Genomic DNA, 144,179 nt, shown 5'->3' with positions numbered 1-144,179 from the left:
CTTTATGCAACATGGTGCTTTTCTACTGAAAAGAAGAAGGGGAGATATGGCAAGTAGGATGCGAATATGGTGGCAGATAGTAGGTGATGTCAATGTCGTGGGTGAACATGGCAGGACATATGAGTAGGTGTGCCACAGGGCCACTGATATGATCACATCTTCATGGAGGAGAGTAGCTGCAGTGGGCAATGACCAGATGGTACCAGGAGACGTCCTGCTAGGGAACCACTACTAACCTCCAGTGAAGAATTCCTGACCAATATCAGAGATTCAGACAGGTCCCAGGATAGTGCAGCACAGCATGTCCTGGATGTCAGAGCAACAGTTTCCTAGAAGCAAGCAGATCCCAGGAGCAGCTTCAAGGTAGGCTGTGCTATCTGGACAGTTGAATAGTGTTGTATAGTAAAACAATTAAAATCAATAAGTTAATTCTGTGTCACATCTTTTTTGATGGGGGATTGAAGACTGCTACAGTTATAAGCTTGGGTTACAGATGTCAGCCACATTCTTGTTGAAATTACAGTTAATGGACATATAAAGGGATAATTGTATTACCCCCCCCCCCAGTGTTACTGTTAAATGTGATGATGTTGCCTTTACCTTTTGCTTAACTTCTTCCAGGACTGTCTGGACTACAGAGGAGCATCTCGTGAAGATGGTAAAGCAAGCATTTTTATGTCACTACTGCTGAGCAATTTAAAGAAATATTGTAGTGTGTGATGTTAACCTCAGGCCTGTTGTGTGTATTGCTGTACTGTCTGTAATACTGGCAGCATGTTTAGTTTGTTAGTATATATTGCACTATAGTAGTGCAGGTATTAATTTATTCCAGTGTTTCTTGCTTTTTATCACAGGTGATCATGAGAGTGGAAGTGTGGACCCTGTGCCACCTGCTGTCAGTGTATCAGCAGACTCTGATGATGATGGTGGCCAAACTGAATCTGACACTGAGGTTGACATACAGCCATTCCCTGCATTTCCACTGGACACAGCCAGTAGACCTATGCCTACCCAGTTCAGTGAACCCACAGATATTGGACAGGTGGAAGGCGAGGACATTGATCAGGTAAGTGTGGTTATTGTGGCTTCAGAGCCTGTGGAGTCTGGCCATAGCCAAAGTGTGGGCATGGTGTCACTCAGGAGGATTGATAGAGGTGCTTGGAGGGGACATGCTGTTCTTCCCCCACCTGTTACAGGTATCTCATCCCGTACCACTCAGCATAGGTTTAATGCCATCATGGAGGCAGAGGCATATTCCCATAGGTGATCTAGACAAATGTTAAGGGTTGTGGATGTGGCACAGTCTGACATGTGTGACTGCCTCCACCATGTTTGCGATTCACTCAGTCAGATGAATGACACATTGAAATGAGTGGTGTCTTTGATGGACCAAGGGCTGTCTGTCAAGGAGCAAACAGTGCCTGTGATAGAATGTTGGCTGGGAGGGCATCGATGTCCTTGTGGGTGTAGGTCAACCACATCATCTGCTGTCAGCCAATGTGGCCATGCCCCATCATGCTCCCATAATGCCAGTACTTCCACTGCTCTGTCAGTGAGTGTGTTGTTTACATGCAGATGTGGCAGGTCATGGGGTTGGTGAAGGGATCTCATCCAGCAGACATCAGTCTTGTTCAGGTAGCAGCACTGCATCTGACCTTGGGTATGGACATGCCAGTGGTTGGGGATGACAATAATGAACTGTCACCTCTACCATGCATCGCTTACACCTGTCTGACATACCAAGAGATAGAGCTAGGACAGATCATGGCTGTGTTCATGCAGCCACTCACACACCAATTTCAACTGAAGGACCCCTACAGACACACAATAGTTACTCATTTTGTCTCACTGGCCATTTTTTGGTTTATCCACATCTGCCTTCTTCTCTTTCTTACTCACACACAATCATAACCTTTTGTGTTAGCCTAGGCTTCCTGCCCCACACACACAGCACACTATACAAATGATAACTGTCATATACCTGTTTTCTATCTTTTGGATTCAAGGATACAAAAGCTTTGTATCTGATGCTCAGGGTGTATAGCTACCTTAGTGCTTACTATATATATATATATATATATATATATATATATATATATATATATATATATATTTGTAGTATTGAACTGGTAATTATATCTTTGACTTGCATTGTCCTTGGAAAGTTAGGCAGTTGATAGCATCAAAATTTCCCAACTTTATAGTGAAGCATCTTGTGAGGGTTGTGACGTCAGAAACTGCAATGTGTATCATTAATTTTTAACTTCTCTCTTAAATAATTTTCCAGTACAAACATATGGTGCTAAACTGAGGGCACGTAGTGATCATCAGTACTTTTGAGAAGTATGACTGTGTGAATCTTTGATGCTTGAGGCCTACTACTTAGTAATGGACACATAAGTCAAATAAGTCTCTGCTGTCACATGTTAAAGTAAGTTCTGAACAGATGTCTCACCTTTTACGAGCTTACCGGATAAAGTAATGAAATACAAGTATATGCCACACAGTCATATTAGTAAACAATACACTCCAGGTTCAGGACTTACCTCGTAAATGTAGCAGAGCAGTTGACACAGTTTTAGTTCAGGGATGACTCTGTCAATTGCAAGCAGTGCACAGCCAATACATGGGAAGGTAAAGGTTGTGTGACTTGCCTGGCATCAATGTTACTATATGTATTTGAGTAGGAGGAAGGTTTTAGGTCCCTAGGCAGTGACTGAGTGTGCTATGTATTGTGTCTTAGCCAATGTAAGGGCATACTGAGCACACCTATGTCTGCCTACATCCACAGAAGTTGGTGATTCCCCCAGGGACTCCTCATCTGCATGTGGCAGTGGTGACCTTGACATTGGTGGTGAGATGTGTGCCCCTTCTCCTTGCTGATTCTGCTTAAGCTGCTTTCTAAGGGTTATGTGGTGCAGCATGACACAAACTGTGAATATTTCTGTACATGTCCATGGATTGTACTGCAGGGTTCTCCTGGATGTATCAAGGCACTGCAACTGTGACTTCAGCAGTCCAAAACATGCTCTATGATATTTCTTGTTTGAGTGTTTGCCTCATTTTGGTGTTCTTCCATGGGTGTGTGTGCATTTCTGATGGGTGTTATCAGTTACTGTTCCAGTGCATAGCCTGCATCCCGCAGTAAATGGCACTGTGGGATATCCCCCCTAGCAAACATCTGGTACAATTGAAAGGTGTGCCAGATATGTGAGTCATGGCAACTGCCAGGGTTGTCAGCAGACGTGTTCAAGATTATTTCCTTGGCATTACACATCACTTGGCAGTTGATAGAGTGGTAGCCCATTCTGTTAATGCATAGCCTACCCAATTCCCTAGGTGGTGCCTTAAATTCTACATGTGTGCAATGTATGGCACACAGTACTTCAGGGTCAGAACTATGGGAAAAATATATGTGGTCACTGACATGTTGGAGCATAACATTCAAGAACTGGTGGAGGATCCTGGATGCTGATGCCACGTGACACCCCTAGCACATCCCCTGTTGTCTTTGAAAGGTACCAGTCGCTAAGATTGTAAGGGCTACACATATTTTTGTCTGCACTGGGGTGGGTTCTTCTTGGTTGGCTCTGGCTCTGAGATGAGGATGGCAGATGACAAAGCATTCCTGTAGTCTGTCCCTGTCCATCCTGTAGCGCTCCACAATTTCCACATCATGTAGGTTGTGAAAAGTTAAAAGGGGCCTGAAAACTCTTCTCCTTCTCAGCCTAGCCCTAGCAATGGCTTCAGCCTATGGCACATACAAATTAATTAAAGCAGCAGCCCCTAACATTCTGTCCATGTAGATTCCTTTCTGTGTCTGTAGTTTTGGAATCTGCAGAAAAAACAGCACTGTATCTACAAGGATGCTTTATAGCTTGTTAATTAGCTAAACCATGGTGTAGTTGTTAATTAGCATGCAATTCAGCTGCTTATGCTGTAATTAATATGCCACAGTGTTTACCTTGTTCGTGAGGTGGTACGCGCCACTAAACAGTGCTTACTGAATCTAAAGTTTTCTGTGGTCATGTGCACGTCACGCCGCAATGTGCACATGGTGAAAAATTACCGTTTGGGCTTTATTGAATCCACCTGTTAATCTAATTTGATTCCAATATCTGAGGTTACCTGGGTGTCACTAGGACAACGTATCACCCCCTCTGCAGGGACAAACTGTTTTGCATAAGATTTTGTAAATATATCTCTAATCTGTTGTGTCTGAGAATAAATTTTAGAATCTGCACAAAGTTCATCAATTTGTATGTCTTTACTCCTTTCACATCTTATGAAAAGGTTTCCTATTATGCTCAATATCTTTATATAAATTTTCTTCAAAATTTTCTTGATCTAGTTTCACACTATGCTTAATGTGTTTGTCCAGCTTGTTTATTTCAGTTTTCAAAGTTGTAGTTTGACCTCTCTTCCATTTCCTATATTTTTGTCTCTCACCTTAATCAGGTATCTTGTTCTAATGGAAATATATCCCCCTGGTGTTGTATGCCTATATCGTGATGTTACACAATTTTTTTTTTTTGCACTCTTAACAATTTCTGTTTCAAAATGTTCCACATTCCATCTGCAGTTTTTTCCACTGAACACATCACTCCAGCTAGTTTTACATAGTGACTGTTTTGTTTCCATATAATCTGTAATGAATCTTCTGTGCATTGGTTTAGCTTTTAGCTTTCAGTTTGACAGAATTATCTAGCAACAAATTAACCTTTATAACACCATGATCACTTCACAAACAGTGACAACATCAATCCTGTGGGAATGTAGAAAATTAAAAAAAAAAAACTTTATTATTAAGTTCACTTTGACTGAATTGACTTTAGCAACTTGGTGGATAACCAATTAAACATACCTTTTACAACAACCATCAGAGATGCATCAGATGTTGCTATCTGTGAACTGTTAAATTTTCGACCTGGCAAAAATCCAGTTTAGTGTTTGCAAAATATTGCAAAATATCAGCTGCAGAAATTCTCTTCCCTGATCTTGATGGGTCTATATTACCTTGTCGTATGATGAAAAGAGCGAATGTGCTTTCATCGAACTGACAAGGTCAAAACCACTAAACAGTGAAGTCACGGACCATCGATTTTTTTTCCCAGGGAAACAAAATCGATAGGCCATCTTCAGGACTTTGCCATTTCCTCCACTATGGTGCAGTCTTGGAGTTGGTATATTTAAGTAGAGGGGTGTGGGTGGCATAGCCCCCCACTTCATTTTGTTTAAACATTTTTTTTTTGGTGGAACAGCAATTTTTTTCCCTGGGAAAAATCTCTGTTCTGTGTCTTCGCTTTTAAGTGGTTTCAACCTTATCAAATCGATGAAAGAGCATTCGCTCATTTCACCGTTCGATAAGGTAATATATACCCGATCTTGACAAATGCATGCCATCCTGTCTGAACACATGTGTGCCCACAACTAAGCTTGGTTGCTCTACACATTTCCACTTTTTAAAACAGGACATTTTTTCCATGTACCTATTTACCCAAAAAATCTTTTCATTCATTCATGGTGACCTGACTATCCTTTCTATATTTGATTTGTGAAAAATATGTGCTAACACCAGTACAAGCTTTATTATGTAAGAGGGATGTAAGTTCCCTATTAACAGTCAGAGAGTCCTTGTGGATGAGATCATGAATAAAAGCAGATCCTAAAAGCAGATCCTTACTTCCTTGCATTAAAGCGTTCCAAGGCTTGTCTCAAATCTTCTATTTTTGCTCCAGGAAGCACAGCACTATTTGATGTTCATTATCTTCTGTACAAATGTAAGTATCAGTTCTTCTAATAATCGAACCTCCAATCACAAGAATATATTTTCTGACCAGATATGAAGAGTTTTTAACTTCTAATACAATAATATCTGCTCTATCAGTTGTTACAAAGGAATGATCTTCATAACCATTGGTCTTATTAACCCCACTGTTTTCATTGTGTATTAAATTTGCCAGCACACAGTTCTCATACAGATGACTTTGTACATCCACAGCTTGAGCCATTTAATCCTCTCCTTGCTGATTCTGCTTAAGCTGCTTTCTAAGGGTTATGTGGTGCAGCATGACACAAACTGTGAATATTTCTGTACATGTCCATGGATTGTACTGCAGGGTTCTCCTGGATGTATCAAGGCACTGCAACTGTGACTTCAGCAGTCCAAAACATGCTCTATGATAGTTCTTGTTTGAGTGTTTGCCTCATTTTGGTGTTCTTCCATGGGTGTGTGTGCATTTCTGATGGGTGTTATCAGTTACGGTTCCAGTGCATAGCCTGCATCCCACAGTAAATGGCACTGTGGGATATCCCCCCTAGCAAACATCTGGTACAATTGAAAGGTGTGCCAGATATGTGAGTCATGGCAACTGCCAGGATTGCAAGCAGACGTGTTCAAGATTATTTCCTTGGCATTAGAGTGGTAGCCCATTCTGTTAATGCATAGCCTACCCAATTCCCTGGGTGGTGCCTTAAATTCTACATGTGTTCAATGTATGGCACACAGTACTTAAGGGTAGTGTGCTGCACTGTAGAGCTCCTGCATACTTCTAGCCCTCTCCTCAGAATTATGGGTAAAATATATGTGGTCACTGCCATGTTGGAGCATAACATTCAGGAACTGGTGGAGGATCTTGGATGCTGATGCCATGTGACACCCCTAGCACATCCCCTGTTGTCTTTGAAAGGTACCAGTCGCTAAGATTGTAAGGGCTACACATATTTTTGTCTGCACTGGGGTGGGTTCTTCTTGGTTGGCTCTGGCTCTGAGATGAGGATGGCAGATGACAAAGCATTCCTGTAGTCTGTCCCTGTCCATCCTGTAGCGCTCCACAATTTCCACATCATGTAGGTTGTGAAAAGTTAAAAGGGGCCTGAAAACTCTTCTCCTTCTCAGCCTAGCCCTAGCATTGGCTTCAGCCTATGGCACATACGAATTAATTAAAGCAGCAGCCCCTAACATTCTGTCCATGTAGATTCCTTTCTGTGTCTGTAGTTTTGGAATCCGCAGAAAAACCAGCACTGTATCTACAAGGATGCTTTATAGCTTGTTAATTAGCTAAACCATGGTGTAGTTGTTAATTAGCATGCAATTCAGCTGCTTATGCTGTAATTAATATGCCATAGTGTTTACCTTGTTTGTGAGGTGGTACACGCCACTACACAGTGCTTACTGAATCTAAAGTTTTCTGTGATCATGTGCACGTCACGCCGCAATGTGCACATGGTGAAAAATTACCGTTTGGGCTTTATTGAATCCACCTGTTAATCTAATTTGATTCCAATATCTGAGGTTACCTGGGTGTCACTAGGACAACGTATCACCCCCTCTGCAGGGGCAAACTGTTTTGCATAAGATTTTGTAAATATATCTCTAATCTGTTGTGTCTGAGAATAAATTTTAGAATCTGCACAAAATTCATCAATTTGTATGTCTTTACTCCTTTCACATCTTATGAAAAGGTTTCCTATTATGCTCAATATCTTTATATAAATTTTCTTCAAAATTTTCTTGATCTTGTTTCACACTATGCTTAATGTGTTTGTCCAGCTTGTTTATTTCAGTTTTCAAAGTTGTAGTTTGACCTCTCTTCCATTTCCTATATTTTTGTCTCTTACCTTAATCAGGTATCTTGTTCTAATGGAAATATATCCACCTGGTGTTGTATGCCTATATCCTGATGTTACACAATTTTTTTTTTTGCACTCTTAACAATTTCTGCTTCAAAACGTTCCACATTACATTTGCAGTTTTTCCACTGGACACATCACTCCAGTTAGTTTTACATAGTGACTGTTTTGCTTCCATATAATCTGTAATTAATCATCTGTGCATTGGTTTAGCTTTTAGCTTTCAGTTTGACAGAATTATCCAGAAACAAATTAACCTTTATAACCCCATGATCACTTCACAAACAGTGACATCAATCCTGTGCAAGGGCGCGCAGAGGTGCACTTGCACCCCCTGAATGCTGAGTTAATCTTTTGATTTAAAAAAACAAAGTTTTTTTTTTTTTTTTTTAAGGCATTCTTCTTTAAGAAGCCCAGTCGCAGGTGTGCTGACATCATCGCGCAAGTTTATGAAAGGGAACTAAAATGAACAGTTGTGACATCATCGCTGGGAGCTGAAACGGACAGTTTTGGACCTTACTGAAGATGGGATGGGACTCTTGCAAGCGAAATGAACGAAAAGATGGGACGCTTTAGTGGAGCTGAAACAGGCAGCTTTAGTAAGGTAGGTGTGTGTGTACAGAAGATGGACGCTTTAGTGGAGCTGAAACAGGCAGCTTTAGTAAGGTGTGTGTGTGTGTGTGTGTGTGTGTGTGTGTGTGTGTGTGTGTGTGTGTGTGTGTGTGTGTGTGTGTGTGTGTGTGTGTGTGTAAAATGCCCTAGGAGTTACATGGTGGTGGAACACAAGTGTTCATGATAGTTCACAGCCCATTTCACAATTTGTACACAAGTGTTCAGGATAGTGCATAGCCCATTTCACAATTTTTACACAAGTGTTCAGGACAGTAGTTGTAGTTGTAGGACAATGCTTAGCCCATTCCATAATTTACTCCACAAGTGTTCAGGATTATTAATGGCCTGAAACCATTTGGTTCAGCAGATGTTACTTCTTTGTGCAGTGCTGTAAGGTCTGCTTCCTTCGTATGTGCTGAAATGCAGCTTTCCTTATACTATTTTATTAGCAGTTTAAGGGGAATAGCCAATAAGAAAGAAGCAAATGAAATGAAATTAGACAGTATAGAATCAGCATCAGGTGATCTGGCATTTTTAGTTTGAAATAAATTTCTGATGCAGCTAAAAGATATCTCAGAAACTTGAAATTATGATAGTTCATTTAGGTTGTATGGTAGCGGCAGCTATGGTGGGAGAGTTAAAATTTGGTACAGATTTTTTAAACTAGCTTAGTTGGTTTAGTCATTATATTGTTTTTGACACAGACAAGGTACCATTTAGGCATATTTTCATAAAACTAGAGACACTTTCAGCCCTTTTGTGCAATATGTCTTGTTTAGGCATTATGTTTCTTGGGTCTCTAAAGAAGTGCAGTGTGGATCTTCAAATGTATGGTTGTGATGTCTGATAAGTGTTGACACCCATGCAAGACCTTGTGAGGCTGACATCTGTGCAACTCACTGTGGGCTGTAGAACAGTGGCTGCTGTTTTTACCATTGCTACATTTATCTGCAAAAGCTCATTGACAGCTTTTGGTAGAACATTGTACTCATCGACATAAACATGATATAGTGATGTTGTGTCTATAGAACTGCTACACTGAGACAGACTCATGTTGTGCCATATAGATTTCTTGCTTTAATGACCATTCATAAATCTTATGGAGAAAGTTCACTCTGCTGTCAACTGCCTGTGGTACCATTCCTATCCATGCCTTAGTCAACACACTCCCTCAGAATCGGTGCCTGCTGTGTTACTCCATCAGCAGTAGTAATGTCTACTCACACAGCAGCTACAGCTCCATATGTTGGGCATACAATGGGGATACTACAAGCTATCTAGCAGTGGGTACCAAAGCTGCAAAAGGCAAATCCCCACACACATAGGCATATTCTGTAGATGTGTCTAAAGGAGTAAAATTTGGACTCGGCTCATATGTTTCAAACCCGACTTCTCCTATATGGTCATTTACTCCAGTCACACCTATAACTTCTGCTGAGGGGACAATGTCCACATGGTGTGCTGTGTGTTGGCCCAATTGTGACAATGTTCTAATTTCACTAGGCACCTGCATCTGACCACCAACATCATCTTATGTTTTCACTGCTAACCAAAGTCTTGTGCTGGAGCAGGGTGCAAATCTACAGATGTAGCCACAGACTCAGTGATTAAAGCAGCAGCAGTGAGAGAATAAGGCTTGAACCCTGTACCTTGGGCCCAAGTGGCAAGAGCCTGAATTCCCTACCCACCACCATTTGTAAAAATGTTGCAGGCTTTTCCCTCATACTTTTCTGTTCCTCATAAAATCTGTGGTTTCTGTATTTGTGTCCTTGTTGCCTGACAGCTACACGTTCTCTCGTTTGATTCTTGGCTGTCTGGAGTGTTTCTCCCTGGGCCTCTGCTAAAAATTAACTTATTTTCCAAGTCAGACTTTCCTGGTTAACAAATGTTAAAAAATGGGCACTCATTTCAATATCAGACTTCATATTCTTCAGAAAGTGCATGGTAACAAAAGCTTTTATTCTAGCAATTTTTTAAGTGTACAAGATGGATATTTGAAATGTATCCCTGTCTTTGGGGACTATACCCCCCATTATTGGCTTCATCCAGGTTTTGTGCTAAGGTTGAGAGCTATGGCAAGAACTGAATTCACTGAATATGTTTGGGGGCTGTATTCACCCAGTATTGGCTTTGTTCAGGTATTTATTGGCTTCATCCAAATTTTGTGCTAAGGTTGAGAGCTACGGTAAGAACTGAAGTCACTGAATATGTTTGGGGGCTATATTCCCCCATTACTGGCTTTGTCCGGGTGTTCTTTGCTAAGAGGTTGAGAGCTATGGTGAGAACTGAATTCACTGAATGTTTGGGCTGTATTCACCCATTATTGGCTTTGTTCAGGTATTTTGTGCTAAGAGGTTGACAGCTGTGCTATGGTGAGAACTGAATTCACTAAATGGTAGCCATTTAAGTTTCAGTCTTCCTCTTTCACAAAACAGCTGAGTTGGTGTAGTGGTATGTTGCTCTGACTGTTTTGCACAGGGTCCCCTGGGTTCAAGACGTGGCAGTGAAATGTATGGTGGTAACGCAGCATTTTATTCTAGCAACTTTCCAACATTATACAAGCAATGTTTAAAATGTGTCCCTGGTTTTTGGCCTTTTCTCCCCCCCACCCCCAATAAATTTTGGCTTTTTCCAGATTTCTTGTGCTGCAAAGTTCAGAGATACAGCTGAGTGTTGAGTAGATTTTACGAGCTGAGAGCTGCAGGGAAGCAAATGTTTAGTGCTGCTTATGTTTAGTCTGCTTGCATTGTTAATAGCACAACAGATAGTATCCTTGCTTTTGATGCTGAAGGCTGTGGGTTCTACTCCCACAGTAGGTAGATGCATTGCTGATACTGTACTGTGTTGTAAAGGGGGTGGATGCTGCAGTCCTTTTGGTAAAGATACCTAGTAACTATGAACCTGTTATCAGTTTGCTATCCATTCCCTATTGCGGTATTACTAGCTTATCATTTTTTTTTATTGCATGCAACAAAGGCAATTTATTCTTCAAGGGTAACAGGCACTTTATTTGTAGATTAAATAATGACATATAAAGCAGCAACCTCTTTATTAGTTACAAATTTCTTTAATGTGGATTTTACTACTTCAGAGATTGTGCATATTTTTTACTGATACTGGTGGACTATAGAAGGTTAAGTAGACTTTTTATGATGGAAATGTTCTGAATTGGGCAGTTTTGTCAGTAGTGTATGCCTTTTGTTTCATTGTTTACTGGAAAAATGTTCAAAACAATAATTTTAAAATGCCCTCTAACAACTGTACTGTATTGTACAAGGAATATAATGTAATACAGTCAGGAAGGTGTATCAAAGAGCATGTGTATGTTATGTTCGAGGGGCCTATGATTTTGAAGACAGCCCAGAGTTAATATTTATCTGCCACTGGCAAAATGCATTTTCTTTGAATGTGGGTTTCAATGCGTGTGAGTTTCAAGGGCAGAGAAGTTTTAATGTTAGTCTATTTTCATTGTAAGACTGCATTGCTTTGTTTAACAGATATGTATTAGGGTTTGTGCTGTAAAATGCAAAATAAAACTTTCAAATGAAATCCTAAATCATCGCAGAAGTAAAGCAGTATGCACATTACAGTGTTTATGGTAAATAGGGCAAAATAACCAAGGAATGGGACATTGGAATGGCTGCAGGGGGAGGCTCCATTCGACCATGATTTTGTGAGAGGGGGGGTAGCGAACTCAGGCAGCCCCGATTGAACTATACCTCTCAGTTGTCCATATCTTTGCAGAATGAATAGATATTTGCTTCTTATTTTTGGTTTGTTTCTCATAAAATTTGTGGTTTTCTAGCAAATCATTTAGGAATGAAGTCACTAAATGACACATAGTTTCAGACGTCATAACCTTCAGAAAAATGCATGCTAATGCAAGACTGTCTTAAGTTTATACAAGAGCAATTTTTAGTAGTGTTTGTATGTTCCCCCAATATATTTGGCCTTGTCCAGATTTCCTGCATTAAGAGGTTGAGAGGTACGTGCAAATCACTGTAGATTAGGAATATCCAAACCTCTCAATTGTCCCCAATTTTGGCTCAAAATGTTGCTCTCCCTAATAATCCCTCCTCAAAACTGGCAATTTTGGAAGAAAATGTGGAGGGTTTATAATTGTATATAACTAATGATCAGAGTTATAGATTACTTTACTTTTATTTCAGAAATGCATGTAGATGCTCTTATTTTGTTAGCTGCTCAAGTTAACAATGTTACTACTAAAAAGGTGTCCCTTTTTGATAGGTATTTTTGCATCACATTTTGGTCCGTTTTTCATAAACTTGTGGTTTTCTGGCAAATTAGTGGCAAGTCATTAAAGCTTGAAGTTAGAAAATAATGGCAGACATTTACATTTGAGTTTCAGATTTTATACCCTTCAGAAAATTCGTACTAATGCAAGATCTACTACTGTTCTATTTAAGTTAATAAGAGCAATATTTAAAAATTGGCCTTATTTTTCAGCCTGTGTCCCACTTCTAGTTCTATGTATGGCTTTGTCCAGATTTCTTGCTCTGAAGTTGAGAGGTATGAGTGTTAGAGCCATCACTGTCAGCCAGAGACATTTCAAATTATGACATATTTATTGCACCCCACCCTCCGCATTGTAGTGGCTCTGGATGTGTCCAAGGAAGGCAAGGAGCAGTTATGCAGTGCAAGTGTGCAGAGCATTCCCCCATCCAAGGTACATCACAAATACGACCGTGGCTTTTTATCTGTCCTTGATTTTGCAGAATGTTCTGGTTTTCTATCAGATTTTTATACTGTTGATTTATGCTTCTTATTATTGAGGAACTGCATGCTGTCCCAGTGCCCTGTTGCTCTGTTTAAGTAGCCATGGTTTAATGAACATCAGGTAAGCTTGTCGGAGATTGTAAGATGCAAGTAAGCTTTAGTAAGCATATTGTTAAAGAATTACCAGCATTGAAAGTCTTTTCGTTGTTGCCATGCAGAGAATATTTACATAACTAGATAATGTATAAGCCTTGGGTATTGAAATGCATATGACAATATTTGTAATAAAAGGACAGGATTACAGTATTTTCAGAAGCTCATTGCATTTTATTGGAGACCAGTGTCTTACAGCAGTGTCTGTGTGTTAGTACACTTAGTTGGGAGGCTTTAATGGTATATGGTAAATAAGCATTGCTACCTTACTTAAAAGCCAAGCCCTGCAACAACTAGGTAAGCTCCACACTGAAGTCAAAACACAATAGCTCTGGTGGGTAAATGTACTCTGTAGTAATCAAAAAAGGCAAATGTTTGAAATAACTACAGCTTATGTGCAAACACAATAGGTAGTGATGAAACAATGCTCTGCTAAAAATGCTTTAATGCTCCACATTGCTGAGCTGCAGTTCAGTTATTATCACTGGCTACCAGGATTTCACCCACTTCAGATCAAGCACGGTGCCGTTCAGTGCAACCTTTCCAGAACTAATTCAAGTCTGACCAGAATTATTTTGTGTGTGTGTGTGTGTGTGTATGAGGGAGGTAGCATACCCCTCAGCTGTCCAGGTTTTTGCAGAATGTCCAGATTTTTGCCCCATATTCCTCCTAAAAAGGATTGAAGTTGCTAAATAATGAGACATTTCAGTTTTAGATGTCATATTATTTAGAAAAATGCATACTAACACAAATCCTGTTACTCTTGCAATTTTCTAAGTTTATGAGAGCCATATTTATAATCTGTCCCTATTTATTTTAGGCTTTGCCCAGATTTCTTGCACTAAGGTTGAGGCCTTGGGGGTATGATATGTTTGTGAGGGATAGAGAAAGTGAAATGCCCAAGTTAGAGTTTGCAGGTGGAATTTATTTTCAAGTGCATTTTTAAGGAACTGGGAGTTTTAAGGGAAGCTAAGTTCACTGCTGCTCATGCCAAGTCTATTTACAATGTGCAACTGTTTTGTTTAGCAAATAGTATCTCTATTGTGGTATAAAGTTTTAAAGCTATGTTAGTAGCACCACAAGTAGAATACTTGCATCTTAATGGAGAGGCTTGAGGTTCTATTCCTACAGCATGTACATCTGTATGCTGCAGTCCTGAGGATGTCCTCCTTTGGATGAGATGCCTAATAACTATGAACCTGTTTTTCAGCTTGTCATCCATTTTCTATTGTAATATACCAGCTTACCATTTTTTTAATTTAACATAGGCAATTTTATTCTTTGATGGCAGCAGGCACTGAATTTGTAGATGAAACACTGAAATATACAGTTGTTTTCTAGCAACAACATCTTCATTAGTTTCATACATCTTTAATGTGGAATTATTCAGATTACTTTTACTTAAGGGATATAATTTAATTATATATTATAATTAATACAATCAGGTAAATCAAAACTTTTGCATGGCCCTAACAGTGTGCAAGGAGCCTATTGCTTGAAAACAGTTCAAAGTTAAATAACCTGCCCTGGCCAGATGCATTTTCTTTGAATGTGGGTTTCAATGCTGTTTCATTGAATGTGAGTTTCAAAAGTAGAGAACCTTTAATGCCAAGTCTGTTTTCATTGTAAGACTATTGCTTTGTTTAGGTTTAGTAAATGTCTCAGTGTTTGGGCTATAATGTTTGAAATAAAAGTTGTAAATTAAATCCAACTGCCTATAATCATTGTAGAACTAAAGCATAAAACAGTATGCACACAGATTTGAACAGTGTCTATGGCAAATGGGAAGAAATAGCCAAGTAATGGGACACTGGAATGGCTATGTGGGTGGGGCTTGGGGTGGGTGGACTTGGGCGGGGCTGTGTTGGCAGGGGGCGGGGAGAGCTATGTGGGTGGGGCTCTGGGTTTGCACCCCCCTGCAAAAAATCCTGCGGGCTCCCTTGATCCTGTGGGAATGTAGAAAATTAAAAAAAAAAAAAACTTTATTATTAAGTTCACTTTGACTGAATTGACTTTAGCAACTTGGTGGATAACCAATTAAACATACCTTTTACAACAACCATCAGAGATGCATCAGATGTTGCCATCTGTGAACTGTTAAATTTTCGACCTGGCAAAAATCCAGTTTAGTGTTTGCAAAATATATATCAGCTGCAGAAATTATCTTCCCTGATCTTGACGGGTCTATATTACCTTGTCGTATGATGAAAAGAGCGAATGTGCTTTCATCTAACTGACAAGGTCAAAACCACTAAACAGTGAAGTCACGGACCATCGATTTTTTTCCCAGGGAAACAAAATCGATAGGCCATCTTCAGGACTTTGCCATTTCCTCCACTATGGTGCAGTCTTGGAGTTGGTATATTTAAGTAGAGGGGTGTGGGTGGCATAGCCCCCCACTTCATTTTGTTTAAACATTTTTTTTTGGTGGAACAGCAATTTTTTTCCCTGGGAAAAATCTCTGTTCTATGTCTTCGCTTTTTAGTGGTTTTGACCTTATCAAATCGATGAAAGAGCATTCACTCATTTCATCGTTCGATAAGGTAATATATACCCGATCTTGACAAATGCATGCCATTCTGTCTGAACACATGTGTGCCCACAACTAAGCTTGATTGCTCTACACATTTCCACTTTTTAAAACAGGACATTTTTTCCATGTACCTATTTACCCAAAAAATCTTTTCATTCATTCATGGTGACCTGACTATCCTTTCTATATGTGATTTGTGAAAAATATGTGCTAACACCAGTACAAGCTTTATTATGTAAGAGGGCTGTAAGTTTCCTACTAACAGTCAGATAGTCCTTGTGGATGAGATCATGAATAAAAGCAGATCCTTACTTCCTTGCATTAAAGCGTTCCAAGGCTGGTCTCAAATCTTCTATTTTTGCTCCAGGAAGCATAGCACTAATTGATGTTCATTATCTTCTGTACAAATGTAAGAATCAGTTATTCTAATAATCGAACCTCCAATCACAAGAATATATTTTCTGACCAGATATGAAGAATTTTTAACTTCTAATACAATAATATCTGCTCTATCAGTTGTTACAAAGGAATGATCTTCATAACCAATGGTCTTATTAACCCCACTGTTTTCATTGTGTATTAAATTTGCCAGCACACAGTTCTCATACAGATGACTTTGTACATCCACAGCTTGAGCCATTTAATCAACATCTGTCTTTTTTCTCTTTTTTCTTACAGTAATGTTCTTCTGTCTTTTCACATTTATTAATTGTCGATTTCTTCCTTTTCACCTGCCCTTGCGTCTTTTTTCCTACCTTCTCTTTTGGAAACGTGATGCCTTTTTCTGTAGCCTGAACATTTTTTTGATAGTGTGTTACATAACAAAGCAGTGTCCTTTTTAGTACATATTCTGTTTACTTTACAGACATTTATAACTTTCTTTTTCTTCATTGTTATTTGTTGTGAAATTCTCTCTTTTTTTTTGTTTCCTTCTAAACACTCTGAATCCTCAGATTGCTTGAAGACTTGCATCAGAATTCCAGAGTTGTCAGAAGCATCATCTTGTTTCATAGGGGTTGAATGATGTTTACAGACAATAGACACATCACTTCCTAAATGTCTTCTATTTGCTCTTTGCCTAACATGATTAATCTCACCAGTCCAGTCATTAATATATGTAACAACAGCTCTCCAAGCCATGCTGATTGCACAAGTGCCATAATCACCAGTAATTCTGGATTTACTTCTAATAACGGTAATCAAATCATCCAACGTTTGGCATCAGGAACACAGATCACCAGTGTCATCAGGTGTTACTTTTAAATATGTATAGCATTTATTACACTGTTCACAATATTTGTGCCTTAGCAAATCATTAATTTCATACTTATTTAAGGAATCCATATTCAGCTTCAGAGGAATAAAATGTTATAAAAGAAAAGACTAATCAAAATCAGTAACCACAGAATTCAAAGAGAACTTAAATCAACTTCTATGAGAAAAATCATAAAAGCAATATACAAATAAAAAGTCAGTACTTTAAAGTTGTTCTGACATACAAGTTCTGAAAGTCAGGCAAAAGCTGTAATTCTTTTATGTCATACATCAATGTGCGCAGTAGCTTCTGCTCACTAACACTTGCAGTCGCACTTGTATTTAAGACTTTGTGCTGGATGACTGGAGGATAGCATCAGTCATCTCCTGCATAAAGGTGAAGCTTCAGTGGGCCGGGGTGATTAAAAATCCATACATCTGACCAGCCTCATCTGTAAAGTTATGTAGAGAATCATTATGTAAATAATAAATGTGGACATAGGTAATAATAGCCTCCTTTGGCAAGCATGATGTCCCTGTAACTATCCCATAAACAACACACAGAAAATCAATCTGTTAGTTAGGGACCTATGTAGACAACAAACATTTTTAGGGACCTGGGACCTAAGTGGACAACAAAAGTTTTTTGATCACCATTTATCCACTATTGCAAGGAAGTCATTTTTCATTACCTAGCTTATTAGTAAGGATCTGGAATCTAGGTCCAAGGATATAACAATTCCACTTTATTCAATACTTATTAGGCCAATCATTAAGGACAATGCTACATTCAGTTTGCATTTGTCAAAACACTTAACACAACTTGGACCACAGCACTTTCTCAGCATGAAAATCAAGGCCCTAAATCATAAAAAAAATCTTGTCTTTTCTTGGTATCATACAGATTGCTGAGGGGCAACCTCTGCCTTGCACACAGAACCTCAACAGACCCTATCAGATTTATTGCACATCCCCAACTCCAGTTGTGGCATAAACACCGACTCAGGAGATGCTATTCTCGTCTGCAACATAAACCGAACATGTTTCAGGGATAGATATGCATCAAAGAAAATATTGCTTCTTTGTATCATCTTCTTATCCACATAAAGAAAAGACCTTCCCTTACTCTATTCAAAACTGATCTGGATTACCTGATGGAATACTGCAAACACACTGCTGGTATAGCATGCTTGTCTCTTATGGATAGGGGTAACATGTAAATGTCTTGCTTGGCTCTGGGTTATTTTTACTTAAATTACAAAGGCTAAAAAGTTCATGGAAAGGCACGACTGGGCCTCTAAAGATTGACAACGATTGGTTGCAAAGTAAATATCTATGAATCTATGAGAGAGAAAAAATATTGAAGGGAAAAATAATCAAAGCAATGAAGAATGAATATATACCAATTAGGACAATATCCACCAATGCCACATAATCTTTGCATTTGTCAGGAAATCAGAGTGAATAACACAGATGGCAAACTTGCATTGTATAGTTGCTTGACATATGGCAGAGGTGATCAGCATTTTACCACCTCTCTGTAAACATCCAAAGAATGTTCGGGCTGACTTAGTGATTTTTGGCTGGAAGTACAAGAAAAATCATAGAAGCATGCTAGCACCACATATAAGAGGGGCTGTAAATGGTTTTCCAGTACCTTAAGCACTGTATTCCTTTGTACACACTTGAACATCCTTCCATCAGATTTACTGTACCCCCAGCCATACATTAAGCACTGTATTCCCTTGTACACATTTGAACATCTATCTGTGAGATTTCCTATACCCCACTCATACCTTTAGCACTGTATTTCCTTGTACACACTTGAATATCCTTCCATAAGATTTACTGTACCCCATCCGTACCTTAAGCATTATATTCCCTTGTACACATATAAACATCCTTCCATCAGAATTACTCTATCCTCACGCATACCTTAAGTACTGTATTCCCTTGTACACACTGGGACATTCTTCCATGTGATTTTCTGTACCCCCACCAGTACATTAAGCACTGTATTCCCTTGTACACACTGGAACATCCTTCCATGAGATTTCCTGTAGCCCCAACCATACCTTAAGCACTTCCATGAGATTCTCTGCAGCCCCACCAGTGCACTGCATCTGTTCATCAGCTCATGCAGTCTATACATGTTCAAATACCATCTGTAATCTTTAAGATATATCATCATAATGGAAACTATGTGACAAAGCAGTGGGAACAGCTGTGTAAAACATCAAAATGTGATTATTCATTTAAGACCATACTTTGTATTATTTACATCTTAACTGAGGTGACTCTGTTTATGAATATCTCTAATGTTATGTGCTAGATACATATAAATACAAAGTGAACTTGGATGACGAGTCTGAAGAACTGAGTTAATGTCATTGAGCTGCCATTTTAAAAGCACAAATATAATTTTTTTCAGTGTGGCATTCGACAGCTTAGCTGCCACCAACAGTAATGCAAAAGAACCCAGCAGAATTTGTTAGATTCTGTAAAGGCCATGTGCATGCTTTCCAATGTTGACTGAAAGAGGCTGAAAAGTTCTTGTGCAGTGCATCTTGCCCACAATGCAGTATTATGTGCATGGCCGGCCTTAGGCATAGGCCAACTAGGCGGCTGCCTAGGGCGCTGCTCTATTAGGGGTGCTTTTCCAGTATTTATTTGGTATAGGTAGACCAGGATGGGGGCACCAGGTGGTGTGGTGGGGGGGCGCCGTGGAGCCCTTTTGCTTAGGGCACCAGTTGACCTAAGGCCGCTCCTGATTATGTGGTAAGACAGCATTTAAAGTATAACACTCCTGATGAGACTATGGAAAATCAGAAGAGTTCCATTCTGCATTTTCAGTGCCTGAATAGTTGAACAAATATACTGAAATAAAATGAATAAGTGCTTACTCATCAAATTATTTTTAGTGATTTAAAGAAACACAGGTACATGATTAATCAAACATTTTGTGTATTTCATAAGTAAGCATCTATTCTAATTCAAGGTTTTATATTAGCATTAACACAAGAAGCTTCAGTTACAAATGTGCAGAATCAGGAGAATTCCAGATTCCATTCCTCATTTTGCAGTGTAAGTGAAAGATTGCTAAAGCAGTTAACCTACATAAATGTGTGTTGATGTTTAGCTTAAGAACAGGAAATACATAATTTAAAACTTTTTCTAAAAATAGCTTCATAATTTAATGAGCAATTCTAACTGCAGTACAGACCAGTATACCACTTTTACAAGGCTTCATACACTGTGCTACATATGAAAGAGAAATATTTTGTAAATAATAGTCAACAGAAACCTGCTACATTATAGGGAATGGTTATACTAAAGTCAATATTTTTACTGAGATGTTTGACCTAATATACTATGGACTAAAGATTTGTTCTATTTATGATATGTCATAAAGTGATTATACCTCTCAACCTGCAAACATTAAGTACAAAGGCCCTTGAAGAGTAAATACATCTAATAAAAAATCTGAGCATCTAATTAGCATAAAATGTAAATGGTAAATATCACCTAATTCTTCTGACTTAGAGAAGGAATATGGGATACTACTACGAAACACATTTTAAAAACAGAGTGACAAAATGATGGAAAAATATAAGCACATTATCAAAGAGATGGTGCAAAATGTGTAGACTTTATTAAACTGCACTGTTAAGTAAAACTCCACTGCCAATCATGAGCAGACAGGTGATCTGCCGTGGCGACCCCTAACTGGGAAAAGCCGAGAGAAGAAGAAAGAATTAAACTGCATTGTTAAATTGTACCACATAAGGCCATTAAATTTTGTTTATGAAAAAGGGAGCTGCAAGATATGTGTCCTTGTTCTTTAAAGTATTGGTGGCTGCATGTTAGTCATTTAGCATGGTTTTCTGTATACTAAAAAACTTCAAAAATCACAGGTGATGAGAGTGCATTCAGAAAACTGTGTGAAAGAGTAAATAAAGCCTACAAATAGGGAGATACCTCAAAGAAAATGTACATTAGATGCAGGGGTGAAAACAGACCTGAAATAAGAATGGTCCTCCAAAACAGGGGCAGTTGAAAGGTCTGTGATATCTAATAATGGACTTCTTCTTCTTCTTCCTCTTTTGGCTTTTCCTGGTTAGGGGTCACCACAGTGGATTACCTGTCCACTCATGATTGGCAGTAGAGTTTTACAGTGTGGAGTTGCCAACCTGACGCCCAACCATCCACGGAAAGCACACACATGTACGTACTCACGCCTAGGGCCAATTTAGAGTGTCCAATCCACCTACAGCATGTCATTGGGATGTGGGAGGAAACTGGATAATGGACTGCAAAGTAAAAAAAAAATATTAAACAAGATGATGATCCTCTCAAAGAAAAAGAAAATTACAGTTACTTTTGTAGGGTTCTTTCACCTCTAGCTTAGGCCTTCATACCCTCTCCCCTTAAAACTAAATATACTAACTGCTGTCTGTAAGGCTGACATTACCTTGCTCTTAACTGATGACTGAGTTGCTGTTACATTCCTGTCTTGATGAATTGCTGACTATACTTCACATAAGTCACTGAATCTCATTCTATTATTGTTTAGTTATATACTGACGTGCAGGCTGTTGCATTGTATTGCTGAAAATTGCTTATTTCATGAACTGATACACTTTATGCCTTTTCATTATATACTATTTATTAGTGATGCACTGCTTTGTTATGCATTATATGCAGCCTAATACTGATCTGCATTGCAGATCTTTAACCCCTGAATGGTTATTTGTTGACTTTTGTACGTTGTATAGATTTGCTGATTGCTGGCTTGTTTACTACATTGCTGCATTTATTGCAGTTGTTACTGCATATTACCCCACCAAACTGCCACTTCATCTAGTGGGTGTTAAATTCAAGGATGGAGTCAATATATATTTCATTGCTTTATGAACAATTTTCTAACTTCTACATTCTGGTAATGAATTTCTATTTGACACTGCTGCTGTTATTGATCATTTCTAGACCTTATCTGCTAGCAAGTCATTTGTGTGTGTGTTACTGCAGTAAGTGTTGTTTTCATACCTCTTAGCCCAAGAAATCTGGTCAAAGCTTTACATAATGGGTGGGGGGGGGGGCAAAGGCTCAAAAAGAGGGACACATTTTAAATATTGCTATTATAAACTTAGAAAGTAGCTAGAATAACATGGTTTGCATTAAAATGCATTTTCTACAACATATGAAGTCCGAAACTAAAATGTGTGTTATATTTAATGATTTCATTCCTCAGATCATCCCAGTGATTTGCAGGAAAACCACAAATTTTATAAGGAACAGACCGAAATTCTGAAGCAAAAATCTGGACACTCAGTGAAAACCCGTATAGTTGAGACATATGGTTTTATGTATGTGTGCATGTATTTATTTATTTACATTTGTTAACTGGGTATTTTCCGACTGCGCCAGCAGCCCATTTTTAGCGGAGACCCGGGAAGAGAAGCTCCAGACAAATCAACAAACTTTAAACAAGATTATAAGCAGCAACAATTACTAAGAACATAGTAGTTAATATAGCCAAATAAAACAGTGCATCACTTAAATATAACATTACATTAATACAATATTCATAAAACAAATAGTTTGTTACATATTATAGCAACTTACAGCAGTATACATGAGTTTATGAGAACTCCACTAGCAAACAGCTGTAGTTGTTTGAGGTGAATGATAGTACAGAGTTGAGATTATCCAGGTGAAGTACAGGGGCAGAGCCATCTGCTGGTGAGAAATTATTTTAGGCTTTTTTTGAAACAGGAGGTGTTTGTATTCTTTTGGATGTCCTGAGGTAGAGTGTTTCAGACTTTAGCTATGATTTTACTATGATTGTTTTTCTTTGGTTATAATGTTAACCAGCATTAATGCTACATTACATGCTGGTTGTCATTGGTTACAGTTTTATCCTGCACTATTACAAATCTCATTCTAATCAACATAACACAAGATATCTTGTCTTTGTACTTATTTGTGTCAAAGATGCTATCTCAGTTTGCACTATCCCCTTCTGTGGCGTGATTAATAGCCTTTAATTCACTGAAACAATGTAGACATTTTTTCATGCTTATTGAAAATACATTGAAACAATGCAGTAAGTGTTTTGTGCTTATTAAAACTGATCAAGTTGGGTTATATTTTGAAACTGAACACAAGAACATCTCATTTCAAGAGTCGATATTGAGATCTTGTACAGATGTTGCTAAAATTGTTGGACTTGAATGACATTGTATATATAAAAAAGAGAGAAATTTCACACAAAGATTAAGTTACAATGATTTTATTATATTTTTAATCATCCTAAAGTAACAGACAATGGATATGGTACTAAACCATGCCATAATTGTCAATGTTGTGACTTTATAAATATAGGCAATACATTTATACATTCTGTCACTAATAAATAGCTCATTTTTAAGCTTCGGCAACATGCTATACTGAAAATGTTATTTATCTTTCCAATTTTGTGAAATGCATTACTTTTTATATAGGTAAAACTAACTGCAAGCTAAAAGAAAGAATATGTTCACATTTGCCAGAAATAAGTAGATGTATTAACATGAATGCTTCATATAAACATATTGAATTAATAGAAAAGAACATGTTTAACTTTAGGGTTATTCAGAATACATATAGAAGTAAACCTGGAAGTGATTTGACACTGTTAACTGAAGTAGTAGAGTGCAAATGGATTATTTTTAGGGCTAATTGTACACCAGGCTTGAATGTGATGAATAGTGTTAAACCAGTACTGAAACTCAAACAATATATGTTTTAAGTTCTCAGGCTTTTGTAATATTAATGTGTGTGTCATATAACTTGTTTAATGAACTTTTATTGGCTTTTATTCTTACTTTAAATGTTTATTAAATTTGCATGATGTATCATATTGAGAAAGAAAATATGCATGTTATCTGACAGTCGGAATTCACTGTTTTATTGCAACATGTTTAAAAAACAGAGAGTGACAGAAATGATGGAAAAATATAAGCAAATCATCAGAGACCGTGCAAAATTTACAGACTTTAATGAATTGCATTGCAAATCTCTACCACATAAGGTCATTTAGTTTTTCTTTAGAAGAAGGGAGTTGTAAGATGTATGTCTAAACTATTGCTGCCATGTAGTGTGGTTTTCTGTACATCAAACAGCTTAAAAATCACGTGATGAGGGGGATTTGGAAAATAAGTAGGGACAACTCTGCAAAAATAGTACATGATGTGCAGGGGTAAACTGTGTCTCAAAATAGAAACATTCATCCAAAATAGAGACAGTTGAAAGGTATGATTTATAAGACTCAGCAAGGTGCCAAACCTAACCATATAAAGTCTACAGGGTCCACAGCACACCAGGGTAATGTATTAATTATTGACAGCTCCATAGTAAAACACATTAGCTCCACCCACACTTACCTGGAAAAGAATGGGGTGGCTGCATGCTGTATCTCAGGAGCCAGGTTTCATGATGTAGCAAGATCCCTTATATCTGCCGTACTGGTTAATACAAGTGTGACCTGATGGTTGTACATGTGGATGTGAACAATCTTAGATGTTTTATCCTTAGAATGATGCACATAAATATAATGGAGTGCTTTGTTTGTGCTCAAGGCAGAAAATATACTAGTTTTGAGTGGCATTTTACTATCACCAAGAATAAAGTCCAAGTTTAGAGATAAGATAATTGGGTTTAATAGCTGGTGACATTCTAAGGATCCAATAGGTGACAGCATGAGGTCAGATGGCTGAGACGATTTCCTGATTTGCCATGGATAGCCTGCAAATTTCACACCAAGGCTTTTACATATAGGCCAGATCATTAATGGCCTTACTATTTCCTCTTTTGGGCAGAGTACACCTCAAGGACACTCCTGTATAGTAAATCCAACTCTGAACCATATGTAGGTGACTATACTCAAGCGAAGTGTCTATCCAAAAGGATATCAGAATTTGAGGTACTTCTGCATATTGACAACATAATCCAAGAGATTGCATAATGATGAATAACAGCTTGGGTTAGCATTGGATAACGTAGGGAAGGATTTTTCAAAGAGAGGGTATCCTAAGAATATGTTTGACAAATATGTATTAGAGCTGAGTAAGGAAAAAAACTGTAGAGGTAGAGCTTATTTCTATGAGAAAACAAATGATAGGTTGCATGTGAGTAATAGGGGTAATAGTTTCCCCTTGCATATAGTAGTGGCATCAGTGTTTTTTGTGATATCTTTAAATGAAATTGGAACATCTTGAAAACTATAGGAGACTTGGATTGCCTCCTGGACGGCACACCTAAATTTGTCTTTAATTACAAGAAGTCCCTAAAACGCCAATTATGCTATGGGACAAGGAATGGTGGATTGAATAGTATCTCACAGAGGAAGGGTACTTATGCTTGCAGGAACTGTTCAGCCTGCAGGCATGTACATTCCTGTATGACCTATATCTATCCAGATTTACATTTTGAATTACAGGCCAAACACTATGCTGACTGTAGAACTAAAAACATAGTGTGTTTTGCTTTTTGCACATTATGGAATGCCTACTATGTAGGAAAAACAAATTGTATGCTCAAAGAACACATACAGGAGCACTACAGGGACAGCTCTAATAGGAAGGAGACAAGTGCTTTATTTAAGCATATAGAGGGTAAAGGTGACTCACATTCTTTTAAGTTTTTAGTATTAGAGACATTGTAGCAAGGAGTGAGGGGTGGTGACATTAAAAATTGCACGGAGGTTGCAGAGCAGAAGTGGATACTTAGATTAAATGCACATATATTACCTGGCATTAATGAAGCGGTTTCCTTGAAACCCTTTCTTAAAGCCAGTACTTTGAGACATTAGCATAGTTTTCTATGTACTTTATCATGTATTTCATAGTGTATGAGTCTATTTTTACACTCTTTTAGTTTTCGGTAGATAAGATATTTAATTAGATATTTAATTGTATACGTGATTAATTGGTGATTTATTGAAGCATGTGCTTAAAAGCAAGCACACTTTTGAATGTTTAGTCTGATGAAGCGGTCAGTGTGATTGTGAAATCAAAGTGTTATGTTAAAGCACATTGGTTTATAAAGGAGGTGTGTGTATGATGTAAACATATAAAGTCTGTGTAAATGTTAGGCCAATTTACTCTGATGAAGCCTTATTACGAATAATGGTGAAAGCGCCAAGTCAAATTTTCGGCTCGTATCTTGTATTTTTTGAAAGTTGACTTTTGTTGCAATTGAGCTTCCCTTGGGTTGTTCGTTTTAGTCACGTTCAAGTCGAGGGATAACAGCCTGATTTTGTTTACAAGTTTTGGTTTTGGATGATTTTTAGGTTTATTGACACTTTTGAATGTGTTTAGTCTGATGAAGCAGTCAGTGTGATTGTGAAAGCGCTAACTTCTTTGGAGTTTTTTTATTATTAAAGTGGATTTTATCCAGCCTTGGTGATTTGGCTCAGCTTTTTTCCTCTCATATTGACAACATACCTATATATGCAATTACAAAAACTTGATTTTAATGTAGTGGTAGCTCTTCCCTTATACCAGAATTTAGCTCTTATGATATATTCTACCTGCTAACAACGGTGAGTGACGGTGTGTTTGTATTTATTAGAGATTCCATTATTTCAAGTCACAGTCCCATAATTATAACATGATGTAATGGTAGAAATCTCCTATTAATCAATTATATAACAAAAAGAGTAAAATGAGACATGTATTCAGTAAACTACCATTCTCCCTCTTCAAAGCAGCTCTAAAGTAGATTAGCAACAATCTGAATTCTACCATAGAAAACACAATAGGAAGTATGATGTCATAGTAGCTGCTTCAACAATGTATATGCATAAGCCCTTCTTCAACTATATCAGGACACTAAGAAGTACTATATAGCAATGCTCTGAGCTTGTCTACCACAATACTATCCATTCAGACACTAATGAAACAGCATCTATATTAACTGATAACTTTAGTGCCAACTTTGTTCCACCCACCCCCTTAGATGTATTCCCACCCCCTGTTTTTGTTCACTTTCCCATTCTCTCATCCAAGGCTAAAAAACATCACATCCTTGGGCTCAAACAAGGTACTCGGGTGCCTGTTTAATAAGTGGCAGTTACCGCCTGTCTGAGACTCTTCTTAACCATTTTAGCCACATTCTATTTACTGTCTATGTACCTGGTGTTTGGAGATCAACCACTGAGATTCCAGTAAATAAAGGCTCCCCTACCACTGACTCAGGCATTAATAGCTCCATTAGCTTCACCAGTCTACCATGCTAGTCTATGGAATGCATCAGTTGTGTGCTTTAACTTCTAAATATAAGAATTCTCTTAGATCTGAACCAAAACCAACTTGACTTAAATGAAGATCTTGTCTCCCTAAACTTGTAAACTGCGTTAGAAACGTCCCAGAAGCTGTAGATAAAGGCAATTCTGTCAATACTGCCAATTATGACTTGGATAAGCACATATATGCATTTCTCCACATAGGTATTATTACCTAAGTAGTGTGGATAGTTGTAGCATTGTCCATATTCAGGCTTGTGTTTTGGGCCTAGTTGTTTGTTTGTAGAGGGTGTGTGTCTGAGCACATGTTCCAGATCATCTTAGTTTAGCCAAAGCCATTCTTGCATTTCAGTGAGAGGGGAGTGTTTATGGTCATTGGCTGATTGGGGTTACCTGGACTACTGCTTGGAGTAAGCACCTCATTGGTTCTTTCAAGCTTTTCTTAAAGTTGTTTCAGGTTTCAACTTTCTGTTACTTAAGAAGTTAATGTAGGAGTTTTTCTGCCATTTCACACTGAGCTAATCGGAGGTAGGGCACTGAGCAAACCCTGATCTGCGATATATAACATTAAGTATCCTGTTTTTTGCTTATTTTTATGAGTTATTTATTGCACTTTTATTGTCTGCTGCATACGTTTCTAGCTAGTTTCACTGTGTGTGAGGTATTAACTGGAAATTTTCTACATTTGTTAAGCACGTTTGGGTTTGTTCTGATTTTTCTCCCCAAACTTCCTCCCTATTGGTATCCTGTTGTTATACTTGGTGACTTTGCAGTTGCCCTCCCTACTGTAAATTTGATCTGAGACACTCCTCCCAGTTTAGTATCATTACCTCATTCTACCTAATACAGGAAGAACATTTGAGAAGGCCAACCCACTTAGTTCTTAACCTTGAGTTATCTTCTGCTCCTCCTTACTCCCTTTCCACTTTACAAAAAAAAAGAACAATTTCTAAGCTTGTTTTCTGCCTTTCCTGTAAGTGTCTAGTCCAGATACAGATTTGCTGTATCCAGGACTGTTTGTACATTTCTGAGCCCCCACTGCTTAAGTAGGGTTAAACTATTCCCGGCGCCATAAAGTCTGCTCTTAAAATTTTCCCTTAGAACTAGCCAGTTTTTTAGTTTTAGCACTCAAATCTGTTTCTTTGAGATCAGCACTTGTTCAGAACATGTTGTAAGCACTAAATGCGCTACAAATTACTACAGCACTCAACTTTCCTCAGTTGTCTAGAGGAAAACAGGTTTTAGTACTTAATAAATAAGCACCTATCCAAGCATGTCTAAGGGTCAGCTCCCGGTGTTTTCTCCAGTCTACCTGATGAATCTGGGCATCGTGGGGCAATGCAGCAATTTCCTCATGTACACAGACAACCGTCTCCTCCTACCACCCAACACTACAACCTCTGAGGGATGCACTTATATAGCCAAACTGGAAGCAAAGCTCTCTTCACCCAAGACTGGGCTAGACAGTCAAGAGGAGAGGGTAAACACTTGCATCACACCACACTCATCACATAGTCCCCCAAAACCTACACCACCAAAACACACACATAGAAACACAAAACACACACCTACATTCATGGAGGCTCTCAATAAAAATTTGCCCAAGCAACAGGGACCTCCAAATCAGAAACGTAAGCAACCTCCACCCCACAAAACAACCCAAATGACACATAGCCCACAAACTCCGTGTGCCACTCAACCACAGCCCATAAGGCTTAACAACATACCCAATACTCTAGTCATAGGGGACTCTATAGTCAGGCACACGGATGTTCCACTCACCAGGCTAAACCAGGCTAAACAAGGAGAAAGTTACTGTCAACTACCTGTGGGGTGCCAGGATCTGCCACATAATGCACACACTCAGGTCACTCCACAAGTACAAATATGACTCTGTCATTGTCCATGTTGGTGTGAATGACCTGAGACATACCTCCCTGGACTACATGAAAAGAGACATGAAGGAGCTGTCTGATCTTGTAGCCCATTCAGGCATGACTCTAGCCTTGAGTAGCATCCTGCCATCACCCAGAATGATACCACAGTACAAGGACAAAATAACTGATTCCAACAACTAAGCTAAGCTACTGGTGTCATTCTAAAGGGATCCAGTATCTGTCTGCCTCGGATGACATGATTGACAGGCCACGATGCTTTGCCAGAAATGGCCTGCACCTGTCGCCCTTGAAATTCCGGTTACTGGCTAAGGCTCTTGCCACCCCTATAGTGCCTTTTTTACGCAAGGTTCAAATGACAAACTCACCACTGTAACAGGTACAAGCAAGCAAAATCTGAGGGTAATGCTACTCAATGCTATAAGACTAAACCTCAAAATGCACTCACTCGAGGCGCTCCTTAAAATGGAGAACATCGACATCTATGCAGTGACAGAGACCTGGTTCAAGGCTCCAGAGAGCACCCCTGCATTACCAGGCTATAATTCATACCACACCTTTTGGCCACTTAACCTGGACTGAAACATTAAAGGCAGAGCCGTGCCCATAGTCATTAAGGATATCACACCTCCAGGCTAGTTGCTCAGCATAATGCATCCGAGATTATCCAAGTGCAACTAACTCTGGACAAGACTGCAATCCAAATTGTAACTTGCTACATATCCCCTACCATTCCCCAGTATTTTCACTACTTATTTCTGTATACACTGGAAAATATTAGGGTACAACCTAACACCCTAATAATGGGTGATTTTAACTACCCCACTATTAACTGGCAAAACTACTCATGTACTAACTCTTTTTCTCAATGTTTTCTGGAATTCATAAATTCCAACACCTTGGATCAACTTATCCACACCCCCACCAGGGGCAGCAATATCCTAGACCTGGTCATTACCAACATGGGCAACCGGTGTTCCACACCAGAGGTCAATTCCTCGTTAGTCAGATCAGACCACAAGCTAATCACCCTAGACATCGACATCCTGCCCCCATCCCCCCACCTCCATTAGGGAAACCACTGTAAAAATGTATCCAAAGCCAACTTCACGCTTCTTTGACAGAAGTGTTAAACTTCACAACACTGCATGGATTATGCAATCCCTAACAGAAGCAAGATGCTATCCTCCAAAAAAAAAAGGAAGCCAATCTGCTGGTTGCCTGCCATAAACAAACTCTACAAAATGAAGGAAGAAACTGTTGCAAAAAAGGGCAAAATCCCCATGATTGGAGGAACTCCCTGGCCTGCATCAGTAAAAAGCTGAGATCCCTCATAAAATCTTCCAAAGCTAGTTATGAAAACAAAATCACCACTGATTCTAAAGACAACCACAAAGCATTTTATTGCTATGTCAAGAATCTCAATGGCAACACTCAGATCTGCTCTGAGTTACAGTACAATGGCATTAAATATACAGAACCAACTAATATTGCCAACATCCTGACAGATAGCTTCAGTGCTAACTTTACCCCCCTCTCCACCCCTAAAGGGCCCATCTCTATACTGGAAAAATGCAAAGTTCCTGTAATCACGGCTGCACAGGTAAAAACCACACTCTCCAAAGCCAGGAACACAGCATCCATGGGACCTGACAACATCCCAGGCTGCGTTCTACATGAACTACAGAATGAACTGACACCCCACCTGAGTACCATGTTCAATCATAGCCTCACCTCAGGCTTTGTGACCACTGAATGGTGCTCAGTGACAGTTATCCCACTCCACAAAGGGGGAGCCACCACAGACCCTGGGAACTACCACCCCATTAACCTGATGAGCTTGGTCTGCAAAGCTATGGAATGTATCATGGAACTTATAAACAATGACATTGGTAATCTCCAAACTCTGGACCACACCCAGCTAGGGTTTGTAAAAGGCAGATCATGTCTTTTTAAACCTGACAAGCATCTTTGAAGTGGTCACCAATGCCATAGATGAGGGCAAGGAGGTTCACACAGCCTATCTAGATCTTGCCAAGGCTTTCAGCACCATCCCCACTCTGGAATTATAGATAAACTCACTAAACTAGGTATAAATCCCTATGTCACAAGATGGGTTGCCAACTGGCTCACTGACAGAACCCACACTGTGAAAGTAGCAGATTCCAAATCGAACTTCAGACCAGTGACAAGTGGAGTACCACAGGGTTCAGTCCTGGATCCTCTCCTATTTGGTATCTACTTCTCAGAAGTACAGGCTAACACATAAGGTCTTTGGCTAATGAGGTTCGCAGATGACTGCAAACTAGGAGCCATAATCGAAACTAATAAAAATGTGGACATCCTACAAAAGGGCCTCACTGAGACAGATGCCTGGTGTCAAAGCCATGGCCTCAAGCTCAATGCCAAAAAGTGCATTGTCAGCCCTTTTGGTAAAAACTCTGTACCCATGAACTACCACATAGGCGGTACTCTACTTAACATCCAAAGTATGATAAGAGACCTTGGGACACAGGTGGACAGTAGTCTCTCCTTTGATAATCACATTGCCACATTAGTCAGGAAATCCTTCTACATGGCACACCTCATCACAAAAGGTTTCTCATCCAGGAAAAAAAAAAAAGAGATCATTGTTCCCCTCTACTCGTCACTCATTAGACCCACTATGGAGTCAATGCCCATTTTGGTATGTACCTCACAAGACATCTACAACAACTAGAAAGGCAACAGAAATACCTCACAAAGAGGATTACCAGCCTAAAACAGATGCCTTACACAGACTGCCTCAAAAAACTTCAGCTTTACTCTGTCGCATATCGCCTACTCAGAGGCGATCTCTGCCTAACATACAAAGCAATGTCAAACTCAGAGCTGTTGGACATGCTCCATTTAAAGAAATCCCAAACCCTCCAAGCTACACGCTCTAGGGACCTAAACCTTGTCACCACAATAAACAGAACATGCTGGAGGGATATATTCCTGTCCCAGAGATTTCTCATACTCTGGAACAAACTATCTATCTATATCAAACAAAGCTCCTCATTATCAAGAAAAATCTTGATGATTGAATGGGAGATAGGAAATTCACAACAGGGATCACTTCTGTGGCTCTGCTCAACAGGGACACAGGAAAATAATTTTCTTGAGTGGTGAAAGCCAGGGTGCCTTTTTGGCAAGGCTTATATAGGCCCTAGGGCCAATAGCCTAGTACCTACCTATGAATCTATGAAGTTTTAAACCTTAATGTAAATCATTATGCTGCTTGTTGGATAATTACTTGGCTAACCGATAAAACCCATGTAGCAAACATTCATTGAGCTACATCTGAATGCAAAATGTAGCTAGTGAAGTACTTTAGGGATTTTGATTAGCACCATTCCTCATCTAGATTTATTTCAATGATATCCAATCTGATGATTCCCAGTCTTGTAACTATCTAAACTTGCTTGCAAATGAGTGTCATTACTCACTCACTTACTGGCATTCAGGAACTCCAACAAGAGTGAGACCATGTCAACTCTTGGTGTAAAGACAATGATTTAAAAATAAATGCTGAGGATGCAGCATACATCTTTTTGAGAAACAAAGCTTCTCCATTACCTATGGGTGGCACAGTGGTGCATCAGTTGGCATTGTTGCCTTACAGCAAGAGGTACTCCAGTTTGATTCCTGGCTGGGGTAACCTCTGTGCAGAGTCTGCATGTCCTCCTTGTGTTTGTGTGGGTTTCCTCAGGGTGCTCTGCTTTCCTTTCACATTCCAAAGACATGCGTCTGGATGTTTTTCCCTGGGCCTCTGCTGAAAATGGACTCTATCCCAGTCGTACATTCAGGTAAACAAATGTTAAATAAATATAAACAATACAACCCTCCAGAATAATAAGGTAATCGGGGACCTGACCACCCATGCCAACAACTGACTGTCATTTTGAAAACGAATCTGTCTTGCCTAACTAATCTTCAAAAGCTTTCTTCTAAATATAAAATGGTTCTACTCATCTGACATTCATCTCTTCATAGGTCAGTCATCAAACATAATTGTACACTTTTGCATACATGTCTCTAAATGTATTAGCAAGTTTGAGAAACCATAGAGATTTCCAAGTAAAAGGATCATAGACCTCAAATCATTCACTTGCAACCCCATTTTGTTCCTGCTGACTCCTTTATGGTGATCTATGCCTTGCCTTTTTGTCCTATGAAAGATGCATTTTAGATGACCTGTACATCCACAGAACAAATTTCTCATTGAAAGCTCACACTAATGACCTAAACATACACCAGCAAATAAAAAAGACACACACCTAACTCCATGGCACAGAAGGATTAAGCTCTGACTGCATCCCAGGTAACCCAAGTTCAGTTAGTGTCTTAGGCACTGAAAGAACCAGGTGTGGGATGAGCTGGAGCTGTTTATGTCAGCTTGCTGATACTGGAGGAAGGAAGAAGAGAGGAGTACACACTCAGGCAGACTGCAGTGGTTGACCCCTGGTGTAGACTGTGGATGGCTGGGAGGGTTTTACTTGCAAGAAGGGCAAGGCATTTGTTGAATCACATGTGGAAGCATTGATACTTACACTGCAAGTGCCCATTGCATGCCATCCTCATGGACAATATGTGCACATGTACATGGAGGCATTAGATCATAAGGGAAAACATTCTCTTGTAAGCAGTATGATGCTGTCCCAGCATGCCTTTAATCTCTTCCCTGGCCCTGAAAGTGGTTGCAAGAAGTCAGAGGGAAGACACATGGGTTCAATAAACCCAACATATATAAGAATGTACTGAGAGTAGCTAATGATCAGCTTTGGGGGAACCCAAAGTAGACAAAAAATAAATAAGAACAATTAATGGGATAAACTCCTGACTCACTACATTCCCTACTTTTTAAATAAGCTTCCCTAACATATGAAACAACATTGTATCCAAGCTATATTTAAACTGAACCTCAATAACTGGATATGTAGCAATAAAATCTCCCTAGAGTTATCCTGCCTGGGCCTCATGGATAAAACAGAAGGGCACTGTTAAATTCATTTAGCCATAGGGCTCATTTTTAACTTTTAACAGTCTTAAGGACTGGATGCCTATTATGCATCTATGAAGTCATGAACCTATAAGCTATGAGGTCACTCTTTCTCTCTGAGTAGGGAGAATGCTTTATATTGATTCATGCACAAATATTTTCCACTACCTCCAAGACTGTGTGAACTTGAAATAAGTATATTTAGACTGGTGAGAGTGCTGAGGCTATGATCTGCATTGCTACATTATACATTTTTACATATCTGACCTGTAATTAATTGTACATTGCTACTATTTGTTATTTTAAGTTGCATTTGTGTTAAGTGACAAATAAAATGTGTAAAACTCAATCATTAAATGCATACCCATCAGTCACGTATCACGTACATAATACAGCTGATTTCATGACATTTGAACAACACGTTTAAAGCCTGATAAATGGATTTCAAATAAATTAGAAAAAACAAACAAACTAGAATAATAGAAACATAAAAGCTCAAAACATACAAGCTTGAAATTGGAATTATAAATAATTAGATCATTAAATGGTCCGTGCAAAAGGAAAGCTCCATTTTAAGGAAAAGACACTTATTTTAGGGCTTTGGGTGTGAATACTGTAGAACATAATGCTGAAGTACAAATATAAGCTCTTCAGGAGGAAACAACCTACCACAGTTCAATGCCTAAAGTTCTACACAATGTGAGGCTGCCAGCCCAGCTATCTGGAATTTTGTAAATAATCATATGTTATTTGTGAATATTAATATGATCCATAGGCTTGTTTGGTTAGGCTTATATAGGCCTGAGGGTCAATAGCCTAGTACCTACCTGTGAACCTATAAATTTAAGAGAACTATGTTATGTGTATATTAAACTACTGGTGCAGAAGTGTGTGTTGAAGTGTATGGTCTGTACTGAGCTTCAAGAATGTAACCACAGTTAACCCTACTGGAAAGGAACAGAGTTAACTTGCAAATTCTAAGAAAATAAGTGAATTGTTTTACAACTGTGTTTATCCCTCAGTTTCACTGAAGGAAGACAGGATGTCTACAGCTAGATGGTTCTTTCTGTTGTCTTGAAACAGAAGTAACTACTAGGTTTCAAATGTAAAAGTGTTCAACTGTTTTTATGAGTTCCCGTTCTAGGAAAACTTCTGAGAGATACGTACCTCTGACACAGAAGTGCTAAATTCTAAGTTTCTCTTAGCTTGGGAACTGAAGGTAGGTGACAAAGAGTGATGTCATCCCAGCTAACCCAGCAGTAATGTGTATTATTAATTTAAGAACTATCTCAGAGAGTGAAGAAAAATGTCCAGCAGCTACCGACACAGACAAATGTTTAATATAAATCTCAGCGCTTCGGTAAAAACCTTCAAAGAGAACAAAAAATTCAGTCCCTCACATCCAATATAAATATACACCCTAATAAAACAATGAATCAATTAAAGCAAAAATACAAAGAAAAATACAAATATAAAAACAAACAGCCTCTAGTTGCATTCAATGTTAAGATCCTGAAGGTGCAAAGTGCCATATTTAAGTATAAAAATACTCTCTTTATGCAGCAATTTCTTAATAAACACTCTATTTGAACAAAAATCAACATGAACTTTCTCCAGAATAGTGGCTTTTAAACCAGATGGATCAGAATTATGAGCCTCCATAAAATGTTTTATGTTCCTAATGTGTTCCTGAACCCTTAATTTAAACTTACACTTACTTTCACCTATATACACCAAACTACAGGGACACTGAAGGGCATAAATAATGCTTTCCATATTACAACTAAATTTATCACAGGGAGAAAAAATTGACAATTAATTACTGGAAAGGTTCTGGTAACATGACTACAAATATTACATTTCATACAAGGAAAAGTGCCCAGTGGATGTATAGAAATACCATTAATAATATTAGAATTCGGCCACTGAAAGTGACTATGCACAATAATATCACTTAATTTCCTGCCCCGTCAGTAAGAAATATGTACATGAGGCAGAATGACATTAATTAAATATTTAAATTTGAACAAAAAATTCCAATAATATTTAACCAAATCAGTCACTATAGCACTAAAAACACTAAATGTAGTTACAAAATATATTTGACGCAGATCTCTATCGTAATGGGAATTATAATCCATTCTATCTAAATAATGGGTATAATTAAATGTGCCACTATCAAAACAAACAATAACCTTATCTACAGCTCCCCTAACCAAATCTTCACTTTAGCCCTTGGAAATAAACATATGACACATTTTCTGAACCTCATTATAAAACACATTATCATTATTACATAACCTTCTCAATCTTAAACATTCACCATATGGGAGAGAAGCAATAGTGTGAGGTGGATGGCAGCTACTGCCAACCAAAAATGTATTACTCTCATCACCAAATTTTCTATGAATGGAAGTTAATAGCACATTTGCTTCACTAAATTCCAAATTGATATCCAAAAATGAGATCTGTCTACCCACTTGTAGGTCATCAAATGTCAGTCCGAATCTGTTATGTTGAATATCATCAAAAAATGAATGCACCACAGTATAACCACCTTTACATACAAAAATAAGATCATCAATAAATCTATAATATCGAATAGCATACTTCCTATAAAAAAAATGATTTTTATACAAGTATTCCAACTCATATAAATCCATCATACAATTTGCATACATCGGGGCAAAATATGCCCCCATAGCTGTATCATTTGTTTATTAAAAACAAAAAAAATTATTAACCAAACAAAAATTCAATAATTCAACAACATAACTAGACCCAGGACTGTTGCCCATGAAATATTGAACTGCCTCCAGCCCAAATTTATGTTGAATATTAGTATAGAAACTGACCGCATCTATACTAATAAAGAACATATCATCAGTAATTCCAAAATCAGATAATTTAGCTAATAAAATCAACACTATCCCTGATGTATAAAGGAAGTTTCAAAACAAAGGGAAACAAGATTTCATATGTTCATAGGTAGGTACTAGTCTATTGGCCCTAGGGCCTATATAAGCCTAGCCAAATGGTACCCTGGCTATTGCCACCCAAGAAAATTTTCCTGTGCCCCTGTCAAGCAGAGCCACAGAAGTGATCCCCAGGGTGAATTTCCTATCTCCCATCCAGTCATCAAGATTTTTCTTGAAGAGTGCTAATGAGGAGCTTTGTTTGATATAGATAGGTAGTTTGTTCCAGAGTATGGGAAGTCTCTGAGACAGGAATCTAGCCCTCCAGCATTTTCTGTTTATTGTTGTGACAAGGTTTAGGTCCCTAGAGCACGTAGCTTGGAGGGATTGGGATTTCATTGCGTGGAGCATGTCCAACAGCTCTGGGTTTGACATAGCTTTGTATGTTAAACAGAGATCGCCTCCGAGTAGGTGATATGTGACAGAGTAAAGCTGGAGTTTTTTTAGACGGTCTGTGTAGGGCATCTGTTTGAGGCTGGTAATCCTCTTTGTGAGGCATTTCTGTGGCCTTTCCAGTTGTTGTAGATGTCTTGTGAGGTACATACCAAAAGGGGCGTTGTACTCTATAATGGGTCTAATGAGTGATAGAGGGGGAACAATGACCTCTTTTTTCCTGGATGAGAAACCTTTTGTGATGAGGTGTGCCATGTAGAAGGATTTCCTGACTACTGTGGCGATGTGATTACCAAAGGAGAGACTACTATCCACCTGTGTCCAAAGGTCTCTTATAACACTTTTGGTGTTAAGTAGACTACCGCCAATGTGGTAGTTCATGGGTACAGAGATTTTACCAAAAGGGATGAGAATGCACTTTTTGGCATTGAGCTTGAGGCCATGGCTTTGACACCAGGCATCTGTCTCAGTGAGGCCCTTTTGTAGGATGTCCACATCATTAGGAGATTTGATTATGGCTCCTAGTTTGCAGTAGTGTAGTAGCAGACCTATGTTAGATAAAAAAATACTTCTTTGCCAAAACTATAGGTCTGCCTGGAGGATTAAATTTGTACTTTATGTATTTTAGGAAGACAAAAAATATAGCTAATTCTCCATCACATGAGTTAAACTTCTTATCTATATCAGAACGTGAAAAGTAACCTAATCTCAAACCCTTTTGTAATAAAGTTTCAAATTCTAAAACAGCATTTTTATAATCTTCAATACTGCTTTCCTTGTATGTCTTTAAATCCTGCAAATGTAGCATGCACATACAAAACTACTGGTCAATCCATAATAACTATCTTACCACCTTTATCAGATGGTTTGATTACAATATTTTCATTTTTAGCTTACAAATGTAGCTCCTTCCACTCCTGAATGGTTAAATTATATTTAATTTCATACTTGTTGCCCATAAACTTATTCTATACTTGCTCTATTGCAAAATTAAGAACATCAGCAAATTGTTTAATCCCTTTGTGTTCACAAGGAGGCATACAATTACTTTTACACATAATCTTGCTAGTGTCAAATAAACTAAGCCCAAACCTCAGGAAACACATCAGAAACATCTTCAACATCAGAGAAACAAAAATGAAAACTGTCCTAGAAATCATCACTGACATCACTGCTTCTTCTTCTTTCAGCTTTTCCCAGTTAGGGTCGCCACAGCAGATCATCTGTCCGCTCATGACTGGCAGTGGAGTTTTACGGTGTCGAGTTGCCAGACCGGCGCCCAACCTTCCACAGAAGGCACGCACACACGCACACTCACACCTAGGGCCAATTTAGAGTGTCCAATCCACCTACTGCATGTCTTTGGGATGTGGGAGGAAACCGGAGCACCCGGAGGAAACCCACATGACCACAGGGAGGACATACAGACTCCGCACAGAAGGCGCCCCAGCCGAGAATCAAACCGGAGAGCCTCTTGCTGTGAGGTGGCAATGCTAACCTAAAATGCTGGCTCAGAAAATTACTCATAGAATGTTTAATCTGCTTATCAGAAAAATAAAATTTTAAATGCAATTTTCGACATAGTCTAAAAACATTAAATTTCAGTTCATGTAATCGGGGTTTAACAGTTGGAATATATTTTAACCCATAATTAAGCAGCTTGGATTGCAAGACTGTTAAATTCCCCTTAGAAATGTTATGTACAAGTTCATTGTCCTGTAAATCAATACCATCGACTCTTTTGTACTGTCGCATGCCATCCCTCATTGTGTTTTCCTCTGGCTGAAAGTAATTCCTTTTCCTCCCTGTATGTTGCTCAGATGGCCTTGCTTGGTTGTTCCAAAATTCATTATTAAATCTCGACGCATTCTGGGGAGTCATCTTTTTTTTTTTCTGTTGTTATTATCTCAGAGAGTGAGTCTGTGCATTTTGTATTTGTCTCTTGATCTGACAATATCCTCTCAGCAGCACTTGTTTTGCTGACAGTAAGTAACTAGGGAAAAGTGATTTTTCTTAGATATAGATAGGAATATAGTAAATATTAGTTTAGATGTTTGCTGTACTTATTTAAGACTGTCCTGCAATGTTGTTTTAAAATATTTCCTGTGTTTCTGAACTCTGTAGTCACCTGTGTTGGGTTGTTGGAGTACTGTCTTGTTCCTTTAGTATTTATTATTAAATATATTTAAACTTTTTAAATGTGGCTGCTTTGTTTAGAGATATTTAAGCTCTTAGCGTACTTGCATATGTATTTGGTGACACTGTATGGGCCACTCCAATAGCCTCGGCCTTGGTCACACTTACCATTTGAATAATAGTAACATTACACAAGAAGATTGGGCACCCTTTGGGAAGGACCTTAAAGTAGCTGAAAAGGGGTTCTGCTGGCAGTGCTAACTACTTTATGGTCTGGGCAGAAGGGGGCATAGCTAGTAAACCTGTGCCATCCTTTCCCAGCTGTGTGTTTGTGTATAAATCAAATGTCAAAGTGTGTGTGTGTGTGCCATCCTTTCCCAGCTGTGTGTTTGTGTATAAATCAAATGTCAAAGTGTGTGTGTGTGTGTGTGTGTGTGTGTGTGTGTGTGTGTGTGTGTGTGTGTGTGTGTGTGTGTGTGTGCCATCCTTTCCCAGCTATGTGTTTGTGTATAAATCAAATGTCAAAGTGTGTGTGTGTGTGTGTGTGTGTGTGTGTGTGTGTGTGTGTGCCATCCTTTCCCAGCTGTGTGTTTGTGTATAAATCAAATGTCAAAGTGTGTGTGTGTGTGTGTGTGTGTGTGTGTGTGTGTGTGTGTGTGTGTGTGTGTGTCAGCTACTTGGGCAAGGACACAAAGCACTGGTTGGACATAGAGAATGTTGGCAAGACTTGGCTTGGAATCCTGGCTAAGGACTCAACTCTATAGCTGTGCCAGTGGAGAGTCTTATTGTGGATCTGGAAAATGAGGGAGAAACCAGCCCAGATGGACTGTGATCTCTGTGTGCTCTTAAGGGAAGTTGTACTTTACTGTGTGTGTTATTGTCATCCTCCCAATGTGTACGTCCCTCACAGGTGCTAGTGGTGAGGACTGAGGTCTTTTAATTACTGGGCCAGTGCAGGAGTGTCACATCCAACACCAATGAACTGAATAAAATTGGTACATACACGTATTCAAGAAAGGCCCCACTAGATAGATCAGTGGGCTTAGTGAAGTATTCTTGTTTTTAATTTTTGTTTTCCTGTTTTTTTTTTTTTCTGTATCCCCATCAAAACAGTATTTACCTCTTGAGCTGCAAAAATGTTAATGCTGAACTCAAGGAGTAATGCATTTAATGGGGAACAGTGTCAAATGCTTTAACATAAGTATGTAAAGTCAGTACTTTGCCTACCTTCAGTTATTTCTTTAAAAGTGGTATGAGATTATGTAATAGCTATCTTACCTTAATATAACCAGATAGTTCTGTGTCTATTGATATAAAGACACCTGTAACTTTTAGGATAAATCAAATAATTATGTGCCTTTTTAAGTTTGTGGAGAATGTAAGCTGTGTGTTATCATTCTGTAACTGTTTGTATGTGATATAAGAGTTTTCTTATGTAATCAGAAGCACTACAGGTTTATGACATGCATTTCAACAAAACAATCTCAGTGTGTGCAGATTTGTGACAAAATTCTATATGTAATACAACTGAAATGTTTTTTGGTATATAAATGTGGCGAATTGCTGTTTTGTACACGATGCAGCCAAATTTCTAAAGTTTTGCTGTAGTGGAGAGGAGGGCCTTTGCCATACTGGCTTCAATACACCAACATAACTTCCCCCACCCCACTCCACCCCACTCCATCACCCTGTAGGATGGCAGTGTTACACAGGTGATGGTATTCACCTTATTCAGTATGCCACAACGCCAAGTTACTGATTAGCTTAGAGTTCCAGTGATGCCAGAAATGACTGCTGTAAAATGAAATTCTCAGAGCACTTGTTGGTCCCATCAAGTCTAGCTAAAGTCATCTGGATGTAGATTTGTCATATAGGTAGAGCTGCATAAGCATGTGAAGATACATTGCAGGAGCTCTACCTGTAGGCGAAAATGGTTGTGCAGGTATGATGGTTAACATGGCCACCATGCCAGTATTCTCTGTCCATCCATGAGAAAGGAGAGGCATGCAGGAGCACTGGCCCACATGTGAATTACAGCTATTTTTAATACAGTGGATGCTGTATTCTTACTCCACAAAAGTTTGAGGATGGCTCACTGTACACTCAGCTACATATGTGCATAGTCCCATGTTTCTACAATAATGCCTGGCACTTGCAGTACAGCCCCAGCTGTATGTATCACTTGGTACTGCATGCATTTTGACTCTTCTAAATATACTGCCTGCCTTGTGTCACATAGAGGTGCTGTTACTCTTAGAATCATAGATTTTTACAAGGTAAGTGGGCCACTAAACCATTTGCATCTTGCCAGTACCATAGGTTCATATATACATAGAATGATAAAAGGCTATTGTCCCGGAAACCCTTAAAAGTCTAGCCAAGAATTTCACCCATGTTCCCACAAAGTCAGCATCTATTTTCCCTGTTCAGCAGGGACACAGGTGGGATCGCAGGGGTATATTTTCTGTTTCCTATCCAGTTGTTCAGGTACCTCTTAAAAGGGATAGGGAGGTACTCTGCTTGACACGGAGAGAAAGTCTATTCCACAGATGGGGGAGTCACTGGGACACAAATCTATCCCGCCAACAAGTCCCATTATGTCACAGACCAGGTTGAGATCTTGTGTGCGGGTTTCATGAGTGGAGTTTGACTTATGGATATGCAACAACTCCTATAAGGCTGCGTCTGAGATGGCCTTATATGCCAGACAAAGGTCACCTCTGAGAAGTCTGTATGAGCCTGAGTAGAGGGACAGGGCTTTTCACCTGTCTGTATAGGGTAGATGTTTGAGACCCCAGATTTTCCTGGTCAGGAACCTCTGTGGTCTCTCCAACTGCTGCATGTGCTTGGCAAGGTAGATGCTGAAGGGGGTATTGTACTCGATAATGGGTCTGATAAGGGAGGAGTACATGGATGATATGACCTTCTTGTTCCTGGATGAAATAACCTTACTTATGTAGAAAGTCTTCTGTGCCACAAAGGCAACATGGTGGTCAAAAGTCAGGTTGCTATCAACCTGGGTGCCCAAGTCCCTCACGAATGATTGCATGCTTAGTACATAGTTATTAATGTGATAATTAGTGGGGACACCATTTTCCCCAAAGGGGATAATGATGCATTTCTTGGCATTCAGTTTGAGGCCATGCTTCTGGTACCAGTCATTAGTTTGGTTAAGACCCTCTTGGAGGATGTTCACATCACTAGGGGAATTTATGACACTGCTCAGCTTGCAGTCATCTGCAAACGTGGTCAGCCACATTTTGGCTTGCACCTCAGAAAAGTATATCCCAAACAGTAGAGGCTCCAAGACCAAAGCTTGGAGTACAGTGCTTGTTACCAGTGTACTACTAGAGGTGGCTTCCCCTATTTTGACTGAGTGGGTTCTATCAGGGAAGCAGTTAGTTACCCATCTGGTAACTTATGGGTTGATACCTACCTGGGAGAGTTTATCTATAATGCCTGAGTGGGGAATAGTGTTGAAAGCTTTAGCAAGGTCAAGGTAGGTGGTGTGCACTGTCTTGCCCTCATCCATGGCTTTGGTGACTGTTTCAAAGAAGGTGACCCCAAGTTTAGCAGGCATTATCTCCATTTGACAAAACCAAACTGTGCGGTATCAAGTGTTTGGAGGTTGCCAATGTCCTTGATTATAAGATCCATGATAATGCATTCCATGGCTTTGCAGATCAGGCTAGTTAGGCTGATGGGCCTATAATTGCCTGGGTCGGTGGATGCTCCACCTTTTTCCAGATGGATGACAGTGACTGTCCTCCATTCTGCTGGGACAAAGCCAGTGCACAGGCTTTGGTTGAATAGGGTGCCTAGTGGTGCTGAGAGCTCTTACCTGAGTTCATGTAGGACACAGCCAGGGATGTTGGTGAGTCCCATGGAGGCTGTATTTTTTGCCTTTGAGAGGGCATTAATAACCTGCTCCCTGAAGGTGAGGGGAGGAGCGCAGGTGCTGTGGATGTCCTGGTTTACTGATGGGGGGGGGGTGAAGTTTTCACTGAATTTGTCTGCCAGCAGGTTGGCTATATCTACTGCGTTGTGTATATGGTATTCTTTACCACCAATTCAGAGCAGATTTGGAAATTACCTTTGAGATTGTGGACATATGTGAAGAAGGTCTTGTGATTCTCCTTAGTGGATGTGGCCAATTTGGACTCAAAGCTATCCTTAGAGGTTTTCACCAGTGACTTATTTGCTTGTTTAGACAAAGGATAGATTGCTTCCAACTTGGCACCTGCTCCTTCTTGGTCCTGGGAAGCAATTTTTTTTCCTTTTATTACAGAGTCTGTTTATTGCTGCTGTCCATGAGATGGTTTACTTCTCCTTGAGGAAGATGATTTGGTGATTTGGTCCTGTCAGGTATTGCTGAGTCCATGCAGCTATATAGGTGCTTATATAGTTTTTTGGTGCAGGCTTGGACATTAGTGCTTGATTCAACTGAAGGGATGGTGGCTTTAAAGCTGCTTGTACCTGCTCTCAGTAGGTTGTAGTCAGCTTTGGAAAAGTTTTTTTTTCAACGCTGGCAATGAGGGGGTCAGGGGAGATGGTGACTTCGATATTGATTGCTTTATGGTCGGATCTTACCAAGGAGTATGGCACTGTAGGGGTTCTACAATGGCTATTCATGTTGATTAGTACCAGGTCCAGGATATTTTCACCTCTTGTGGGGGTGTCACCCAGCTGATCAATGCATTGCCATTGACAAAGTTGAGGAATCTCTGGGCATTCATGTTTGAGCTAGAATAGGTCTTCCACTCTATGGTTGAGTAGTTAAAGTCACCCAGGATCAGGGCAGAGGGTTGAATCTGATGGATTCAAGTATGTCCAGATAGGAGGAGTGGGCCTCCTCAGTCATGGCTGGGGTCTGTAGCTAGCTATTATTTGAACAGGTGTTTTTTCAGTAGTTAACTGCACCTGGAGTGTCTCCTTTGCGTCATACTGTTTGACCAGCCTGGAGGTGTGTACGTCTTTGATAAATATTGAAACTCCACCTTCTTTGGCTTTGTAGCCCTCTGTTTGGGGTCTGAACGTATGGTAGGACAAGAAAAGGGCTGGGGTGCTCTCCACAGCTTTGAACAAGGTTTCAGTGACTGCACAAATGTCAGCATCTTCCAGGGTGAGGAATGCTTGCAATGAGTGCAGTTTCATGTTTCCTAATGTTTAGCAGCATGACCTTTAAATTTTGTTTAGAAGAATGTTTCATGTTGGTAATTTTGTCCTCGTGACTTTGCCTAAAGAAGGCACTATGGGGGAGGCAAGAGCCTTTGCCAGAAGCTTGAAGCTCAGGAGAGACAGATGTCGCCCATCTCAGACAAAGCATCGTGGTTTGTCAATCATGTCATCCCAGGCTGTCAGGTACTGAATCCCCTTGGAATGACACCAGAAACTAAGCCAATTGTTAAAGTCAATCATTTTCTGTTTGTACTGAGGCATCATTCTGGGTGATGGTAGGATGCTGTTTAAGGCTAGGGACATACCTGCCTGGGACAGATATTCAGCAAGCTCAATTATGTCTCTCTTCATATAGTCCAGGGAGGTACATCTCAAGTCATTCACACAAACATGGACTATGACAGAGTTATAACAGTACCTGTTGTTGAGAGACTTGAGTGAGTGAGTGATATGGTGGATTCTAACACCTGACAAGCAACTTACCGTGACTTTCCCCTTGTCTAGCCTGGTGAGGGGCACATCCGTATGTCTCATGATAGAGTCTCCTATGACTAGTATGTTGGGTTTATGGCTCGGCCTTAGATGCTGTGAGACACAGACATGTGTACTATGTGTGGTGCGTAGTGCAGTGGGTTGTGATGTGCATGTGTGCTTTTGTCGTGGAGGTCTCTTGTTTAGGTATGTTTTTATTGAGAACCTCCACATACATACTGTACAGGTGTGGGTGGTGTTAGAGGTGTGGTGCTTGTGTAGACAACCTTCTTAGTGCCAGATGTACTGGCTTGTGATTGAGACAGCAAGGATTCTAGGTTCTCATGTAATTCCATCTCTCACATATTGTGTTTCTAGGTGGTAGAAATAGAGGGTATTCTATGTACATGAGGCAGTTGCTACACTGCCTCAAGATGCCCATATCAACAAGACTAGCAAGAGAAACCATAGAAAACTGTCTTTCCATGGTTATCAGAATCTGTGGAAGACAGGTAAAGGATGCTAGAGTGGGTACTGTCACCTATAGGTGTAATACAAAAATGCAGATAAAGGGGGAGGTATTTCCGTAATGAATAAAGATTTTTACATGGAAAAAAATGAAACATGTTACAAGGGGATGAATATAGTAACATTACAAGGAGTGAAAGTAATCGCTTATGTCTCAAATTAAAGGAAGCATTGAATGTTTTTCATGATGCTGGTAGCTTGATGATAGAACGAGCTTGATGATAGAACGTTTGACTATTTGTTGGTAGAAAATCCAAAAATACCTGTTATTTATGGGATATCTAAGCTGCACAAGAATCGGGCTAACCCACCCATGAGGCAGATTATGTCTGCCCATGGGTGGGTTACAGAACCCCTGTCTAAGTTTCTAGAGAAAAAATTAAGACCCTTAGAGAGAAGAGAAACAGTTTTAAAAGACACTAACACCTTTTTAAAGCAGTTGTATGAATGGTCAAGTTGACAACTTCCTATTAGTTCCCGTATGGTGACAATGGATGTTGATTCATTGTTTACATCTATACCTCACATACATGGTGTTGAATGTGTCAGAATATTCTTGGAGGGGTTTTCTGATTATGATACTGAGAAGATCAGGCTATTGTGTGACCTATTAAAAATAGTTTTAACATCAAATATTTTTATTTTTGACCCTTGTCTGTATTAACAAGAAAGAGGAGTAGCAATGGGAACAGCAGTTGCAAATACTTACACGAATATTGTCATGTACATGTGGGAAGAGACATATGTGTTGTCTTCGACTAATCCTTTTAAGAAGCATATTAATTTTTATAAAAGGTTTGTCGATATTTTTGTTGTGTGGGAAGGTGATCGAGATGAATTTGAACAATTTACATTATATGTTAATGGAACTACTACTTTTTAAGATTCAAACATGATATATCTAAGGATCAGATTATGTTCCTTGATGTAAAATTAAAGAAGGATGAGCAGGGTATAGTATATACAGAACTATACAGAAAGGAGGGTAAGTGTAATAGTTACTTGCATCGTAACAGCATGCATCCCCCATTTATGTTTGGAAATATAATAAAAAATCATATGTGAGTAGTTAGACTAAATACTGCACATGATAGGATGTCCGAACAATTGGATGCTGTGGTCTCTGACTTTTTAAATAGGGGTTACCCAGAGTCTGAAGTCTGTGTTGCTAGTAGGAGCATACAACAGTAAAGACTAAGCAGACGGCTTCAGCCCTATTCTGGTAGTGTGAGTCAGGACAGAGTTAGAGGGGGACCGCAAATAAATAAAATGAGGTGTATGCTTAGCTATAACAGGAACACTGAAGCAGTAAAGAATATTATTAGGCAACACTGGTCAATTTTAAGGGACGTCCCAGCATTAAAGGAAATAGTAGGGGATCCACCAGCTTTTGGGTACAAAAGGAAGAACACTTTGAAACAAATGTTATGTTGTAAGAAGCAACCCAAGGAATTCTTTAAAGTAGGAAATGTGAAACAAGGTACATTTAAATGTGGGAATTGTGTTTACTGTAAGCATATGTTCACAGAGAAGTCCATTACACATCCCATGACAGGTAGAGAGTTTGTTTTACATGCATATGGGAATTGCAACACAAGCAATTTAATATATTTAGCTAAGTGTGATATCTGTGGTGCTTTTTATGTGGGTATGAGAAACAGGAGATTTAAAGAGCGTATAGCTCATCATCTCAGTGATATTAGACACAAATGCTCTTAGTAAACACATTATAGAGAAAGGTGATCAACATAGTTTTAAGTTTATGATTTTAAAAGTAATTTATAGACCATTGCAGGGTGGGAATATAAAATAACTGAAAATGAAGAGATGAGATGGATTTTAAGAATGAGAGCGTTTGTACCTCCTGATCTTAATGACGGTTTTACTTTAAAGCCTTATTTAAATATGCTGCATCAGAAGGTATAATTAGAGTCATGTGACTTTTAAAATATATTTAAGTTATGTTGTTTAATTGATAGTACTTATTTTACCTGAAGAAGCCTTGAAGGTGAAAGTGTCTACTTGCGAACTTGAACTTGGATTAAACATTTGTTGTTTTAGAGTGTTTCCAGTTTTCTTTTTGGAATTGATTTTGTGACTAAGAACTGGTTAACTGCCTCACAGCTGTTTTTTTGTATATAGGTATGCGTAGGGCTGGATAAAATCACAGTAGTTGCAAGGAGGATGTCAGTTATACAGGAGTGCTGGTAAGGGGAAAAAATGAAACTGAGATACCTCTCAATGGGTTAAAACAGTGCAGCATCAGTGCACAAGAAGCAAACCAGTGCAACACCTTGCAAACACAGGGTATACATACCAGAAACGATGGAAGAATCTAGAAGCTTGAATTACTACCTAATCATGCAAGCCCCTGCTCTTTCAACCAATCACTCATGCTAGAGAATGTAGGGCAACCCTGTTACTCTCACTAACAGTGAAGACAAGACACTACCAGCAGAAGATGGCTGCCAGAAACACAGGAAACTCATCAAGCAAAACAACCAGGCCTGGATAATAGCAGACCTCTGTCCAGACTATGCTACCTGACTAGAATATAGAAACCTCACAAAAAATGCACAGAAAAGCACAGATAGAGCACACAGAAACATAAAATACAACTCTCAGTATGAAAAAGTAGTTAAGTAATTCAATAAAAATGCAATTACAGTAATCAAACACTAACAATGAAAATACAGTTAAACAGAATAAAACAGTAAAAAAATGCAGTGAAACAGTAAAAAAATCTTTATAACAGTGCAAAATGTAGTAGATTAGCTGCCTAGCACAGATATGTGTTAAGAAGTGCAATTCAATGAAATAAATGTAAGAAAAAAACTCATTCTGCTCTTGGAACCTCAGGGGAATTTCTGCTTTGTCACAGTAATGAATCACCACTCCTCAGCGTGGTAAAAAACACCCATATACCTTAACAGCTTTTTTAAAGAGTAATTGGTCAGTCATACCACAGGTAAATTTTTGAATACAAATTGAATTGCCTAATTCTTTCTTAGACAGTGGGTCACATTTTTTGATCTGGAGAGGAAATTTGTTCCAGGAAATGGGCAATCTTTGCATAAGACAAATAGAGAAGAACAAAATGGATCCAGCAGAGATATGGCAACTTTAATGAAAAACAATCACTCAGACTTAGAGCTTTATGTAGATACATTAGTGATGGACTGTATATCTCGGTGGTTGGTTTTAATAGGCCTTTATTTTGTCTAGGTTGCTGCAATTGTAACACTATGAATGTTGTCTATTTGGCAACTTGTTTGACATGTTCATCCTTCTATGTGGGGAAAACAACTAGAAGACTGAGGGATAGGAATTATGAGCACCTTTAGGATTTAAAACAAAATAGATCATCAAATGCTTTATATGGACACACTATTGATTGTTCATTTCATTTGTTTTAACATATGGGTATTTCATTGTATTATTTTACTAAACAATTTCTTAAGCATTTGTTTTTAAGTGGAATTATGCTGTAATTGGTTAAGTTATGCTTACATAGTGTATTTAAATAAACCATTTAGTGTGATTTTAGATTCTGATGAAGTCTGCTTATGCATAGGGCAAGAGCGTACAGTCTATATCTGTGCTGGAGCCATTTTATTCTTGTTTGTTTGTCCCATGTTCAGTATTGTGTCAAAAGGTGTGTAGTCACTGCATGACACATTTGTCTCTCCACCATGAATTGTTTATTTGCTGAAGCAGGTTTAGATGTGTGGCTCTAGTATCTGCTGGGCTGTTTAGTTTGTAGAGAAATAAGAGGTCTTGGATGGCTGGATTCTTAACGGTCTGGAAGGCAAGCCCCAAATCACCTCTAAAGAGTGTATAGGACACTGAATACAGGAACAAGGCTAACAACCTCTGTTAGTAGCTCATGCCCTTTAAGTCCATTATCTTTGTGTCATGGACATTTGCGGGATTCTCCAACTGCTTGATATGTTTAGTAAGGTAATCCCAAAAGAGACACTACTTTCAATGATAGGCCTGATCTGTGCAGAATATACAGGGGTAAGAACTTCTTTGGATCTAAAGGAAATACCCTTTATGATCAGATGTGCCATATAGAAGGATTTCCTGACTACTGTTGAAACATGGTGAACATAGGAGAGGGACCTATCTATTCATGTTCCAAGCTCTCTCGACACATCGTTTTGGAATGGGATGTTCTCTATGCAATAAGCTGGATGCAACAATACTGTTTTTTTTAGCATTTAGTTTTAGCCCATTTTCAGAGCACCAGCTATTAACATGTGTAAGATCACATTCCAGCTTCTGCATATCAGAAGGGGATTTCAGTATACCACCCAGTTTACAATAATCTGCAAACTCAGTTAATTAGAGTTACCAGCTTTTGATTTGTACATCTGAGAAGTGTATGCAAAATAGCGGTGGTCCTATCATTTTGGGCTCCCTTTTGTTACCTTCATGCTAAGGATGCACCTGCCATCCTCACTGTATGTACTGTCCATTGGCCAATTTTCTATTCATCCGACTACATAGGGTTCAATTTTGAGTGCATTTAGTTTGTTGATAATGTTGGCATGTGGCATGGCAGTAAAATGCGTTAGTGAGGGAAAGATATACTGTATGAACAATATGACCATTGTCTACGTCTTGCATTACTCAAAAAATTTTATTAGAGTCGTTGGACAGGACCTACATATAATTAAACAACACTGCTAGACAAGATTATTTCATCTCATAGTTTAACAAGTTAGTTATGACCCATGCCACAGTTTTTAAGATGAGGCTCATCAGGCTGATGTGTGTATAACTCCTGCAGTCTGTGTTAGGGTCACCCTTGTGTGGTGACATCACAACTGCTAAATGCCACAACCTCTGGTTGAATAACTGAAGGAGTACATCCACCAGAGCTCATTTAGTGCTGTTCTGCAGGCAGCCTGTTATGTTAGGTCCCACAGATGATGGATTTTTGTTTTGGAGTGTACTTTAGCAAGTGTCAGTTTGTAATGCTATGGGGTTTGAGAACTTAGCTCAGTCAGTAATGTCATTATGAAAAAGTTCACAGCAATGCTGGGATTTTATTTTATTTCTTTGTTTCACACTTAAATTATCTATTCCATCTGCCATCTAAAGTGTCTGTTCTGTTTTTGCTTTTTATTTTCAGCTTTGATTTTGTTTTGAGAAATCCATAGGCCTTTGTCTTGGGGCAGCCTTAGATTTTGTGTGCATCTAGGTGAGAGCTTTATATACTCCTGATCCAGGGAACTTTCAGCACATGGGCTTCAGATTTCACTTGTTTTTCACTGGTAATTTTGCTTCCTTGACTGGTAATTAATACACAACTGTACCATATTGTTATGTATTATTATGTAGTATTGTAGGTGTACAACTATTACCCCATATTTTGTGTGCATCTAGGTGAGAGCTTTATATACTCCTCATCCAGGGAAAAAAACTTTCAGCACATGGGCTTCAGATTTCACTTGTTTTTCACTGGTAATTTTGCTTCCTTGACTGGTAATTAATACACAACTGTACCATATTGTTATGTATTATTATGTAGTATTGTAGGTGCACATCTATTACCTGGACTTTCAATAAGTCTTGGATTACATTTGCAAGTAAACAATTATTTAGTTCCCTTCTGGAGTTTAAAAAAAAAAAAAAAAACAAGCAAGAGAACTAACTTTACTTTATTTCTTTGTGCCTGAACTTACTTTTAGCTATTTAGATCTGTTTTCTGCAGTATCTGTTCAGTTTTTTTGCATTTTATTTACTGCTTTGGTTTCTTTTCAAAAGGTCACCAAAGAAATGCATGAAAGCAAAATGGTAAAGAGCACATACCTTCATCTGGCCAAAGCTTTGGACACAAGTCTACACTCAGGCATAACAGAGAGGCTAAATAAAACTGGAAATAAACCCCTGTGTCACTCAATGGATTGCCAGCCGTATCACAGATAGAATGCAGATAATCAAAATAGGGGAAGTTACCTCCACAAACAGAACAGTCATCTGTGGAGTCCCTTTGCTGGGACCTCTCCTGTTTTTCATCTACTTTTCTGAAGTGAAAGCCAATATCAAAGGGCTCTGCTTGAATATGTTTGCAAATGACTGCATGCTAGGAGCAGTTATTGAATCCCACAATGATTTAGCCATCCTGTAGAAGTTTTTCTCAAATAAATAACTGGTGCCACAATCATGAACTGAAACTAAATGCCAAAAAAATGCATTATTGTATCCTTTGGGAAGTCATCTACCCCAGGGAACTATCACATTAACAATATGGCCCTTAGAGTTGACCCAGTTGTTCCAGTTGTTCAAGATTTGAGAACGTATGTGGACAGAGACTTAACTTTCGACTAACGTGTCTATTTTTAAAAAGTCCTCCTATACTGCACAGCTTGAAAAGAAAGGGATTGTGTTTAAATCTAAGGATGTCATTGTCTCCCTTTACTCAGCCCTCATTAAGCCAATCATTGAATATAATGACCACTTTATCATATATCCATCTAGACCAGACATGCAACAACTGAAACGCCCACAAAGATACCTTTAGTAAAAGGATACAAAGTCTAAACAATATGTCCTACATGGACGGACTCAAAGCTTTGTCACTATACTTGGTGTCCTACAGACTGCTAAGAAATGACTTGCATCTGACATAAAAGGCATCCTCCAACCCATTTTTCAGTCTAGGGATGAAAACCTCTTCTGCAATATCATCAGAATAGTTTGGAGGGGCAGGTATATATTGCAGAGGATACTGTTGCTGTGGAACAGATTCCCTATCCACATAAAATAAAGTTCATCCCTGTCCATTTTCAAATGCAAATACTGCCCTTTGTACTACTCATAAACAAAGGCAGTTTCCAAATACTTTATCCCATGCACAGGTCCCCTCAAATTATGTATTCTATGATCCCAGTTATTCTCATTAGGGGTAATATATAATTATTAACCACAGAATAGCTAAAGCCAATCTATAACCAAATGGGACAGGTTATTTAAAGCATAAAAAGAGAAATTGGATAAGTTTAAAATGGCCTGCAAGGGCAACTAGCCTAGTACTTAACCTATGAACACTTGGGCTTTGGATTTCACTTGGTTTTCACTAGTAATTTTGCTTTCTTGATTGGTATTTGGTACACAACTGGCCTTGTCTTTCACTAAGGCTTGGATTAAATTTGCAAGCAAATAATTTGTTGGCTCGCTGCTTTAATTTCCTGATTTGAGAAAATCGAAGGCCTGAAGTTTTCCTACCCAAACACTAATTTCCTTTGTTTTCCTTTAAACTTGTTGGCTTTTGAGTTACCTGCCCCTACTCTAAATTTAGCTTTAGAAAACCCCACATCTGTTCTCATCTACTCTTTCTATTGGGCACTGAAAGAGCAAACTGAGAAGTCCTTCCTCTTAGATTCTTAAAGCCTGTGTTACCTTTTGCTTCATATCTCCCCATTTAGTTAGTGCACACTACAATATTCAGCAACATTCAGAGTATTACTCCCTTATTTCCAACATACCTTTGAAATCTATAAGATCTGGGACTAGATTACCAATCACTGGAGAGTTTGGGAACTACTTTGAAGGAATCAGCTTGAGATTGGTGCTTCTGTTTTGCTCCTAATCAGGGAAAGAGCAGATGGACACTACATTATTTCTGAAGACTCAACACTCGCCACACATCCACCCAACAGACCTTGTTAATACAATGCCCAGATGATTCCACATTCATATACATATCAGACAAACTGGGACATCTACAAAAATTGCCCCCCCCCCCCAAAAAAAAAAAATACAGCTTAATTTTTCCTGCAAATCACTCATGAAAATGCAAACTGTAAAAGCCTGTTTTAATAATACAACTACTGAAGTCACTTCTCATAGCAACTTATTAGGGATGATAGTTGATTATAATCTTAAATTCAGCCTGCATATACAAAATTGCATAATAAAATCACCAAAAACTAAGGATGTTTTACAGAGCCAAAGACTTTCTCACTAACACAACTAAAACTATACTTGCCACTACTTACAGTACCTCCTATCTGTACAACTTTATGGCACTCCCAGCCTTACTAAAGTCCAGGCATCACAAAAATCAAAACTTGAGCAATGCTATAACAATGTTGCTAAATTTTCAGAAAGTACCCCTTTTAGACCCCACCATTGTATACCACTAAAAAGTCTAAATTGGTTACAGCTACCCCATCAACTAGTATATACACAGCTTCTTACTACCTATAGAAGTATCCAGCATCTATCTGCTTGTCCAAAACTAAACACCATTGTATGCAGCTATGTTCCTAATCTGCCATTAAGTTCCAGTGACCAAAAACTCATCTATGTCCTCAAATCTATGAAATCTGCTAGGTATGGTTTGTATTCATACCATGTTGCTAGGGCCTGGGACTCTTTTCCTGTAACCATTATTTCAATACCCTCCCTCCAGTCTTTTAAAACAATTCTGAATTACTTTCTAGCCAAAATGTGGCTCTGCTTTTGCTCAACCCCAGGATACTCTATATCCCTAAATATGAACAAGTGCCTATCCATATCTTACACCTCCTTACTCATCTTTTTTACTCACTTCCTTACTTCAATCTATTTCTCTCCCCCACCTGTCTTTCTAAGTATGCTATAACCATATTGTTTCTTTTACTTCATATTGCAGTTCCTGTTTGTATTAGACTGACTTACTTTTACTTTTTCTATAAAGTGGTTACAATTTTTCTAAATAATAAATCATCATATAAGTCATATCTATTCTTAATCAATGTTTTCACACTATGTCATGGATTTAATAAAGCCTTCACAGTGTGCTAAAATCATGTGTTTGTCATGTCACAACACGCACATGGTAACACGCGGATTTGTATTTAGTAAGCAGCTCTACACACCGTGCAGAGCTGTGCAAACACGGTAAACATTGTGGTATGCTAATAACAACATAAGCTAATTAACCAATCCAAGAAGAAGGAGTTATTCAACAAGCTATAAGCAATTGTGTACACTCAATGCAGGGTTTCCCTTCGACTTCCAAAACTGATTGGAATACAGCCATGGAAACAACTCTACACAGGAAGAATGTTAGGGGCTGCTGTTGCTCTTCTGCATGTACATATACAACAGGCCCAAGTCTATGCTGCTGCTGCTGACATTAAACCTTGGCCAAGAAGGAGAAGTGTGTTTAGACCCTGTTTAACTTTTCATGGTTTGTATAAGGTGGAATTAGTAGAGTACTACAGGGTGGACAGGGACACACTGCAGGATTTCAGCAACCACTGTTGTCCTCAACTGAGAGCAAGGCAAACCGAGGGGAACCATTACCAGTGGGAACTAAAGTATTTGCAGCACTTAGTGTATTAGCTACAGGAACCTTCCACAAATCAAAGGGGGTATGCTGGGGGTGTCATAGGCATCAGCATCCAGGATCCTACATCTATTCCTGAATGCTGTGCTACAGCATGCCAGTGACTATATATATTTTTCTCATACACCGGAGGTCAGAGCTACAACTATGCATGATTTTTACCCTGTAGCATACTTCCCTAAAGTCCGTGGGTAGCATAGACTGCACGCACATCGAGATCAAAGCAACACCCAGGGAACAGGGAAGGGTTTCCACTTCATTAACTGTCAAGTCATGTGTAACGTTAAGGGAATAATTCTGAATGTGTGTGCTGGTAACCCCAGCAGTTACCACTACTCCCATATTTGACATGACTCTCAACTCTATCAGAGATTTTCTAGGGGGGATATCCCACAAGATCATTTGCTGGGTGATGCAAGGTATGCACTCGAATCATGGCTGATGATGACCATCAGAAATGCCCACTTACCCACTGAAAAATGGTATAATGAGACACACACTCAAACAAGAAATACCACAGAGCATGTGTTTGGGCTGCTGTTCCAGTGACAGTTCCAGTGCCTAGATACATCAGGTGGAGCCATGCTGTACAGTCTGCATACTTGTGCTGAAATTTTCACTGTCTGTGCCATCCTTCACGCTATTATCCTGAGAAAACAACTTAAATAGGAACATCAAGAGGAAGGGGCACACAGACCACCAACACTGGCAAGGTCACAATAGCCACACACAGGTGAGGAGTCAGAGGGGGAACCATCAACTGCTGTGGGTGTCAGTAGATGAGGCATGCACAATATGCCCTTACCCTAGCCAAGAAGACATTGATAGCACACATGCTAACCAACTAAGAGGGTACAACTTTCATCCTATGCACATATATACAGTAAAATTGATGCTAGACAATGTTCACAAGCTTTACTTACCCATGTAATGGCTAGGCACTGCTAGCATCACACATAGCCAGCCCTGTTGATGAAGGGGGAGGAGGCAAAGGCTGACACAAAAGTAATGAGTGCATGTGAGTAAGAAAGATTGGCAGGCAGGCAGAAATTTACATGAATTATCAAATGGCCAATGAGACATAATTGGCTGCAAGCCTCACGAATGACCCGTGCACCTGTTATGCATGTGTGTGTCTGTATGGCACTCATGGTGAAAGGTGTGTGAGAGTGTATGCAAGGTCAGAGCCAGGTTTTGTGCAAGAGCTATGTCATGGCATGTCAGACAGGTGTGAGCCATGCATGGTACAGGTAACAGTTCAATGTCATCACCCCAACTGTGGGAATTGACCCTGTCAGGAGTTGCACTGGCCTGTCCATGTCTATAGTCAGATGTGCTGCTGCTACCTGAATGTGACTGATATCTGCTGGACAAGCTGTCCTCACGAGTACACCAAGGGTCATGACCCCCATGGGCTTCCACATCTGGGTGTGGACATCTCATCCACTGATGGAGCAGTGGAAGTAGTGCCACTACAGGAGCATCATCAAGTACAATCACCTTGGCTAACAGGAGACGATGATGCTAGCCTACATCCACATGGATGCTGTCCCCATCCCAGAAGATGTTCCATCGCGGACACTGCCTATTCCATTGTGTCATTCACCTGATCCATTGAATCAGCCATATGGTGGAAGCAGTTTTTGCAAGTCAACTTGTGCCAAATCTACAACCTTAAGAATGTCCTCAGAGGCCCTAGTGGAATGTGTCTGTACCTCCATGACAGCTTTGAACATACGTCGAGCAGCACATAATGACACACTAGGATCAGGTAGAAGGTGGACAACAGGCTTCCTCTGAGGACCCTAACAACCCTTGCTCAAACTTTGGCTACTGTCAGAGTCAATTGACACTGAAGCCACAGTAACTGCACTACCCTAATCAAGAAATAATTGATATGATAAACTAACACTGGTCTCACTATCACAGATGGTACAGCAATACACACACTCAATACAACCCCTTCACATATACAGATAAATGCATATATCTGACAAATGGTCATCAATAATCAAAGAAAACATGTTGGTTTACCATGTGCAGATGATTCTATACTAGGTAGGAAGGATGGTCCTAGAAGAAATGAAGGTAAAGATGCCAATTAAACATCACAATTTGAATAACACAGGGAGACAGTAAATGCACAGTTCTGCCTATATGTCCATTAGGAATAGTTTTAACTGAAACTTGGCTGAGACGTCCACCGACAGCCCATGTGTAATGAACAAGTGTGTCATTAAGTCTATAATTTATCAATAGGTTCATAAAAAAAATTCCACAAGAAGTATTACTTAAACTTTTATGTATTTACTATACTAGCAGATCTAAAACCTGCTATATGTAAGCTTACCTGGAAGCTACTCCTGGCACATAGTTGTCCTCCCAGACACATCCACACTGACATCAATCACATGTTGGTGTGCAGTTTCCACTGAGGTCTCTGGATTTCTGACAGTGGACAGGTACTCTTCATTTGGTGTCAGTGGGGGCTGCAACTGCTCTCCTCTGGGTTGATGAAATCATATCAGTGGCCCTATGATGCACTTCATCCTAAGTCCTGGTGTGGCCCACTACTACATTGATATCGTTCACTAATTGTTTCCAGATCTGCATTCTGGCAGCCATGTTCCCATATCCTCTCTCAAGCAGAAAGGCACCATTGTGCCTGAATGCCTGCACTATGACATGATTTTCTCATCACAGAAAGGGGGTTTACATGGATTTGTATGCTTGGGTGCCATAATCCTATGTACATAACATAGAGAGGGATACAACCCATAAATATCACCTAACTAAATTCCTGCTTATATACACATATTTTTCAATATTAAGCACTGGAAACATACATTTCAGTTACTAAAATTGAAGGTTATGTAGTTGTACCACATGTAGTTGTACCACATCACATTCACAAACTAATGTTTGGTCCAAACCAAAGAATACAATTTTAGTAATGTATTGTTTCCCACTGAAATAACAGAATGACTACACATTTTTAAGAGAAAAGCACTTGAAGCACACTTTTCTTGTGGCAACACACAAATGGTAGGTGGCTTCTCACCCCCAAAACAACATGCAAATCAAAGTTTGTACGTACCAGGGAATATCACATAATTGAATTGGTATATATACTTTCAATACAATTCTAACAATATGCACACATTTACAACAGAAAACTCAATTTTATATGATTGCCAATGACCTCTCACTGTGCCTACCACTCCCCTAGAGATGTTTCTGGGACATCTCAGAAGGGTAACGACTGTGTCATTAATACGGTGCATTATATTTCCCTGCAATAACACAGAAGATTGTAAAATAATAATTTTAACAATAGCACGTGATGAAAGTTAATAACTTGACTTATCGGAGAAATGTAAATGCCTGCCAAAACTGCCTATGCCAACAGTGAACAATAAGAAGTGCATACAGATAAAAGTTCCTTTTTCTACAGCAAATAGATAATTTGCTTTGTAACATGTTACAAAATCTAAAATATACTTGAAATATATAATCACACCTCAGCAAAATTAGAAGCTTTCTTCTGTTTTGTTCATATACACAAGTCTCCTTACCTTCAAGTTCCTAAGTTACATAGTTAACTTTTTATAGTGGAGATTCAGACCACTGAGAATATGCAAATGAGGTGTGAACTCATTAGAACTGCTGAATGCCAAACTTTTTACTTTGTGTAGCAGGTGTCAACATAGTGTAAGCATTACCTCACTGTTAGTTGCTAATGGATTGTAACTGTGAATGATTAGTGGAAGGGAGAAGGAAGACCCAACAGCAATTCAGCCTAACTTATCTACATCGGGCGTGTCACCCAGGATACACTTTAAAAGTGTCTAAGTAACTTTAGTAAGCTTTCAAATGGAATTAAACAGCACGTTTATCAATTTTGTTCACAAATAGCCAAACTCTCCTGCCTTTGCTGAAAAATATTATACAATGTCATGTATTTTTATTATACATTTAAAGTACAATGATACAAAATGCACTGTAGACTACATGTCTGAGAGTACAAGATAAGAGAAAAATGCACACAATACAAAGAGAAGACAGAGCTGCATTGCTGCAAATATATTCATAACTGGTTATGTGATCAATCAAACTAAATATGTAAGCCACATGTACTAACAGATGAGAGTGTACAAATGTGTATGTCTTGTTAATACCATGGAAGAAATGTGAATTGCTTATATGCACATTGTTTACTTTATTAAAGTTTTATGTGGCAAAGAGAGATAAGACACTCCTAGTATGTTTTGTAGGTTTGTTAGCATGTTAACTCAAATCCAGAGTTGTGTAAAAAGCTGTAACACTTTAAAATGTATTTTTTAATTTTTTTATTAATATTAATATGTGTTCGGTGTGTGGCTTAAAGCAAACAGAGTGAGATGTATAAATATTTTAAATTTAATGGATTCCATAGTAATGATAAAGACAGTATAAATTAGAGCTGAGAATCAACTGTGTGTGTAGCACAATTGGTAAAAGCGATGAAGCACACAGCACATAGGATATGTAGCTTATGGTTTAATAATAAAAGTTAATATGTAACCAGATTTAGCAGTAATAACATATGTTGGCCATTGCCTGTCTCATTTGCACATTGCATTCCTTTGCACAAACATGGCATAATGCCATAGACAAAAAGATAAATGTAACTTTCAAAAAGATACATTATTACATATTTTGCCTTCCGATGCACAAACACGTTAAGCAGCATTGTGCAGCAGTCAGCATGCATACACAACAACTGCAGTTCCACAACACCTGGAGACAATAAAGAGACACTGTCAATATCAAAAAAAGATAAATTATGGTCTTCCATCATGCAAACATGCTAAGTGGTGTAGCGCTGTGGTCAACACTCATGCACAGTAATGACTGTAAAAAAATACAACCTCCCACAAGAGGAGGATTTGTTGAAAACTGGAGAGTCCTTACCCTCCACATTCCCTGCTAATTATATATACCAACTCCAAGATTGCACTACAGTGGAGAAAGGGAAGGTTTCCTTATACATATGTTACTGATAAGTAAGTACTTTGTTCCACTGGCTTTATGTTGGCCAACTACGATCATTCATTGAAATTATGTATGATCATATGGCCTTCCGATTAAAGGCAGTTTTGCTGGTCTGTGTCCAATGAACAGACATTCGATGAAGATGTCATTTGATCGGTAAATATAGATCCGGCTTTTGCAGGGGGGCTATACTGGGTCTCAATATAAATCAGAGCCTTGGAACAGTATAGCCAAAGCTGTCTCCAGTGTGACTGGCATTTCACACATTGGAAAGCAATGCAGACACCATTACAATGACTTGAAAAGGCACAAGCAGGACCAACTTAACCCATGTGCATATTACAGTGTTGAAGAAGTAGATAGCAATGGTTCTTTCCTAATTCTCAGCAAAGTCCTATATTGCTTCCCCCACCCCCACACTTCAACATTTTCCTATTTACTCCATTTTCACACCTTTAATCTAGTAAAAAAATAGAATCACACATCACACGCATGGCAGAAATGCTCCCTAATAAAGCCCTTCACTTTTTGTCCTCTGCATGTCTGCGGAATTTGACATCGCACACTAATGCCAAGTGGTAGTAAATGGTTCTTCATGTCCTATGGCATTACCTCCACTCAATGCTGCTTATGCTTACTGCAAAAGGAACATACACAGTAGTATGAAACATTCATTCTAATATTTATTTATACTGCTGAATACATATAAATACAAATCCATATGTATACTGTTGCCATAAATCAATTGAATTATGTTTATTTTCATACAGTATTTCACTTTAGTCATGTTGTTGTTGTGTCTTTTGGCTTTTCCCAGTTAGGGGTCACCACAGCGGAACTCCAGTCAGCTAATGATTGATAGTTAATTTTTACATGCCGAGTTACCAGCTCTGATGCACAACCTTCAACGAAGGTACGCCCATTCACACATGTCTCCACGCAGAAGATGCTCTAGCTGAGAATCGAACCGGACAGCATCTTACTGTGAGGCGACAACACTACCACTGCACCACCACCGCAGGTACAGTATTTCACTTTAGTCATAACTTCTCAGATTTATTTTATTTTATTTATTTTACATTTGTTGACCGGGCTAGTCCAGCTGGATATATGTCCATTTTCAGTAGAGGCCCGGGGAGAAAAGCTCCACACATAACATTAGCAATACAGATAGACAAATTGTTAATAAAGACTTACACATAAAATATACATTTAAATCAACTTGTAGTCAAAAATCAGCATACATTAAAGGAACTCAACAATTTAAACTCATACACAATGTTCTGTCGACTACAAAGCAAGGTTACCTAAAGCAAAAGGTAATGCAGTAAGGCATCAGCCAAGCAGATTACAGTAATAGCTCGAAGGGAAGGGAAATGGAAGGAGTATGAAGGAAAGAAAAGATAAGGCACAAGGCCAGAGTCATAAGAAAGAGAGGAGAAGAAAAAAGACAGTCAAGATGAGGTGGGAGAGATAGTAGATGTAGGTCAGAGCATAAGAGGACAGCTGGGAAGGGAAGCAGGGTAGAAGTTTGATTTGAGGCAGAAAGAAGGGTAAAAGGTAAGGAGAGAGTAAGGAGAGGGAAGTTAGCCTGGAGTATTACAAGAACAGAGCCAGTGGTTTTGGAAATGTAGTTTGATTTGTTGTTTGAAGAGGGGTAGGGATGAGATTAGTGTTAACTCTGTAGGCAGCAAATTCCATACTCTGCCTACAGTATTGGTGAAAAGAGAGTCACCAGCTAAGTTGTGGGCCTTTATGGGTTTGGTCATCAGTTTACAGGAGGAACGAAGAGAGGTGAGATTGTTATAATGGAGTAGAAGTTGTGAAAGTATAGGGTGTTGCTAGGTTGGTACAGTAATTTGTGGGCAATTGTAAGTTGTGAAATATTAATATAGTTTTGTAGTTCCAGCCAGCCTAACTGTTTCAAATTGAGGCAGTGATGTGTTCTAAAAGGGTTACCAGTGGCGGCGGCAATGTTATTATAGCAAGTTGCTAGTTTGTTTAGGTTAGTTTTTTTAAGGTTGGTGAAGATAGGAGAGGCATAGAAAAGAGTTGATATAAGATGGGAGTGAGCAATAGTAGCCCTAGTTGATTGGGTAAGAAATGGTTTTATACGGTATAAAGATCCAATTTTTCTGTTAACAGTTTTGATGGTGTTGTTGATGTGTTGGTCAAAAGAGAGATTGTTATCAATGGTAACACCAAGTAGTTTTGTTGTGGAGTCAGGAGAGATGATAGTTTTGTTATTTGAATAGATAGAGAAGTTAAGTGGAGAGGTACGAGTGGTGGGGGTGAAGAGGAGAAGTTTGGTTTTTTTGGCATTGAGAAGTAGATACCGTCTAGTAAACCATGTTTCTACAGTGTTGAATGTAGTTTGAGTTAGAGTGGTTAGATCAGAAGAGGTGGATGCTGAACAAATAATAGTCGAGTCGTCCTGCATATTGAATGCAGGTAGCTTGAGGAATTACAGAGTGGAGATCATTAATGTAGAGGGAGAACAGGAGAGGGCCAAGGATAGAGCCTTGAGGGACACCTATTGCAATGGGAAGTAAGGAGGAGATATGGTTTTCCCAAAGAACGGCTTGTTGTCTGTTACTGAGGTATGATGTAAACCAGTTGATGGCAAGGCTGTCAAATGAGAGGGAGTTGAGAATGCTAATTAGAGAAGAGTGGTTGACCATGTCAAAAGCTTTAGAGAGGTCAATGAAAAGGGCAGAAGAGAGTAGGTTCTTGTTGTGATTGCTGTTAATGGTGTCTGCAAAGGAAAGGAGGGCAGTGGTAGTACTATGGTGGGGTCTAAAGCCATGCTGACAGTGAGCTAAAATATTGTGAATAGATAGGTACTGTACCAGTTGCTGATGTATACATTTCTCCATAATTTTGCTAATGGAGAGAGAAGAGCAATAGGTCTAAAGTTGGAATAATCAATAGAGTTACCACCTTTATGTAGTGGGATAATATGAGAAATTTTCCAGATAGGAGGGATGGTTCCTTCTTGGATGGTTCTATTTATGAGTATAGAAATTGGGTGCAATTACTTTCGCTGCTTTTTGTAAGAATAGGGGAGGGAGCTTGTCAGCAGAGGGAGTACATGGTTTGAGTTTGAGAAGTAGTTTGAAGATGGTAGAGGTAGAGATGGGTTGTAAAGAGAAGCTACAGTTAGAGTTTAAGTGATTGTTAGGAGGATAAAAGTTATTAGTATTTAATTGTCTCGCGAGAGATTGAATAGTATCAGAGAAGAATAAGTTAAAAGTATTTGCAGTTTGAAGAGGGGTGTCTGGGTTGGCATTTAGTGGGAGGGAGTTTTAGCAGTACCAGGAGAAAGGAGTCTATTTATAGAGGACCAGAATTGTTTGGGTTTATTTAGGTTAGTTTCTTGTAGGTTGCAGTAGAACTTTCTTTTATCAGTGAGGATGGCTTTTTTGGTAAGATTTCTAAGTTGGCGAAAGTGATGAAAATCAGAGCTGATTCTATGGGATCGCCATTTATTCCAGAGCTTATTTTTGGAGAATATTAGTTTTCTAGTTTCATTTGAGAGCCAAGGGGCTGTATTGGATTTCATTCTAATAGTGCGTTCGGGAGCATGATTGTCTAGAATAGAAAGGAAAGTAGAATTAAAGAATAATACTGCTTCATTAAGTGGAAGAGTCTTTAAAGGGTTCCAGTTGCAAGTTTTGAGTTCGTTCTGAAAAAGGTCGGTTTTAAAGTGTTTAGTGGAACGTATTTTTCTTATATTAAGGGGGGGGAGATAATCAGTCTTTTCTCTTGCAATGTATGTTAAACAGTGATCACTGAGGTCATCAGGCAGGGTCCCAACATTATAAGTGATATTGAGTTTGTTTATAAGAATCCAGTCTAATATAGTCTGTTTTCTGTTTAACTTATTAACTCTTGTAGTGGATGTAATGGTTTGGGTGAAACCGTTTAGATTAATGTGAGAGATGGGATTATCGGTATTAATAGCATTCCAGTCAATATTTAAGTCACCAAGAATGATGGTTTCTTGGGGGTAGTAGTTGGAAACCCAGTTGAGAAAGTTTTCTACAACTGGTATGTTGTTTCCTGGTGGTATATAAATGCAGATGATGTAAAGGGCTTTTTTGGCATTAAGTTGAAGTTTTGAGATAATGGCTTCCACCTTACTATCTTGGGTTGGACAGGCTGGTAGGGTAGTGATATTAAGATGGTTCTTAAACAGTATTGCTACACCACCACCCTTTCGTTTGTTACGGTCAAGCCTGAGTATATTATAGCCTTGTGGTATAATTTCAGTATCCTTAGTGGCAGGCTTTAGCCAGGTTTCAGAGAGACAGAGAATGTCAAAGCTGTGTATATCTAGGAGGGTGTGAAGGTAGGGTACTTTGTTGTTTACACTACGTATGTTAAGGTGTCCTATGAGGAGTGTAGTATTGGGGCCATGTTTGGGTGTTTGTGTAGAAGGATGTATGGGGCCAGGGTTAGGATGAATGTCACCGTCTAGTAAGGTAGGATTGATAGGTTTAGATGTGATTTTGATGCTAAGAAAGGTTGGAGGTCTTACTTTTTCGTAAGAGTGTAGAGTGTAGGAGAGATGGGAGTACCTATGGTATTTGGGTAGGAGGTATCTTGGGGTAGTATTGGTATTGGAGAAAGAATTCAGAGAAGTATAGAAGGAAGAAGTGTGTGACTGTAAGTTTGTTTGCTGAAGGAGAAGTGGATACTCAAAAAAGGTAAGGAGGTATGTTGAGTAAAGAGTAGTTAAGAGTAGAATCAAGAGTAAAAATAGTGAGGATGGATTGAGACCCATGTTAGAGAGTAAGTAAGTATGAGGAGGTTGTAAGGAAAACGTTACAGATTAGGGGTAGTGTAGAGGAAGTGTGGGTGTATGATGTAAAGAAGGGATATATAGAAGTGAGACAGGAGGTAAAGTAGTGGTATGAAATGTGAGGTAGGGAGAGGGGTGAAATGACTGGGGAGATATAGAAAGAGAGGTAATAGTGGTAGAAGAGAGTAGGTGTGAGTAGTGTAAGGAGGGCTAGTATGTAAAAGAGAACAGGGAAATGAGGGAGGAGGATATGGAGAGTGTGGAGGGGAGGGGACTAGTGTGGCAGTAAAGTCAAAGGATTGGTTGGCGAGTCTAGGGGAGGGACTAGAGAAGTATAAGGTTAGGACCCCGGGGGGTGGGTGGGAATTGGGGGTAGGGAGGGGAGCGGAGTGAGCCCGCAGGGCGAACGGAGCGGGATACACAAAGAAGAAGGAAAAAGTATCAGAGAAAGCTAGGTAAGTCAGGGTAAGAGAAGGTAACCTGGGAGGAGAAGAAAAGGAGAGTACCTCAAAGGGAGGACAGGGATAGAAAAATAGGTAAGGAGCGAATAGGGGAAGTAGTTAGAAAGGAATCCAGGTAAAATGGATATAGTGTGTAAGAGTCAAAAGTGCAGTGTGCATACACAGGGGCTTTCAAGGTAGAACCAGAACAATAGCTGAGAGAGAGCAGGCTAGGTAGCAGTGTGAAGGGAGAAGGAGACAGGTAGTAAGAAGTGGAAGGGGAGAGCTGCTGCTGGCAGGCAAGCTGGGGCAAACAATAAAGCTTAGCAGTGTAACTATGTTTTGCAGGAATTATCAAATTTACTTCTATAATGGCATCCTGACAACATGTGCAAAAAAATAGCCTGAATTGGATTAAAACCCTGTGTCATTTTACTATAAACATGAACGTACTGCTCTTATACCTGCTGCCTTATACCTTATACCTGCTGCCACAGGAAAAACTAGGCAGCAGGTGTATTTTTACACTCAGTACTGTCCAAACTACTGATGGTCATGCCTCTCTACTTAGTGTATTTGAGCAATGGAAAGCAAACCAATAAGGATATTACAAATTTCCCATTTAACTCATTACAGCTGAGTGACGTCTACAGGCATTTCTGCAGTTACCTCCTACTGCTCCTCTAGGCGTCAAATATTTTCTGTTCATATTTGCATTAATACTTCCAAATCCATGCTACACACAACGTATTAGAATATTTTATCTTGAAGCATATATGATGGCAAACACAATTGTATTGATATATGACCTCTGTCAATAAGTATTTGTTAGACCTGTAAGGTGATAACGTCATTTTTTAAAGGCTGAAGCCACACCCACTGGGAGTTAAAGGTACACACCCAAAAGAGCTCTACTGGGGGTAATGAGTTAAGCACAGAACTTAATTTGCTTCTCACTTAACTCTATACAAATGGGGAAGGCAATAGCAATAGTACTTCATATCATAGAAGTTATGACACAACATTTCTAATATAAACCACAGTATGAACACCATAGTATTTGTGAGCTATTTCTACCATAGCCCATATGCATAGGTACTTCTTAAGTTCAAGCTGTAGTCATTAAATGTGAGTCTCACATGTGCAAACACTTTGCCATCAATCGAGTAAACCAGTTACTTAGCAGTGTACTATGTAAAGAGCTGATTGGTATGTATTACTATGTTTTTCACACAGTTATTCTTCATCCTATTATAATCCATGTAAAAAACAACCAAAGGGAAGGGACTTATTATTGACTGAACACATATGTACTCATGCTCATGTCTGACCTGGAGCCATGCACTTGAAAATGGATATGTCAGTAATAATTCCCAAATATCAACTACACTACAGTATTTTAATAGCATAACTGCATTGCTACATCATCTAAAGCTTTATACTTCCAATAGACATTGAGATCGTGTTATACATGTCTTAATGTAGACATGAATTCATCACAAATATGAGCACACGTATAGCAACAGTTTTGCCCATGTTGATCACAAAACATGTGTGTGTGTGTGTGTGTGTGTGTGTGTGTATCTATATCACATAGTCAAAGTTACGTAACTTCGAACATCTAATGGTCGAACCATTATGTTCGAATTACGCAACTTTGACTACCAAAAAAAAAAAACACAACGGACAACAAAATAAACTACTGTAAGCAGGAGGGCAAGCCCCCCTTTACCCACCACATGGGGGGCTGCACCTCCACACCCCCCGCTACTTAAATATACCAACTCTGAGATTGCACCACATTGAACAGAATGGAAAGCTCTGCCTATGGAGATTTCCATTCAATACTGTAACTTTTTTATAAATTCAAACTTATGGTCTTCACCATAAGTGGTTTGAACTTGTAAAAGTTCGATGACGTGATAGGAACCTGTGTGTATTTGTGTGTGTGTGTGTGTGTGTGTGTGTGTGTGTGTGTGTGTGTGTGTGTGTGTGTGTGTGTGTACATGCCTACACAGCCATTTCATATAGGCATCTCAACATCTTCTACCAAATGTGCAATGATGATGTTATCCTCTATAAAGTTCCAGCAACAGTGTAAAAGTAAGACTTGTGGTGTGGTGCTTTGTTTAAGTACTGTGTTTGCTAGATTGTGTGACTAGTTAGGTACAGGTTCTAATCTCACTGTAGTCAACTGGTGTGTGTGAGCAGAGTATGAAGAGCATAAGTCCGTATCCTACTGTCAGCATTTAAGCCTCCTGGAGAACAATACTTTTTACAGTCATACATGCCTATACAACTATTTCATACAGGCCTCCCAACATCTATTCCTAAATATACACTGTTGATGTCATCAGCTATGAAGTGAAGTGTTGTCTGACACTATAAAAGCTAGACTTGTGCTATAACATTTGCCTTAAGTACTGTTTTCTGTAGATACTTTGGTAGGGGTTCTAACCTAACTATAGTCAACTAGCATGTGTTTGTGCTCAGTTAGTTCAATTTCTGGAGACCATTTTAAAGCAGCATGTGAGACACTCCTACTACTATCGTCTTCTCACCAGACACTGCTGGTATATACATACATACACACATACATACATACAAATATTTCAAGCATGGGCATTAATGACTTTCTAGCCTGTCAATATATGAAAACACTTATTCCTGTACTTTGTGTTCAGGCTGTTCTTAAAAATATCTAAATTAGTACTTGCTTTAATGTAATTTGGTAGTCTGTTCCATGTATCAGCTGCTGTCTCAGAGAAGAAATTAGTATGCTTCCCATTCCTATAGCATCTTCTGCATAGGTTGTCTGATGATTCTCTATTACTTTTTGATAACCCCAAGCATTCCCAGAGGTAGTTGTCTCTAAATGCCCTATATATCTGAATATGATCTCCTCTTAAAATTCTATAAGAGACACTTTACAAGTTCAGATATTTTAGTCTTTCATAATAACTTAAATTTTCACATCCATGGGTGCCCTTGGTATATTTCTGCTGTACGCTTTCTAATTTACACAAACTTTTTTTTTCTTATAAGGTTCCCATATTGTTATTCCATACTCAAGTTTGGGTCAAATATAACTAACAAACAATGACTTTATCATTTCTGATTTCCTAGACTTTACAAATGTTATTATACAATCTATAGCTCTATAACTATCATACCAGTTGCTTGATATGATTAGAAAAATTCAATGCTGGATCTACCCATATACCTAGGTCCTTAAATGAATCTACAGTTTCAATCACTGTGTGCTATATTACATATTCACCTTTCAATTTGTCTCATAAATCTCATATACTTAGTTTTTGATGTATTTATCAGCTTATTACACTGCTGATGTCATCAGCTATAAAGTATGAAAGCTAGACTTGTGCTGTCATGCCTGCATTAAGTATTGTGTTCTGTACATAGGTAGGCGCTCTAATCTCATGGCAGTCAACTGGTGTGTGTGTTCATTTAGCAATCAGCCTATTGACAATTTTAGAATGGCATGTGAGTCCACAGCTATGTCAGATACTCCTCCAAACATCTTCTTGTTAACATACACTGATGGTGTCATCCTCTATAAAGTGCACTCTGCCACCATTGAAGTCAAGCTTGTGTTGTAGAACTAATGTTAAGTACTGTGTTTTTCAGCTTCTAAAACTAGGTAGCTGGGATTCTAGTCTGACAACAGGCAGTTTGAGTGTATGTTCATTCAAATAATATTTATGTGACAATTTTACACTGACGTGTGACTCCACATCTATGCCAGACTCTCCTCCCAACATCTTCTTCTCAGCATACAATGATGCTATCATACGCTATAAAATGCACCATGACAGTGTTAAAGTCAGACAGATGTGGTGGTGCTTGTTTTACACTGTATGGAATCCAGCTTCTATACCTACACAAGTGTGATGCTCAAATTGGACCTAATCTACTGCTGTGTGTATGGTTGGTCAAACATTATGATCACTGTGTGATCTTTTGAATCTCTTTTCATTTAACTGCCACTTAGAAGTACCTTTAACCTATCCCTATTAATCCAACATTCAGTTTTCCATCTGTCCACATAACATCCTTCCTGCAAAGTACTGGAGGATGTCCTCATCTCAAAGATGCATGCACACATAATGAAGCAGAGTCCTTGCATGAGCCTCTGCAAGTCATTACTAGACCACTGCATGTGTGATTGCTATTTTTGTCATGGGGTGGTGCACATGTCACACATGAACAGAGGCAGTATGTAATGCAATCAAACAAATGCACACATACACGGATACACTAGAAAATCTTGATGTACTGATGTGTCAAAATTCAGTACATCGAGACAGAATAGTGGAAAGTGCAGTTAACCGAAACTACACTATGCCGAATCCGTAAATATAGAATCTGCCGCTATCGTGGTGTCACGTTCATGATGTGTGCTGCAGTTTGTGGATTTATCTGGGGTTTCAGGTAAGTGTTGTGTGTTTGAGGATAATGGGTAGAGATTTTAGTGTGTGTGAGTGTGTGCGGTGGTGTTTGTTGTGTGTCTGTGTGTTTAGTGCGACCTCGGAGTTAGAATATATAAGTAGGGGGGGGTGTGAGGTGCAGGGGGGCTTGCCCCCCTGCTTATAGGTAGGTTAAGTGTGTTTGTGTGTGTTGTTATGTTTCTTTAGTTAGGTAGGTGTATGTGTGTGTGTGTCTGTGTGTGTGCGCGTGTGTGATTATGTCCTGGTTTGTGTGTGTGTGAATGGTCGCAATTGTAGTATTCGTGATTGTGGGTTTTCATGTATGTCGGTTTTTGACTATTCAGTCTCGAAATACTGAAATTCGACATTTCAGTATTTCGAGATTGTATAGTGAATCCACATACACACATACCCTTACTACCTTCCATCATAGAAATATAGTGATTTTGGTTTAAATTGTATAATAATGGCTAGGATTTTGTGTGATATTGGCCATTAGCCTAGTAATGTCCTAGGACCCTATGAACATTTCACATGTCAATGTTACTGTCATCCACATGTGCTATGTTGAGGTGTGGATGTACAATAGCCCTACAAGAGGGTATGATATGAGGTATGTACTGATGGCCACTGCTGCCATTTGATTAAATGTTCCTTCCATAACAAGTGTAGTAATATGCATCCTGAGAACAACTGAACTGGGGTGATACTATCTATCTATATATATATATATATATATATATATATATATATATATATATATATATATATATATATATATATATTGCTGGCTTAGTAAGGCATGTGGTTTTGTAGTGTAGCATATCAACATTCTATGCAGTTCTCATTCAACCAGCATAGTGACACTTGCAGTATGGCACGTGTGTGCATGCTTATACCTACCATCATTAAATGCTCTGTGACATATATCAATATAACATCATACTGATTACATGGGAACATAAGTCTTGTTTCATCCACATGCTGTAATGCTATTATATATGGTTTCACTTTATAATCTCAAAATACTAAAATACCGAATTTTAGTATTTTGAGACTATAAAACCTAAAGCCCAGAAAACCGACACCCAAAACCTCGAAATTAAAAATCGTGATCATTCACATACACATACCACCACACAAATAAGCACACATACACCTACCTAATTATACTACAACAAACAAAACAACACACACAAACACAACACAACAAACAAACACACCTACCCTACCTATAAGCAGGGGGACAAAATAACACACACAAACACAACACAACAAACAAACACACCTACCCTACCTATAAGCAGGGAGACAAGCCACCCTGCACCCCGCTATTTATATATACTAACTCCAAGGTCGCACTAAACACACAAACACATAAAACTCACCACTACACACTTGCACTAAACACACAAACACATGAATACAAACACATAAAACTCACCATTACACACACTAAAATCCCTACCCAATTCCCTTAGAAGAACACCACTTATCTGATTACCCAGCTAAATCCGCAAACCACACCGCACATCACGAATGCGACAACACAATGGCAGATTCGACATTTCTGCATTCGATATTATGCAGTTTTGTGTAACTGCACTTTCGACTTTATAGTCTCGAAATACTAAAATTCAATATTTTAATATTTCGAGATTATAAAGTGAAACCTTATATACGCAAACATATAACAAACTTTGATTAAATTATAACCTCATGAAATTCATTGTATGTCCCATTGTGTTGCTGTTCCCCAAGGATTATTGAGGTGGTCCCCAGCAGTACTGTGTGACTGACAGCAGTTGTGTCAGTAATTGCTCTGCATGAACCACATCTACCGTATTTGTAATGTGTCCATATATGGTATCAGGGTGCTCACACACAGCTTTCCAGTGAAAAACATATAGGCATATGATGTGTAATTGATGTAATTATGTGACTTAGGTAGAATTGTATGACTTTGTGAACAGTAGCACCATGTGGAATGTGATGCATACCCAAGGTAGTATTTGAGGGTGATGCCAAAATATTTTTTTAAATAAGTGCAAAATGGTTAATGGAAATACATAAATAAGTGCAGAGCTGTTTGTGGATGCCACCACCCACACTCACCCAGAGAAAATAGACAATCTGCTAGTTGACAGTTTGGATCAAATTTCACCCTGTTGTCCCCACTGTCTATCAGCCAAAGTGTACATGCAAACATTACTCAACTTATTTTCTCAGGAGAGCAGCTTATCTGTGCACTCTTTAAGGCTAAAAACATGGAATCAATGGGCCCTGACAACATCCCAAGTTGCCTTTTAAATAACTTAAAACCTGACCTAGGAGATACAGTTGGATCCCTACTTAAACACAGCCTCCAGACATCCTATGTTCTGGCAGAGGGGTGTACAGAAATGCTCTGGCAGAGTGGTGTACAGAAACGGTCATCCGTCTGAGCAAGAGGGGGCCATCCCCTGATCCAGGGAATTATAAATCATCCATAATCCTGACTCTCCTCATCTGTGAGGTAGACCAAATAATCATTGTGGACCTTATCAAAAAGGACACACGTAATCTCCCAACTGTGTACCCAACCCATTATTGATTCATTAAGATAACATCATGCCTGTTAAATCTGGTTGCCTTCTTCAAGAATGTCACCAAGAGAATGCATGAGGAAAAGACTGTGCATCCTGCCTAACTTGATCTGCCCAATATATTTGACACAAGTGCACACTCAGGTATTATATAGAAATTGTCTCAAGTGGGCATAAACACTTACATCACCAAGTGGGTGGACAAATGGATTAAAGAGAGGACATGTACTATTGAAATGTGAATTCACCTCTAGCAAGAGTCTAGTGACCAGAGCCATACCTCAGGGCTCTGTACTATACCCCTTCTTTTTCACTATTTAATTCTCAGAAGTCAAGACAAACTTAGACAGCCTTTGTCTAACCAAATGTATAGATGACTGCAAATTTTGGGCACTCATTGATTTCAAGAATGCTATTGATATACTGCAGAAAGTATTAACACACACACATTAATTGCCAGAGCCATAAAGGCACACTGAATGAATAAAAAGCATAATTATTTTCTTTTTAAAAGGAACTACTCAAGCTAAATACAATATAGACAGCACACCCCTATGAGTAGACTGAGTGGTATGTGACCTAGGTACTTAGGCAAATAGAAAACAGAACACTGGCCAGCATGTGAATGTGACTACAGGGGTCACAAACTCCTTGAATGTAGCACAATTCCTAAGTATGGGCAAGCCATCCACATCAAAGGACATTATAATTGCATTATTCTCAGCCCACATCATAACAGTAATTAAGTACAATGCACTCTTTTGCACTTACCTCACCACATATCTGCAACAACTGAAGCAACCCCTGAGTTATCACACAAAAAAGATACATTGTATAAACAAGTCCTATGTGGAGAGAATGAAAGCCCTATCACTCTATTATATCTCCTACAGACTACTAAGGGTCGATCTGTGTCTGGCCTACAGGATAATCTCCAATCTGGCCATGATGGAAATGTAATACTTTGTTAATGCAAGCTGCACGAGGATTGATTCCCTACTGATTTGTTGACAGCTTACCTTGCTGAATGCATATTCATTGACACCTAAACATCGAACACTTAAAATAGCGAATGGCCACATCATCGAATTCTTTCCTCGGGAAAGAATTTGCGTGGCCATTGTCATGGATTTGACTTTCCCCAATGTAGAGCCATCTCGGAGTTGGTATATTTATTTAGGGGTGGTGTTGGGGGGGGGGGGTGAAGCCCCCCACTACGTTTGGGCATGTTTGTTTATTTTGTTTGTGGATGGCCAAGTGAATTCTTTCCCTAGGAAAGAATTAAATGATTTGGCCGTTCGCTGTTTTTAGCTTTTGACATTTAGGTGTCGATGATTTTGGATTCAACAACCTAAGCTGTCAATGTTATGATATAGATGTCGAGGAGCAATTGTTCAAGGATGATAATTGAGCCTCTGACATAATAAATCATGTTGTAGAGATAGATAAAATTCTCAGACTCTACCCCTTCTCTGGAACAAGCTTCCCAGTCACCTAAGCCAAAGGCCTTGCTTGACCTTCTTCAAGTGCAACCTAAACCAATGGATGGCTAATCATGTTTGTACTGCTGTTGTTACAGCCATATCCCTCATGGATAGAGGCAGTTGGTATTACATAACATAGCATAGACTCATACCTGTATGAATATCATTCACATAGCTATTTAAAATTGTGTAACACATGTTACACATGGCTAGGCTCTTATCAGATCTTGGGATTTAGCCTAGTACTCTCCTATGTACCTATAAACCTATGAAGTGCAATTGTATCCTAGGTACAGCTATAGTGTGACTGTACAGCATCACTGGCACAACAGTACATCACGTCAGTCTTACCACTTGATAATTTGCATGAACAGTTATGCATTCATGTCAGGTTTTCATGAAAGTATAAAAGTTTCCTTGGCAATGTCAGGCTGGCAGTGATCATATGACACATGTCTTGGGTTTGACATGTGCTGATATAAAGTATGTTCCATGTATCATTTGGTATGTGACCAGTATCACAGTGACAGTGTCCTTTTTCATTGATACTACAGTTTGCAGTGTGGTAATTTCTCTGCACATGGGCATACTGATACATAGACATCGGTCTCACATATTGCTGAACCATTCATTATAACAGATTACTTCTTAATCAATTGCAGAGTCTGCAGACAACATCCATTGCTATTACCTGTAGTAGAGGAATGCAATACATAGTGTGTGTGGGAAATTTACTGATAACAGTGTGTTGGTTTTAAATTGTTAACCATATGTCCGATATCTATGTCTTCCAGGGATGATTTACTCAAGTGTATCACTTTTGCCACAATCAGCTTCCATACATCTTTTTGGTCATATCTGCATATTCTTTCTGATGCATAACCATTAGGAGTTGACAGTACAGACTTCCCTTCAAAGTGTTCTACAAGATGCATGTATGATACGTCTTCCTGTTATGCATCCAGTAAATACACAGCTCATTGACAACATTGATGACATGGGCTACATTCTTGCAACTTTGAATTGTGGCATATGTCTCATGCAAACCTCTGAACTAGCCATGAATTCTCCTAAGTTAAAGTACAGGAGTGACAGTGTTCCTCTTGACACCTCCAAACAGTGGTCATTTTAGAGGAAGATGTGCTTGATTCCCCTTATAGATTACTGACAAATCATTACCGTTGTACAAGTGTGTTCATGCAGAACATGTATGCTCACAATCACATATTTTATGTCAGTGTCACAGATTAATGGTTGCATTATTTGATATTGCCAGTGAATGTGCCTGCTTTTGTCTACTGTTGACCATGAGCATGTTGCTATGTGTCCTAACTGGTTGAGATCTATGCTGACATTTCGGTCATATTCAAGCAAGTCATTTCGACACCTTTACAATATGTACTTACCCCTATTGTATATATTGCTCTTGCTAAATGTCCTCTCCAGTGATCATGTCAGGGTGTTTATATCACAACCAATCATCTCAAATGATATGTGGCCTTGTCTGACAGTCACATAATATACAAGAAAAGTGTTATAGGTTCATAGGTTCATAGGTTCATACTAGGCTATCTGCCTGAGGGCATTTACAAGCCTAGCCCATAGTTTTGTGGCTTACGCCACCCCTTTAGTATGGGGAACTATACCCATTATTTTGCTGTGCCTCTGTCGAGCAGTGACACTGAGGTAATCCCTGGGGTATATCTGCGATCTCCCATCCATTGGTCAAGATTTCTCTTGAACAAGGCCAGTGAGGTGCTCTGCCTCACATATACCAGGATTTTGTTCCACAGCATAGGGAGTCTTTGGGTGATGAATCTATCCCTCCAGCACGTCCTATTAATAGCCGTGTCGAGGTTTAAGCCTCCCGCCGTTGTGGCTCTGACGGATCTAGATTTTTTGAGGTGAAGCATATTCATCAAATCTGGGTTTGACATGGCCTTGTATGTCAGGCAAAGGTCACCTCTGAGCAAGCGGTGGCGACTGAATAGAGCTGGAGTTCTTTCAGTCGGGCAGCATAGGACAGATTTTTGAGACCCTTTATCCTTTTGGTGAGGAACTTTTGTGGCCTCTCCAGCTGCTGCAAGTGTCGGGTCAGATACATTCCGAATGGGGCATTGTACTCAATCATTGGTCTGATGAGTGATGAGTATAGGGAGACTATGACCTCCCTTGATCTAGATGTGAATCCCTTCATGATAAGGTGGGCAATGTAGAAGGTCTTCCAAACTACTTTAGCTACATGGGTGTCGAATGACAGGCTACTGTCAACCTGGGTCCCCAGGTCTCTGATAACTTCTTCTGTGCTCAGTGGATTGCCACCTATATGGTAGCTAGGGGTAACCTTGTTTTTCCCGAAGGGTATGACTATGCATTTTTTGGCATTTAACTTTAGGCCATGGCTCTGGCACCAGTTATCCGTTTCTGTGAGACCCTTCTGAAGGATATCTGTGTCAGATGTGTTTTCGACTACGGCACCCAGTTTGCAGTCATCTGCAAACTTTGTCAGCCATAACCCTCCTGTGTTTGCTTGTACTTCGGAAAAGTAGATGCCAAACAAGAGTGGGCCCAGGACTGAGCCCTGTGGGACACCACTTGTGACAGGCTTTGAGTCTGACATGGCGCCAGCAACTCTGACCCTGTGGGTTCTGTCACTCAGCCAGTTTGCAACCCATCTTGTGATGTATGGGTTAACATTTAAGCTGATGAGTTTTTCAATGATACCCGATCGAGGTAGGCTGTATGGACTGCCTTTCCCTCATCAATTTTCGAAAAAGTCAACCAAGTTTAAAAGGCATGATCTGCCTTTGACAAAGCCAAACTGGGTTGGATCCAAAATCTGCAAATTCCCTATGTCTTTATTTATGAGGTCCATTATGATCCTCTCCATGGCTTTGCAGATAAGGCTTGTCAAGCTAATGGGCCGGTAATTTCTAGGGTCGGTGGAGGCACCGCCTTTGTGAAGTGGGACCACAGTCGCAGTGTTATGATATGTATATGCCTGCACGGGAGGTGTAAACAGCAGTATATCCTATATTATGTACATACGTGATTACTTTCATGCTATTGACTTGTCTGTACATTGCCATGTCCTTATCTGGGGTACATTACCATGTTTCACATGTCCTCTTCTTCTTTCTTTATTTCTCCTATTCATGTCTGTGACTCTTTTTAATACACACACTTCCCCAGACTAGTGCATTTATACTGCATTCTATGTACCCTTGATGATCACTACAAAACCTTTATTTCAGTATGCCAAATACATATTTTACTGTACACTGCACTGAGTACACTTTTCTATAATGTGTTATTACTGTGTTCATTACATTAATTTTAACCCAGGTAGTCATTGTGGCTGTCCCTGCAATCTTGCAGAACATGTTTGCCCATAGGTAAGCTTGTCTGCTTCTGTTATATGCTCTAATGCTACTTACACACATAAAACAACACCTGTATCTATGTAAGCGCGGGCCCTCCGATAACATAGTTGATGAAGCAGAAATACAATCTATTCTTAATAACTTAACTTTTTCCAAACTAACAGAGAGACAAAATAAATTCCTAGAGAGAGACATTAATGCACAAGAAATTATTGCTGTCATTAACAACCTTAAACCTAACAAATCCCCTAGCCCCGACGGGTTCACGGCGGAATTTTATAAAGCATTTAATATGAAAATCTCCAAAATCTTAAGATTACTGTTTAACTATATTACTTCCAATGGCTTCAAAGATATTCATTTGAACGCCTCTAGAACTATTCTCATTCTCAAACATAATACAGGCCCTAAAAACTCTGGGAACTACAGACCCATTTCTATGATTAACTTAGACATGAAAATTCTGGCCATGGTCCTAGCTAATAGGCGCAAAGCTGTTATCTCATATATTATCTCCCCCGAACAATCTGGATTTATTCCGGGTAGACATACTAATGATCAGACCTTACTTTTGGAAGCTATGATTCATCATTCCAATCTAAAAAAATCACTCTGTATACACCTTAGCAGTAGATGCATCTAAGGCTTTCGATCGATTAAGTACTAAATTCTTATTTGTCACTTTACCCTACTTTAACACCCCAATCTCTTTTATAAGCAAAATAAAAACCCTCTACTCTACAGCGTACACCACCCTACAAATCAATAAACACTCATCTAACAGAATCAAAATTGTTAATGGAGTCAGGCAGGGCTGCCCTCTTCCCCCTCTCCTCTTTAACTTATATATGGAACCATTATTCATGCTTATTAAACAAGCTACTTTTCATCATCCCCCTAATATTTATAACTCAAAGATCTCCCTGTCGGCATACGCAGATGACCTGAACATATATTTCACCCTCCCCAGTTCTGACCCAATTAAATTACTTTCTTCCATTAATATATTTTCTAACCTAGCAAATTATAAACTCAATAGGGAAAAATCCTTAATACTCCCCTTAAACATCCACTCGATGTTGCCTAATATAATTTTAAATACAGAGATCAAATCCAAGGACCAGCTGCACTACTTAGGTATTCAATTCTCACAAGGTAACCATAATTACTATCAGGATAATGTAGTCAGGTACTGGTCTAATGTTCAAAATGATATCATAAGATGGTCTAGGCTTAAGCTCCCTTTTTTGGCCAGAACAACAGTGATTAAGATGAATATTCTTCCTAGACTCCTTTATCTATTTCATGCAACTACCAGCATTTTACATAACAATTTTTTTTAAAAAGATTACAACATCTATCTCTAAATTTATGTGGGCCCCTAAATCGGTCAGGATTAGTTATTCAAAACTCATCTGTCCTAAGGAGCAGGGGGGACTGGGCCTACCTGACTTTAAAACCTATTATGAGATTATCAATGGCAGTAGAATATTTAAGATAGCGTCCTATAATAAGGTTAAACCGCCATGGGCCCCAGCATGGGTGTCTCTATATAATAACTACATTAAAACATTAAACTCAACCCTGCTGCTCTCCCATTTTTAAATGAAGATAACTTAGGTATTCTAAAGCGTACAAAAAGCATATTATTTACCATAAAATCCCTGCAGGCCCTTTTCAAATCTTTGAATTTATCTCACTCGTTTTTAACCTTACAACCACTTCATCTCAACCCCAACCTTAAATTAAATGGGCACATGTTAAACTTGGAGCAATACCCCCTTCTGTTGAATACCTCTATCTCTGATCTTTTCCCCTTTAGACATCAGACAATATATGACCTAAGAACTAATCTGGACTTGCCCTATAAGTACCTGACTATATTACGACAAATTAGAGAATTAGTAAGAAAATACCTAGACCACCCACTAGTCTCGGACAAAGATATCTTAACATGTAAAACGTTAACGAAACTCCTGCTCAGTGAAAAAAATGACCTCAAATGCATACAAGGTCATCATGACACTTAGATATCAGAATGAACTCAATTTTTCGAAATTCTGGCTAAAGATCAACCCTGATATTAACCAAAGCCTAATCTCAAAGGCTATAAACCTAAGCTCTAAATCTATTCCCTTCAAAAAGATGAAATACACTCAACTGATGATTATGAACAATGTATATTTTACCTCTGAGGTACTCAGCAAAATCTTCCCTAATCAATCCCCTAAATGTCAATATTGCTCGAACCAAACGGATGATATCCTTCATTTGTTTTGGAGTTGCAAGTGTTCCTGCAAGCTATGGTGTGCTTTGAGGGTGATACTTGAATGAATTGGGTATGAAAAATCCACCCTTTCATGGGAATTTACCATCCTTCATATTCCTCCCCCTGGACTATCTGAAAGAAAATGCAAGGTACTGATACCTATTTTTATGCTAGTCAAATATTACATCTCCTTGAATTGGAAAAACAGACACTCCCTTTCTTGGGAAGGCTTTAAACACATAGCTATTAAGCACCTCAAGGCACACAAATTCTTGTTCCACAATATTAAGCACAAGCCAATTATTAAGGAATTTTGGGGAATATTATCTGATCATATACTTAAATAAGTACTTTCCTTTCATGGATACCATTAGTCTTCATCACGCTGTACTTGACTTATATAGGAATTGTTTTGGGCAATGTATGATTTGTATATAGTTTTCATTTTAGTGTATTTATCCTTTATGTTAATGTTTAATGTTTTTTTTTGTTAAGTTTCGCTTGCTGTATTTTCTTTTGTGGTTTTTCATGTAATTTTTGAAATTTTATTTATTTATTTTTTTTTGCTGAAAATTTGCAATAAAGAGAATTTCAAAAAAAAATCGATGTAAGCACGATGAGTGGCATACATATGCAATTAGCACTGCTTCTCAATGCACAAAAATGCAAACTCCACGTGGGCTTTGCACTTAGCTTACATGGAGTTTATTGAATCCCCAGGTATGTCTAATCTGGTATAATTATTTAAACTGTAGATGTTTTTGTACTGTCTGGGAAAATTGTAAAATGATTGTTCTTAAAATGTTTTTGTAATACTTTTGAGCTTTTCTCCACAGACCTCTGATGAAAATGGACACCTACCCAGTCAGATTTTCCTGGTACTCAAAGGTCAATAAATGAATAATAAATAATAATGACTGTTGCTGTCATTTCAAATTATTTATTGCATTTGTAGGCATTTTATCAATATAAAATATATTTGTTTTTCCTTGGTCTAGCAGCTGTTCATGTGCTTTGAAATCACTGTTTAAGCAATCACTGATGCTTCCTTGCTTTATCTGTGCATCTCACTGATATTTTTATTAAAAATGTGCTTTTCCTATGACTGTTGTTGCTATTACACTGTCTGCCTTAAATCTGCCTTTTGTAAGTGATTTCTAGCTAGTTCTTTACATTGCTTGTAGTAGCATTGCACTTGTGAGATTCTTTTTACTGTTTTACATTAAGTGGCAGTAAGTGTTTGCCTGATCTATCAGAGGTTTCAAACACACAACAGGGCTCAAAGAAGTGAAGGTACAGTCATTTTATTGCCAGAGGGCTCAATAGTCAGTTTTCTGTTTTTTTCAGTGCTGGTAGAAGTTTGTTTTGTTTGAACAACTCTGTGCTCATTTCCACAGAGCTCAGCAAAGCTTGCAGTCCTAACTTGTGTTCCAGAAGTGCTTTACTTGCATCCTGTGACATCTAGGCAAGGTTAAGTATTTCGGAATGATAACTCATGCTTGTTTAACTTATTTTAAGTCATCACTGCTGTTTCTTTGCATTTTGCTGATATGTTTTACTAAAAAAGTGCTTTTCCCATCACTGCTGCTGCTATTAGACTATTTGCCTTTTGTATGGGATTTCTAACTAGTTGTCAAGTTGTTTGTAGTAACAGTGCACTTGGGGGATTCATTTTATTTAGTTTTTACATTATTAAGACTGGAATTAGTCATTTTGTGGCAGGAGATATTTGGCTGGTGTACCTGATTTGGGAAGCACACAAAAAGGGTTCAACGTGTATTTTCTTTATTAGCCAGGGGGCTCAGTAATCAGTTTTCTGCTTTTTCATTTGTAAGGCATACCGATGACACTCTAACCAGGCTGAACAAGGAGATGAAAAAAGTTAGTTGTCATCTGAAGCCAATATCCACCAAATTACACAAGCACTAAAATCATTACACCACTCTTACCAGTATGATTTCATCATAGTCCATGTAGATCTAAATGACCTGAGACATACCGCCCTGGACTATATGAAGAAACTCATTATGGACCTCCTGGACTATGTGACTCATGCTGGTATGATCCTAACATTGAGCCACATATTATCTTCACAGGGAGTGATGCCACAATATGAACAAAAGATGTTTGACTTTAACAATTGGTTGAGTTTCTGGTGTTATTCTAAAAAATCCAATATGTGTCAGCATTGAAGGACATGGTTAACAGACCATGTTGCTTTGCCAGGAGAGTGTCTGTATCTGTCCTCTCTAGTCTTTCAAATACTGGCCAAAAAGTTTCTCCACCCCACAGAAGGTTTTTTAGGCAATGCCAAATTGACAAGCCTACTGACATAGCAAAATCAACTCAATCAAACATCAAGGTGCTACTGCTTAATGCCAAGAGACTAAACAAAAAAAATACATATACCGCCAAGCCCTCCTCATCCTTGAGAATACAGACATCTGTGGAGTTACTAAGACATGGTTTAAAGCTGCAAAGAGTACCCTGAAAGTACATGGTTTCAGTGCCTTTCTCATTTTTAGACCACTAGCTGCACAGGCAGGGGCTAAAGGTGCAGGTGTCAATAGCAATTAAACCTCAAGGTTGGTTAAACAGGATGATGCACTGGAGTTTCTCTGCTTACAGATCATCATCAATCATCATCATCATCATCATCAACCCCCCCCTGGTTTTCATTTTCAATGTGGGATTGGGGTGCTGTGTCACTTGCTGCAATCTCTCCCTATTCGATACTACTCTCCTATCTTCTTCGACAATCATGCCTAACTGTCACAGGTCTTGTCTCACAATCTATCCACCTCTTTGCTGGATGCCCTTGTTTCCGGTTGCCTTCTTCCTTACTATCCCAAATCTTCAGCAGACTGTCTTCTGCTTTCCTGCACATGTGCCCAAACCACCATAACCTGTTCTTCTCTTTGACCTTTTCTGCAATTGAAGCTACTTCGGCTTCTGCTCTTACGTCCTCATTTGTTTATTTGTCCCACAGTATCTTACCACCCATCTCAGGCACTTCATCTCTATCACTTCTAGCTTCCTCAACTGCTCTGCCTTTACTGTCCAGGTTTCTGTACCATATAGTAGTACTGGTCACACCACTGTTTTGTATACCTTACTTTTCAACTTCTTTGGCATTCTTCTGTCATACACTACCCTTGACACTCTGTGCCAGTTGACTGAATCCTCTCTGATGCTAGCTTTCACCTCCTCATTCAGACTTCCTTTTTCCTCAACCACCCCCAGATACTTGAACGTATTCTACTGTTTTCATTTCTATCTCAATTTTTATCTTCTTCTGATTTCCCCAATTTGCAGCCATTACAACTGTTTTATTTGTACTCACTTTCATCCCATGTACCTTCCGTTTTGCATTCCATTCACCTACACTTTGCTAAAGCTCTTGCTCAGAGTTGTCCAGTAATGCCACATCATCTGCATATAGCAACTTTGCTGATCTGTCCTCTTTAACCAGTTTGCTAATGTGGTCCATCACCAATATGAGCAGCAGTGCACACCCACTCCCACCAGGGACCCCTCTGTGAGAATGAACACTGTTTGTACTTGAGTCATTAAGTCATTGTACTTAGCCAACATTAATTCTACCAATGTTTCTGAGACTGTGAACCATTACAGGACTGCACAAAATTTTCTTGGGGTTGTCATATGCTTTCTCCAAGTCTAGGAATGCTCAGTTGGGCATTTTCCTAATTTCTAGCTTCTTCTCAAGTATCTGTTTCATTGCAAACATTGTATCAGTTGTGCTGTATCTTGATTTGAATCCAAACTGCTGATTTCCCATCTTACTTTCTACTACTCTGTGTATTTGTTTATCTGTCACCCTCTCCATAAACATAAAGTTCAAGAAATGTGACAGGAGTTTGATTCCTCTATACTGCCCACAGTTGTGGATGTCCCCTTCGTTCTTGAACACCTGCAGTAGTATGCTTATTCTCCATTCATCTTGGATATGCCTTTCTCTCCATACTGCTATGAGTACCCTCAGGAGCCTCAGGAGCAATTACTCCCTTATCTCACCCAACATCTTGATAATATCTGCTGACCTCATCTGAGCCTACTGGTTCATAGGTTCATAGGTTGGTACTAGGCTATCAGCCCTAGGGCCTATACAAGCCTAGCCATAACAATTCCCTGGATATTTCTTCCCACATTATTTACTTTCCTGGACCCCTGTCTAGCAGGGCGACTGACGTGATCCCTGGGGTGAATTTCGTTTCTCCCATTCAATCGTCAAGGTTCCTCTTGAAGAGGTCCAAAGAATCACTCTGCTTGACATGTATGGGCAATCTATTCCAGAGTCTGGGGAGTCTCTGGGTCAGGAACCTATCCCTCCAGCATGTTTTGTTTATTGTGATGACAAGGTTTAGATCCCTGGAGCATGTAGCTCTGAGGGATTGGGATTTCTTTAAGTGTAACATGTCCAACAGCTCTGGGTTTGACATGGCCTTGTATGTTAAGCAGAGATCGCCTCTGAGTAGACGATATGCGACAAGAGTATAGCTGGATTTTTTTGAGGCAGTCAGCATAGGGCATCTGCTTTAGGCCTGTGATTCTTTTAGTGAGGTATTTCTGAGGCCTTTCCAGTTGTTGCAGATGTCTTGAGAGGTACATACCAAATGGGGCATTGTATTCTATAATGGGTCTAATGAGGGATGAGTACAGTGGGACAATGACCTCCTTTTTTCTGGATGAAAAGCCCTTCATGATGAGGTGTGCCACATAGAAGGATTTCCTGACTGTTGTGGCGATGTGGTTATCGAAGGTGAGACCACTGTCCACCTGTGTCCCTAAGTCTCTTATCACACTTTCTGTGTTTAGTGTACTGCCACCTATATGGTAATTCATGGATACATGTTTTTTCCCAAAGGGGATAACAATACATTTCTTGGCATTGAGCTTGAGCCCATGGCTCTGGCACCAAGCATCTGTTTCTGTGAAGCCCTTTTGTAGAGTAGCCACATCATTTGGGGATTCACTAATGGCTCCCAGTTTGCAGTCATCTGCAAACTTTGTTAGCCAGAGTCCCTTAGTGTTGACCTGTACTTCAGAGAAGTAGATGCCAAACAAGAGCGGCCCCAGGACTGAACCCTGAGGTACACCACTTGTCACTTGTCTGGAGCTGGATTTGGAGTCGGCTACTTTTACAGTGTGGGTTCTATCAGTAAGCCATTTAGCAACCCATTGGGTGACATAGGGATTAATGCCCAACTTAGTAAGTTTATCTATGATTCCAGAGTGGGGGATGGTGTCAAAGGCCTTGGCAAGGTCTAGATAGGCTGTGCGGACCACCTTACCCTTGTCCATGGCTCTGGAGTCTTATTCAAAGAAGTCAATCAGGTTCAGGAGACAAGATCGGCCCTTCACAAACCCAAACTGGGTGGGGTCCAGTGTTTGAAGGTTGCCAATGTCTTTGTTTATAAGTTCCATGATAATACACTCCATGGCCTTGCAGATAAGGCTTGTCAGACTGATGGGACGGTAGTTTCCGGGATCCAAGGTGGATCCCCCCTTGTGGATTGGGATAACTGTAGCTCTGCGCCACTCAGTGGGCATGAAACCTGAGGTGAGGCTATGATTAAACATGACACTTAGGTGAGGTGCCAGTTCATATTGTAGTTCATGTAGTACACATCCCGGGATGTCATCTGGTCCCATGGATGCTGTATTCTTGGCTTTTGAGAGTGCGTTTTGTACCTGTGTGGCCGTTATTACTGGAATTTGGCAATCTTCCGGTATTGAGATGGGCCATTTAGGGGGTTCGAGGGGGGTGAAGTTGGCACTGAATCGATCTGCCAGGATATTGGCAATATCCTTCGGATCAGTATATTTAATGCCATTCTGTTTTAGCTCAGAGCAGATCTGAGCATTGCCATTTAGATTCTTGACATAGTTATAGAATGATTTGTGGTTGTCTTTGGAATCTTTGGCAATTTTATTTTCGTAACTAGCTTTGGAGGATTTTATGAGGCATCTCAGTTTCTTACTGAGGCTAGTAAGGGAGTTTTTGCATCCTGGGATTTTCCTCTTTTCTGCAAAAGTTTCTTCCTTTTGTTGTAAAGTTTGTTTATGGCAGGGGACCACCAGATTGGCTTCCTTTTTTTGGATGAGAGCATTTTGGTTCTATTTGGGATGGCACGATTCATGCATGAGTGGATGTGCTCGTACAGTGCCTTAGTGTAGGATTCAGCAGTTGAACTTTCAGTTCCCGTCTGCATGGGTGTCATGAAGTTTGTCACTTCTGACTTGAGAAGCATGAATGGCTTTGGAGAAGTTTTTTTATGGTGGTTTCTTTACTGGGGGGTGGGGGTGGGATGTGGATGTTAAGGGTGATTAGCTTATGATCAGACCTGACTAATGAGGGGGTGACCATAGGTATGGAGCATTGATTTCCCATGTTGGTAATGACCAGGTCTAGGATATTGGAGCCCCTGGTGGGACTATGGATTAGTTGATCCAGGGCATTGGAATTTATGAATTCCAAGAACCGTTCATAAAGGTGTTGGGACATGAGTAGTTTTCCCAGTTAATGGCAGGGTAGTTAAAATCACCCAGTATTAGGGTGTTTGGTTCTATCTTAATATTTTCCAGTATGTTTAGAAAGGTGTAGTGAGAATCTTGGGGTATGGTGGGGATCTGTAGCAAGCTACAATTTGGATTGCAGTCTTACCTAGTGTTAGTTGCACTTGGAGAATTTCAGACACATTGTGTTGGCCAACTAGCCTGGTGGTGTGAATATCCTTGGTGAATATTGACACTCCTCCACCTTTAGTGTTTCGGTCCTGGTTTGGTGGCCGAAAAGTGTGGTAAGAGTTGTAGCCTGGTATTGCAGGGGTGCTCTCTGGAGCCTTGAACCAGGTCTCAGTTACTGCACAGATATCGATGTTCTCCATTTTAGGAGTGCCTCGAGAGTGCATTTTGAGGTTTAGACTTCTAGCATTGAGTAGCATTACCTTCAGATTTTGCATGCTTGTACCTGTTACGGTGGTGTTTTTGTCCTTTAAAGTTTGCCTAAAAAAGGCACTATAGGGGTGGCAAGAGCCTTAACCAGTAACCTGAATCCCAGGGACGACAGGTGCAGACCATCTCTGGCAAAGCATCGTGGTCTGTCAATCATGTCATCTCAGGCAGACAGATACTGGATCCCCTTTGAATGACACCATAAGCTTAGCCAATTGTTGAAGTCAATCATTTTATCCTTATATTGTGGTATCATTCTGGGCGAAGGCAGGATGCTACTCAGGGCTAGGGTCACACCTGCCTGGGCCACATGATCCAAGAGCTCTTCCATGTCTCTTTTCATGTAGTCCAGGGAGGTACATCTCAAGTCATTCACTCCAACATGGACAATGACAGAGTCATATTTGTACTTGTTGTGGAGTGACTTGAGTGCATGCGTTATGTGGCGGATCCTGGCACCCGACAGGCAGCTGACTGTAATTTTCTCCTTATTCAACCTGGTGATAGGGACATCAGTGTGCCGGACTATAGAGTTACCTATGACTAAAGTGTTAGGTACATTGTCTTGCCTTAGGGGCTGTTGCTGGGTGGCACACTGGTGTTGTGAACTATGTGACACATTGGTTGTGATTTTCCTTAGTGCTGTTCTTACTTCTTCTGTGGCAGGTTCCTCATTTTCTCTCACCATAGGCAGTAGCTGGGGCAGTACAGCTTCTGTGGGATTTTCTTCATTCAGAAGCTACTGGAAGTACTCCTTCCACTTGCCTTTGATTTCCTGTGGACTGGAGAGGAGGTTATTGCCGGCATCCCTTATGAAGGGTGCCTGACTGTCTTGTTTATTTTTCTGTGTTTGCCTTGAAACCTGATATAGTTTCTTTGTGCAAGCTACTGAGTCACTTTCCAGAAGCTGGTAAAGTGCCTTTGATGCCTTGTTCTTTGTTATTCTAACTCCTCTCTTAGCCTCTTTGTTAGCCAACCAACTGCTGTCATATTGGATTCTTCCTCAAAATTGCATGCTTCTGTGGGGTTGAGATTATGAATACTGTCATATAATTACACTGAAGTGTGATCACCATGAGTCTGTTACTAATTCTGATGACATCCCTATCTGTCTTCTGAAGCCTCCCCCCTCACCACAGTTCCACACCATTTCTAGCCTGTCCTCATCCTGAGTAGTAGATTGTGGATCCCAAACCAAGTGGATTTGCTGTACTATCCTTCCATCATGTTTCCTAGATAAAAAAGGATGTCCAGCCACCTCCTTACCATCATGCCATCCATTTCCAAGTCTCTTCTTGTCAATGGACCTACAATGAGTGTGACAATTTTTAGCTCACTAGTTCACTTTTGTCAGGTTGATTGGTTTTATCTCTAGCTTTTGCTCAACAGAGCTATCCCAGGTAACCCAAGCTGGGCAAATGGACACCAGCTGACTATTAGCTTATTGAACTAGGGCTGCTGGGCGTTATGGCAGGTACAAACTGGCCAATAGGGACACATACAGCCCTCCCACCATTAACATGGATCCTGAGGTAGGTTGGAGTAGGCCAGGTCCTCAACCCACTTATCACCAGCAAACAACCATAACCACTTTTGCAACATTAGTCAACACAACCTTGTACCTTGTGCATGAGAGTAGACCATAAACAGTATACCAACTTTTCTAATCTACACTTACAAATCACCATACATATAATTCTGTAGCATATTCTAGCTAGCTATTGGTAAATGTCCATTTACAAATAAACTCATATCACATACTTAGACCTACTGGAGACACTTACAATCCAACCAAACACCCTGTTCATGGGGAACTTTATTTATCACTCTGTAGAGAGAATCCTACTTGACCTCAAGTCTGCAGTCGCACAGGTTCCCGGACTTTGTAAATACAAACACCCATGACCAGGTATTTTATATACTCATTTGTGGATCCAGTATACTGGACCTCATAATCACAAATATGGGAGAATGCTACCCCCCATCTCAATTCCTCCCCAGTAAGGTATGGCTGTAATACTGTCTCCTTTGAAATCAAAATCAACTTGGTAACCCCAGTAAACCTAATAACAGAAACTATTCAAAGGCAATCTACCTTTTATTAAATGATAGTATGTCAAAATTCAGTGCCCCTTCAAACCCAGAAACATAGAAGCCTATGAGGAATTGTGCACAGAAACCCTTCAAAATCATGTAAATGGTTGCATACAGGCTACTGTACCTACCAGAAGTAAGCCAAAATCTAACTCTATAAACAAACCAACCTGGTGGAATACCAAATTAAACAAGATATACAACAAAAGAAAAAAGTCTTGTCTAACATCAGGATGTGCATGTCCCATAAAGATTAGGACTCTCTCATCAAAATAAAGTCAACTAAGGGGCTAATTAAGTCCAATAAAGCCAATTCTGAGATTAAGATAGCCTCCCAGGCATAAGACAACCATAAAGCCTTTTTTAGCTATGTCAGAATCCTCAAAGGAAAAACACAGCAATATCCTGAACTGGTGGTTAATGGTGCCACATTCACTGAACCGAGTGATGTAACAAACTTGTTGGCTGAAAATTAAGACACAGCTTTAACCCCCCACTCATCGCCAGCCACTCCCCAAGAAATACCTTCAGACATAATATTTCAAACTTTAAACAAACAGCTTGTACTAGATGTGCTTGTTAACCTCAACAACACAGCCTCAATGGACCCTGATAATATCTCACAATGCCTCCTGAATAGTTCAAAACATGACTTTCCAGAGTTATAGTCTCAAAACAGGCTTTCTGCCATGAGAATGGAGGACTGCAATGGTCATCCCACTTCATAAGGGTAGAACATCTACAGATCCTGGAAACTACAGACTCATTAGTCTGACCAGTCTTATTTGCAAAGCCATGGAAACAATTATCATGGAATGATCAACAAAGACATTAGAGACCTCCAGACACTGGATCCACCCCAGTTTGGTTTTGTCAAAGAAAGGTCATGCCTACTGAATCTGGTGGATATCTTTGAGAAAATCACCAGGACAATGGATGAGGGTAAAATAATGCATACTGCCTATCTTGATCTGGCTAAAGCATTTGATACAATACCCCATTTGGGCATTGTTAACAAACTTATGGAATTAGGAATAAAGCTAGCATGCTGGATAGCCAGCTGACTCACAGATAAGACACAGGAGTTTAGGATCAGTGAGTCTACCTCCACAGTGGATTCCATCAGGGCTGTGTGCTGGGCCCAGACCTCTTTAGCATTTAATTCTCAGTGGTTAAAGGCCTCTTGCTGAACAAGTTCTCAGATGATTGCAAACTCTGAGCAGTCATAGAATCCCCCAAGCTGCTAACACCCTACAAGAAGGTTTAATACAGAAGAATGACTAGTGCCAAAGTCACAGCATAAAACACAATGCCAAGAAATGTATTTTAGTACCTTTTGGGAAGTTGATCCCCCCAGGAAACTATGTCATTGATAAAACACCTCTGAGAGTTGACTCACTAGTCAGGGATCTGGGAACTCATATAGATAACAACCTAGCCTTTGACCAATATGTGCCCAAGGTAGACTTATAAGTAGACAACTACGTCCAGGGAAGTCATCATACTGCTCTATTCAGGTGTCATCAGACCTATCATAGAGTATAATACCCCTTCAGTGTATACCTGACCAGACACATTCAGCAATGACACATCGGCAGAGGTTCCTTATAAAAAGAATACAGGGCATAAACACAATGACCTACGCAGATCACCTCAAAGTCCTACAGCTATCCTCAGTCCTCTAGAGACTGCTGACAGATGATTTATGCCTGGCTTACTAGGCATCCTTGGACCCCTCTCTAATGAATTTATTGCACAGCTACATAACAAAGAACATCAGAATTATTAGATCCAAAGACTTAAATGTTGCTTGCAATATAAACAGGAGATTATGGGGAGTGGTTAAGGTGTTTGCCTTACAAACACAAGGTGCAGGGTTTGAGTCTCACAATGGATAATTGGCTAGGCTTAAAATGGCTTGCAAGGACAATTAGCCTAGTAATAATCTATGAATCTATGAATATATATATATATATATATATATATATATATATATATATATATATATATATATATATGTATATCAAGAAAATAGAAAATATATCTATATAGAAAATATATATATCAAGAAAATTCTTAATGAGTGGATGGGAAATAGGAAATACACCCTGGAGATCACTTCTGTGTCTCTGCTCGACAGGGGCACAGGAAAATAACTTTCTTGGGTGGCGTAAGCCAGGGAAACTTTGTTGGCTAGGCTTACATAGGCCCTTGGGCCGATAGCCTAGTACCTACCTATGAACCTATAAACATATATATATATATATATACATATATATATATATATATATATATACATTATTGAATTCTCATTCTCTGGAATAGCCTCCCCATTCACGTGAAACAAAGTATATGCCTAAACCTATTTAAGCATAACTTAGACCACTGGATGGAAAATGGTAAATGTACTCCTGGTCTGGCAGCTATATCTCTGGTGGACAGAGGCAGCCAGTAAATTATGTCATAACCAAAATCACCCCTATGTAAATATCTATGCAGTATTCTAAATCATTTGCCACCTACATGTTTTCCATACAAATTGGCCCTTTTACATGTATTTCTATGAATCACAGTAATATGTGAATGTATACAGCCATTTATGCACGTAATCTGTTCTCGGCTGCTCATGAACGCATCGACAGTTTGATGTGAAACCACTGTGGACAGTGGTATTTTCTACTGCAGTCCTCATCAATACCCAGCATGCCATGAGAATGCATGATTAGCCTCACTTATGCTCAAATCTAGACACATTTACAAAAAACAAAATGGAGTCATATGCATAACAGTTTGCACAACCATGTAGTATAATGTCTACTCATCTAACATCAGCTGGTACATCTTCTCACCTCAAACCACTCAATATGGTATGTATTTCTGCACCCCCGCAAAAAAAAAAAAATGCTGCTTTACTGCATGAATAAATGACAGTCTGTGTCTGTCTAACATCATCTGTCATACCTTTTCATCTCACACCACTCAACTTGTTATAAAAGTTGGTAATCACACACACAAAAAAGTATTTCTGCAATCCCTCCCCCAAAGAAATATTACTGTTGCATGATTAAATAAATGACTTTCAGTTGTTCAGTTGTAATACTCCAAAAAAGACAGCTAAGACAAAATGATGATTACATACTATTTTTATCTACCATATAAATGAATGGCAAATGTATTCCTTAACAAAAAAAAATGAATGTAACAAACCATTTTTGGTCATACCAAATTTGACAGTAATAACAGTACCTGGTCTAATGCTTTGGTTAACTGGGTTTGTTAAGGTAATGGCATACCCCAGAAGGAGCAGTTTTAAACCCATGAACTATGGTCCTGCCCAAACATTCTTCATTCTGGTTCAGACATCACCTACGAAGGCTGAAGGATACCCTGATAATATTCCACCTTCTTAGGGATTCATATCTGTATAAAGTCCAGGCATGAACATGTTGTTCTGACTGGGAAAGATTGATATCTGGCAGGGGTCAGGAGACCACCTGTCATCTCTGACAGGGATCACCCGATCTAGCCGATAGAACCACCAAAAGTACAATGACCTACAGAAATATACACCCAAATATCCAGCTGAGTGGTTTGACCAGGTACTGGTGAGAAGGGAAGAGATCTAGAGTAAATATTATTTCTTTGGGGGGGGGGTCAATTTAAACATAGGTTTAACAAATAAACTTTAAAGAAGGTTGCTTAACTGAAAGTATATACTAGAAGAAATATGTGTAACTGCAAATATGTATCTGTAATGTTATTATAATAATGCAAATGAAAGCATGAACAAATCTATACACAGAACTATGTTTGCATAAAAATATATAGATTGTTTATGGGTCAACATAATTGTCTGTAGAAAAACACATGTAACATATATTTGAGTAAAATAATAATCTGTATATACAGTCTGTAAATCAAATTAATACATCTGCTTGAGCTCACTGACAAGTACTTGTTCATGTTACACACACAGCTATCTGAGGAGGAGCACCTGATCTGTGATATATAGCAATAAGTAGCCTGTTTTTTTTTTGTTTGGTTATTTTTAGTAGTTATTGCTTATTCTAGATATTTATAGCAATTTTGTTGTATACTGCATACTTGTACTGTATTTCATAGCTATTGGCTCACTGCTGGTTTTCTGCTGTGATCAACATTTTTGTAGTGTTTTCTGCCTAAAATAGTTTAGGTCGTAGCTGTAATATTGTCCATATTCCTGATTGTGTTTGTGATAAATATTTCTGTAGTGTATTCTGCCTAAAATAGTTTAGGTAGTAGCTGTAATATTCTCCATATTCCTGATTGTGTTTGTGGGCTTAGTTGTTTGTTAGAAGCTGTTTTCTGAGCTCATTGTCCAGGCCATCTTAGTTAGCAAAGACCATCCCCCACGTCAGTGAGATTTTAGCATTTATGGTCATTGTCTAGTTGGGTTGCCAGGTCTAGGGCTTGGAGAAAGCACCTCTTTGGTTCTTTTGAACTTTTTTTTAAGTTGTTTCAGGTTTCAACTTTCTGTTACTTAAGAAGTTAACATGAGTGTCTCAGCCATTACACACAGAGCTGTCTGAGGAGGAGCACCTGATCTGTGATATATAGCAATAAGTAGCCTGCTTTTCTTTTGCTTATTTGTAGTAGTTATTGCTTATTCTAGATATTTATAGCAATTTTATTGTATACTGCATACTTGTACTTTGTTTCATAGCTATTGGCTTACTGCAGTTTTTTTTTTGCTGTGATCAACATTTCTGTAGTGTTTTTGCCTAAAATAGCTTCCCACCCTCCCTCCTTATTGGCATCTTGTGTTTATACCTGCTGGCCTTGCAGTTGCCCACCTCTACTCTAAATTTGATCTTGGACACTCCTCCCAGTCTAGTGTCAATAGCTCATTTAACATAATACAGAGAGAACATCTGAGAAGGCCAGCCCACTTAGTTTCTTTCCTTCTGTTCCTCCTTTCTTCCTTTCTTAAAAAAAATTGCCTGAATCTCCTTGAGTTCTGACTGTGCTTCTCAAACATTTTGGAAATATAGAGTATATTTTAGTGCATTTATTAAAACTGTATTTGCCTTAATATTGCTGCAACTCAAATGCTCTAGGTTGCACTGCATCTGAATTGTTTTAGTGTTGTTTTAGCTGCTTTTCTGTATATATAGACTTTTCTGTATATGTAGACTAGCTACATATTCTACTGTATTACTGCATCTTAAATTGTTTTGCAGTTGTGCACTTGTCTTGTTTCATTTAAAAAGTTTTAAATTGCTAATTTTGTATATTTTTATTTGCATTTACTGTTTAGAGCTACACACTCAAGTGTGTTAACCTTTTCTGTGCTTATTTACTGTGTTATTGCTTTGTTTAGCCTGTTTTAACGAACCCCCCAAAAAAAATACTATCCTGATTGCTCATTTCCCACCTTTCCTAGCTAGTATAATCCAGATCTTAAGCTTTGCTCATTTCGGGACTTTATTTTCTGTGTTCAGAGCTATCCAGACCTTGCTGTGGTAGAAGGAAGTCCTACTGCTTAGCAATGGGAGTGGTGAGCATTGTACTGCCTATCTAACACTAGAGGAGTGTTTTCCAGCTCTGAAATAATACTTTTATTAGCCATTTTGGGCTAATTTCTATCCCTTTCAAATTTCTGGCTTAAAAACATGTGTGTTTGCATATTGTTTGCATCGTGCAATGCCGCGGGGCTACGGTTAAACTATTCCAGGTGCCAGAAAGTCTGCTCTTCAAATTTTCCCTTAGAACTAGCTGCTTTCTCAGTAGTAACACTAAAATCTGAACCCCTGTGACTACCACTTGCTCTAGAACCTGCTGGAAAGCACTAGGAAGACTTAAACTGATACAAGCACTCAACTCTCCTTGTTAATAAGGAGAAATTAATTGTAGACACTAAACAGCCTATAACTGCAAAGTACCTTGCAAAGGTAAGGGAAAACAGCTCTTGTACTTTACAAAAAAAGCACCTAAGCAGGCATGTCCAAGGGTCAGCTTCCAGTGATTTCTCCTGTCCACCTGGTGAATCTGAGCATACTGGGGCAATGCAGCAACTGCCTCATATACACAGACAACCCTCTCCTCCTACCACCCAACAATACAACCTGCAAGAGATGCACTTACATAGTCAAACTGGAAGCAAAGCTCTCTCCAGCTAAGATTGTGCTAGACAGTCAAGAGGAAAAGGTTAACACCTGCACTACACCTCAAGTAACACATAGCCCTTCAAAACTCACACCATCAATACCCACACATAGCAACATTAAACCCACATATGCGGAGGGCCTTAACATTAACTTGCCCAAGCAACAAGGACCTCCAAAGCTGAAATGCAAACAAACACCAGTCACAACCAAAGTGACACATAGCTCACAACACCAGTGTGCCACCCAAGAATAGACCCTAAGGAAAGACAATGTACCCAAAACTTTAGTCATAGGTGACTCTATAGTCAGCCACACTGATGTCCCACTCACCAGGCTGAACAAGGAGAAAATTACAATCAGCTGCCTGTTGGGTGCCAGGATCCACCACATAACGCATGCACTCAAGTCACTCCACAACAAGTACAAATATGACTCTGTCATTGTCTATGTTGGAGTGAATGACTTGAGACATACCTCCCTGGACTATATGAAAAGAGACATGGAAGAGCTCTCAGATCATGTGGCCAGGCAGGTATGACCCTAGCCCTGAGTAGCATCCTGCCTTTACCCAGAATGATACCACAGTATAAGGACAAAATGATTGACTTCAACAATTGGCTAAGCTTCTGATGTCATTCAAAGGGGATCCAGTATCTGTCTGCCTGGGACAACATGATCGACAAACCACTATGCTTTTCCAGAGATGGTTTACACCTGTCACCCCTGGGCTTCAGGTTACTGGCTAAAGCTTTTGCCACCCCTACAGTGCCTTTCTTAGGCAAGGTTCAAAGGACAAAACCACCACTGTAACAGATGCAAGCATGAAAAATCTGAAGGTAATGCTGTCTATGTAATGTGAAGTCTAAACTTCAAAATGCACTCTCTCGAGGCACTCCTAAAAATGGAGAACATCGATATCTGTGCAGTAACTGAGACCTGGTTCAAAGCTCCAGAGAACACCCCTTCAATACCAGGCTACAACTCTTACCACACTTTTTGGCCACCAAACAAAGACCGAAACACTAAAGGTGGAGAAGTGTCCATAATCACCAAGGATATTCACACCTCCAGGCTAGTTGCCCAATACAATGCATCTGAAATTCTCCAGGTGCAGCTAACACTAGGTAAGACTGCAGTCCAAATTGTAGCTTGCTACAGATCCCCCACCATGCCCCAAGATCCTCACTCCACCTTTCTAAACATACTGGAAAATATTAAGATACAACCAAACTCCCTAACACTGGGTGATTTCAACTACCCTGCCATTAACTGGGAAAACTACTTGGGTACCAACACCTTTTCCCAATGGTTCTTGGAATTCATAAATTCCAACACCCTGGATTAACTAATCCATTGTCCCACCAGGGGCTCCAATATCCAACACCTGGTCATTACCAACATGGGAGATAGATTCTCCACACCAGTGGTCACCCCCTCATTGGTCAGGTCTGACCATAAGCTAATCAACCCTTGACATCCACATCCCACCCCCACCCCCTAGTAAGGAAAGCTCTGTAAAAAACGTCTCCAAAGCCAACTTCATGCTACTCAAGTCAGAAGTGACAAACTTCATGACACCTATGCAGATAGGAGCTGAAAGTTTGACTGCTGAATCCTACACTAAGGCACTGTACGAGCACATCCACTTGTGCATGAATCGTGCCATCCCAAATAGAACCAAGAAGCTCACCTCATAAAAAAGGAAGCCAATCTAGTGGTCCCTGACATAAATAAGCTATACAACAGAAGGAAGAAACTTTTGCAGAAAAGAGGAAAATCCCAGGATGCAAAAAACTCCCTTACCAGCCTCAGTAAGAAGCTGAGATCCCTCATAAAATCCTCCAAAGCTAGTTACAAAAATAAAATTGCCAAAGATTCCAAAGACAACCACAAGGCATTCGATAGTTATATCAATAATCTAAATGGCAATGTTCAGATCTGCTCTGAGCTACAACAGAATGGCATTAAATATTCTGATCCCAAGGATATTGCCAATATCTTGGTAGATCAATTTAGTGCAAACTTCAACCCCCCTCTCACCCACTAAATGGCCCATCTCAATACCAAAAGATTGCCAAATTCCTGTAATCACGGCCACACAGATAGAAACTGCACTCTCCAAAGCTAAGAATACAGCATCCTTGGGACCAGATGACATCCTGGGCTGTGTACTACATGAACTACAAAATGAACTGGCACCTCACCTAAGTGTCATGTTTAATCATAGCCCCACCTCATGCTTTGTGCCCACTGAGTGGCGCACAGCTACAGTTATCCCACTCCACAAGGGGGGGATCCACCTTGGATCCTGGGAACTACTGTCCCATCAGTCTGATGAGCCTGATCTGCAAGGGCATGGAATGCATTATCATGGAACTTATAAATAAAGACACTGGCAACCTTTAAACACTGAACCCCACCCAGTTTGGGTTCGTGAAGGGCCGATCTTGTCTCCTGAACCTGATTGACTTCTTTGAATCAGTCTCCAGAGCTGTGGACAAGGATAAGGTGGTCCAGCCAGCCTATCTGGACCTTACCAAGGCCTTTGACACCATCCCCCAGTCTGGAATCATAGATAAACTTACTAAGCTGAGCATAGATCCCTATGTCACTTGATGGGTTGCCAACTGACTTACTGACAGAACCCAGACTGTAAAAGTAGCTGACTCCAAATCCAGCTCCAGACAAGTGACAAGTGGAGTACCTCAGGGTTCAGTCCTGGGACCACTCTTGTTTGGCATCTACTTCTCTGAAGTACAGGCCAACACCAAGGGACTCTGGCTAACAAGGTTCGCAGATGACTGCAAACTGGGAGCCATTATCAAATCCCCAAATGATAGATAGATACCAGATACAACGAGTGTCATCATCTGAATATTACAGTCAAAAAATAATGCAACAGTTTGTTTAGATAGCTGTTTATGTGTACATTTAACAAGTGTATAAGTTAGTACATTATTCACAGGGATCTTTTTTATGTTGCTCATTTTTTTATGTTGTTCATTAATCTTATGGTTAGAATATATATGTTATTATTTTTTGACTGTAATATTTAGATGGTGATGACACTCATTTCATTATTAAGGGAAACCGGCCTTAGGGTTGGACCATACCATATTACTATTGGTTGATGGTATCTATAAATAGTAATGAGATTTTTAGGATGTCTAATGCTTTTTCACTGATGAAAGCTACATAGCCGAAACCGGTTTGATTTGTTACATTTTGCGGCATTATATGCCTTATTGACATCCAGTCTTTAATAAAAGTATTTATAAGCTGCACATGCTGGCCTCTGGTGTTTTATGAGCTTATGGTTTGGCCGAGCATACTCAACTTGCGAAGCATTTGGTTTTTCTACAGTTGGGTTCGGACTTCGCTGTGGGGTGGCAGCTTTTCTGGTTTTGTCTGTAGGAGGATTCGTTCCCCTTTATAATCATACCATCGACCATTAGAATGGACAGTAGGTGAGACATCACTATCTTGGATATATTTTTTGGTGATACCTGTTGGAAAAGTCATTATTTGGCTTTCTCTTATATCGGATTACACGTGGCATTGGCGTTTTTGAGGAAAATACAGGAACTTTATTATAGCTCGCTGGTGGTTACATCGACTATTCAAGGATTATCTTCTCATATTTTGAAGTGTTATGATTTAGATATATTTGGAGTTGGAAGAGGTAGTTGGGCCTAAGGGTGTACTTTAATCAAGATCACATCTTTAAGAAAATGCCGGGCGGCCATTTTTGTTTACTTAGTCGTGCTTTTTCCAATTGCGCATTGGAAACTGGTCGGACAAACTTTTCATTTCTCATCTTTATTTACATATTGTTGTGGACTAATTAAGACATTTGGTGACTATATATTTTGGTATATTTGTTTCTTCCATTAACTATATATTTGGAACAATGCATTGACTCTAATTACAGTTCCGGTATGTACGGAGTGGATTTTTGAGAAGAATGAACATTATATCCGTTTATGTTCTTATTGCCATCATCTTTGAAGCCCTTTTGTATTAGGTATCATGCTGGTAGGGATACTTTCAAGTACACAATATATACGATGGGCCTTTTGATACTGCTAAAACTGTTATACATCTTTTATGGTATTAGAATTTGTGAACAAACAGTTTTGCTGTATTTTCTGGTTTGGCTATTTTTTTACAATTAGACTATAATCATTGGTATCTACAATTTGTACATATTGTGTTTGGAGGGAGGTACAACCCGTGATTATTGGTATATGTATTGGTTCTGAACACTCAGAATACACTATAAGGGATTTGTTCATATGGTCATAGTCAGACATGATCAGACATCTTTAGGGCACAACGATCATACTAACTATTTAATTAAGGGGTAATACCTATGTTGCACGATTTGCACATTTGGGAATATTTACACTAGGATATATCATATCTAATATAATGGCTGAGTTACTATCTTCATGTGCTTAAGCTGTGCACAAGGTGAATATTCATTTTGGTATTCCCATTATATCTTTATATATGTATTTTTAAATATATATCTAGGAAATAAGTATTGTGTTCCACTTTTCACATTTGATACATATATATTAGACTACTTGTGGATTGGATAGAGGTCTATTGTACTTATAGGCTTATTAGACCAATAGTTTGACATGGCAGATATATAATATTGTTTCATGATTAAGGGGAACACAGGTTACTATAGGTTTGTAGATATTATTTGAAATTATTTCTGTAATGTGCATAAAAATTAACAATTTCACTTAAAAATATACCCGGTATGTGGGGTATGTGAATTATATGTGAATTGGTATAAGTACTTTGGTGTGTACACATTACTGTATCAACCAGTACTAATGTGTTTATGTTCTGAATATTATCAGATGTAAAAATACCTGGCAATATAACCTTGTTGGAATATAAGGCAAGATTTGTATTGGTAAAAACTTGGTTATATTTATGGAGGATACAACATTTTTGTCTGTTTAATCTGGATATCTATTTCAAGGCTATTTGAGTCCTAGTACAGAGCAGAAAACACAAATAGGGAGTAAGTTATTATTGGATATCTATCTGTAGTAATTTTTTCTTAATTTTCTCTTTTTTGGGGATTTTGCCTTATAAATACATATATACAGGGGTATACATATGGGAATATGTATCATTGTTTCCATTGTTAATATATCATCTGATAGGGTATATTTGTTATTAAGAGCAGAAATGTTTGAATGTTCCTTATTTGGAGTCAACTAATTGGAGATTTATAATTATGAGCTTATATAACAATTGCAGTGCTATTTGTGTATTATAGGTAGCATTCTTATACGAACATAAGTGTCCTAAACAGTGGTTAATAGTGTGGGCTGGTTTTCCTTCCGGATTCATACATTACTGAATATTTGGAAGCTGACCTTATATTTTTATTGTTTAGAATTGTGTATCATAACTATTGATGTACACCATATACAAATATTGCATATAGGTGCAATTAGTGTGGGCCGGTTTTCTTTCTGGTTTTGTCCCTTTGCTGCCAGTTTGGCAAGTGTTCAAATTTATTACTCAACCCTAGGTTTTTGTGTATTGTCCTGTTTCATATGGATACTTCTAATTATTGGAAGAAACAACACTAGTTACCTAATTTGATAATTTCATTGTTATATGTGTATTATGGGTAATGTTTTCTCATACTGATATATGTGTCCCAAATAGTTGTAAAAGGCGTGGGCTGGTTTTCCTTCAGGTTTCGTACATTGCTGATGACTTGGAAGTTGACTTATCATTTCAATTGTTGATAATTGTGTATCACTACTGCTGATGAACACTATATATAAATATTCCATCTAGGTGCAGTCAGTGTGGGTTGGTTTTCTGACTGGTTTTGTTCGCTTGCTGTCAGTCTGACAACTGTTCATCTCTACTAATCTACCCTAGGTTTTGTGTACTGCCCTGTTTTACATTGGTACATTTTTGGTAGTAATAACATTAGTTGCTAAATTGATGGACAGCTTATTATAGCTTATAAAATTTTTTTGCTCCATATATATTTCCTGTTTAGTACATTGATTAGAATTGTTTTGGGTTCTGAAGTGCCCCTGTAACCATGGCTTTGGAACAAATTTTACAAGGATTATGTGCTGATTGAGATGACATAGGGGTCTTTGGCATAGACGACATCTCAGGCAATGATCCAAATAATCTAACTAATAATCCATCAGAGGGATGTGAACTGGCGTTTCAAAATCTAAGTAAAGGGCTTAAAAACCTCAGAGCCAATATTTGGCATCTTAAACTTTTCCGTGCATATATTAAAAAGGATATGGCCCCTAGGGGTCTTAGAATACATCTACAGCCATTGGTTGGTAGATCTGAAGAGAGACTAACCACTGAATGGAATAAGGCATTACAACAAGCTTCTATGATGTTTGTCAATATTCTTTCTTCTTATTATGAAAAAATGATAGATATAAACCTATCGGAAGTCAAATCTGTTTGCAAAGAATGTAAAAAATATGAATCACTCACAATATATTAAGGTTTAATTAATAAGCTGTCCAAGGATTTGGCAAACTTTGAGAAACAAACAAAAGATAGAAAAATTAAAAAGTTTAACAGGGACATCACAGATTATCAAAGGGAGTGTTCTTTTGAAACGCATAGATCTGTTCGATTTATGGATACAAGTCAGGGAACAGCAAGGGGCAAAACCAGAAAGAGACCTAGGTCCATTCTTAAAAATAATGACAGGTTCCTGACAAGCACATCAGGGGATGAATCCTCCTACACAGACAGTGAAGGTGCTCAGCTCCAGGAGTCACCAATGCGAAAAAGGTCCAACTCAGCACTCCCTTTAGAAGTGGAAAAAGGCGGCGGGGTGGCCACAAGCATAAACATGGGAAGCAAAATAGATTCTGTGGAGGGATTGATAGAAACATTACTAAGATAACCGATCAGGAATATCATAATGTGCTAAATTTATCAGATATTATTTTAACAACTGAACAAGAAAAATTGCTTAATAAAGGTCTTGGTTTTGTACCAAGCTTTTTCTGTAATGAGTATAACATTGTGTCTGATGTCATTAATTTCTGTCCAAATCTTAATCTTAAGATATTTTTTTCAGATGAAACAGCTCAAAGCTCTCAAAGATACACTGATTTTAAATTCCATAAATCACAATTCCAACCCCCCCTGAATAAACACATTTCGATTTTTCAACAATCAGTATTAAGGAATTTGCATTTTCCACATTTTGAATCACAAATTATGGGTGAAAATATCTCTGTATTGGAGAAAATGGCTCTAGAGGAATTGAGGAACAATCGGAACATAGCTATACTACCAACAGTGGTTTTAAACATGAACTACTATGTACACAAAGGTTTGGAACAGTTATCAGATACCAAATGTTATATGCGCATGTCTATTGATCCTACTCCCAACTTCAAAAAAGAAATAGACACCTTTTTAAATCTGGCAGAGGAAGAGGGTATCATTACTGCCAATACAGTTCAACATCTAACTGTGATGGACCCTCAAAAACAAATTCTGTATCTGCTTCCCAAAATTCATAAATCCATTTCAAAGCCACCCGGAAGACCAATAGTATCAGGCATAGGCTCTCTTACAGAACCACTATCCATGTTCCTGATGCAACATCTTAAGCCACTATTAACAAAGGTTAGTGCTAGGTTACAGGATACTACACAGTTCCTGCAAATTATACATGATACACAACTGGAACCACACTGGTTGATGTGTACACTAGATGATAAGTCCTTATAAATGAGCATACCCCATTGGACAGGATTACAGGCAATACATTACTGGTTAGAACATTCCAATTTATACCCACCAGGACTCAACACTTTGCTTGTTTGTGTGGCTGAACATGTGCTCAACAAGAATGTTTTCTACTTTCAAGGGGAGTGTTATTGGCAACTTCAGGGTACTGCCATGGGGGCATCTTTTGCCCCCATATATGCAGATCTATTTATGGCGTACCTTGAAGAGTGTATGGTATACAACCCACTGCATAACATATGCATGGTTGAAATGGATATCTGGCGTAGATACCTCGATGACTGTCGGATGGTGTGGCGTGCGGATTCTGCGTACTTGCAGGAATTTGTGGAATATTTGAATAGTAACATTTGGGGTATAGTATTTACTATTGCATATGATCTCAATACTATTGATTTTTTGGATGTTACGGTGTATAGGAATAATGACCATACTTTGAGTACTAAAACATACAGGAAATATCCACAATATAACACCTTATTACATGCATCTAGTATGCACTCACGCCACACCATCTGCAACATACCAAAGTCTCAATTTTTGAGAATTAAACGTATTTGTTCATCCCAGACAGACCTTGGGATAGCGAAACAGGATCTACAAAACAGATTGCTAGATAGAGGTTATCATCAATCAGATATAATATCAGCTAGTATGTGGTTTGACAACCAAGATAGAAGCAAATTATTGGAATATAAGAAACGTCAACCATTAGGTGTAGAATCTTCATTAAGGTTTGTCACCACATTTGCTAGGAATCACAATGTGATTAGAAACATTTTTTATTCTAACTGGAATATATTACTAGCAAATGATCATTTAAGAAATATCTTGGGCCCAAAATGCCAATTTTCATATAGACGGGGCAAGAATTTAAGAGCCATGTTTTCACACTATAAACACAAGGAAAGTGGAGGTGCTATTCACAAACAGTTGACAATATCTGGGGATGAACTTGTGGGAACATTTCCATGTGGTCATTGTGCATCTTGTAATCAAGTTGGTAAATTGAAACAGTTTACTAGTACCAGTACAAGAAGGGTCTATGATATTAGAGTTTTTGGTAACTGCAGCAGTACCTGGATTATTTATTTGGCAAAGTGTCAATGCTCAGCATTTTATGTCAGACAAACATCACGATCACTCAGAATTAGGGTGGGTGAACATAAAAGTGACATAAAAAATAAAAAGGAAACCAATGCCTTATACAGACACACACTTAAACATCATAATGCCAAGTTTATGTTTATAATCATAGACAAAATAACGGGAGACAGAAGTAACCAACAAGGGTGGCACAGTATCTTGAACCACAAAGAAAAATATTGGATTATTCATCTTGGTGCCTTATTTCCCCCTGGGTTGAATGATCACTTATAAACTCAAAATGATCTGATACATATTTATTTATTTATTTATTTATTTATTTATTTATTTTACATTTGTTAACCGGGGGTGTCTGACTGAGCCGAAAAGACCCTTTTTCAGCAGAGGCCCGGGGAGAAAAGCTCCACAAAGAAAAATTACAGACACATTTAGTTATTTAGACATAATCAGTATACACACAAATTACAAGATACATGTTTTTACAGTGGTATGCGGCACAAACAAACAGTTACAGTGGAGAGAACAATCAAAAAAGATATTAATTTTAAAAATAAAGGTAAGTAATAGATTTGTGGTGTACAGCTGAACTTTGGAATGTAGGTAGAATACATACATAGTACACAGGTACAGTACATACATTGTAGATTAGCCAGTGTTTGTGAGTAAGATTGAAAAACTATTATAAATTGCTCTAGATTTAGTATGCATATGTTATCCGCTTTCACTAGCCTGGGGAGCAATCATGGCACTGCCAACTTTGCTTGAGATGTTGCCTGATGAGGTCTTTAAAGGAGGCTTTGGATGATGTGTTTTGAATGCTAGTAGGGACAGAGTTCCATTTTTAGCCACCGAACTACTATATAGTGCATCTCCAAAGCTATTGTAGCTGTTGGTGACTTCTAGTAGTAGTTTGCTTGATGATCTAAGAGGCCTTTGGCTGAGTGATGTTGTACTAGGTTTTTGAGGGCAGGAAACTTATTGGGGAGGTAATAGATAGAATGACAGAGGCAGAGCTGATTGTAGGTTAGGAGGTTGGGCAGTTCAAGCCAGTGGAGCTGTCTCAAAGCAGTACAGTGATGAGTTCTATATGAGCAATTTGCAGCAAAACGGGCAATTCTGTTATAGCAAGCTTCCATTTTGCTTAGTCCAGTTTTGTTGAGATTAGTCAGAATGGGAGATGCATAGAGTAGGGTGGATAGAAGTTGGGAGCGAGCAATGGCTGATCTTGTGTTGTTGGTAAGAAATGGTTTGATACGGTAGAGTGACCCCAGTTTGGCATGTACTTTTTTAATAGTTAAGTTCAGATGACTATCAAATTTTAGGTGGGAGTCTATGGTTATTCCCAATAGCTCAGCCTGTGCCACTGGAGCAATTGGAGTAGCATTTGTGGAGTAGATAGTGAATTGACTGTTAGTGTTTTTGTTAGAACTGGTTATAATCATAAGCTGAGTTTTCTTTGGATTGAGGTTAAGGTGGGCTTTGGTAAGGTAGTTTTCAATGTCAGAGAATGCTAGTTGAGTTGTTTGCAGGAGGGTGGGAATGTTTTGTGCAGCACAGATTAAGGTAGTGTCATCTGCATACTGAATTATAGATGCATGCTATGTGGAGGTGTGGAGGTCATTTGTGAAGACTGTGAATAGTAGTGGTCCTAAGATAGAACCCTGTGGGACTCCTATATTTATGGCCAGCTGAGGAGAGAGAGGATTTTCCCATTTCACAGCTTGGTACCTGTCAGTTAAGTAGCTTTGGAACCAGGTAAGAGTGGAATTAGATAGATGATATTGGTTTAGTTTGTTTAGCAGGATTTGGTGTGAGACTGTGTCAAATGCTTTGGACATATCCAAAAAAAGAGTTGACACTTGCAGGCCTTCATTTTTGAGACGGTTTACTGTGTCTGTGAAGCAGAGGAGAGCTGTAGTGGTGCTATGGGCAGGTCTGAAACCATGCTGAGTAGGTGACAGGATGTTGCAGTCTAGGAGATAGTTTAGCATCTGGGTATGGATGCATTTTTCTAGGATTTTGGCCAGGGGGGAGAGTAAAGCAATGGGTCTGTAGTTATTAAGTTCAGTGGAGGTCCCGCCTTTATGTATGAGTGTAACATAGGATATTTTCCAAGAGTTTGGGCACATAGTTTTCAACAATTGATCTGTTTATGAGAGTGGAGACTGGGATAGCAATAGCATCTGCTGTAAGTTTCAAGAAATAGCTGGGGAGTAGGTCGGCTGCTGTTGATGAGGTTTTTAGTTTGGAGAGCATGCTTTTGATTGAAGTGGTGGAAACTGTTTTGAGGGTAAAGCTAGTATTAGAGTTATTTGTGTTGGGGGGGATAGTGGGATATGATGGTTTGAACATAAGATATGATGGTTTGAACATAGCATATGTGTTAACATTGAAATAGACATGAACATGATAATGTTTTTCATGAACATTGAAATAGACATGAACTTGATAATGTTTTTCATGTTCATGAGACATACTATTCGTTTGGTTTTATAACCATTGGATCAGATATATTCAAATTATGTTCATGGTATATATCATTGTGATTAGATAATGTCTTTAAATCATGGATCTGGTAAAGAAATGGGCCATATACAGGCAAGTTATTGCCTTTGTGACTAGTTGTTTTTTATATTTTATTGTATTAGCCATAGTAACATATGGCAAATTTGAATATTCAAAACTATACTGGTCTATATAAGTGGTAATTGGTTTTCAGTCTCTTTTACAACAGTTTGTTTAGATAGCTGTTTATGTGTACATTTAACAAGTGTATAAGTTAGTACATTATTCACAGGGATCTTTTTTATGTTGTTCATTTTTTTATGTTGTTCATTTATCTTATGGTTAGAATATATATGTTATTATTTTTTGACTGTAATATTCAGATGGTGATGACACTCATTGTTTCATTATTAAGGGAAACCAGCCTTAGGGTTGGACCATACCATATTACTATTGGTTGATGGTATCTATAAATAGTAATGAGATTTTTAGGATGTCTAATGCTTTTTCACTGATGAAGGCTACATAGCCGGAACCGGTTTGATTTGTTACATTTTGCAGCATTATATGCCTTATTGACATCCAGTCTTTAAAAAAGTATTTATAAGCTGCACATGCTGGCCTCTGGTGTTTTATGAGCTTTTGGTTTGGCCGAGCATACTCAACTTGTGAAGCATTTGGTTTTTCTATTCTACAAAAGGGCCTTACAGAAACAGGTGCTTGATGCCAGAGCCATGGGCTCAAGCTTAATGCCAAGAAATGTATAGTTATCCCCTTTGGGAAAAAACATGTACCCATGAATTACCACATAGGTGGCAGTACACTAAACACCGAAAGTGTGATGAGACTTAGGGACACAGGTGGATAGTGGTCTCACCTTTGATAAGCACATCGCCAGAACAGTCTGGAAATCCTTCTATGTGGCACACCTCATCACTAAGGGCTTTTCATCCAGAAGAAAGGAGGTCATTGTCCCACTGTACTCATCCATCATTAGACCCATTATAGAGTACAACACCCCATTTGGTATGTACCTCACAAGACATCTGCAACAGCTGGAAAGGCCGCAGAAATACCTCACTAAAAGAATCACAGGCCTAAAGCAGATGCCATATGCTGACCGTCTAAAAAAACTCCAGCTATACTCTGTGGCATAACTTCTACTCAGAGGCAATCTCTGCTTAACATACAAGGCCATGTCAACCCCTGAGCTGTTGGTCATGCTCTACTTAAAGAAATCCCAATCTCTCATAGCCACAGGCTCCAGGGATCTAAACCTTGTCATTACAATGAACAAAACATGCTGGGAGGATAGGTTCCTGACCCAGAGTCTCCCCATACTCTGGAATAGACTGCCCATACATGTCAGGCAGAGCGCCTCCTTGGCCCTCTTCAAAAGGAACCTTGATGATTTGATGGGAGATAGGAAATTCACCCCGGGGATCACATCAGTCACCCTGCTAGACAGAGGTCCAGGAAAGTAAATATTGTGGGAAGAAATATCCAGGGAATTGTTATGGCTAGGCTTGTATAGGCCCTAGGGCCGATAGCCAAGTACCAGCCTATGAACCTATGAACCTATTTATCCAGAAAGTAGAAAAAATACTTGCATTTCCACATAATTTCATTTACTATTGCAGAACCTTAGCTTCTAGTTAAATTACATGTAGGCTTTTTTTGTAAATGAAGGATTTTGTTTGTGTAGGGCAAGAAAATATTTATTAGTATAGTAATTGTAAAAGATACTCATTTCATCTCACAGTATTAACTACAAGTACAATATGGCTGAACTCTCAGTCAGGCACCACACCCTAAGCAGAACATAGGCTGGGGGAGAATGTCGTGGGTTGCAGACAGTGTCAAGTGAATGTCTAACACATACTTCAGAAATGAATGACCAGTTATGTTACTTCTGTATTACTTCTATATACATTCTAAATCATCTCCTATATCCTTTGAATTCTTAAGCAGAAAACTATCAAAGCACTCACTTTTTTTACAGCCACAGAAATGAAAACTTCCATGAATTGTTATATTTTTCTGTGGGTGAACTTTTGCCTGAACTCAACTCACATACTTACATGCAAAACATAATATTTTAAAATGCCATTCCACCGAAAGTGTATCAATTTGTTTATTTATTTTTATTTATTTATTTATTTGCATTTGTTAATTGGGTAGTGTCTGACAGCGTTGAAGAAAAAAACATTTTCAGGAGAGATCCAGAGAGAAAAGCTCCACAACAAGAACAGCAAAAAAAAAAAAACATTATTAAGGCACAAACAGTAAATTTAGTTTAAGTAGTACATTGCTAGCAATATGTAAATGAGCTTAACAAAAATATTATAGCAAAATATAATAACAGAATACAATATAAACATGCATGTTTCAGGCATACAGGAATACTATTTTTTTTTTACAATATATATATGAGGTACATAAGTCATGTAGCTTTACAAGGTGAGTCACTTCTGAAAGACCAAAACTGGTCATGCAGTTTTACAAGTTAAATCATCTGAAGGAACAAAGATTAATAAAGATAAGACAGCTAGTGGGATAGCCCTGTGTGGGATGAGCACTATTTGGGCTAACGTGTGAGATGAGTGAGAAAAAATAGGAAGAATATTAATTGGTAGCAATACAGGGGAATAGCTAATTACCATTTGTAACTTGCAGTAAGGGGAAAACTGACACAGCAAACGAATATTTAAACAAATGCATGATACGTAACTACTGCAGTGAATGGAATGCCTTGCTAATAAGTACTAGTCATATAAATAATATTAATGAAAAATGGTGAAATACAGGCAGATGACAATTGTCTTATGTTTTCTCTGTATAGTTGTGGAGCAAGTCACCTACAATCAGCAATGGCAGGAAAGAAGAACCGCAAGTGGGTGAAGATGCTGGTAAGCATGAATAAAGTAGTAAATAGTATTATATGTCTGATTTCACTGATTATGTGCAATATTCTGTCTTTAACTGATTTTGTTACTGTATATAGAGAAATAATTAATAAAGCATGGTAACTGAAGCACTACAGTTTGGTCAGTATATTACTTTAACCAAATGTTAAAGATATGTATCCTACTCATGTAGTGATTGGATGGGAGAAAGGAAATTCACCCCGGGGATCACGTCAGTCGCCCTGCTAGACAGGGGTCCAGGGAAGTAAATAGTGTGGAAAGAAATAGCCAGGGAATCATTATGGCTAGGCTTGTATAGGCCCTAGGGCCAATAACCCAGTACCAACCTATGAGCGTAAACCCAAGAAAACTAAGTTAATGCTTTTTACATCAAAAAGTTGCCAAAATCAAAAGCAATGTTTAACAATAAAGTCAGCAAATAATACTCTAATTGAAACTGTAACTCACAGTAAACTTCTCAGTGTTATAACAGATGACACTCTCAGATATGACCAGCATATACTGTACACCATTCAATCTACACACCAGAAATTAAGCTCCTTGATAGGATCAATGGATTCCATACAGATACTGCATGAAAAGCTCTAGCCACCACCTTCTTATTGCCAAATCTCTTATATATCTCTCTTATCCTAACAGACTTAAATGATACTCAAAGAAAGCTACTTGCCTTCTCCTACAATAAAATTTCTAAATTTGCCACCAATTTCCCACATAGGACCCACCATTGTCATAGCTGAAAGCAGTTAAACTGGCTCAAACTGCCTAACATATTTACAAATAACTATATCCCACAAACTCATTCATTATCCAGAAAAATGCCCTTCACTTCAAAACTTATTACTGCCCAACTGTCCAGCAAGGGACCACCATTTTAGTATCAAATTCTTATTACTTACAAATAAGTCAAATACTGTTGGAGGAGATTCGCTCTACACCCGACACATTGCTAAACTCTGGAATACTATCACCACACAAATAAAACTCTCCCACAAACGCAGTAACTTTAAACCACTGCTTAAACAACATCTTAACCAGTCCTGGTCTTGTACATGCTCATCACCATGTTAAAACTTTGTGGTCACTGTACAAAACTCTCCAAATAATTTCCTTAAACAGAATACTCTCAACCTCTCACTGCAATGACAAAACAATATTTATACATAACTGCTGTCTGTACAATCTACTAAGTTGCACATGGGCTTTTTCTTTAGTAACTTCTATGTCTGTAAAATCTTAGAATGTATAAATGTAAGTACTGTATGTGTATAAATGTAAATAAATATGCAACTACTCCATGTTTAACTTGAACTAAGTATAATGCAATATAAACAAATGGAGCTTTTCTCCACCCGGGCATCTTCTGAAAGTGGATATTACCCAGATGGACTTTCCCAGCAAATAAACACAAATACCCCATGTCCCAAGTGTTTCTCTCCATCCGGTTGCTTCATTCTACAAAAAGTGAAACAAGCACATATACCTTCTGCAGCAGCAGTAGTCAGACTTATTATATCGCACTACCTAAAGAACTTGCACAGCTGAATTGCACCTGCAGCTGAAAAATGTTCTCAAGCAACAAATAAAGTTAAATCTATGTAAGGCAATCTGCAAATAACTTAATTTGTTCAGTCTAGTGTGCATTGTTTTGTAGTGTTGAATCAGCTGGAAGGATATCCCCACCCCCACCCCCACTCACACACCCACACTCACAGGCCTTTTACTGCTGAAGGTGAAGCTACATTAACACTTCAGCATATTTCACTCTTATCAGTGTAATATATCCCTGGAAAGACATTGAAAAGCCCATAACTATAAAATTAGATGCTGTGACTTGAGACAAGTATTTAGAGATCAGACAGCTTGTCTTATGTATCCATGAACATCCTACCTCACTGATTGTTATGGTGGTAAACCATCTGGGGGGGGGGTTCTTCCCACTCTGTTCGCTCCGCTCACTCTGCTCCCCTGCCCTTCCCCCATATCCCACACCACCTCAGCACCTCTACTCTTATCCTAAGCAAACCACTCCCCCTCATTCCTATGATCCATTTATATACAACTCTACCTTGTCCACACCCACATTCCATGCACACCTTACTTTCTTTTATTTAGCCAAACTTATCTGCTCTCCCATACATCCATCACCTTGAATTCACATGCCCTCTACTATATATTTTTACATCTTACTCTACTTTACCATGACAATACAATCACCACCTCAAAATATTTTAAATTAACTCCAGGCTTACCACCTTCTCTTCTACTATACACACAAACTAGCACTGCACCATAATTTTACTACTGACCAGTCAGATCAACCCCACCCATCCTTATCACAAACTGCAAGGTAAAACACCTAACCACATTATCAAAGCCCACTCTGAAGTCAAAACATTCCAACCTTACCTTCAGCTGCAAACATATCACAAGATAACAAAATCTCTGTTTACACCTGATATGACATTCTAACACATAAATTCTACTTTTACTGTTTTTAAACCCACTATCACAGTTGACATGCTCCTTCTAACTTGCCCAGCCTCATTACTCTTAATTCCCAACCTCACTACAGCTATATCTTTGCACATCCCGCACACCAATACACAACAACCTCCTCTAACCCTCTCCCCAATAAACAACACAGCTTCTCACGTATCTCCTCCCAGCTTTTCCCTTATACCCTCCCATTTTATTCAAGCCACAAGCCTCACCTCCTATGAAACCACACTTGACACCAGTACCCTCATCTAGAAATAAAAAACACTTCTCATGGTATGCATTCCTCATTACCTATCTATTCAAATGTGGAGACATACATCCTAACCCTGGCCTACCCTCTAATCCTAACCACAAGAGTAACCCCAAAGATTTAAACATACTTACATTTAACCTTAGAAGTATATGTAATAAAATAGCCCCACTGCATGCCTGGATTGATCAAAATAAACCTGACATACTAGCCCTTACTGAAACATGGCTACATCCCAATGTAAAAGACTCAGAAATAATACCGCCAAACTTTGCAATAACCAGAAGAGATAGATCTAACACTCAGCATCACACCCTATACCAGTAATATACCCATCTTTTCCAATGCTGAGGTACTAATCTCCTTTTTGAACCTCAATATATCAAAAAGAATTTGCATAACAGTAATATATACCCCACCAGGTAACAATATACCAGTGTTGGAAAATATTTTATCCTGGATATCCCAAACAATAAACCTTGAAACAATAATATTTGGAGACGTAAATGTAGATTGGAAAACCATAGCTTCCAACCCCCCCACAAATAGTATGAATCTGTATCTTTTTTCTCAGCTTATCAATGCCCCAACAAGATACAAAAAAGATCTTACCTGCCAATCCACCTTAGACTTGATTCTAGTATCACACCCTGCCTATTACCCCTCTTCTGGTACACTGTCTAGCTCCCTGAGTGATCATCTGCCAGCTTACTCTCTTATAACAAACTCCCAACAACTAAGAGTACACACTATAAAATCAGTTAGGAACTCAATTAATTTTTGTCAGCATAAATTCAACAATAGACTGGACACCACTTAAACAACTACCCCATAATGATGCTGCACTACACTTTAATAACACCTTCCTTCACATACTTAATACACTAGCTCCTATTCATATGAAAAGAATAAAAAAGAACCCAGCACCATGGCTCTCTAAGGAAAAGAAAAACACCTGATGAAGCAAAGGGACCTAGCCTGGTCAACCTGGAAAAAAGACAAAAATGAACAAAATCATGTTCATTTCAAAACACTACATAACAAAGTGACAAAACTAATCAACAGGGATAAGAAGTCATATTATTCCCAGCTTCAACTTATTTTGGAACTCCATATCTTCTCTACTTAACCCTGGAAAAAATGGAGAGCACACCCTATCACCTGATACCTCTCCATCACAAACAGCCGAAAACTTTAACAAGCACTTCATAGAATCAATTTCAGACCTACTAACTAACACCCCTAATGCTGGATCCGCACACCCTTCAACCTATTCAGACACTGACCCCAGGCCATCAACTATTTCTAACCCTGTCATTATTAACCCCCAAACTCAACATAATGTCATAAAAACCTCATTCTCATTTCAGTCCATACCCACTAACACCATTAAGAAACTGCTACAAAAACTAAAACCCTGCTCTTCTTCAGCTGACAATCTCCCTCCATACTACCTCAAACTGGCTGCTAACTCAGTCGCCTACCCAATCAGTATCCTTATAAATAGGTCTTTATGCAAATCAGAAGTACCTACCATATAGAAACAATCCACAAAGGCAGCAACTCTTTTGATCCATTCAATTTCCGTCCTATATCCATCTTGTCACCCATGTCCAAAATTCTCGAGAGAGGTATCCATCAGCAGGTAATGCAATATCTATTGCAAAACAATCTTTTAACCAAAACCCAACATGGCGTCCGACCTAGCCACAGCACAGCTACAGCCCTATTATCTTTTACAGACACTGTGAACAAGGCCAGAAATGCAGGATGCTATACAGCCTCAGTAGGGTCTATATCAGATCGAAGTTTCAAAACTTTGAATCTGATTTGGTCGACACCATATGATCGAAGTCTTGAAACTTCAAATCTTTTAACCGAGATCTCTGTATGGCACAGAAAGGGAAGATTTCCCTTTTTGGCACTGTAGTGTGACCTCGGAGTTGGTATATTTAAGTAGCGGGGTGAGTGGGGGGTGTAGGGGGGCTTACCCCCCTGCTTAGAGTGTTTAAATGGTTTGTTTTTGTAGGTTGTTGTGTTTTATTACATTTTCGATGTTTCAAAACTTCAATTATATGGTGTCGACCATATCAGATTCGAAGTTTTGAAACTTTGATCATGTAATATAGACCCACCTCAGTATTCCTTGATTTCTCCAAGGCCTTTGACACAGTGTCTCACCCCTTACTTTTGAACACACTGTCTAACTTAAGCGTCTCACATAACACAGTAAAATGGTTTCAGAGCTACCTCAAGGATCGTAAACAAGCAGTGAAATGGTCCAACAAACTCTCACCCTTTCTCCACAACCCTACTGGAGTCCCCTAAGGCTCCATCCTAGGACCCCTACTCTTCAACATTTTCACAAACAACCTTCACACTACCTCTCACCCTGGGACTCTCATTCAATATGCTGATGATTCCACCATAATCTGCATTGCTCAAGCACTGCCAAAACTACTCTCAAAAACTCAACAGTCCTTTACAGCAGTAGAATCCTGGTTAAGAAATGCCCAACTCTTTCTTAATCCAAAGAAGACAAAACTAGTGCTCTTCCATCCCAAAAACACCTCCCCTGTCACTGATCATTTCAACATCCTTGCATCTGATGACACTGTCATAGAAATAGTGCAGGAAACCAAACTTCTAGTTGTTATCATTGACAATAAACTTTCATTTGACCCCCATATACAGAAAAATATAAAGACAATTCATCAAAAACTGGGACTCATATAGAAACAAACATTTCTTTACTGCAGAAACCAAAACTACCCTTGCAAAAACATTTTACTTCCCTCTCTTCTTTATGCTGCCCCTATCTTAAATAACTTACAAAATTCTACCCTAAGCAAGTTGTAACAGTGCTACAACAAAGTTGCAAAGTTTGCCACAAACTCTAAATATCACACACACAGCACTGTAAACCATTCCTAGAATTAAACTGTCTTGAACTCCCCAACCAACTTGCTTTTATTCAGCTATCCACCTTGCACAACCTTATTTTCAAGCCTACTGCCTGCCCTGCACTAGCCAGTCTAGTCACACCTTACACACCAAATCCACCTCTATGATCAGAAGACAAAAATCTCTGAGCTATCTCAAAACCCACAAAAAAATCTGGTCACTCTCTGTATTCATACTCTGTCTCTATACATTGGAATTCACTACCTCCAGCTACCAGGTCTATGCTTGGCCTAACTCATTTCAAAGCCTCTTTAAAAAGTCATCTTAAAAATGCATGGCTCTGTGCCTGCATAAAGCCTGCCTAGTACTCAGGTCTTCCTCTTCTGTCACATTTCTATCCGTCACAGACTGCAAGTATCCTAAAGCTCTTCTAACTCCTTCTCTGCTTCTATACCATATCCTTAAGCTACTGCTCAGGCTTTATTGCTTCTATTCTACTTAACTCTCTCTCGCTATATGTCTGCATCACTAACTTTCTGGCTGCTATTTTCCTAACTGAAACTAACATTCTATTTTGCATCTACTACAACAGTCAATGTCACGCATTATACTACATAAGTACTTTTTTTGACACTATCTGCATCAGGTATGATGAGAGTGACTACTGTTTGTAATGTTTTAACTGTATAGAATTGTCTAAATGTGTAGTAATATATTATAACATCTTGTAGCAGTTTGTTCTTTCAGCTTATGTTTTGTATAGTATTTCTAGTGTAATTAGCATTGGATTGGATCATACTGTATTTGTATTGTACTGTATGTGGACCTTTTCTCACTGGGCCTCTGCTGAAAACAGGTTCTGTAGACCCAGTCAGACCACCCTGGTAAACAAATGTCAAATAAATAAATTAATTAATAAATAAATAAATGAATAAATATATCAACATACAAACTACAGTATTCTGTCTTCATCTGATTTTATAAAATGCAAGTATTTATAAAGGGTGTTTTCAGTACAACATTGCAAATAAATGCATACCAGCCACACATATGATTATTATGTTTTTGTAGCAGACATGTAAACCCCACAAGAACTAACTGCAGTATTCTGTTTTAAACTGGTTTTATAAGATGTAAGTATTTATAAAGGGTGTTTTCAGTACAGTGCTGCAAACAAATGCAAATCAGGCACAGCTATGAACATTCTGTTTGTGTATTAGACTGCAACATGGAAACCCCACCAGAACTTGATAGCAATATACTTTCCTTCCAAGTATGCATAAGCACTTCCCATAAAATTTCAGACCTTGTGAGAGCTTTTGACAACTGTGGCCTGGAAATAGTTCAGGCCATAGTTAAGAACAATGATAAAGAAATATGTAAGCTCCACGAGGACATTGAAAAATACAATCATTTTATTGTTAATGATTTGATGTTCACTGCAGAGCAGGAAAAGAAAAAAATATCATGACATTAGGGTGTATATAGATAAAAAATGTGAAGAAATTTTAGTAAGAAAACATAAAAAGTTACATAGAGATATCAAGGAATACGAATTGGGTCAGCAGTATCCAGCACCCCCCCCCTAAGCAATTTCAAAACAACCAGGAAGGGGGAGGAAAGTATATGTCCCATAATGGTAACTTTTCTGAGGAAGGAAATAATAACAGGGTGGGGGGTTCAATGGTGGATGAGCAAATGGCAGAAAATGAACCCCTACCTAGGCATTCAGAAAGGATTCGGAACCAGTGGAACAATCAAGGTTCTAACCATTTTCCCGAGGGAACTTACCTCCACTGGGGGGAGGGGGTTACAACAAGAACAGGAACCAGAGGTGGTAATTACTGAATCACCTATGGTTTTCGAACACAAGGGGGGTGATCATGTGATCACAAGCCAAGCAGGCTTTCACATTTATAATTACAGTGATCTCCACATTACTGAAACATACTTCAATTTATTTACTAAGGGTTTCAAGTACATACCCCAAAGAAATACCGATATCACCAGGGCTGTTATGGATTTAAAAATTTTCATTAGAAAATTGAATCTAGAGAACCTTTTTGGGAGTGCAACTTTTAATACCAACAGTAGTATACCCCACAAGTCTAGTATTTTTAACCCACCTATACATTCACAGTTGAAAAACTTGGAATCAAGAATTGAAAGGAAGATTAGACAAGTAAATAGACATTACACTTATATTCCCAACCTTGAAACAGCTGAATTAGATTTACTTACTAAACTCAGTCATAACCCTAACATTCGGGTTATGGAACCAGACAAGGGTGGGGGTATAGTACTAATGGACAAAATAGTATACGAAGGGAAAATGAATGGTATTTTACATAATGAATCTAGATATAGGCCAGTTTCTATCAATGAGATCAATATATCATACAAAAAGATAGATTTGGCTATTAAAGATTTATTTGACCAAGGAGTTATTGACTTTAGTACTTATTTGTATCTTGAGAACAAAGCCCCTAGGGTACCCTCTATATTTGGGATACCCAAAGTACACAAAGATGTCCAGGATCCCCCACTCAGGCCTATAGTTGCTGCACAGGGGTCCAAGATATCTCCTTTATTCAAATTCTTGGACTGGAAACTTAAGCATCTGTGGGGTAAAGAACATCATTTACTCAAAGATTCTTGGGAAATTTTGGGTAAAATTACCCCTGAATTATATTCCCCTGATTTAACCTTCCTCACCATAGATGTAGTGGATCTTTTTTCCGTGATTCCACATGACAAGGGCTTAACTTGGCTAGAGGAAGCCCTGAGGAAAAAATCCAGGGGCAAGTGAAAATGACATTTTTTTGGTGATGGAATTGGCAGAATTGGTTTTAAATAATAACTTTTTGTATTTTTCAGGGGAATATTTTAAACAAATTTCTGGTGTTGCTATGGGGGCTAACTGTGCCCCCCACCTATGCAGATATAGTCCTATCTGTTTGGGAAAGGAAATATGTATTTAACAGTGTATATAGTAAACATTGGACTTTTTATTCACGATTTTTGGATGACATTTGTATATTTTGGACAGGTACAACTAGTATGCTGGAGGATTTTATTAAATATTTAAACTCCAGTACGGATTTTTTAAATTTTACGCATCAAGTTTCTAAGGGCAAGGTTAATTACCTGGATGTGACCTTGAGAGTAGAAGATGAGGGTTTCCAATCTACAATAAACAGGAAACCTACCTTTTCTAATAGTTACATTAGGTTTACTAGTTCTCATCCAAGACAGCAAAAGAAGGGTATAGTCAAGGGACAGTTTGTCAGAGCATCACGTATGACCTCTGGCAACCTTGACTATACACAGGAATGTTCAATGTTGACTAAGTTTTTCCTGGAGACGGAATACCCTCTGGACTTCATTGAAAATATCAGTAAAGAAGTTAAGGATGGCAGGGAAACTATATATATGCCCATCCTTGGCACAGGCAATGTGCCAAAATTTTCTGTTGCTAGTGAAGTTCAAGACCTCAATGAAGGATACAAAACAGTATTTGTCACTAATTACAGTGCTAATTTTGGTGTTATTAAAAGAATAGTAGAAGAAGAATGGGGATATTTCTGTGATATTACAGACCTTACCAACTTAAAAGGGAAAACTATGAGAACAGTTTTCCGCAAGGGGAGAAATATTAAAAATATATTGGAACAAGAAATTGGGAACAAGGCATTTTCCAATCAATGTAGAGGTACATACAGATGTGGGGCTTGTGTACAATGTAAATATATAGCACATACAGATAAAATTTACATTCCAGACAGAAAAATAGATGGATTACTGCATCCAACTATTCAAATTGTAACAGCCAAGGGCTAATTTATTTAAGTTTGTGCCAGGTTGGTCAGGGGTTTTATGTAGGAAAAACGGAAAGACACTTGAAGCGTAGGATATATGAACATCTATATGAAATACAAAAACATAACCCTAGTAACGCCTTATATCGACACACCCTGACATGCCAACAAGCCAAATTTGTATTTTTTGTACTTGAGACACAGTACAGGGACAATAGAGGGGGTCCATGGGAGACCAGATTAGAATACCGGGAAACTTACTGGCAGGTGTTGCTGGAAGCCAATAGACTACCTGGTATGGTTGACCATATATCCATTGCACCGTTATTAAGGTTGAAAGCTGCTAAATTGTAAATTTTATGTATGCAGAAACAAAATGTTATATTAAATGGTTGTAACATTTTTTAAAAAAAAGATTTTTTTAAAAAATTATTTTTTAAACTTGTATAACCCTTTACCATTATATGAGGATGAGTTTTTAATTTTTATATATAATTTATATATATATATATATATATATATATATATATATATATATATATATATATATTTAATATGTATTTTTAATATTAGTTCTTTTTTAAATAATATTTATACAACATGTTTAGTAGTTAGGAATTCAATACAGTATATACATGGGTTTTAGTTTTTTAGACCTTAAAGAACAGATATTTTGATACTAGGTATTTCAGAACGTTTGCCTTTAAAAATTAATTAGAAGGTTCTTAATTGATGTAATTAAGTACTATAAATACCTTGTTTGTGTAATGAATTTTATATCTGAAGAAGTAGGGAATTATACTGACAAAAACGTTGTATCAGCTTTTATTGATGTTAATAAAACTATTGTGGTTGCGGTCTCTCCACTATCTGATTTTGGTTCTGTGTTGTGGATTCTATCAGTAGAGCATCCGGTTGTTTTCTTGTTTATTATGGAGACTCGCAAGGGAGAGACCAAATCCACACAGTCTTCGGACCATCCTTTGGGGTCCGAAGTGGGTGAATTTCGAAAACTAGCGGGACAGCTCACCCAACTTATTGAGCTCTTGACACCTTTGAGCCAAGGGCTTCTGTCTTTTGTGACCGGCAAAGGAATATCGTCTAAATCGGATTCTGGTATGGGTCATGGTCCACCTCCTGCCTTAGACAATAATGGTATTGTCCATGGTTCCGGTTTTGGTGTTCCAAGTACCTCTTCCAATTTCCAGCAAACACCGAACATTTTACGTTCCCCAAACACGGCAGTGGAAAACGTATCTGCGAGGGGAAATACTACAGGGAATTTACCTTTTTCTTCCTTCCAGGAGTGGTTACAGTCGAAACCTAAGTTTAATAATTATGAATGGGATCCGGCACCTAAGGATACTAATCATACCTACACTGAGACTGTAGAACTTTTGCGGACAGCACTGTACAGGTACAAAAGTTTGCACTTAGACAATATGTATTTAAACGAGTGCCTTAAGAAACGTATAGTACCTAAAGGGCTACGGACTTTTAAGTATCCTAATAATGTCAGTCCTGGCAGTGAATTTCACCAAGACCTTGTGAGAGCTTTTGACAACTGTGGCCTGGAAATAGTTCAGGCCATAGTTAAGAACAATGATAAAGAAATATGTAAGCTCCACGAGGACATTGAAAAATACAATCATTTTATTGTTAATGATTTGATGTTCACTGCAGAGCAGGAAAAAAAAAATATCATGACATTAGGGTGTATATAGATAAAAAATGGGAAGAAATTTTAGTAAGAAAACATAAAAGGTTACATAGAGATATCAAGGAATACGAATTGGGTCAGCAGTATCCAGTACCCCCCCCCCCCCTTAAGCAATTTCAAAACAACCAGGAAGTGGGAGGAAAGTATATGTCCCATAATGGTAACTTTTCTGAGGAAGGAAATAATAACAAGGTGGGGGGTTCAATGGTGGATGAGCAAATGGCAGAAAATGAATCCCTACCTAGGCATTCAGAAAGGATTTGGAACCAGTGGAACAATCAAGGTTCTAACCATTTTCACCAGGGAACTTACCTCCACAGGGGGGGAGGGGGTTACAACAAGAACAGGAACCAGAGGTGGTAATTACTGAATCACCTATGGTTTTCGAACACAAGGGGGGTGATCATGTGATCACAAGCCAAGCAGGCTTTCACATTTATAATTACAGTGATCTCCACATTACTGAAACATACTTCAATTTATTTACTAAGGGTTTCAAGTACATACCCCAAAGAAATACCGATATCACCAGGGCTATTATGGATTTAAAAATTTTCATTAGAAAATTGAATTTAGAGAACCTTTTTGGGAGTGCAACTTTTAATACCAACAGTAGTATACCCCACAAGTCTAGTATTTTTAACCCACCTATACATTCACAGTTGAAAAACTTGGAATCAAGAATTGAAAGGAAGATTAGACAAGTAAATAGACATTACACTTATATTCCCAACCTTGAAACAGCTGAATTAGATTTACTTACTAAACTCAGTCATAACCCTAACATTCGGGTTATGGAACCAGACAAGGGTGGGGGTATAGTACTAATGGACAAAATAGTATACGAAGGGAAAATGAATGGTATTTTACATAATGAATCTAGATATAGGCCAGTTTCTATCAATGAGATCAATATATCATACAAAAAGATAGATTTGGCTATTAAAGATTTATTTGACCAAGGAGTTATTGACTTTAGTACTTATTTGTATCTTGAGAACAAAGCCCCTAGGGTACCCTCTATATTTGGGATACCCAAAGTACACAAAGATGTCCAGGATCCCCCACTCAGGCCTATAGTTGCTGCACAGGGTTCCAAGATATCTCCTTTATCCAAATTCTTGGACTGGAAACTTAAGCATCTGTGGGGTAAAGAACATCATTTACTCAAAGATTCTTGGGAATTTTTGGGTAAAATTACCCCTGAATTATATTCCCCTGATTTAACCTTCCTCACCATAGATGTAGTGGATCTTTTTTCCGTGATTCCACATGACAAGGGCTTAACTTGGCTAGAGGAAGCCCTGAGAAAAAATCCAGGGGCAAGTGAAAATGACATTTTTTTGCTGATGGAATTGGCAGAATTGGTTTTAAATAATAACTTTTTTGTATTTTTCAGGGAAATATTTTAAACAAATTTCTGGTGTTGCTATGGGGGCTAATTGTGCCCCCACCTATGCAGATATAGTCCTATCTGTTTGGGAAAGGAAATATGTATTTAACAGTGTATATAGTAAACATTGGACTTTTTATTCACGATTTTTGGATGACATTTGTATTTTTTGGACAGGTACAACTAGTATGCTGGAGGATTTTATTAAATATTTAAAGTCCAGTACGGATTTTTTGAATTTTACACATCAAGTTTCTAAGGGCAAGGTTAATTACCTGGATGTGACCTTGAGAGTAGAAGACGAGGGTTTCCAATCTACAATATACAGGAAACCTACCTTTTCCAATAGTTACATTAGGTTTACTAGTTCTCATCCAAGACAGCAAAAGAAGGGTATAGTCAAGGGACAGTTTGTCAGAGCATCACATATGACCTCTGGCAACCTTGACTATACACAGGAATGTTCAATGTTGACTAAGTTGTTCCTGGAGACGGAATACCCACTAGACTTCATTGAAAATATCAGTAAAGAAGTTAAGGATGGCAGGGAAACTATATATATGCCCATCCTTGGCACAGGCAATGTGCCAAAATTTTCTGTTGCTAGTGAAGTTCAAGACCTCAATGAAGGTTACAAAACAGTATTTGTCACTGATTACAGTGCTAATTCTGGTGTTATTAAAAGAATAGTAGAAGAAGAATGGGGATATTTCTGTGATATTACAGACCTTACCAACTTAAAAGGGAAAACTATGAGAACAGTTTTCCGCAAGGGGAGAAATATTAAAAATATATTGGAACAAGAAATTGGGACCAAGACATTTTGCAATCAACGTAGTGGCACATACAGATGTGGGGCTTGTGTACAATGTAAATATATAGCACATACAGATAAAATTTACATTCCAGACAGAAAAATAGATGGATTACTGCATCCAACTATTCAAATTGTAACAGCCAAGGGCTAATTTATTTAAGTTTGTGTCAGGTTTGTCAGGGGTTTTATGTAGGAAAAACGGAAAGACACTTGAAGCGTAGGATATATGAACATCTATATGAAATACAAAAACATAACCCTAGTAACGCCTTATATCGACACACCCTGACATGCCAACAAGCCAAATTTGTATTTTTTGTACTTGAGACACACTACAGGGACAATAGAGGGGGTCCATGGGAGACCAGATTAGAATACCGGGAAACTTACTGGCAGGTGTTGCTGGAAGCCAATAGACTACCTGGTATGAATGACCATATATCCATTGCACCGTTATTAAGGTTGAAAGCTGCTAAACTGTAAATTTTATGTATGCAGAAACAGGGCAGCCATGGTGGTGCAGTGGTTAGCATTGCCGCCTCACAGCAAGAGGTTCGCCGGTTTGATTCTCGGCTGGGGTGCCTTCTGTGCGGAGTCTGCATGTCCTCCCTGTGGTTGTGTGGGTTTCCTTCCGGTGCTCTGGTTTCCTCCCACATCCCAAAGACATGCTATAGGTGGGTTAGACACGCTAAATTTGCCCTAGGTGTGAGTGTGTGTGTGTATGTGCCTTCTGTGGAAGGTTGGGTGCCGAGCTGGCAACTCGACACCGTAAAACTCCACTGCCAATCATGAGCAGACAGATGATCCGCTGTGGTGACCCCTAACCGGGAAAAAGCCGAAAGAAGAAGAAGATGTATACAGAAACAAAATGTTATATTAAATGGTTGTAATGTTTTTTAAAAAAAGAATTTTTTAAAAAATAATGTTTTATACTTGTATAACCCTTTACCATTATATGAGGATGAGTTTTTAATTTATATATATAATTTTTATATATATTTAATATGTATTTTTAATATTAGTTCTTTTTTAAATAATATTTATACAACATGTTCAGTAGTTAGGAATTCAATACAGTATATATATGGGTTTTAGTTTTTTAGGCCTTAAGGAACAGATATTTTGATACTAGGTATTTCAGAACGTTTGCCTTTAAAAATTAATTAGAAGGTTCTTAATTGATGTAATTAAATACTATAAATACCTTGTTTGTGTAATTAATTTTGTATCTGAAGAAGTTGGGGAATTATACTGACGAAAACGTTGTATCAGCTTTTATTGACGTTAATAAAACTATTGTGGTTGCGGTCTCTCCACTATCTGATTTTGGTTCAATGTTTTAACTGTATAGAATTGTCTAAATGTGTAGCAATACATTGTAACATCTTGTAGCAGTTTGTTCTTTCAGCTTATGTTTTGTATAGTATTTCTAGTGTAATTAGCATTGGATTGGATCATACTGTATTTGTATTGTACTGTATGTGGAGCTTTTCTCCCCGGGCCTCTGCTGAAAACAGGTTCTGCAGACCCAGTCAGACCACCCTGGTAAACAAATGTCAAATAAATATAATAAATAAATAAATTAATAAATATGTCAACATACAAACTACAGTATTCTGTCTTCAACTGATTTTATAAAATGCAAGTATTTATAAAGGGTGTTTTCAGTACAACATTGCAAATAAATGCATATCAGCCACACATATGATTATTATGTTTTTGTAGCAGACTTCAACATGTAAACCCCACAAGAACTAACTGCAGTATTCTGTTTTAAACTGGTTTTATAAGATGTAAGTATTTATAAAGGGTGTTTTCAGTACAGTGCTGCAAACAAATGCATATCAGGCACAGCTATGAACATTATGTTTGTGTATTAGACTGCAACATGGAAACTCCACCAGAACTTGATAGCAATATACTCTCCTTCCAAGTATGCATAAGCACTTCCCATAAAATTTCATCTAAAGCCTCCATAAGCACATCTCATGGCATTCTCCCTGTGTAAACATGTGCACTTCCTAAATCAGTACTCCCATGTCTGCATAAGCATTCTCTCTGTGTAAACATGTGCACTTCCTAAATCAGTAGTCCCATGTCTGCATAAACACTTCCCATACATTCTGTTTTACTTCAAAAAAGATTTATAGAAATAAAAATGTTTCAAATTAAGAAATTGAATACTGTGTAACGTGATGTGTAAATTTATTGCATGCATTTTCTTTTTTTGTCTCCCACCACCCTTTTTTCATTTGTTTTTCTTATTTGAATTATGCATTCCTTTCTCATTTAATATTTTCTTTCTCCCCCATTTATGTTCATTTTTAACAGAGCCAACATCCTCAAGATCAGCCTAGGTATGTACCTTCTAGCTTAAGGAGTGCTAATCCTCTTCCTGTCTGGGGACATACTTGTAAGGCTTGGGTACTGGCATTGGTCCTGCAGGTCCCCAGCACATGGCAGCCTGGTAAGCCTGACTGAATGGGTGCTTGAGGATTTGGTTGAGCACATGCTGGAACAAGTCATGGGCAAATGGATTTAGCCAGATGAGGCTACTCTTCAGCTTGTTGAAGACATGCTGTGCAGGTTGGTGCTGATCCCCACAGCACAACAGGCTCCTATTCTCTCAACATCAGGGTCCTCCAATGTACCACCATCTGGCAGCACAAATGTTTGAAGATCTGTGGACTGGGGACTCCTGCTGGCACCGCCTCAGCCCTTCTTCCCTCATCCTTTCTTCTACACCCTCTTACCTATTTCCCACAGATACTACCCTCTTATTTATAAAAAAAATATTGAAAAAATGGGGGATGGTTATCCCCCTGACAAAAACATAGTGCCCCTCCTCTCCCACCTCCTCTAGAACAACCCTTTTGATGATTTTCTTCTGTGTTCCCCTCTTTGTTCTGCCTTCCTTTTTCAAACTTGTCTATCTCCTCCTTTCTATTCTTTAAAGTAACCAACAAGGGTGTCCACATAGGGATATCCGTATATAAAGCACTTTTAAACCCCTTTATTTTTTTGAAAATATTAATAATAAAAGCTGTGCAGTCCTCCACTTGCCTTAGGTCTTTCAAACATTACTATGCATAGCTGTGTCTATCTGCTGTATCTGAATGCAGATGAAGTAATATGAAACCTTTGTCTTTCACAGAGTATTTTGCATGTATTTAAGTCTTAACGTTAGATACTTTATGTTTCTGCTGTACTTAAGTATGTTTTTCAAAATGCCTTTGATTTTCCATATTCAGCATTACTAAACTGATCTTAGCTTATTTGCATATACGTGTACTGGTGCTCCGTGAGGATAACTACTACGTAGCTGCAAAGTCCCTGACTATGAATACCACCCTAAAAGTCAGGCAACATAATTTACAAACAGAAGTTATCACTTTTACAGATATTAGTTCCTTAACTGATCAAATATTTTCAAATATAGAAAAAGGTCTACTGACTGGGGTAGATTGTACCAATCTGAAACATGCCTTTGAAATTGTACTTTAATACAAAAACTATATTATGATTTCTCCAATAGTGTGTTAAAATTGTTCATGAATTGCTTTAGTAATAGGGCATTTCAGGAAATGGCAAATGCAGTTTAAAATGAGTTCTTTTTCATGTGGTATACCTCAGCAATCCCTACTTTGGACCCTCTTTTTCTTTTTATTCTTTAGCAGCCTGCTGAATGAACTGCATAAGATCAGCTGCATTCATTTTGCAGTTGACATTTAAATACCAAATATTCACAAAATAATAGTGTTTAGAAAAAGTCACTCCTGAATGGTTTCTCCCTTCTAGGAAATTGTCTGTCTCTTAATAACTATCACCTGTGTTAAAAACTACAGAAAAGTTTTTACACACATTTCTAAAACTTTGACGTAAACTTGATTATTAAAGACCTACTACAATGCCTCTTCAACTAGTCAAGAAACAATATAGCTTAGGATGTTGTTAGACTAGTGCCATTCATTTCAAACATTTCAAAGACATGCAGAGCATTTTGTTAATGAAGTATTAAATCAATCTAAATTGTGCAAGGATCTTAACAGATAAGTAAGAAAAGGTATAGCTATCAATATTATATTCTTGTTGTTGTTGTTGTTGTTGTTGTGTCTTTCGGCTTTTCCCAGTTAGGGGTCGCCACAGCGGAACTCCGGTCCGCTAATGATTGGCAGTAGATTTTTACGTGCCGAGTTGCCGGCTCTGACGCACAACCTTCAACGAAGGTGCGCCCATTCACGCATGTCTCACAATATTGATACACTGTAGTATCCAAAAATGAAAATATTATGCTTTACAGATCTTTAACAAACTACAAGCCACACTTACATGACCCTCCACCCCACCATAATAACAACTGGGCCCCAATGACAGCTTGGGCTACACTTATATTTAACTTTTAATATTTTCGTTACTTAATTCCAACTATTGTCCAACATTAGCAAACAAACTATAAATAAAACACTAGCAACTCTTTATGTAACCCATAAGATATCCTTTTATCAGTGCCAGCATTGATTGTATTGACTGGGGAGAGCTCCTTTTCAAAAATTGGTCCTGACAGTTAAGAATGTCATTCCACTTCATCTGCACTTAAGGACCACTTAAATAAGAACATATACATAGATGCTTATGCAACCAAAGTTAGACAACACTTCCATTGAAGGAGTTCCATTCATGCGAGGTAAATCCGTATTACTGCTACTCATAAATTACTCTTCCGTTGTCTCTCTTGAGAATGGTTGCTACCACAACCCCACACGATCTGTTCTGGAAATTTAGTATAAATTCTCCATGAGCTAATTATGCATTTGGTGTATGCAAATGTGATACAATATGAACAGTCTAGGCATGTATATGTTTTCTGCAAATGCTTTTGCATTTTGTCTCAGGTCATGACTGAAAATTGTATTTAGACCAACTCACTTTATTGGTTAAAAGTGTTGTTGTTCCTTCAGCTTTTCCCGGTTAGGGGTCACCACAGTGGAACTCTGGTCTGCTAATGATTGGCAGTCATGCATAAATTCAACTTTAGATGGATGAGGTATCTTCAAACTGGCCTTAACTATATATCCATAATGTTACTGTTGCTCCATATGTATATGGGGTAATGTATTTTGACAACATACATAATACTGTTTTATGGTAACTTCCAGAAGGATACATACTAATCTAGAGGTATCTGTAGGCTGTGACGCATGTCTTGGATCTGTGTTCTCATGTGTATATGCCCAGGCTTGTCATGTCCTGGTATGCATTTCAGTATTCAGACTTCTGACAAATTCTTACAGTTACTGCTATCTAATGCATTTTGCTTCTTTCAGGTGTGCTTTGATTGGACATTGAACTCCATGGGGTCTACAGAGCAGTGTATGTGTATGTGTGTGTGTGTGTGTGGGGGGGGGAGGTTAAGCAGGATATCTGAGGTGCTATATTGTCTGGATGATTTCGGGGGTGCTTCTATGTACTTTTGTATGCACTTTACATAGCAAGGCTCATGGATGATGTTGCTGCATTGCCTATATACTGCAGGTGCCCTTTTATGTCATTGTAATTGTATTTTGTTTTCTGGTAGGATGGAGAGATTGGTACACAAAGAAAACTATAGAAGGTACATTCACTGCATGACACAACACATTGATGTTCTAAGTGTCATATGTTTGCTGAATGTGTTGTGTGTTACTGATAACCCATGAATTTTTATGTTATTCTTTACAAAGTCATCACCTGATATCATCAAAAGATAGCATGGCACTGGAGACTACACACCAGAGAATCATCAGGCAAATCACCTCTATGACCTCTATGATGAAGACCACAGGAGATATATAATTTTAGGAACCTGTGACCAATTTCCTCCAGGAAGTAAGTGGTTTGGTGGTAGAATTATTCTAGGCATTAGTGGTGCTGAATTTCAGAAGATTAGTGAGATCTGCTACATGGGCGGCCATGGTGGTGCAGCGGTTAGCATTGCTGCCTCACAGCAAGAGGTTCTCTGGTTTGATTCTCGGCTGGGGTACCTTTTGTGCAGAGTCTGCTTGTCCTCCCTGTGGTCATGTGGGTTTCCTCTGGGTGCTCCAGATTCCTCCCACATCCCAAAGACTTGCTGTAGGTGGATTGTACACTCTAAATGGCCCGTGTGTGTGTGTGTGTGTGTGTGTGTGTGTGTGTGTGTGTGTGTGTGTGTGTGTGTGTGTGTGTGTGTGTGTGTGTGTGTGTGTGTGTGCCTTCTGTGGAAGGTTGGGTGCCAGGATGGGAACTTGACACTGTAAAACTCTACTGCCAATTGTTCTGCAGACCGTTGTTCCCCTGTGGTGATCCCTAACTGGGAAAAAGAAGAAGTGAGATCTGCTACATATGCTGCAGGTGCTGAAGCATAAAATTCCCTGGGATTCAGAGTTGTGCTACACACTGCCAATTATCTTCAGATTCATGTACACAAGGCAGAGGCCAACCTGTGGGCACCCTATTGTGGTGTCACAGCACTTGGGTTTGGCCAACAACTGCATGCCTGTACCCTACTACTTACATATATTCATCAGCCATGTATGCTTTTCCTATCCAATTTAGGCCAGGAGGCATTTGTTTCAGGTGTGGTGTGTCACTTAAGTGTTCAGTGTGGTCCACATGCTGTGTATGATACTGTTGCATTACGTATGCATACATTTGTTGCATGCTGCTTTGTTTTTTTTTTTCCTTCTGGGAGTTGTTTATGTGTATCTGTCTTTGGTTGCTACTGAGACTGGGATGTGCTCATCACTGACTGCATAAAACATGGTAAGCTGTGGCATTAGACTCTGATCTGTTGTTTTCCCAGACTTTTACATGGCATGTGGCATTACTCATTACTGTGGTGAGATGCCATGCCTGTTTGTGAGGCTATTCACATTTTTCCAACATATCATTTGCATGTGGATATGTCACTAGAATGCTGAGACCTACAGTTTTGTTTTTGGATATATGACAGTTTTGTGGGGTTACGTGGTGATTTATATGTCACATGTGCACATATTAGTTCTACAAAAGGAAAGGTGAATGAAAATACCTAAGTAGGTTGGTGCATTATGGACATACGTCTGAATGTTTTGAGGGTCATGATTGTTAATTTGGTGTTTTGAAGCATGCACAACCATTACATTAATGCACTGCTTCTGTTTCACTTCCAGTTCTTGTTTGTTGTCCAGAGTGAACTCTGCTGTACCTTTTGGTTATTTAATGGGAATTTGTTTGGGTTTTGACTGAAGAGGTCATTTTATACAGACAATGCTTTAGCTGCTATTAGATGGTGTTATAATTTTTATTTGGGAGATTTCAGAGCTATGGAACTGCCATTTTGAATAATTTCAGCATGTAAATACTTGATTGAGGATGGGGACACCATTGTTGTAAGGGTCTCACATCAGACTTTAAGGAGTGCTGCTTTCTCTAGTTAATGGACCAGGTATTGGAAGAGTATCACTTGGGAGATGAAAGATAAGTGTTGATAGTGCTGGCAATGGTGTGTCAGTCCTTGGAACTGTTCTTTTCCTATGAGGACTTGCATGAAGTTATGTTTTATTTCATAGACTTATCTGAGAAAAACACTGTTTTGAGGATTAACTGAGCTCCATGAACTTTTATCTGGTGTTGATGCAGTTTGAACTTATTTAGAAGTAATGGCAATTACCATTATTACTGTTCAGTAAGTATTGGATTCAGGAATTTTGTAAATCAGTGCCAACACTAGATGTGTGCAATGGCTGCTGGGATGGGATCCATTTAATTGATATGGTTTAGAGAAGTAATTCCTTAATTTATAGTCAATGGTTTTTATTCTGCCTTTGTCTTTTTATTGTAGAATACGTTTGATAATACTTTGCATTATTCTAGCAATTACTGCCTCAGAAATAATTATTTTTGCAGATTTGTTTTGTATAAATTGTGAATTTGTTTGGTTTCAGTCTGGTAACATCGTTTGACTTTTTTTTTTTCAAGTGCTTTGTTAAAAACATTATAATAAACCTAAACTTGAACTTCCTTCTGTTGGTGCCTGCTCTTTATTCTCTTTTTTGCATGGTTTCATTACTTTTCACTCTCATTGTGAGGAAAAATATGCCTGAAGCCCCCTGAAGTGTCAATCTTTCATCTAACTACTGTCAGTTAGAAATTCCCCATTAATACCTCTTATATTTCTAGGCTTGCCACACTGCCACGTTCACTCACTCCATCCTTTACTGTATGTTTTACTTGCCTATGCTTGGGCATTTTGCTGTGTTTGATGGTCCCTACACGCATCATGAATTAACATTGTTTCTTTGGTTGTTTCATTTTTTCCAGCTGAGCAAAATCAGACTTCTCCTGTGGCACTTGTGGCTAATACTGTGTTCTGTAGACTCTGTGATTAGATAGGTAGCAAGTTCAATTCTCAGAGAGGTTAGTGTGTGTGTGTGTGTGTGTGTGTGTGTGTGTGTGTGTGTGTGTGTGTGTGTGTGTGTGTGTGTGTGTGTGGTTCTAGGGAGAGGTAAATAAAGCTTCAATAACAGATGTACTGTGTTCACCTCAACTCAGGAGAAATATTTAACAGGGGTTGGGGTTGGTATAACAGTTAAGGTGTTTACCTCACCGATACAAAATACAGGGTTTGGTTCACCCCTTTAAAAGAGAAACTGGCTAGGCCCTCAAGGGCAGTTAGCTAGTACTTACCTATGAGATGCAGTTCTGTGTGGACGCTTTGTATACCTATTTTGCATATTTTATATTTATTTATTTATTTATTCCACATTCGTTGACAGTTTGGCCCAACTGAGCCAAAAGCCCATTTTCAGTGCAGACCCCGAGGAGAAAAGCTCCAGTGCAATAAAAGCAAAAAATAAACAATAAGAGGCTGGTGACATAAGTAGTTACATAGCATGGAAAATACATGAAATACAAAGAAGTCACATAACCTAAGGCATAACAATACAAAATTGAAAACATACATTTTTACAAAGATTGTAGCAGAGACTGAAACATAAAATTGTAGTACAGGTTGTTATATCATATTTCTGAGTGATGCAGAGATACCCCATAGTTGTGAATTCTTGAAACTTAGAGATGTAGAAAAAAATAAGGAATTCTAAAAGAGGTAAAGGGGGACTTATGTTGGGTCCAGGCATGGGCAAATCCATGAAATAGATATGGTGGGTAATTTAGTAAAGCTTACATGGAGCTAATCTCCATGTAAGCATAGTGCCACGGCTAGAACATGGAGTTTGGAGCCTTTGCCATCCAAGAAACAGTGCTGGGGGTGTGCATGAGCCTCCCAGCACTGTTTGACCATGGACATGATCATGGAATGTAAATCACCTCATTTTCTGTTGAAAACCATGCAAATGAGGTGATTTACTGATCCAGGAAGCAGACTGGCATCCATGCAGGAGCTGTGTCTGCATTACAAATGTATGCAAAAACCTTTTGTGTACAGGACTGCAAACTTAAAAAGGGGGCTATGACAACTCAAAGTAAAGCATGTATTAGTTGCATCAGGCATGCCAAAACTATGGCCATTGGCATGTAAAACTGATGCAGAACATTAATAATCAAACTTAATATTACATGCACATATGCTATGTGCAAGCGGAGTGCAGCAGCGCCTAAGCATAGTGTCTGCCAAAATGAAGAAATTTAAAGCATAAAAGGGGATTATTTAAGGTAAAAGTAAATTCCCCATTATACTGGCTAGCATGCAAACTCATGCCATGGCAAGTAACAGTTGTTGCTAAGGACATAGGCTCTCGTGTAATGCTGTAACTAGGGTATACGTAATTAGATGTATGTAAATTAGCTAAGTTAACTGAATAGCAAAATGGGCCACCATGTGTGCAGGTACCAAACCATGTAGGCACTATAATGCAGTGGTGTAGGCAGAAGAGGCAGCTGATTTGAAAAGAGGGTGTGTCATGCTTGGTGTAAACACATTGGAGCTTACAAGTCTGGAGAAATGCAGTACTAAAAGTGGGCCAAAAAGACAGAAATAGGGATAGCTTTTAAGTATTGCTCTTACAAACTTACACAGTTGATAGAATGACAGTTTTTTTATATTTAAATTTAAAATGGTTGTATATTTTTCCCCACTGTATTTGTATCATGAAAGAGCTCTATAGAAATGTATAGCTGAAAATTTGGGCAGTTCCATTAGCTTAGTGGTTAGAGTTCTGGCTTTATATGCAGTAGTTCATGGCTCGAATACCTAGACAGGTCATTCAGCTTTTACATAGGAAAGCATTGATAAATAATGTTATTTTATTTAATGATGTAGTAATTGATATTTGTTAACCAGGGTAGTATAGCTGATCCAAATTTCCAGTGTCAGTGGATGTATGATGTGAACTCACCCATGTAAAAACAAGTGTCCCAAACAGTACAGTCACATCCCAAGGTAATGTAATCAAAGCACATAGGGGGACGTCATATAATGTAAAATATATAACACTTAATATGTCAGTAATGAGTAAATAATGTCCAATTAGTACATTTATATAAATCAAAACTGAGCAATGCTTATCAGTGCATAGCTCTGCTTAGTTGGTTTAAGCATTGCTTTAGAAGTTTAATTATAAGCAGCATTCAGCCCAGCTAAGCAGATATGTGGACCGGTCAGCGTTTCTGAAACCAGATAAGCACAGCTAAGCAAGAGGGTGTGTCTGAGGCTGCTTAGCTGTAATCAGAAATGCTGAGCGTGTTTGTTTCCAGGGCAGGACCCTTTCCACTCAGCAATGTTCCCACTAACTGCAACAGTTTTAAAGGCCTAAACTGGAGGAAATGGGGAAAAAAAGGAAATAGCACACAAAAGGCAATCAACTATAAATGACTAATAAGGCCTCTGCCACTCACAGTGACCCATTCTAACCCCTCAATAATGTAGCTGGTAGGTGGAATGTATCAGTCAGCCAATAACACAGGCAGCATCTGCAGCACATCAGTATAAAGTATGCAAACACCCATCAATCTGATTTTCCCACATGCTCAGCACCATTGGAGTACACACTTGGTATTTTAACTAGCAACATGATAAGGGCTGGTGCTGCATTGATACATCTCTACATGCTACAGACTGAGGGCAGTGATGAGGATAATGCTGACAACTGGCTCAGACTGAGGAGAAGAGTGTTCAGATGCAGGGTAACCTTTCAGGGGCTACATGAGCTAGAGATAGTAGAACCCTACAGGATGTACAGGGACATACTCCATCAACTCACTGAGCTCTGCCAGCCTCACCTCAGAGACAACAGAGGGGAACCCAACCCAGTCGAAACAAAGGTATGTGTAGCCTTAAGAATACTAGCTACAGGTACTTTCCAAAGACCTACTGCAGACATCATGGGGGTCTGACAGGCATCTGCATCCAGGGTACTCCACCAGTTCCTAGATGCCATGCTACCACATGCCAGTGAGCATATTTATTTCCCCACCACCCCTGAGGAGACGACCAGAAATATGTGTCTTTTCCACCATGCAGCAAACTACCCAGAGGTACCGGGTGCCATAAACTGCACCCATGTCCACATCAAAGCACCACCTGGTGAAGAGGGTAGAGTCTATGTCAACTGCAAGGGCTGTCACTCCATCAACTGACAGGTTGAGTGCAATACCCAGGGCATTATTATCAATGTGTGTGCTGGCAGTCCTGGCAGTTATCATGACTCCCACATCTGGCATGTCTCACAGCTGTACCAGGCATTTGCCAGGGGGAATTTCCCATATGGCCATCTTGTGGGGGATGCTGGTTATGCACTGGAACCATGGATGATAAAACACCCATCAGAAATGCTCACATACACACACACACACACACACACACAATGAAGAACACCATAATGAGGTACATACGCAAACTAGAAACATCATAGAGCATGTGTTTGGGCTGCTTAAGTCACAGTACTGCTGCCTTAACATATCTGGAGGATCCTTGCAGTACTCTCCAGCCACATGTGCACACATGTTTATAGTACCTGCCATGCTACACAATATGATCCTGTGGAAACAGCTGCAGCAGGAACAGCACAGGGAAGGGGGACACAGCCCCCACCATTGCCAAGGTCCCCACAGACACACAGCAACTTGGAGGAGGAACCCCCTGCACCTCTCCCTGTAGGCAGATGTAGGCATGCCCAGTACACCCTAGCCTTGGCAAAGAGACAATGCATACCACATACAGTGACACCCTAGGGACCCAGGGACTGACACCTCTCTCTGACTCGCACACACAGTATAAAGCATGCTACACATATCACACTACCTATACCTTACCATGTATAGGCTGTGTACTGAGTGCATCAGACACAGGCAGCCCTCAAGCACTGTTCTCACAACTGATGCAGGCACAAGGTAATTAATTTATTTTAACAATAACTTAATGATGTATTATGTTGTGCTAGCAAATCTATGATATTGCTGCATGTATGCAAGGGAATGGGGTGGACTACAGGTTTAGCAGCAGGCAACTGACAGCTATGTGGGACAACAGGAAATTTCTGCCAAATACTGGCTAGCCCACAATATGCAGTAGCCCCCTAGGTGACCAAACTCATGGCAGTATATGTGGAGACTAACAAACTGCGGGGTCATAGATCACATGCATGGATTTCAATGTTGGAGTCCCATACACACTGCTCAGCCTCTCACAGCAAGTCAGCTGTACAAAGCCAGAAAGAAATGCGTGGCAAAGGCCCACAAATAGGGGCAATGATGACATATAACACTTACAAACTTACACACTGATATCACAGCAGGTCTTGCAGTTGCCTTAAGTCTCTGAAGGGTAAGAAGTCTTTAACTCGAATGCCTGTCATAACTGTCTAACTGTTGGTCTCTAGTGATACGTCAGTATTCTCCAAGACAAGCACAATACTATGCTAAATGGAACTTAAATGTCAAGCAAACATCTGCACAGCTTGTGGAAATGTGTACAGTTGGAGTTATGCCCCCTTCCCACCAACACATGCATCTTCCTATAGAAATGCAGGAGCATTTATGTTGGTAGGGTAATAGCAGTAGAGCACACATTCTCAGTTCTGCCCCAATCAACTTGCTAGCTTGTGGCATGTCCACAATATGCAGGGGGTAAATGATCTTCATACATGCATGCTTCATACTGTCAGGAAATAGGTAGCACTTAGTGTTGGTTGTTGTGGCTTAGTGGTGTATGTACAGTACTGTGGCTGACAAGGTCCATGTTTCAAGACTGTCTGTACAAACTATGTTGCATGTCAGCTACACCTATGGTAGGAATAGTCAGAAGTCAATATGTGTTGCAGCAGGAAATCTGGACCATTTAGGGACAGGGAGACACACATTTGGACAGTACGCACCAGGGAGTAACCTACAAAGTGCCTAGTAGGGCAGCAGGTTTCTGAAAGTCAGTCTAGTGCCAGGTAATAAATGGCTGCCTCCTTACTGTGTCAGTTCTGACAACAAGTCACTGGGCACCAGCCATACCCCTGGAATCCCAGGGTGTCACTGAAGGAGCGCAAGTATGCCTTGTATATTTGGTCTGCTTGTCATAACATTGCAGCTGGCTGCCAAACCACTTGCCAAACAATAAAGGTAGATGTAAAAACATAAATGGCAGACAGTGGAGAAGCAGACAACATACCCATAACAAAATTCAAGCTAATACACAACTGTTCTCCTAACAGTCTATGTTTGGCAGAGCAATATTAACACCCTGTCCCTATGTGTGGGCCTATGTCTGACTGTTATATATGAGCCTGTCCAGATGTCAGTGTGTGACGGTTTGACAGCTATGGCCCACATGTAGCCTTATAATAACATTGTAACACAAACTGTCTGAGGACCACAGCAGATGTAGGGGTGGATAGATGGACAGCCTGCTAAACAGATTCTGTCCTTCTGACTTCTACATTTCAAAATATGACTACAACCTTCAATGGGAAGGTAACAGTAGCTACACCCCCCTCCCCCCCAGAGGATGCAGACAAATATGCTGAACAGCGTGCCAGTGTAGTATACAAATACCTCTACAACTTCATGGACTCAGCCTTATACAACAGAACTAAAACCTGCATCTCAAGGATACACAAACCTATATGGTGGAAATCCTCTATTAACAGGCTTTACAACAAAACGAAACAGCTGTTGTCCAATGGTAAAAGGGCACAAATTCCCAATTGGAAAAAAAATACCTCGTTAGGCTCAACAGGCAAAGTAGATAACTAGTTAAATCCTACAAAGCTAATTATGAATTGAACCTAGCCTCGGAAAGGCTAACCACAATGCCTCTTTCAGTTATGTCAGAAACCTCCATGACTAAGGCCAGGTCTGTTCTGAATTACTTCTTAATGGTGTCACTTACACTGATCCTGTTCATTTAGCCAACCTGCTAGCAGATAGTTCCAACACAAACATAACCCCCTGTCCCCCCAAAGACACATTCCACATCCATGATACTTGCCCTGCACCTCACATCTCTGTAGATCTCCAAGTGTTAAAGTCCCTATCCAAGCCAAACAACACAGCTGCCATGGGACCTGAGAGTATGCCAGGCTGTATTCTGCAACATCACCAGCAAGACTTAGGCCCACCATTGAGCACCCTACTCAATCATAGTCAAAGTACAGGCTTCATTCTAGAAGAGTGGAGGACTGCCCTTGTCATCCCTTTGCACAAAGGTGCTGTCACTACTGAACCTGGAAACTATTGCCCCATTAGCTTGACAAGTCTGATCTGTACAGTCATGGAGCATATTATTGTTCACCTCATAAGCAAGGACATAGGCAATCTCCAAGCACTTGACCCCACCCAATTCGGATTCAGCAAGGGCAAATCTTGCCTGTTGAACCTATTATAACTCTTTGAGACTTTCACCAAGGCACTAGATGAGGGAAGGTCAGTACACATATCTTACCCTGACGTAGCCAAAGCCTTTGAGACAATTCCCCACTTGGGCATCATTGGAAAACTCAGAGCAACCAAGATCCAAGCCAGAAAGGAATGATTTTAACCACTTCACTTTAATTATAAAATAAAATAACAGTAAAATCAAGCACTTTCATCTTTGAACTCAGAGATCTTATCAAGATAAAGAACAATCAGTAACTCATCCATTTAAATAAGCACACCCCAGTCAAATTCAGCCAATCAGGACAATAAATTAATTAGACCACAAAATATAATTTTCCTTAAAGATAAATATACATAATAATTAAAAGCAATCTGCCATATAAACATAACCCCCCAAAGAAAACCTTTTCTTTTAATGAATAAAATTATTTCACCATTTAAAAAGTTAATATTAATAAAATAGTGAATGGAGCTAAGAATGCAATCACAAGACAATAATGCATATTATACATATACTGCACTTAACTAAATCCTATACCTAGCTTCTTTCATATAATATTCATACTTATGCCTCATATTTTATATAAATATCTATCCAGTGCTTTTAGTTTCAAAAAACATGCTATAGAAAATTTTTAATTTAAGCCCAGCCATTGAGTTGCATTAGTTCTTAATTGCCAAAGGGCAAGGGAAGTGGTTAAAATCATTCCTTGTTGGCTTGGATCTTGGTTGCTTTGATTTTTTGGACTTGTGCTTGGTGTGTGTACTGTTTCCATCATTGAAAAGCTGACAGAACTTGGTGTCAATCCTTATGTCATCATGTGGGTGCCCAACTGGCTCGCTGATAAGACCCACAAGGTCAAAATAGGTGCCACTACCTCCGATAGCAAACCTGTCACTACTGGTGTCCACCAGGGATCTGTCCTGGGACCCATAGTGTTTGCTATCTACTTGTCAGAGGTCCAGGAAAAGACAAAAGGCCTGTGACTGACCAGGTTTGTGGACAACTGTAATTCGGTGCAGTCATTGCCTTCCCAAATGATCTTAACATACTTCAAGATGGTCTCCCAACAACAACTAACTGGTGCAAAACTCATGGCCTAAGGTTAAATGCAAAACAGTGTATTATCATACCATTCATCATAAATACAGCCCCTACTGATTACCACATCAGCAGCAAACCCCTAAGCACACAACCTGTGCTCAGAGACCTGGGTACACAAGTCAACAACAATGGTCATGTTTGACCATCATGTAGTGGCTGTGGTTGGAAAACACGTTTACTTGGTTTATGTCATAAATAAAGAGATTGCACCAGAAGAAAGAAGGTTATTACCTTTCTGTACACCTCCCTCATTAGGCTAATAATTGAGTACAATGGCCTGTTTGGTATATACCTCTCCAAACACTTGCACTAACTGGAAAGGACATAGAAATACCTCACAAACAGAATCCATGGCCTCCAACACCTATCCTATGTGGACAGACTTAAATCAGCCTCACTCTACTCTGTATCATACAAATTGCTCAGAGGTGGCAGGTATCTTGCCTGTAATATAATATCAGACCCTCTTCTACTACAGATGCTCCATATCCGTAAGTCTAACTTCTCACATAGTACACACTCAAAAGTCTAATATCTAATATGTTACATTAACAAACCCTCCTGGAGAGACAGGTCTGTCTCCCACAGGCTGACCTGTCTCTGGAATATACTCCCCATACATATCAAACAAAGTACGTCACTGATCCTCTTCGAGCACAGCCTTGATGAGTGGATGGCCAACCAGATATTTGTCGTAGGCGTGCCACCTATGTCCCTCATTGATAGAGCTGAGAGCTGCTGATTGTGGTATCTCTTCTGGAGATATATTCTGGGCTAGCCTTGCAAGGGCCCCAGAGCTATTAGCCTAGTAATCTCCTGTGATCCCATGAACAGGTACACTCAGAGGTGTGAAGTCCATAAACCAGTATGTGATGTAATCACATCTACCCCACACACACCAGACATAAACAAATACATAACAACAGCACTGTGCACAAAGCCCTTGACTGCACTACAGAAGGACAAAGAGACACATATAATAGGAAAGGGACCCACTGGCCAGACAAATGGAGAATGTGCACACCAGAACAAATTATGCAGTAACATAGGTTCCCTGCATTGCATGCTGTCAGCAAACATCACACACAACTACACAACACACACCTACACATGTGATGATCCCCAACAAATACAAACCCAAACAAAGGACACCTCAGAGCCAAACACACATGAGAACTCCACAAACCTCCAAACCACATACCAGGCATAGCCCACTTAGCAGTGCCAGGCAACCAGTAAGGCCCAACCATAAACCCAACATATTACTCCATAGGAGACTATGTTGTGAGCCCCACCAGGCTGCATAAGAAGACTGTAATGGTTACTTGTTTGTCAGGTGCCATCATCTGCCATATCACACATGCACTGAAGTTTCTCCACAACAGGTACTGTTATAAGTGTGCCCCAGTCCACGTTGGTGTGAATGACTTCAGACATACCTCCCTGGATTATAGGAAGACAGACATGATTGAGCATGCTGAATATATGTCCCATGCAGCTATGTCCCTATGCTTAAGGAGTATTCTACTATTACCCAGAGTTATGTCTCAATACAAACAGAAAATGATTGACATCAATGAGTGGCTTACTTTCTGGTGTCGTCCCAGGGGGATCCAGTGCCTGATAGCCTGGGAACATATGAGTGACAGACCATGCTGCTTTGCTACAGATGGCTTGCATATGTCTCGCTAGGGTTTCAGGATTCTGGTAAAGGCACTCACCTCCCCCATAGTGGCTGTTTTAGGGAAGGTCATGAGGTTGATACTACCAACATGAAACTCACATCAAAATGCAAATTAATGGTCATGCTGCTAAACACTAGGTGTCTAAACATGAAAACGCACTTATTGCAAGCATTCTTAATCTTGGAAGATGCTGACAATGGTGCACTCACATAAACCTGGCCCACATCTCTGGAGAGCAAACCATCCTTACCTGGTAACTCATCCTACCATACAGAGAGACCCTAAAACGTGGCCATACAAGACAAAGGAGGTGGATTATAAATATAATATGAAACAGACACACACCTCCAGGCTGGCCAATAGTCTGATGCACATAAGAGACTTCAGCAAAAATGTAACTGTTGACAAGACCCCTATTCAAATTATAGGCAGCTACCGTCCAACATATTCCACATAGGATGGCCATCCCACCTATATGTCCCTCTACCAATCTATCAAGATTCAGCCCTGATCCTGGCTGACTTGAATTACCCAAACATAGATTGCAAATGCAAACCATGCCAGAACAGACATGCACAGAGAATCCCCGATCTTCTCAATGCTAAATCCTTTGGCTGGCTACTTGATACCCCATAAGATGTGTTACATATGTTGGAAGTGGCAGTAACCAACATGAGTAACCACAGCAGCACCCTTATAGTATCACCCTCCCTGACTACATCCGACAAAAAAGCAGTCAAGTGCGATATCATCATCTCCCTTGACTACCCTCTAGTTATGGTAAAATGGCAATGTCTCCCTAGCTGATTACAACCACCTGAGGGATGGTATAAACAGTTGCACAGCCCCCTCCCCCACTGGAGGGAACAGGCACCAATGTCAAAATGTGCACCAAAATACTATACCAGCATATATATATATATATATATATATATATATATATATATATATAGCTATATAGATATAGATACATGGAATCAGGAATACATGACGGGACAACATTATCCTCCACAAGGGAGAGTACACCTGTCTGGAAACATCTGTGATAAAGGAACTATATAACAAAAGGGTAACATTGCTGTCCAGGACCAAAAAGGAGCAGGTGCACAATAGGAAGCAATCACTCCTTAGCCTGAACAAACAATTAACAGCAGTACTGAAATCCTCTAAAGGCAACTCTGACACCAAATTGCCCATATCTAAGACAGACAATTAGAAGGCCATCTTCACACATGTCTGCACTCTCAAAGGAAGCTCCTAGATCTTTTCAGAAGTGGTGGTCATGGACAGCACATGCATAAATGCTGTAGATATAGCCAATCTACTGGCTGACAGATTCAGTGGAAATGTCTCCCCCCTGCCCTCACCAGTAAAGCAGGACATCCCCAATTCCTGTCCACCCCTTACCACTATGGAACAGGGTATCACTGGCTTCACAAAGAGAAAAAGACAGCCTCCATGGGACCTGAATACATCCCCGGCTGCATCCTACATGAACTCAGGCATAAACTCTTATCAACATTAGGCACCCTACTCAACCAAAGCCTGAGTACTGGCTTTGCCCCAGTTGAGTGGAGGACAGCCACTGTTATCCCTTTACACAAAGGTGGGTAACTCATCCAGGGACAAAGAGGTCATAAGATCTATGTATCCCACCCTTATAAGGCCATTTATTGTCTACAACCACCCTCCCCTTGGCATGTACCTCACAAAGCACATGCAGCAGCTAGAGAGAACACAGATGTTCCTCACTGGGAGAATCCGGACCCTAAAAGATATACTCTACACAGATAGACTGAAAGTACTCTCCCTCTACTCAGTTCCATCTAGACTCCTCAGAAGTGACCTCTGTCTGTCATACAAAGCAATCCAGACCCTGCCTTGATGGGACTGCTGCACATCTGCAAGTAAAGTCTCACTCAAGCAACCTATAGGCGCAGCATCAACCTTGTCTGTGATATCAATGGGAGTTGGTGTGACAGGTATGTGTCCCACAGACTTCCCCATCTGTGGAATACACTCCCTGTCCTCATCAGCTGAATACCTCAATACCCATTATGAAGTCCACCCTGGATAACCGTGTGGGAAATAAACAATACAGTCCTATGATTCTACCTTTGTCCCTGCTAGATAGGGGCTCTGAGTGCTGACATGTCTTAATATGTACTACACTCTAATCTGGTAGGGTTACAAGGGCTTCAGGGCCACTAGTCTAGTAACCTCCTTTTACTCTATGAACCTATAAATAAACATCTGTCAGTGGTTCAACATGTAACTCTATACTGCTCTGCCACTGACATACCAGGAAATCACACTGCTATGTAGAAGATACCACAAATATTGTGGAAATCTCTGTTCAGTACAATGCACTTTGTACCCACACCAGGACATGACATTTCAGTTAAGAAGGCTACCACACAACTAGGGGATCACTGACCAGTATATGACTGAGGTGCTGGAATGTTTACACAGCTTAATCAGCTAATTGGTTGTAGCCACACCTTTCAATTGGCTGGATTTGGCCAGAATGTCTATATTTTGGCTCATAATTTTGGTCTGTTCATGATAAATCTTGTATGTCACTGGTAAGTCACTGTGATGATCTTAAGATCTATGTCAGTAAGTAATGACATACCTTTCAGTGTCAGATGTCATATATGTCAGAAAATGTCTGTTAAAACAAACCCTGTTACTCTAGAAACTTTCTAACTCTATAAGAGCAATATTTAAAATATATCCCTGTGTTTGGCCCAATGTCTCCCCATTTTGCCAAGCTATCCCCAGAGTTGTTGCAGTAATAGGTTGACAGGTATGGCTGTAACACACAAAATCCTGGACCAGAGTACAGATATCTTTCCAATGGACTCCCCCTATTACTATCGAAGGTCATACTGGACATGCTCCACTCTGGACCGGAGTACAGATACCTCTGAAATGGACTCCCACTATTACTATCGAAGGTCATACTGGGCATGCACCTACACTTAAAGAATTGCAGCCCATGTGTAAGCCCACATTGGCCTATACAACTATATTGTGCACATATGTCTTTGCATACAGACAGCTATGTACACCTTAACTGTCTCTACCCACACCCATCACACAGGATTACCCCCAGCTATCTCTAGGTTGCCCATATGTGCTATATATCCATCTTTGGAGTGTGATACACATGTATATATATATATATATATATATATATATATATATATATATGGGCAACATATAAATATATTTCAAGCATACACACACATAGACATATGAGAAAGAGAGGGAGAGATAGACAGTGATAGAGAGAGAGAGAGAGAGAGAGAGGGAGACAAAGAAAGAGATTCATACACAGAGACACCCTGAAAGGCATAGAGTGTTGTTGTGTTGCAGACAACTGCACACCTGAAGGTGAGAACCATTGTGTAATAGTAGTGATTTAGGAGTTGTAATCTCACAACACCCAAATGTTTGTGTGTGTGTGTGTGTGTGTGTGTGTGTGTGTGTGTGTGTGTGTGTGTGTGTGTGTGTGTGTGTGTGTGTGTGTGTGTGTGTGTTAAAGGGCTTTAGGACATTCCCACCCAGTATGCTACCCATTGCCCTACTTTAGCAGTCCTGCTGATGTAATTGACCTTAGAAGTACCTTGCGAAAACCCTCAGCCCTATAAATTCCATGGCACTTGTGATAACTACGTAGCACTGTAGTACCAATAACTAGACAGGCAGGAGTTCTAATCTCAGTTCTGGCAAATGTGTGTGTGTTTGTTAGTGTGTATGTTTGTAGGTAAGTATTTTAAGGCCTTTCTCACCCAGTAAACTTCCCATTACCCTACTTTATAAGGGCTGCTGATGTCATTCACATTAGGAGAACCTTTGGACACTTCTCAGCCATCTACTCTTCATGGTACTTGCGGTAAGTACATAGCACTATAGTATATACAACTAAATAGGTAGGGGTTCTGCTCTTGGTACTGGCAACTGAGTGTATGTGTATGTGTCTGCATCTAAGTATGTGTGTTTGTAGGTTATAC

This window comes from Protopterus annectens, chromosome 11.part0 (assembly GCF_019279795.1).
Source record: "Protopterus annectens isolate FY-2018-M chromosome 11.part0, PAN1.0, whole genome shotgun sequence".
NCBI classification, from domain to species: Eukaryota; Metazoa; Chordata; order Ceratodontiformes; family Protopteridae; genus Protopterus; species Protopterus annectens.
Note: the sequence above shows the minus strand (reverse complement) of the source record.